Source organism: Musca domestica, unplaced genomic scaffold (assembly GCF_030504385.1).
Source record: "Musca domestica strain aabys unplaced genomic scaffold, Musca_domestica.polishedcontigs.V.1.1 4, whole genome shotgun sequence".
Classification (NCBI taxonomy): Eukaryota; Metazoa; Arthropoda; class Insecta; order Diptera; family Muscidae; genus Musca; species Musca domestica.
Genome location: NW_026712328.1, coordinates 5,222,864 through 5,367,042, shown reverse-complemented (window position 1 = coordinate 5,367,042; position 144,179 = coordinate 5,222,864). Strand labels below are relative to the sequence as shown.

Here is a 144,179-nt window from a genome sequence, read left to right as displayed (position 1 = left end):
TGTTTTTAAAAATTTGGATTCGTGTTTCGAGCGTTTAATTAATGTAATCCACAGATATTTCGTTTACTCCTTTGGACAGTTTCATTAGAGTTTCTGATGCCTTCGTTATATTCGTAGAATATATTCGGGCATGGAGGCATGGAGAAAATATTAACCTCTGCGCTCTAGAAGTTCGCAGCGTCGAGTTAGAAAAGGTATGGAAAGAAACCCAGGATAAGTTTAACGTCTGAGCTTACAACTAAGGACATGTTCGAATCTGCTGATCACAAATATCAGGTCGTGTATCAGGAGTTCATGAAATGTTTAACGCATTTGAATGTTCAGTTGTCGGAAGTCTTCTCGTTGTAGTTTAGCAGTTTCACTCGTGCAGCATCCCTGCAATACTCCTGGAGAATTGCAGTCTTCCATGTAGCTTTAGAGATAACGAACTCTACTACACATATTACAGAGATTTATTTGTCCTCATAATCTAGCACTACCGCCATATGATACAGATACTTTCGAAGGGGATTTTCAATCTTGACTTACATTCAGACATGGTACAATGAAGAGAAGGTAGGTCAACTTTGAAAAAATTGCCAGTATAGAGGTCTACCTGTTTGGCTTGTAATGTCAGAATTACTATCAAAACAATAAAAAAGCAAACAACTTGTTGCATTGATTTTGAATAAATAATTCAAAACCGCGAAAACTGAATGAATGGTCAAAATTTCTTTTCAATATCATGTTCTATATATCTCTTATGGTTTATTTCGAGACAAAAACTGTAGATTTTGTCGATGCATTCGTTGCAATAAGCATTTTGAAAACACCCGAATTTGAATGTTTTCTAAAATTTTTTTTTGTTATTAAAAAGAAAACACACACATAAACAAATAAAGATGACATATTAAGCCAAAAAAATAAAAAATTAAAATCATATGGTTTCATAGCCCTACCGTGATATCATTGTACCATGCATTCCGAGACCTTCTTTGTGCGGTCTGTATAAACAATTTGCGTTTGAGCGATAGAGCTCAGGTGTCATCTCATGCGCAAAACTAGTGGAGAGGCTCGAGAAATTATATCGAAATTTCGATCTGGCGTGGTATGGCTTGCAATACAATTATTACAATCCGCGGTTACTTGTCCATAATTAGTTAACATTGCTTTTCACTTAGCTCGTTCTTCAAACGAATCTACTTCTGGTTTGAAAACAGTTCAATGCGGGATTAATGGTTGTTTGTCATGGATGTCTATATATGACATCCCCACAGAAAATTGGGACCGTTTCTTGGTATTTTATGTCTTCAGCGGTTACCAAAAATCATGCTAACCATGTGGTAGCAAAGTGTTTAGAGCAAATTCTTTATTTCACTTTGGAATAATTTACATAGTTTTTTGACTAAGAGAATTCAAACTCTAATGTGTCTCCATGATATGAGGGGAAGTGAACAAAGGTCGTCACCTGTGGTTGTTTGTCACGGATGTCTATATATGACATCCCCACAGAAAATTGGGACCGTTTCTTGGTATTTTATGTCTTCAGCGGTTACCAAAAATCATGCTAACCATGTGGTAGCAAAGTGTTTAGAGCAAATTCTTTATTTCACTTTGGAATAATTTACATAGTTTTTTGACTAAGAGAATTCAAACTCTAATGTGTCTCCATGATATGAGGGGAAGTGAACAAAGGTCGTCACCTGTGTCTCAATTGTTTTCGAAAGGGGCACGAGGTACAAACTTACGTTAGTAAGCATCGGTTTTCTAAATGTAGTAGAACTCACCACGCGTTGTTGCATTGAAACGATTCTTCAATAGAAACCCACTCAATGTCGAAAATATATCGGCTAGTTCAACGATCAATTCGTCTGTCCCTTTTGCATCCAGTTTCTTCTACTAATGCTAGCATTTCGGGCTTTAGTTGAGCAATTTCCACAAAATCACGCAAAGCTTGTTCGCTTACAATTGGAAGTCCATGCGATCCTTCGTTATGTTATCGACGAACGTACTAGTGTTTCCACGCATTTCCGGTTGTTCACCATCTTGACAGTCTCCTCAGTTTCTCTACCAATACATTTGCTGTTAAGTGCAGATTTATATCCTAAGATATGTTTGGTATTATGTCGTCCTATTATATCGGAAACCATGCTAGAACACTGTTTTCGGTTGGCTTGTCACTAGTCCAATTTCGTCGTCGGCAGCCAGAACTTTTGCTACGACTATCAATGCAGAAGTAGAGGACACACCTAACAGAACGTTGTTAAGATTCTGGGAATTGGAAGAGACACCTACACGAAAAATGTTGTACCCATTGTACGGACCATTCATGGGCCCACTGACTGTGGATTATTTGTTGTCCTGCCTTTGCGAACTGAGTAAAGCGTAAACGGGTACTTACGGAATCTCGTGGGAACGACCTCAAGCAACTCTTTCGGAATGAGACGTCTTTATTAAAAACTCTGTATGTAAAGATTAAATATGATAACGTACTGAAAGAATATTTAGAGCTCGATCATATGAAATCGGTTTCTCCTGACAATTATAATAATTTTTCGTGCTATATGTCTCGCCATCCGGTAACCGACTCCGAAAACTTCTAACGGTCACAGATTAGTTGCAGAGCCGTGCTAGATTGCGGCCATCAGGTTTGTCTAATGACGAAAATGTTTATGTATGAATTTAAATTGACTGGGACGAAATCTCATGTGGAAATTGAAGGTTTGTCCAGAAATAAGTCCCATTGCCAAAAAAAGGTAGAGGTAAATATGAAGTCGAAGACTTCAAAATATAATGCTAATATGAAAGTCTTAGTAATACCAACTGTTTAATTAAATAATATCTTAACTTTCCTAAGCTTCTATATTCATTGTGTTTGAAACTTCATCTAACGTTATACTCATTAAAATCTGCATATTCCTCTTTGTTACAACAGTGAATAGCCAAAATGCAGATTCTTACAAGTGGCGAATTGCCACAAACGCCACCTTTCTATGTTATGCTTGCACTCGCTTGTCTGTCGCCTACCAACTTAAGAAGGTAATTTATTCTCTTTACCCACTATTTAACTCTATATTTGTTGGCGTGATACCAATGGCGTGATACTGGGACAAATAAACCCAAAAAGAATAGAGAAAATAAAAACAAGGATTATGCAGTTTTATGTATATGTATTTTCAAATGGTTTATTTGTAAAGTGTGAGCGTTTTTTTCGAAACGAGACTTTACATTTGCGTGTGAATACGACGAGAACGAAAGAACAAGTGTTTTGCAGATGATCACAATAGCGGAACAAGGTCGTGACCAGCAACGACAACCGCAGCATTGGAAAGTGCCTCTCTGCATCCGAACTGAGCGAATATGACTTTAAGGAGAAAGTGCAGAAAAGAGCGTAAGCTCTCCCCCACAATCCGAACTAGGCGAATGTGACTCCTAAAAGAGAGGCAGAGAAGATTTCCACATTGAACTCGACTGAGCGGCCAATTAATGTAATTAATTGTAATGCTGCTTATACATTAGCCGCCCGCCTTGACGCGCTATCTGCGTGGCAACATGAGTTAGACTAAATTCGCGGCTTAAACTAAGGTTAGTAGTGAGTAGGTACGATAATTTTGTTTCACTGAGCTTTTTATTATTTCAAGAGTATTAGATTGCAATTTCGATTTTTTAAACGACAAAACGAGTACCGCGGAAATGTCTGAAGATGAATCCATTTCTATTGAAACTAAATGATTTTTAATACAATGAAAGAACGTGCATAGTTATTCAGGATCGATAAACATTAATTTCTTGACTGGTCGACAAACAATAACTTTTAATTTCGAGAGGTGCACCGACAAAATAAGTCCCCTTGTCAGAGTAGGGAAACAGCGACGACAAAAACCCCATAAAGCAAGTCAGAAATGAAGCAGAAGACAGGATCGAAGTGTCTTCTAAGTGAGCTGCTTTGGTTGAAAAGCAGACGAAGACACATACATAATCCTTTGTGATACGACACGCTCTACCCGTAAGCGACTTCATATCAATAGAAACTGCGAGAGGAACACTAGTAGTTCTTCCCCGAGGAAGAGCGCCCATGTGTTGAACCCAAGAACGCTTTTTTGTAAGAATAAAAGTCTTAAAGCGATTGACAACGAATAAGATTTTTTCCCAGGAATCGATATGAAGGGTACGGTTGCGTGAGCAAATTCTTCAAGTAAACGAACAAATCGGCAAGAATACGGAAAAATTATAGGTTGATGTGACGTGTATGACAGCGATAGAGTCTTAGACGGCCATTTAGGCGCATGACACCGTACTCTTCAGCAAAATACGACTTTAGAACAATAATGAATAGACGGAGCTTGACCATTTTTTTCAGCGGTATTTAGAGCAGGAGATATTAGATGAGTTTGAGTATTTGACGACAATTATTATAAAAACGAAAGGAGCTAGAACTAAACTCGACAATTTCTACAAAGATATACAAAAAAGTGAATTTTCTGACCGACAAACTATTTCAGAGAGCTAATACAAGGGTCCCCCCAATTGCGATGTTTGCGGAAATTCGGGCTGGAACGACCCTCCGAATCTCGCATTGACGTGACACGATAGTTCCTCATGTCAACATGTCCGATGGTGAAACAAGTTTCAAATTGGGGTAGGTCGTCTTTTTCCCAAGACCGGAGTAGTGTTCTGCGGAGAGGTTCTTCCTCAGCGAAATCCAACACAGTCGTAAAGACCTGGACTGAGGAAGAAGGCATGGGACCAGTCAGAATCCAGCCGAACATCGTGTTTAGGGCTAACAAGGAACCTAAAATGTTAATTTGTGTCCCTTCCCTCAAAATCTTCGGATATAAATCTGCCCCCAACAACAAATCGACCGGTCTAAGCGACGATTAGGCAAACGAGAATTGATGTCTAAACTGAGGGAGAATGATTGGAGGTTTCCAGATATTTTGGAAGAACAAGCGCGTTAGTTTTAACAAATGAAGAAGAATCAAACCGACAACTGATCCGAAGTGAACAACATTTCTTTGAAGTGGCATATGTTGAACCATTTACACCAGAAACTGTGGCAGAGATAGACCGGGTGGGCAACTTAAGGCACTTTTGTAGACTTTCTGTGATGAAAGAAGCTTCTGAACGTGGGTCGATGAGAGCACGAGCTGGATATGAAACTCCTAAGTGCACAATGTTTACCATGGCTGTACCTGATAAGACGTTTCGAGTTTGTGATTCATGGAAAACTTGACTAGCGCCAGTGGACGTAGAAGCAATATTTCCATCTACCAGCGGAGGAATTACTTCATTTGACGGGACTATATTCGATGATGTTGACGACAAATCTGGAAAAAATCTATGCAACAAAGTATGATGTCGATTTTTACAAATGTTACAACTATGGCTACTTGAACAATTTTTAATCGAATGCCCGACCGAAAGACAATTTAGGCAAGAGCCCTGCTTTTTAACATCATCAAATCTCTTTTCGAATGAAAGAGTTCTAAATTTAGGACAAGATCGCAAAGAATGGAAAGAGTTTCGACAAAGAATACAAAATGACGATTTATCTTTCACAGGGGAGTTAGCTACATGAGTTTTGACTTTAGTTTTAGAAACCAAACTAGAAGAGGAACCTCTCATATCATGTAGGCACGCTAGAATTTGAATTCTTTCCGTAAGAAATTTGTCTAATTCTTCCCAAGACGCAACAGTTAATTTAGGCAAACGCTGTTGACAAATAAAGACCAAAATTGGATCCCATTGATCCGTAACTACATCATATACAGACATGGCAGACAGACAACTATTTATTCCTCGCTGTAGAGTTTTCAAGTTAGAGCTGGTCTCAGTATCGAACACCGGAAGATAAAAAAGGAGTTTGAGGTGATTATGAACCAAAATACGTTTATTATCGAACGTATCCTTTAACGATTGCCAAGCCAACGCCGAACTTCTATTAGTGAGCGGAAATTTTGACACAATTTCCCTAGCCTCACCTTTTGTTTTTTGTACTAAGTGACAAAGCCTCTCAATGTAACCGAGAGTTATTTATAAACATTGCTGTGAAAAGGTCCCGGAATGTGGGCCACAAGAAATCTCCATGAAAATCATCTATCTCACACGGTGGTGAGTTGAGATTGTGCATGGTATTGGAAGCAGTGGGTGGCAAACTCCAATTAGAAATCAATATGCCTGAGGTGTTCTGGACAGAAGTAATTGGCAAATTTGGCAGATTCGAACTATGGCAAGATATATTCACACCATGAGAATTAGGTAGAGATGGACTATTTTGAGGAGTACTCACTACTATAGCAGCTATGTGGAATTAGGAGATTTTGCATCAGCAGAAGAAATATCTTCTGAACTAATACCTTCAACAGAAATCGAATGATCTAGATAATTATCATAATTATCCTTTGCCTTTTTCCACAAATCCTGAAGTTCTGTGTTTCGAACTTCAAGATTGAAAACTGTATGATTTTCCGCTTTAATCAACTTAAAGCCGACAACAAATTTGACAACATTGTCAGATGCACGAATAAATTGGGTTAATGGAGTGACCGACATGGTTAAAGACAAGAAAAACCCAAAAGTATCGACCAAAAAACTCAAAGAAATCTCAAAAAATTACTTTTTAACTGTTGGAAAAAAGCCCGAATGTAGGGTGCTCACGGTCTATTAGTCAACCCAATGTTAAAAAACGCAAGACAATAAAGAACTGAGCTGATAGGAATGAAAGCCAAATCAGTTTACCCTAAATTTCCAATGACCAATATTTGACAAAATTATATAAAATTCGACTATTACCGACAGTAGGCTGCACGACAAACTAAACGGAAAAAATGCAATATACTTCAAAAAATCAAATTGAATTTATAAATAAATATTTATAAATAATTTCCACAACTAGTCATTAATAAGCGATTTTAATGTTTAAAAAAATCACTAATGCCGGCTGTAGGGTGCTTTAGCCGAAAAATATAACGGTCAATCGAAATAGAATAATGACTAGAAGTTTTACTCAACAAAAATCTCAAACTGATTTTCAATTAAAATTTATTAAAATAAATTTCACTTTTTTTACAATTTAACCCACTGTGCGAGTGACCACAACGAATACCGCACAAAACGAAATAAAACACAAGCAGCGTCGGCAGAGCGATCAACGTATGTGAGTAGTTAACTACCTCACTGCAAAACTAACCAACGACGACGACTTAACAGTGATAGGTGGGGAGAGAAGTAAATTGTTGGTAGATTTGTATTAAACTTTGTATTATTATTAAACCGACGCTAGAAAAAGCGTTTGGAATATTTGGGTAATCTTGTTGTTGCAAATAAACGAAAAATAAACCAACGAAACCGATCTAACCGTGAGAGTCGGGAATATGAAGAAATTGTTGGTATTTAAAATTGCAACCAAATAAAAGGGCACAATGTAGAATAGCAGTGTTGTTATTGTTCTTTCTCACTAGTGGCTGGCGAATTCAACGACAAATGGAAGTAGTGTTTGGAGAGAAATAACAAGCAAGCACAACAGATCAATCACCGACAGACAAATTAAAAAACCGTATGTAAAGATTACATATGATAAGGTACTGAAAGAATATTTAGAGCTCGATCATATGAAATCGGTTTCTCCTGACAATTGTAATAACTTTTCGTGTTATATGTCTCGCCATCCGGTAACCGATTCCGCAAACTTCTAACGGGCACAGTCTGAACGATATCCACCAATACTTCGTTGGCGAATATTTAAATTTGTTTTCAATTCAGACATAGCCCAAATGTATCCTTAAGCGAATTCTTTATCGGGATTCGCACACAACTGCATGACAATATAAGAATCTAATTTCAGAAGTCTGTAGGAGCGCAGAGACGGCTTCCAAAAGCCGACAGCATAATGAAATTATTAAAACAAAATTGTTATTAGAAGCAATTCCACAGTTTGTTGAAAATATAGTAAGCAAAAGGCTGATGACAAAGGTAATAGATGCAATTACAAAACGTAAAAGAAGTTCGTCATGATGGAAATATAAAGTGACAGCATTCTCAAGGGAAAAGTGTACGCTCGGATGTTCTGTTGTGCATTCATTAACTAGGTGGGCACTATAAAGGTAAGCTGTAAAACTTGGCAAGGGGAGCAAAACTCTTTGTTACACAAAATAATAAGGTTGCTCGAAAAGAACAGTTATTAACAATAAGCATAGGAAGAAGTCATGCGTGTTTTTATCAATGGCCATTGTTTTAGTTAAGAACAGGGAGGATGAATGGATTAGTTGCAGAGCCGTGCTAGATTGCGGCCCTCAGGTTTGTCTAATGACGAAAATGTTTATGTATGAATTTAAATTGACTGGGACGAAATCTCATGTGGAAATTGAAGGTTTGTCCAGAAAAAAGTCCCAATGCCAAAAAAAGGTAGAGGTAAATATGTAGTCGAAGGCTTCAAAATATAATGCCAATATGAAAGTGTTAGTAATACAAACTGTTTAATTTAATTTAATACAAACTGTAACTTTCCTTAGCATCCATATTCATTGTGTTTGAAACTTCTATAGTTATACTCATTACAATCTGCATATTCCTCTTTGTTACAGCAGTGAATTGCCAAACTGCAGTTTCTTACAAGTGGCGAATTGCCACAAACGCCACCTTTCAATGTTATGATTTCACTCGCTTGTCTGTCGCCTACCAACTTAAGAAGGTAATTTATTTTCTTTACCCACTTTTTAACTCTATATTTCTTTCAATAAAGCAACTGCTTTTATTTTGTATCTTATAAGTAAAATTTGGTTTGGTTCAATTTTAGTAACATTGGCTCGGTCTATCGTATATTAGATGCGGACGGACATTGTGATCAGAGGAAAAAAGAATGTTTTGGTTTGAAGAATAATAATTAACTACTGATAATTAATACTGATAATATTTTAAATTAATTTTTTTTTATAAAAAGCCGTGCTGTTATTGATTTTAGAACACAAATTTTAAAGAATTTAAAAACCAACAATTAATTTAAAATCAATATCACCTAACTCTATTGTTCGTTCTTATTTGAAAATAATAAAAACAAGTAAACAAGCAGTAAGTTCGGCCGGGCCGAACTTTGAATACCCTCCACCATTTGGAACGAATTAGAAAGTTTTCAAAAAAATAAAATCCATTAAAAATTCTTTTAAAATCTTTAAAATATCTAATTTATATATATATGGGGGATATACGATATTGTGGACATATAAAGACAAATCTATGTCTGGGTGTAAAGTACTTACAAGGAACTCCTTGTGTGGATTTTCAGATAATTCCATTGGAAAAAGTGGCTAAAATCATCAAAATACCGAATATAGGGGAGTACCGTTATATGGGAGATATACGATATTGTGGACCTATATAGACAATTCCGTTTCAGGGGTAAAGTGCTCACAAAGAACTCCGTGTGTGGATTTTGAGACAATACGATTGGAAAATGTGGCTCAAATCATCAAAATACCGAATATCGTTAACCTATATAGAGAATTTTCTGGCGGGCGGTAAAGTGCTCACAAAGAACCCCTTGTGACCATTCCGTTCGTTAAAAAATATGGCTAATACCGAATACCGGGGGGTACCGTTATATGGAGGCTATACGATATTGTGGACCTATATAGATAATTCTCTGCCGAGGTATAAAGTACCCACAAGGAACTACTTGTGTGGATTTTCAGACAATTCCAATAAAAATGTTGACTAACATCATCCAAATTCTGAATATCGGGGGTACCGTTATATGGGGGCTATACGATATAGTGGACCGATATAGCCCATCATCGAACTTGACCTGCCTGCAGACAAAAGGGAGATCTGGGCAAATTTTTAGCTTCCTATCTTAATTCGTTCAGACTGTAACGTGATTACAACAGACGGACAGACGGACGTCTTAGAATTTTACGCTGATCAAGAATATATATACTTTGTTGGGTCTAAAATGATTATTTCGATGAATTACAAACGGAATGACGAACTTAATATACCCTCCATACTTTTTTGGTGGAGGGTATAAAAAAGAAAACATACGCGTGTGATATGTATACGTCTGCCGTCGATGGTTTGGTTAATGTTTGTGCATACATATGCTACTTGCATACATATTGGTTAGGTAGACGTAGGATTTTTACCAATTCTTTTGAAAGAAATTTTTTTTATTTTCTATTAGATATTAGTGAAAGTTTAGTTGTTTTTGGAAGTTTGTTCATCGTCTTACTTTTGCGTAAATTTTGCAAATCTTTGTCGATTTAAATTTGTTCCTAAAAAATTGGTTTCTCTAGTGAATAATTGGGTCAGTTTTGCATTGAAATTGGAAGAAAAGGTATGGAAAGAAACCCAGGATAAGTTTAACGTCTGAGCTTACAACTAAAGACATGTTCGAATCTGCTGATCACAAATATCAGGTCGTGTATCAGGAGTTCATGAAATGTGTAACGCAATTGAATGTTCAGTTGTCGGAATGTCGGAATCTTTGAAGTCTTCCTGTTATAGTTTAGCAGTTTCAATCGTCCAGCATCCCTGCAATACTCCTCGAGAATTGCAGTCTTCCATGTATCTTTAGAGATAACGAACTCTTCTAGACATATTACAGAGTTTTGTTGGTCCTCATAATCTAGCACTACCGCCATATGATACAGATAATTTCGAAGGGGATTTTCAATCTTGACTTACATTCAGAGACCTTTTTTGTGCGGTCTGCATAAACAATTTGCGTTTGAGCGATAAAGCTCAGGTGTCATCTCATGCGCAAAACTAGTGGAGAGGCTCGAGAAATCAATTATTACAATCCGCGGTTACTTGCCCATAATTAGTTAACATTGCTTTTCACTTAGGCCGTTCTTCAAACGAATCTAATTCAGTTTTGAAAACAGTTCAATGCGGGATTAATGGTTGTTTGTGAGGGATGTCTATATATGACATCCCCACAGAAGATTGGAACCGATTCTTGGTATTTTATGTCTTCAGCGGTTACCAAAAATCACGCAAACCTTGTGGTAGCAAAGTGTTAAGAACAAATCCTTTATTTCACTTTGTAATAATTTACATAGTTTTTTTGGCTAAGAGAATTCAAACTCTAATGTGTCTCCAGGATATGAGGAGAAGTGAACGGGGAACAAAATCTGTCGTAAAGAAGATTCAAACGCATTTGACTAAATCGGATTTAGCGAGAATCCCGACTTCTTCGCAAAATAGTGATTGTATTCTTTGCCCGAAATATAACCATCAACTTCTTGAATGTCCTCGATTTAAAAATATGTCAATATCCACTAGATTTTCTATAGTCAAAGGTTGTCGCCTGTGTGTCAATTGTTTTCGAAAGGGGCACGAGGTACAAGCTTACGTTAGTAAGCATCGGTTTTCTAAATGTAGTATAACTCACCACGCGTTGTAGCATTGAAACGATTCTTCAATAGAAACCCACTCAATGTCGAAAATATTTCGGCTAGTTCATCGATCGATTCATCTGTCCCTTCTACATCCAGTTTCTTCTACTAATGCTAGCATTTCGGGCTTTAGTTGAGAAAATTCCTGAATATCACGCAAAGCTTGTTCGCTTACAATTGGAAAACCATGCGATCCTTCGGTTATGTTATTGACGAACGGACTAGTGTTTCCACGCATTTCCGGATGTTTACCATCCTTGACAGTCTCCTCAGTTTCTCTACCAATACATTTGCTGTTATATACTAAGATATTGTTGAAGGGATGTCGTCCTATTATATCGGAAACCATGCTAGAACACTGTTTTCGGTTGGCTTGTCACTAGTCCAATTTCGTCGTCGGCAATCAGAACTTTTGCTACGACTATCAATCCAGAAGCAGAGGACACACTTAACAGAACGTTGTTAAGATTCTGGGAATTGGAAGAGACACCTAAACGAAAAATGTTGTACCCATCTGATCGTCTTTGCGAAAAAAATTATATTCGGATCCTTCGTGGGCCAACTGACGGTAGATTAGTTGTTATCCTGCCTTTGCGAACTGAGTAAGGCGTAAACGGGTACTTACGGAATCTCGTGGGAACGACCTCAAGCAACTCATTCGGAATGAGACGTCTTTATTAAAAACTCTGTATGTAAAGATTAAATATGATAACGTACTGAAAGAATATTTAGAGCTCGATAATATGAAATCGGTTTCTCCTGACAATTATAATAATTTTTCGTCTTATATGTCTCGCCATCCGGTAATCGACTACGGAAAGCAGACAACAACATTTAAAGTCGTCTTTAACGCGTCAAATAAAACTTCTAACGGTCACAGTCTGAACGATATCCACCAGTACTTCGTTGGCGAATATTTAAATTTGTTTTCAATTCAGACATACCACAAATGTATCGTTGACCCGCTTCACACCCCACTTCAACGAATTCTTTATCGGGATTCGCCAACAACTGCATGACAATATAAGAATCTAATTTGAGCAGTCTGTAGGAGCGAAGAGACGGCTTCCAAAAGTCGACAGCCTAATGAAATTATTAAAACAAAAGCAATTGTTATTAGAATCAATTCCACAGGTTGCTGAAAATATAGTAGGCAAAAGGCTACTGACAAAGGTAATAGATGGGGGATCGCAATCACAAAACGTAAAAGAAGTTCGTCATGATTGAAATATAAAGTGACAGCATTCTTAAGGGAAAAGTGTCCGCTCGGATGTTAAGTTGTGCATTCATTAAACGGATGTTCCAAGTTACGCGTCCTCTCCTCATATGTTCTAGGTGGGCACTATAACGGTAAGTTGTAAAACACTCTCTTTGCACAAATAATAAGGTTGCTTGATAAGGACAGTTATTAACAATAGGCATAGTAAGAAGACATGCGTGTTTTTATCAGCGGCCATTGTTTTAGTTAAGAAAGTTAAGTTAAGTTAAAAAAAAACCAAAATGTTTATGTATAAATTTAAATTGAATGGGATGAAATCTCTTGACCGTAGCCACAGCGTTTTTAAAAAAGACTGAACTAATTCAGTGCCAGAATTAGACTGCTTATTCCTTTATAGAAGATCATAATATATCTTGTCATTTGTTCAATAAAGTGCTTACATAGTTTTACTAAAGTGAAAAAAGTGGAATTATTAATGGTCTGATTTTATTTATCTGAAATTGTTTATTCTTGTTAAAGTAATTTGGAAATTTACAATGTGAAAATCTTTAATAACGGATGTAAATGAGAAAAGAAAACCGACCTCTTCGCTTGGGTGTAGATTCAATTCTAATTTTATTATGAAAATATTTTTCTTAAGGACTACTGTAACTAATCTAACTTAACCTAGTCGCAGCCACACAATTATTCTTATCTATTTTATTATTGAATGGAGAATATTGCAGAGCTAATTGTCATTTCATTCAAGTGGTCTTGCACATCTACTGAGTGCATTGATATCTGTGCGTGTAGGTCATAACCTTAATTATCTCTCACATTATCGTATGCGTCAGCGCACAAGATCACCGAATTCTTCACATGCGATATTTTATGGCGGCGGGGAAATATTTAATTTTAGAACATTTATTTTTTATTGCTAAATTTTCCCAGCGCCTCAATCGCACTCAAAAGTATGTACAAAGTATGTTGTACGCCGGATATGGTATTTAGGTCACTGTCTGGCTTTATTTTTTTTTTTTAATTTCGTTAATGAATTCCTCGAATTTATCATGTTGGTGGGTAAGTAAGTCGTGTGACAAGCGTACGTTTACGGTCGATGGTTTAGTTAATATTTGTGCATACATACGGTATTTGCATACATATTTGTTAAGCAACCGTAGGATTTTTATCAATTCTTTTGAAAGATGTTTTTTTGATTTTCTATCAGATATTAGTGAAAGTTCCGTGGTTTTTGGAAGTTTATTCATCGTCTTAATAAAACTTTCCGCCATATTATTATAATTGTATTTGTTCGAATTAAAAAAATTAATATCTCTAGTGAAACATCTTGTCGTTTTCGGAAAAATATGAATGCTTTTTGACACATTTTTCTAAATATAAATCTTAGAATTTTGAAGTCGCTGAGTGAGAAAAAGTCGTCTTTGTTTGGAAAAATTGGATTGGTGTTTCGAGCGTTAAATAAATATAATCCACAGATATTTCGTTTACTCCTTTGGACAGTTTCATTAGAGTTTTTGACGCCTTCGTTAAATTCGTAGAGTTTATTCGGGGCATGGAGCCATGGAGAAAAAATTAACCTCTGCGCTCTAGAAGTTCACAGCATCGAGTTAGAAAAGGTACGGAAAGAAACCCAGGATAAATTTAACTCATGCCTTATGTTCTATTTGGAAACGTCTGAGCTTACAACTAAAGACTTGTTCGAATCTGCTGATCACAAAGGTCGTGCATCAGGAGTTAATGAATTGTTCAACGCATTTGAATGTTCAGTTGTCGGAATGTCGGAATCTTTGAAGTCTTCTCGTTATAGTTTAGCAGTTTCACTCGTGCAACATCCCTGCAATACTCCTGGAGAATTGCAGTCTTCCGACGTAGCTTTAGAGATAACGAACTCTTCTACACATACTACAGAGTTTTATTGGTCATCATAATCTAGCACTACCGCCGTGTGGTACAGATATTTTCGAAAGGGATTTTCAATCTTGACCTACATTCAGAGACTTCTACATAAACAATTCGCGTATGAGCGAAAGAACTCAAGTGTCATATCGTGCACAAAAATAGTGAAGATATTATATCGAAATTTCGGTCTGACGTGGAATGCTTTAAAATACAATTACCCCGGCTACTTGTCCATTATCAGTTAACATTGCTTTCCGCTCATCCCGTTCTTCAAAACGAATCTAATTCAGGTTTGAAAACAGTTCAATGCGGGATTAATGGTTGTTTGCCAGCGATGTCTATATATGACATCCACACAGAAAATTTTGACACATTGATGGTATTTTTATGTCTTCAGAAGTTACCAAAAATAACGCAAACCTTGTTGTAGCAAAGTGTTAGGAACAAATACTTTATTTAGATAGTTTTTTGGCTAAGATAATTCAAACTGTATTGTGTCTGCATGATATGAGGGGAAGTGAACTGGGAACAAAATCTGTCGTAAAGAAGTTTCAAACGCATTTGGATAATCGGATTCTGCGAGAATCCCGACTTCTCCGCAACGTAATGATTGTATTCTTTGCCCAAAATATAACCATCAACTTCTTGAATATCCTCAATTTAAAAATATGTCCATTTCCACTAGATTCACTATAGTTAAACGTCGTCGCCTGTGTGTCAATTTTTTTCGAAAGGGGTTCACGCAAACCTTGTTCGTTTACAATGGGAAGTCCATGCGATCCTTCTTTTATGTTATCGACGAACGCACTAGTGTTTCCACGCATTTCCTGATGTTTACCATCCTTGGCAGTCTCCTCAGATTTTAGGTCGATAATGCCAAAACTTCGCTTGACTGATGTCATTTTATTTAATTCTCTACCAGTATAGTTGCTGCTAAGTGCAGATTTATATCCTAAGATATTGTTGAAGGGATGTCGTCCTATTATATCGGAAACCATTCTAGAACACTGTTTTCTGTCGTCGGCAGTCAGAACTTTTGCTACGACTATCAATGCAGAAGTAGAGGACACACTTAACAGAACGTTGTTAAGATTCTGGGAATGCGAATGGACGACAAACATATACTCTTGTTACCACTGAAAATACTATTGACGAAACACTATGTATATCTAGTTCGATAGTTCAAGCTTCCAGTGTGCTGCCAACAGCATTAGCAAAAGTTAAACATGCTGGAGAAATGTTTACTATTTGAGCGGAACTTGACTCGAAAAAAAACTTTTAAACGAACATTTATAACTCAGAAAATTGTAAATTGAATCAGAATTGGTACAAATTGGCACACTTTAAGACGGATTAAGTATACTGAGTGGGACAGTCGTAGCCAGCTCTAATAAAAAGTTTACTCTGATAGTGTGTTCAGATACAAGCAATAAACGAACCGAAGCGCTAATTGTTCAAAATTTAACGAGTTGACTACCGACACAAACCGATCAAATTCTTTTTTAGGAAGTACAAAATAATTAAAGTTGGCAGACCCTGAGTTTATGATTTTTCCCCAAGTAGATATGCTAATTGGGAGCGATGTTATTGAAAACATGAAAGCTTAAATTTCAATTTTTGGTTGGTACATCTATGAGCCAATGAAAGCAAATGAAATTTGTTCAGTCAGTAGAAGTAGAACAAGTAAAAAAGCTGTAAGTTCTGCCAGACCGAATTTTGAACACCCCCACCATTTGGATCGAATTTGGAAATAAATTTTGGAATAAATTATAAAAATTAATATAATAAAAACTACAACTAAAATCGCATAATTGGCGCCCAACAAGAAAAAAATAAGTCGAAGTGAACGATAATGCAAAGAAGACAACACTAATTGACACCAACGAAGGATTATCCTTGGAACCGGAAGTCTGAACGACAACATAAGAAACACTTTCTGTCACCAAGGAACGATTTTCTCTGAGCAGGGTTGAAAATACACTGGATGGCTGAAAGCACTGGAAGTCTGGAAAAACTGGAAGTCTGGAAAACACTAGAAATCTGAAAATCACTGGAAGTAGCACTACTTGGACTACCTGAAAATTCATTATAAGTTAACTAATTCATTACAAGAAATGTTAAGGTGAGTGAAGTGCTAGTGAGAGAAAAATATATAAAAAGTAAAACAAGAAAAAATAGTGAATGAAAGTAGATGAGTGAGTTAGAAACATTTTTTGAAAGGTTAAATTTAGAAAATTTAGAACAAAAAATGAATGCGGAACAAGTGAGTTAATAAAAACGGACGTCAGCGAAGCATTATGTACTCAAAGAGGAGAATTTGACAGAAAAATTACCGCGATTTAGGGTCAATTTGACTTGGTGAAACCGAATATACAAAAATTTGCGAAGGTTACGGTCAACCCACTTGCGACGTGTGAAATCACTCTAGATGCGATAAAATATTGTAGTGAAGAACATTGATATTTTCATTGGCACCCCCATAACTTCGGTTTGGACAGCTCTGCTCTGTATGCTGTGTAATGCTATGTTAATTAATATTTAGTTACATCTCACTACACACAACTACCTGGCATTACATCTTGATTCATGTGTTCGCCTTTCTGCCTTTTGATTTTATTCTGGTGAGATTCTGTTTTTCTTTGTTTGTTTTGTTATGATTCTGTAAATGTAGAATATTGTTTCATTACATGGATGTAATATTGTTTTGTACACGTGTTATTTGATCTATATTGCTGATGGCGATCGAATGTTGGTCTGAGTCCTCTTCGAGATGTGTGATAGCTCAGTAGAAGAGCCTCTGCCTCTGGATCAGGAGAACCAGGTTTAAACACCGACATTATTGTTTTTTTTTTTTTTTTTCTTTTTTTGTTTTCTTATTTTTTATATTTTCTTGGTTGTATTTGAATTCATTTTGATAGACAAAATTTAATTTTAACAAATTATAGCAGCTTGAAGTTCACCTATTGAATGCTATAATATGACGTATTGATAAAAATGCTATAAATTTGTTTGGTAAAAGTGGTGAAAGTCTACGAATTTTTAGTACGTTCTTATTGCCTACATTTATACATGTACAATACATCGACTGAGTGCTTTTACCATGTCTTTGTGCTATAAAGTCGCCATAATAGTTTTTGGAAATTTAAGCTAGTATTGGTTATTAACCCGTTCTAACCGGTTTTAGCCGAGGATACAAAGGGGGGTAACTGAGGAGACATTTTGAGCATTTTATTCTGACCTCAAAGCTGTTCACTTGCAAAGTTTTTTTGAAAGTTAGAAAAGAAAAGTTAATTTTTTTTGCAAGTTATAACCATCAATTTTTATCTAAAAAAACATTGAAATTTTTCTAATTGTCTAAAAAAACGTGGTTGTAAATGTTCCTTTGTTCCTTTGTAGCTCCTTTTTTTCTATTTTGTGGCAATTCACATATGTACTATGTCGTCGTTTGCACTTGGTAAGATCCTCTATAGGAGATGTCTCTCTTTTGTCATAGTTCTAATTTTGTCATTCCTCTTTTGTTTAAGAATTCCCCGTATTTCCCTGTCTTGACAGATCGATGCCTCTAACGTCCATAAGCTGTTATGTCTGCCAAACTTCTTCAACAACATTCAGTATTTAGTGGTTTCGTGTGCTTCAAAGCGATCGGTAGTTTTAAATACATTTATATTTTTTATTGTTTGCATTAGTTTCCTAAAAAAAAAATAGGAAAAAATTAAAAAAAAAATCAGAAACATTCGGCATTGAAACGAAAGTCTGTGTTTGTGTATAAAATAAAATAGTTCATTCTGAACGTGTTTTCCTTAGTAAGAGAGAACAGACAAAAACAATGTTAAATTGGTTAATTTGCTGGAGTTTGCTGTTATCAAGATCAACCAACCCATTCTGGAAGGCCTTTCAACGTGGGAGCTCTAACATATTCAAAGTATATACAACCAACTAATCTATCTATTGTACAGATATGTTACAAAAATACAAATTATATTAAAAAAAAATATTACAATATATTTACATTGAGATATTGATATTTGTAAATATTATGTTGCTACTTTAAAATGAACCTATAAATTTTTATATGGCTTTAAAATTATTTATTTTGCTAGTTAAATATTTTTAAAGGATATGGATGTTGATGTTTGTTTGAATTTTACTCGCTATGCAAAAGAATACACAAGTGTTGGATGTGTTACTGTTAAGTATTCGGTTAACAGGCAGCATGCTGTTGAGAGAATATAGTTCGAAAAGCACTGCCTTAATGCATTCCTTGCTAATGATTTTCTTTTGTATTGTAAATTTAATTTTTTAAGTGCTTTCATTAACAAATTGTTGATATGAATTTATTTTTTTGGGAATGGTCTTCAAATCAGAAAACTTATAAAAAACAAGTAAAAAGAATAGCCACCACCACCATTTGGAACGAATTTGAAAATTTAAAAAAAAAAATCTATTAAATTTTATTTTAAATTTTTACAATATCTAATATAGGAATGTGCCGATATATGGGTATATATGATTTTGCGGTCCTATTAAGACAAATCTATGTCTGAGTGTAAAGTACTCACAAGGAACTCCTTGTGCGGATTTTCAGATAATTCCATTGGAAAAAGTGGCTAAAATCATCAAAGTACTGAATATCGGGGGTGGGAGGTATCGTTATGTGGGGGATATACGATATCGTGTACCTATATAGATAATTCTCTGCTGAGATATAAAGTACCCACAAGGAACTCCTTGTGTGGATTTTCAGACAATTCCGTTGAAAAAAATGGCTAAAATCAAACTACTGAATATCGGAGGGGGGGGGGGGGGGGGGGGGGGGGGGGGTATCGTTATATGGGGATGTACGATATCGTGGACCTGTATAGACAACTCTCTCTCAAGGGGTAAAGTACTCGCAAGGAACTACTTGTGTGGATTTTCAGACAATTCCGTTGAAAAATGTGGCTAACACCATCCAAACACCGAAAATCGGGGCGTACAGTTATATGGGGGATATACGATATCGTGGACCTATATAGAATACTCACAAGGGACTCCGTTTGTGGAATTTCAGACACTTGCATTGAAAAATGTGGCTAAAATCGTCAAAATACCGAATACAGGGGGGTACCATTATATGGGGGCTATACGATATCGTGGAGCTATATAGATAATTCTCTGCCGAGGTATAAAGTATGCACAAGGAACTCCTTGTGTGAATTTTCAGACAATTCCATTGAAAAATGTGGCTAACATCTTCAGCTTCCTATCTTAATTCGTTTAGACTGTAGCGTGATTACAACAGACGGACGGACAGGGCTAAATCGTCTTAGAATTTTACGCTGATCAAGAATATATATACTTTGTTGGGTCTTAAATGATTATTTCGAAGAGTTACAAACGGAATGACGAACTTAATATACCCTCCATACTATGTATGGTGGAGGGTATAAAAATATATGGAAAATAAAACCTTTTAAATAAAACATCTTTGATTGCGATTGTGTGTGTTTGATGTTGATGTGTTGATGATTACATGTAAAAGGTTTGATGTTGATGTGTTGATGATTACATGTAAAAGGTCAATGAACTTAACAGCTGTTCATATGAGTAAAGAAACTGAAACACACAAACATACACAAAACTGATTATAGAATTTTGCAAATCAACATATGACGTAATTTTTGTACTTTTTTGTGAAAAGATTATTAATTAGTCATCTATTTAAGCAGGGTGATAAATATGACAGTTTTTAAAATTTTTAATTTTAAAATCCTTATAATTTTTAGATTTCCAATATTTTTTTGATTTTTTTTTTTTTTTTTTTGATAGTTATAATGAATATTATTTTCAATAAACTTTTGGTATTGTTAACCATGAGCTAAACTGAAGTTTCTAAGTTCAATTTGTAAAGGGTTCGGAGCAGTAATATAGTGTAATCAAATATGGGTTTGTCATATATTTTACAATATTTATTTTTGTTTTCTTTTTGGATTGATATGGCAAACAGGATGGGAGGGCTTTCTATAAATTATATTATAAATTAAATTAATAGACTGGTAGTTGCCATAATCTCTTGATGAATTTTGGCAAGATCCCACCCCAACGACGCAATAAGGCAGTAAGGCTGGTGAACTATGCGTGCTAGGCCATATGATTCATCTGAAAATATCTACAGGAAAATTGTAATCGATTTAAACCGTGAATGCTACAATATCTTCCGGAATTTCCCGGACAACAAAGCACCTACGAGTTTTGGCGTGAGGCTGCGCACCACGCTTATGACTTTTTTAAGAGATATGATATGATGATATCAAGCAGTGATCATACTAAAGAATAAGGTGCGAGGTTCAGCCGATGCGGTACTCTCATCTTTCAACACGGTGCTAAATTTTAGTGCAATCCTTACACGACTGGACTTTATCTATGAGGACAAACGTCCCATCTATTTAATAGAGCCGGAACTGTCCACACTTAGACAGGGTTCAATGTCATGTTTAGAGTTCTACGACGAAGTAGAAAAGAAACTAAGGTTATTAGCAAACAAGACCATTATGTCATATGAAAACAGTGTAGCGGACACTATAAACGAAAAGTTTAGAGCCGATTCACTTAGGATATTCATATCTTGTTTAAAGAAACCTCTGTGTGATATATTTTTTGTTTCAAAACCATCCAACTTTCCATCTGCTCTGGCTTTGGCACAAGAAGTAGACGCTAATTACGAAGAGTATGTTTTTACGAAAGTTTTCGGAAATAAATCTTATTAAAATTCAAACAATGAAAAGGCAAACTCTGCCCAATCTTTCTCTAATCACGAACACAATGTAGGATACAAGAATCCACTTTATTCGTAAATAGACAGCAACAGGTTGGCCCTCGCAGCAGTTCGCGGGTTATCAGAAACCACATGCCAGTGGTACCAACTCTGACCGAAGACGAGTGGAGCCCTATTTAAGCATCCTACGTATCATAGTCATACTGACAGGCCGCAAGGACATATGACGAAACGACTCGCTAATTCTGGGCGATGCACAGGACCAAAAATACAACGTGTAAATCATATTAACAATGGTTATAATGTACCTGCTGATCTATCATATGAAAAAGAAGCGGAGAGGGCCGAGGATGACAACGAAAACGATGAGCTTAATTTTTTTCTTTTTTTGGGACAAAGCCCCCATGTCTTGGATTTCAAAATCAATTGGTGGAAGGAAGCTGAGAAATGGATAAAGGAGCGCCAAAGAGCTATATCAAACCACTACTTGAATTAAAAAAATTATATTAGTTCATCATTCTTTTTCAGTAAAATCAATCCACGGGGTTATCCCTATCAATCACTAATGTGCAGTTAAAAATTTTGTTATAGTTTCCGATTTTTTCATTTTACCTCATCTATTGATTTAAAATCAAACACAATTACTCATGACAACGGAGAGGAAACCAAGTTATTCATAACTAGACAGGACTTAAATTATCTATAATTTCAGGCTAAGTCGGTACCAAATCATTTGAAAGAAAGATTTGTCGAAGTAATTAAAAATGTTAAAGGAGTATTTGCAAATCCCAATGAAGCACTTCCATACAATACAAACGTGGTTGCGACGATTCACACCGGAAACGAAGACCCAGTGTACTCGAGATTGTACCCGTATCCTTAAGGTTTTTGGGATTTCCTAAATAAAGAAATCCAGGACTTATAACGCAATATGGATAGTAAAGAAAAGGGGTCTTGACCAAACTGGAAAACTCAATGAGAAAACTATCAGCGATAAATATCCGATGCCTGAAATCACGGAAACCTTGCCCAATCTTAGGGGAAGTACATTTTTTAACACAGTTGACTTGAAATCGGGTTTTCACCAGATACAGCTATCAGAACCAGGTAGCGAAAAAACTTCATTAAAAAAGAAAATATGAGTTTTGTAGACTGCCCTTCGATCTGAAGAATGCTCTAAGCATTTTTCAGAGGGCGACAGATGGCGTGTTAAGAGAACACATCGGGACAAGGTGTTTCGTCTACGTAGACGATGTAATCATATTCTCGAAAGAGGAGCAACAACACTTATAAGATGTAGAATTAGTACTGAGAAGCCTATTCGAAGTCAATATGAGGGTTTCAGCTGAAAAATCAAAATTCTTCCAAACTGAGGTTGAATATTTAGGATTTCTAGTTTTCCAAGGGGGAATTAGAACAAGTCCAGGAAAAAGTCAATAAAACTCAAAAATTGAACAGAAAGAGGCATTCAACACCATAAAAGAAATCCTAACGACTGAAGATGTAACGCTAACATATCCAGATTTTCGGAAACCATTTGATTTAACGACGAATGCATCGTCATATGCTATAGGGCTGTCCTTTAGCAAGGAGGCAGACCTGTCACTATGATCTCCCGCCTTTTATCCGAAAGCGAGGAACATTACGCTACTAATAGGCGGGAGTTGTTGTCCATCGTCTGGGCACTACACAATTGAAAGAACCGACAAACCGGTAAATTGTTTTCGCAATCAAACAATCGTGGAAGGAACTACTTGTGTGAATTTTCAGACAATTCCATTGAAAAATGTGGCTAACATCTTCAAAATACCGAATATCGGTGGGTACCGTTATATGGGAGCTATACGATATCGTGGACCGATATAGCCCATCTTCGAACTTGACCTGCCTGCAGACAAAAGAGAGATCTGTGAAAAATTTTAGCTTCCTATCTTAATTCGTTTAGACTGTAGCGTGATTACAACAGACGGACGGACAGGGCTAAATCGTCTTAGAATTTTACGCTGATCAAGAATATATATACTTTGTTGGGTCTTAAATGATTATTTCGAAGAGTTACAAACGAAATGACGAACTTAATATACCCTCCATACTATGTATGGTGGAGGGTATAAAAATATATACTATAGAGGGTATATATAAAAATATATACTATGTATGGTGGAGGTATAAAAATAGCGAATATCGGTGGGTACCGTTATATGGGAGCTATACGATATCGTGGACCGATATAGCCCATCTTCGAACTTGACCTGCCAGCAGACAAAAGAGAGATCTGTGAAAAATTTTAGCTTCCTATCTTAATTCGTTTAGACTGTAGCGTGATTACAACAGACGGACGGACAGGGCTAAGTCGTCTTAGAATTTTACGCTGATCAAGAATATATATACTTTGTTGGGTCTAAAATGATTATTTCGATAAGTTACAAACGGAATGACGAACTTAATATACCCTCCATACTATGTATGGTGGAGGGTATAAAAATATATGGAAAATAAAACCTTTTAAATAAAACATCTTTGATTGCGATCAGTTGTGTTTGTGTAGATGATTACATGTAAAAGGTCAATGAACTTAACAGCTGTTCATATGAGTAAAGAAACTGAAACACACAAACATACACAAAACCGATTATAGAATTTTGCAAATCAACATATGACGTAATTTTTGTGAAAAGATTATTAATTAGTCATCTATTTAAGCAGGGTGATAAATATGACAGTTTTTAAAATTTTTAATTTTAAAATCCTTATAATTTTTAGATTTCCAATATTTATTTGATTTTTTTTTTTTTTTTTTTTGATAGTGATAATGAATATTATTTTCAATAAACTTTTGGTATTGTTAACCATGAGCTAAACTGAAGTTTCTAAGTTCAATTTGTAAAGGGTTCGGAGCAGTAATATAGTGTAATCAAATATGGGTTTGTCATATATTTTACAATATTTATTTTTGTTTTCTTTTTGGATTGATATGGCAAACAGGATGGGAGGGCTAACCATGCATTTACAGCTAAGCATGGCCTTTTCAAATGGTGAAGGAAATAGATTCATCTTTTCTATATTTTGCTTTGGACTATAGATATCCTTCTTCATATATCTTTTTCTTTCTTTCTTGTGTGTTTATTGCACTTCTTTCTATAAATTATATTATAAATTAAATTAATAGACTGGTAGTTGGCATAATCTCTTGATGAATTTTGTCAAGATCCCACCCCAACGACGCAATAAGGCAGTAAGGCTGGTGAACTATGCGTGCTAGGCCATATGATTCATCTGAAAATATCTACAGGAAAATTGTAATCGATTTAACCCGTGAATGCTACAATATCTTCCGGAATTTCCCGGACAACAAGGCACCTACAAGTTTTGGCGTGAGGCTGCGCACCACGCTTATGAATTTTTTAAGAGATATGATATGATGATATCAAGCAGTGATCATACTAAGGAATAAGGTGCGAGGTTCAGACGATGCGGTACTCTCATCTATCAACACGGTGCTAAATTTTAGTGCAATCCTTACACGACTGGACTTTATCTATGCGGACAAACGTCCCATCTATTTAATAGAGCCGGAACTGTCCACACTTAGACAGGGTTCAATGTCATGTTTAGAGTTCTACGACGAAGTAGAAAAGAAACTAAGGTTATTAGCAAACAAGACCATTATGTCATATGAAAACAGTGTAGCGGATACTATAAACGAAAAGTATAGAGCCGATTCACTTAGGATATTCATATCTTGTTTAAAGAAACCTCTGTGTGATATATTTTTTGTTTCAAAACCATCCAACTTTCCATCTGCTCTGGCTTTGGGACAAGAAGTAGACGCTAATAACGAGCAATATGTTTTTGCGAAAGTTTTCGGAAATAAATCTTATTAAAATTCAAAAAATAAAAAGGCAAACTCTGCCCAATCTTTCTCTAATCACGAACACAATATAGGATACAAGAATCCACTTTATTCATAAAAAGACAGAAACAGGTTGGCCCTCGCAGCAGTTCGCGGGTTATCAGAAACCACATGCCAGTGGTACCAACTCTGACCGAAGACGAGTGGAGCCCTATTTAAGCATCCTACGTATCATAGTCATACTGACAGGCCGCAAGGACATATGACGAAACGACTCGCTAATTCTGGGCGATGCACAGGACCAAAAATACAACGTGTAAATCATATTAACGATGGTTATAATCTACCTGCTGATCTAACATATGAAAAAGAAGCGATGAGCTTATTTTTTTCTTTTTTTTGGGACAAAGCCCCCATGTCTTGGATTTCAAAATCAATTGGGGGAAGGAAGCTGAGAAATCGATAAAGGAGCGCCTATATCAAACCACTACCTGAATTAAAAGAAATTATATTAGTTCATCATTCTTTTTCAGTAAAATCAATCGACGGGGTTATCCCTATCAATCACTAATGTGCAGTTAAAAATTTTGGTATAGTTTCCGATTTTTTCATTTTACCTCATCTATTGATTAAAAATCAAACACATTTACTCATGACAACGGAGAGGAAACCAAGTTATTCATAACTAGACAGGACTTAAATTATCTATAATTTCAGGCTAAGTCGGTACCAAATCATTTGAAAGAAAGATTTGTCGATTCACACCGGAAACGAAGACCCAGTGTACTCGAGATTGTACCCGTATCCTTATGGTTTTTGGGATTTCGTAAATAAAGAAATCCAGGACTTATAACCCAATATGGATAGTAAAGAAAAAGGGTCTTGACCAAACTGGAAACCCCAATGAGAAAACTATCAGCGATAAATATCCGATTCCTGAAATCACGGAAACCTTGCCCAATCTTAGGGTAAGTACATTTTTTAACACAGTTGACATGAAATCGGGTTTTCACCAGATACAGCTATCAGAACCAGGTAGCGAAAAAAACTTCATTAAAAAAAGAAAATATGAGTTTTGTAGACTGCCCTTCGATCTGAAGAATGCTCCAAGCATTTTTCAGATGGCGACAGATGGCGTGTTAAGAGAACACATCGGGACAAGGTGTTTCGTCTACGTAGACGATGTAATCATATTCTCGAAAGAGGAGCAACAACACTTATAAGATGTAGAATTAGTACTGAGAAGCCTATTCGAAGTCAATATGAGGGTTTCAGCTGAAAAATCAAAATTCTTCCAAACTGAGGTTGAATATTTAGGATTTCTAGTTTTCCAAGGGGGAATTAGAACAAGTCCAGGAAAAAGTCAATAAAACTCAAAAAATGAACAGAAAGAGGCATTCAACACCATAAAAGAAATCCTAACGACTGAAGATGTAACGCTAACATATCCAGATTTTCGGAAACCATTTGATTTAACGACGAATGCATCGTCATATGCTATAGGGCTGTCCTTTAGCAAGGAGGCAGACCTGTCACTATGATCTCCCGCCTTTTATCCGAAAGCGAGGACCATCGTCTGGGGACCACACAATTGAAGAACCGACAAACCCGTAGTTTTCGCAATCAAATAATCGTGGAAGAAGGTGTAGAGCATCAGGTAAGAAATTTTAATATATTCAGAAAAAAGACAAGGTAACTAATTACATTCCAAATAAACGATGATCTGATCAAATACCTACACGAGTCTGTAAAAACGGATGTAGTAAGCGCACTGTGGTGAGACTTGCTCACTCTGGCACGATTCCAGCATAAATTGGTTGAACTCTTTCCAAATGTGAAGTTTAGACACACGGAGAAGTTAGTTATCGATATATCAGACCCGGTAAATAATGTCGCTAAAATCGTATAAATACCGAATATCGAGGGGTGCCGTTATATGGGGCTATACGAAGACGTGGACCTGCACAGATAATTTTCGGTCATAGGCTGTAGTATTAATTATGAACTTCAGATATCAAATTTAAAATCGTTCCGGAAAATAATGTGTCTAAAATCATTAAAATACCGAATATCGGGAGGTACCGTTATATGGGTGCTATACGAAGATATGGACCTATACACGTGTGCTACTCAGCACATTAAATATTCCCACAGGTTCGTCACATCTTAGTAGCCAAATATAGTGCAGCAATATCAGCAAAGAGATGCACAGCAACGTCAGTGGAGTCTGATTACCCAAATACGGTACCGCAATGTCAGCAAAGCGGTAGCAGAGCTACGGCTGTGGAGCATAGCGTAGGAAGTTAGATTAAGAAAAGAAAAATACAATGTAACCAGTGGAAGTAATAACACACATAATTAATAAATAATTATAATAGAAACTACAATTAAAATCTCATAATTTATACATTTGAGTAAAATTTTATCAATCTACTTCAATTCGTTCAGAACCCATAGTAAGTTCTACAGACGGATAGACGAACACACAGTGGAGCATAGCGTAGGAAGTTAGATTAAGAAAAGAAAAATTCAATGTAACCAGTGGACAACAACTCATGGAAGTAATAACACACATAATTAATAAATAATTATAATAGAAACTACAATTAAAATCTCATAATTTACACATTTGAGTAAAATTTTATCAATCTACTTCAATTCGTTCAGAACCTATAGTAAGTTCTACAGACGGATAGACGGACACACAGCGCTAAATCATATAGAATGTTATGCTGATCAAGAATACATATACATTGTGGGATCTAAAATGTAAATTTCGAGGTGTTATAAACGGAATGACAAACTTAATATACCCTCCATACTATGGTCTAGGGTATAATAACAAGTAAAAAAGCTGTTAGTTTGGCCGGGACGAAAGTTGAATATTTTCCACTATTTGGAACGAATTTGGCAATGCTCAAAAACATTAAAATCCGTTAAAAAATTTGTATCAAAAACTTAAAAATACCGAATGTAGCTATTATATTAGGGTCTATACGACGACATGAACCTGTATAGGTAACTTTTGTCATAAGCCATAACAATATTCAAAAGCGAAACTTAAAAAATTGGATTATTATGTATTATCCATTACGAACTTTGAATGCGAAATTTGAAACACTTTCGGTGAATAATGTCGCTAAAATCGTCAAAAATACCGAATATCGGGAGGTACCGTTATATAGGGGCTATACGAAGACGTGGACCTGCGCAGACAATCTCCTGTCAGAGGCTGTAGCATCCATTACGAACTTCAAATACCAAATTTGAAACAATTCCGCTGTATAATATCGCTAAAATCATCAAAATACCGAATATCGAGAGGTACCGTTGTATGGGGGCTATACAAAGACGTGGACCTGCACAGACACCCTCCTGTCAAAGACTTTAGTATCAATTACGAATTTCAAATACCAAATTTGAAACAATTCCGGTGAATAATATAGCGAAAATCATCAAAATACCGAATATCGTGAGGTACCGTTATATAGGGGCTATACGAAGACGTGGACCTGCGCAGACCATCTCCTGTCATAGGCTGTAGCATCCATTGCGAACATCAAATACAAAATTTTAAAGAATTTTGGAAAATAATGTCGCTAAAATCCACAAAGTACCGAATATCCGGAGGTACCGTTATATGGGGGCTCTACGAAGACGTGGACCTGCACAGACAATTTTTTGTCTTAGGTTGTACTATTCATTTCAAACTTCAATTACCAAATTTGAAACGATTCCGATGAATAATGTCGATAAAATCGTCAAAAATACCGAATATCAAAAAAAAATCCTGCAAACATAATATACATATGAATACAATTTTATCAATCTACTTAAATTCGTTCGGAAGCTAGAGTGAATTCTACAGACGGATAGATGGACAGACGGAAGGACATCGCTAAATCGGCATAGAGTTTTACGCTAATCAAGAATATATAAACCTTGTGGGGTCTGAAATGTATATTTCGAGATGTTACAAACGGAATGATGAACTTAATATACCCTCCATACTATGGTAAAGGGTATAAAACAAGTAAAAAAGCTGTAAGTTCGCCCGGGCCGGTCTTTGAATACCCTCCACCATTTGGAGCGATCTTGGCAATCTTAAAAAAAATAAAATCCGTTAACAATTCTGTTAAAATCTTAATAATACCGAATGTAGCCGTTTTTCGAGATGTTACAAACGGAATGATGAACTTAATATACCCTCCATACTATGGTAAAGGGTATAAAACAAGTAAAAAAGCTGTAAGTTCGCCCGGGCCGGTCTTTGAATACCCTCCACCATTTGGAGCGATCTTGGCAATCTTAAAAAAAATAAAATCCGTTAACAATTCTGTTAAAATCTTAATAATACCGAATGTAGCCGTTTACCTGCTTTGGCAATATTTGTCATAAATCATTAAAATATTAAAATGCGAAACTTGAATAAAAAATATTCGGTGAATAATGTAGCTAAAATCATGAAAATTTCGAATATAGGGAGGTACCGTTATATTGAGGCTATATAAATAAAATCCATTTAAAATTCTGTTAAAATCTCAAAAATAGCGAAGGTAGCCATATATTAGGGTCTATAGGACGACGTGGCAACTTTTGTCATAAACTATTATAATATTCAAATGCGAAACTTGAAAAAAAGCTGTTTATAATGTAGCTAAAATCATCAAAATACCGAATATAGGGGGGTACCGTTATATGGGGGCTATACGAAGACGTGGACCTGCACAGACAATTTTCGGTAATAGGCTGTAGTATTCATTGCAAACTTCAAATACCAAATTTTAAATAGTTCCGGTAAATAATGTCGCTAAAATCGCAAAAATACCGAATATCGAGGGGTGCCCTTATATGGGGCTATACGAAGACGTGAACCTGCACAGACAATTTTTTGTCATAGGCTGTAGTATCCATTAAGAACTTCAAATACCAAATTTGAAACGATTCCGATGAATAATGTCGATAAAATCGTCAAAAATACCGAATATCGGGAGGTATTATTACCATTTTCAATACCAAAAATCCTGCAAACATAATATACATATGAATACAATTTTATCAATCTACTTAAATTCGTTCGGAAGCTAGAGTGAATTCTACAGAGGGATAGATGGACAGACGGAAGGACATCGCTAAATCGGCATAGAGTTTTACGCTAATCAAGAATATATAAACCTTGTGGGGTCTGAAATGTATATTTCGAGATGTTACAAACGGAATGATGAACTTAATATACCCTCCATACTATGGTGAGATCTGTGAAAAATTTTAGCTTCCTATCTTAATTCGTTTAGACTGTAGCGTGATTACAACAGGCGGACAGGCGGACGGACAGGGCTAAATCGTCTTAGAATTTTACGCTGATCAAGAATATATATACTTTGTTGGGTCTGAAATGATCATTTCGATGAGTTACAAACGGAATGACGAACTTAATATACGCTCCATACTATGTATGGTGGAGGGTATAAAAATATATGGAAAATAAAACCTTTTAAATAAAACATCTTTGATTGCGATCAGTTGTGTTTGTGTTGATGATTACATGTAAAAGGTCAATGAACTTAACAGCTGTTCATATGAGTAAAGAAACTGAAACACACAAACATACACAAAACTGATTATAGAATTTTGCAAATCAACATATGACGTAATTTTTGTACTTTTTTGTGAAAAGATTATTAATTAGTCATCTATTTAAGCCGGGTGATAAATATGACAGTTTTTAAAATTTTTAATTTTAAAATCCTTATAATTTTTAGATTTCCAATATTTATTTGATTTTTTTTTTTGATAGTGATAATGAATATTATTTTCAATAAACTTTTGGTATTGTTAACCATGAGCTAAACTGAAGTTTCTAAGTTCAATTTGTAAAGGGTTCCTAGCAGTAATATAGTGTAATCAAATATGGGTTTGTCATATATTTTACAATATTTATTTTTGTTTTCTTTTTGGATTGATATGGCAAACAGGATGGGAGGGCTAACCATGCATTTACAGCTAAGCATGGCCTTTTCAAATGGTGAAGGAAATAGATTCATCTTTTCTATATTTTGCTTTGGACTATAGATATCCTTCTTCATATATCTTTTTCTTTCTTTCTTGTGTGTTTATTGAACTTCTTTCTATAAATTATATTATAAATTAAATTAATAGACTGGTAGTTGGCATAATCTCTTGATGAATTTTGGCAAGATCCCACCCCAACGACGCAATAAGGCAGTAAGGCTGGTGAACTATGCGTGCTAGGCCATATGATTCATCTGAAAATATCTACAGGAAAATTGTAATCGATTTAACCCGTGAATGCTACAATATCTTCCGGAATTTCCCGGACAACAAGGCACCTACAAGTTTTGGCGTGAGGCTGCGCACCACGCTTATGAATTTTTTAAGAGATATGATATGATGATATCAAGCAGTGATCATACTAAGGAATAAGGTGCGAGGTTCAGCCGATGCGGTACTCTCAAAACTTACTTACACTTAGACAGGGTTCAATGTCATGTTTAGAGTTCTACGACGAAGTAGAAAAGAAACTAAGGTTATTAGCAAACAAGACCATTATGTCATATGAAAACAGTGTAGCGGACACTATAAACGAAAAGTATAGAGCCGATTCACTTAGGATATTCATATCTTGTTTAAAGAAACCTCTGTGTGATATATTTTTTGTTTCAAAACCATCCAACTATCCATCTGCTCTGGCTTTGGCACAAGAAGTAGACGCTAATAACGAGCAATATGTTTTTGCGAAAGTTTTCGGAAATAAATCTTATTAAAATTCAAACAATGAAAAGGCAAACTCTGCCCAATCTTTCTCTAATCACGAACACAATGTAGGATACAAGAATCCACTTTATTCATAAAAAGACAGAAACAGGTTGGCCCTCGCAGCAGTTCGCGGGTTATCAGAAACCACATGCCAGTGGTACCAACTCTGACCGAAGACGAGTGGAGCCTTATTTAAGCATCCTACGTATCATAGTCATACTGACAGGCCGCAAGGACATATGACGAAACGACTCGCTAATTCTGGGCGATGCACAGGACCAAAAATACAACGTGTAAATCATATTAACGATGGTTATAATCTACCTGCTGATCTAACATATGAAAAAGAAGCGATGAGCTTATTTATTTTTTTTTTTTTTGGGACAAATCCCCCATGTCTTGGATTTCAAAATCAATTGGGGGAAGGAAGCTGAGAAATCGATAAAGGAGCGCCTATATCAAACCACTACCTGAATTAAAAGAAATTATATTAGTTCATCATTCTTTTTCAGTAAAATCAATCCACGGGGTTATCCCTATCAATCACTAATGTGCAGTTAAAAATTTTGGTATAGTTTCCGATTTTTTCATTTTACCTCATCTATTGATTAAAAATCAAACACATTTACTCATGGCAACGGAGAGGAAACCAAGTTATTCATAACTAGACAGGACTTAAATTATCTATAATTTCAGGCTAAGTCGGTACCAAATCATTTGAAAGAAAGATTTGTCTATTCACACCGGAAACGAAGACCCAGTGTACTCGAGATTGTATCCGTATCCTTATGGTTTTTGGGATTTCGTAAATAAAGAAATCCAGGACTTATAACCCAATATGGATAGTAAAGAAAAAGGGTCTTGACCAAACTGGAAAACCCAATGAGAAAACTATCAGCGATAAATATCCGATTCCTGAAATCACGGAAACCTTGCCCAATCAAATTTGTTAACACAGTTGACATGAAATCGGGTTTTCACCAGATACAGCTATCAGAACCAGGTAGCGAAAAAACTTCATTAAAAAAAGAAAATATGAGTTTTGTAGACTGCCCTTCGATCTGAAGAATGCTCCAAGCATTTTTCAGATGGCGACAGATGGTGTGTTAAGAGAACACATCGGGACAAAGTGTTTCGTCTACGTAGACGATGTAATCATATTCTCGAAAGAGCAGCAACAACACTTATAAGATGTAGAATTAGTACTGAGAAGCATATTCGAAGTCAATGTGAGGGTTTCAGCTGAAAAATCAAAATTCTTCCAAACTGAGGTTGAATATTTAGGATTTCTAGTTTTCCAAGGGGGAATTAGAACAAGTCCAGGAAAAAGTCAATAAAACTCAAAATTTTTCCGAGCCTACCAGTGAACAGAAAGAGGCATTCAACACCATAAAAGAAATCCTAACGACTGAAGATGTAACGCTAACATATCCAGATTTTCGGAAACCATTTGATTTAACGACGAATGCATCGTCATATGCTATAGGGCTGTCCTTTAGCAAGGAGGCAGACCTGTCACTATGATCTCCCGCTTTTTATCCGAAAGCGAGGCACATTACGCTACTAATAGGTGGGAGTTGTTGACCATCGTCTGGGGACATCGTCTGAAGAACCGACAAACCGGTAGTTTTCGCAATCAAATAATCGTGGAAGAAGGTGTAGAGCATCAGGTAAGAAATTTTAATATATTCAGAAAAAAGAGAAGTTAACTAATTACATTCCAAATAAACGATGATCTGATCAAACACCTACACGAGTCTGTAAAAACGGATGTAGTAAGCGCACTGTGGTGAGACTTGCTCACTCTGGCACGATTCCAGCATAAATTGGTTGAACTCTTTCCAAATGTGAAGTTTAGACACACGGAGAAGTTAGTTATCGATATATCAGACCCGGTAAATAATGTCGCTAAAATCGTATAAATACCGAATATCGAGGGGTGCCGTTATATGGGGCTATACGAAGACGTGGACCTGCACAGATAATTTTCGGTCATAGGCTGTAGTTTTAATTATGAAATTCAGATATCAAATTTAAAATCGTTCCGGAGAATAATGTGTCTAAAATCATTAAAATACCGAATATCGGGAGGTACCGTTATATGGGTGCTATACGAAGATATGGACCTATACACGTGTGCTACTCAGCACATTAAATATTCCCACAGGTTCTTCACATCTGAGTAGCCAAATATAGTGCAGCAATATCAGCAAAGAGATGCACAGCAACGTCAGTGGAGTCTGATTACCCAAATACGGTACCGCAATGTCAGCAAAGCGGTAGCAGAGCTACGGCTGTGGAGCATAGCGTAGGAAGTTAGATTAAGAAAAGAAAAATACAATGTAACCAGTGGAAGTAATAACACACATAATTAATAAATAATTATAACAGAAACTACAATTAAAATCTCATAATTTATACATTTGAGTAAAATTTTATCAATCTACTTCAATTCGTTCAGAACCCATAGTAAGTTCTACAGACGGATAGACGAACACACAGTGGAGCATAGCGTAGGAAGTTAGATTAAGAAAAGAAAAATTCAATGTAACCAGTGGACAACAACTCATGGAAGTAATAACACACATAATTAATAAATAATTATAATAGAAACTACAATTAAAATCTCATAATTTATACATTTGAGTAAAATTTTATCATTCTACTTCAATTCGTTCAGAACCCATAGTAAGTTCTACAGACGGATAGACGAACACACAGTGGAGCATAGCGTAGGAAGTTAAATTAAGAAAAGAAAAATTCAATGTAACCAGTGGACAACAACTCATGGATGTAATAACACACATAATTAATAAATAATTATAATAGAAACTACAATTAAAATCTCATAATTTACACATTTGAGTAAAATTTTATCAATCTACTTCAATTCGTTCAGAACCTATAGTAAGTTCTACAGACGGATAGACGGACACACAGCGCTAAATCATATAGAATGTTATGCTGATCAAGAATATATATACATTATGGGATCTAAAATATAAATTTCGAGGTGTTACAAACGGAATGACAAACTTAATATACCCTCCATACTATGGTCTAGGGTATAATAACAAGTAAAAAAGCTATTAGTTTGGCCGGGCCGAAAGTTGAATATTTTCCACTATTTGAACGAATTTGGCAATGCTCAAAAACATTAAAATCCGTTAAAAAAGTTGTATTAAAAACTTAAAAATACCGAATGTAGCTATTATATTAGGGTCTATACGACGACATGGACCTGCATAGGTAACTTTTGTCATAAGCCATAACAATATTCAAACGCGAAACTTAAAAAATTGGATTATTATGTATTATCCATTACGAGCTTTGAATGCGAAATTTGAAACACTTTCGGTGAATAATGTCGCTAAAATCGTCAAAAATACCGAATATCGGGAGGTACCGTTATATAGGGGCTATACGAAGACGTGGACCTGCGCAGACAATCTCCTGTCAGAGGCTGTAGCAACCATTACGAACTTCAACTACCAAATTTGAAACAATTCCGCTGTATAATATCGCTAAAATCATCAAAATACCGAATATCGAGAGGTACCGTTGTATGGGGGCTATACAAAGACGTGGACCTGCACAGACACCCTCCTGTCAAAGACTATAGTATCAATTACGAATTTCAAATACCAAATTTGAAACAATTCCGGTGAATAATATAGCGAAAATCATCAAAATAAAGAATATCGTGAGGTACCGTTATATAGGGGCTATACGAAGACGTGGACCTGCGCAGACAATCTCCTGTCATAGGCTGTAGCATCCATTGCGAACATCAAATACAAAATTTTAAAGAATTTTGGAAAATAATGTCGCTAAAATCCACAAAGTACCGAATATCCGGAGGTACCGTTATATGGGGGCTCTACGAAGACGTGGACCTGCACAGACAATTTTTTGTCTTAGGTTGTAGTATTCATTTCAAACTTCAATTACCAAATTTGAAACGATTCCGATGAATAATGTCGATAAAATCGTCAAAAATACCGAATATCGGGAGGTATTATTACCATTTTCAATACCAAAAATCCTGCAAACATAATATACATATGAATACAATTTTATCAATCTACTTAAATTCGTTCGGAAGCTAGAGTGAATTCTACAGACGGATAGATGGACAGACGGAAGGACATCGCTAAATCGGCATAGAGTTTTACGCTAATCAAGAATATATAAACCTTGTGGGGTCTGAAATGTATATTTCGAGATGTTACAAACCGAATGATGAACTTAATATACCCTTCATACTATGGTAAAGGGTATAAAACAAGTAAAAAAGCTGTAAGTTCGCCCGGGCCGGTCTTTGAATACCCTCCACCATTTGGAGCGATCTTGGCAATCTTAAAAAAAATAAAATCCGTTAACAATTCTGTTAAAATCTTAATAATACCGAATGCAGACGTTTACCTGCTTTGGCAATATTTGTCATAAATCATTACAATATTAAAATGCGAAACTTGAATAAAAAATATTCGGTGAATAATGTAGCTAAAATCATGAAAATTTCGAATATAGGGAGGTACCGTTATATTGAGGTTATATAAATAAAATCCATTTAAAATTCTGTTAAAATCTCAAAAATAGCGAAGGTAGCCATATATTAGGGTCTATAGGACGACGTGGCAACTTTTGTCATAAACTATTATAATATTCAAATGCGAAACTTGAAAAAAAGCTGTTTATAATGTAGCTAAAATCATCAAAATACCGAATATAGGGGGGTACCGTTATATGGGGGCTATACGAAGACGTGGACCTGCACAGACAATTTTCGGTAATAGGCTGTAGTATTCATTGCAAACTTCAAATACCAAATTTTAAATAGTTCCGGTAAATAATGTCGCTAAAATCGCAAAAATACCGAATATCGAGGGGTGCCCTTATATGGGGCTATACGAAGACGTGAACCTGCACAGACAATTTTTTGTCATAGGCTGTAGTATCCATTAAGAACTTCAAATACCAAATTTGAAACGATTCCGATGAATAATGTCGATAAAATCGTCAAAAATACCGAATATCAGGAGGTATTATTACCATTTTCAATACCAAAAATCCTGCAAACATAATATACATATGAATACAATTTTATCAATCTACTTAAATTCGTTCGGAAGCTAGAGTGAATTCTACAGAGGGATAGATGGACAGACGGAAGGACATCGCTAAATCGGCATAGAGTTTTACGCTAATCAAGAATATATAAACCTTGTGGGGTCTGAAATGTATATTTCGAGATGTTACAAACGGAATGATGAACTTAATATACCCTCCATACTATGTTGAGATCTGTGAAAAATTTTAGCTTCCTATCTTAATTCGTTTAGACTGTAGCGTGATTACAACAGGCGGACAGACGGACGGACAGGGCTAAATCGTCTTAGAATTTTACGCTGATCAAGAATATATATACTTTGTTGGGTCTAAAATGATTATTTCGATGAGTTACAAACGGAATGACGAACTTAATATACGCTCCATACTATGTATGGTGGAGGGTATAAAAATATATACTATGTATGGTGGAGGTATAAAAATACCGAATATAGGGGGGTACCGTTATATGGGGGCTATACGAAGACGTGGACCTGCACAGACAATTTTCGGTAATAGGCTGTAGTATTCATTGCAAACTTCAAATACCAAATTTTAAATAGTTCCGGTAAATAATGTCGCTAAAATCGCAAAAATACCGAATATCGAGGGGTGCCCTTATATGGGGCTATACGAAGACGTGAACCTGCACAGACAATTTTTGTCATAGGCTGTAGTATCCATTAAGAACATCAATATACCGAATATCGGGAGGTACCGTTATTTGGAGGCTATACGAGGACGTGGACCTGCACAGACACCCTTCTGTCATAGGCTGTAGTATACATTACGAACTTCAAGCTTCAATTTTCTGTCATAGGCTGTAGTATTCATTACGAACTTCAAACACCAAATTTAAAAAAATTCCGTTGAATAATGTCGCTAAAATCATCAAAATACCGTATATCGGGAGGTACCGTTATATGGGGGCTATACCGAAACGTGGACCTACATGGCCCATTTTTAACACCAAAAGTCCTGCAGACATAATATACATTAAAAAAAACATTATCAATCTAATTCAATTCTTTCGGAAGCTGGAGTAATTTCCACAGACGGATAGATGGACAGACGGACGGTCATCTCTAAATCGACATAGAATTTAAGTCTAATCAAGAATATATATATACTTTGTGGGGTCTAAAATGTATATTTCGAGATGTTACAAACGGAATTAGAAACTTAACATTTCCTCCATATTATGGTGGAGGGTATAAAACAAGTAAAAAGCTGTAATTTCGCTCGGGCCGATCTTTGCATACCTTCCACCATTTGGAGCGATTTTGGCAATCTTCAAAAAAATAAAATCCGTTAACAATTCTGTTAAAATCTTAATAATATTGAATGTCTATAGGGTCTATACGACGACGTTTACCTGCATAGGCAACTTTTGTCATAAACCATTACCAACCCTATTCAAATGCGAAACTTGAATAAAAATATTCGGTAAATAATGTAGCTAAAACCATCAAAATTCCGAATATAGGGAGGTACCGTTATATTGGGGGTTATATAAATAAAATCCATTAAAAATTCTGAATGTAGCCGTATATTGTAATTCGGTAATGTCAAACGTACCCAACGGGGATTCTCGAAAATAAATACATTCATACCATGCTGCCTTATTATCTCAAACAGATCGGTAAACATATTTTGACTCCATAAAATTCAACTCAAACATAAATACCATCAAAACTATAAAATCTTGATCAGCTTTCATTTCATATTTTTCATTGTTAAACAGTGGGTGGCTCAGAATCTAAAATAGACAAACCGAATGTCAATGAATGATGTTTGTTATGTAAACGTAAAGGTGGGAATACATAAAGCGTTTAAGTCATCGAGTGGCTTCTTGGAGCCTAGGGCCAAAATCGAACTAAGTCAACCTAAACCTCCTTTGTTCATTTACGAAGAATCCAGCCGATGACTTAAGCCAGCTAAATATGCGCTTTATGTATTTCCGCCCGAAAACCGCAAATGTGTGTCTTTGAATGGGGTTGTCGGTATGCTGCCGTTTTGCGCGGCTATGGCTCGTCGGATGAGGTGTGGTTCTTGCCACTCTGGGACATTTCGGTTGATTCCAACTGTATGAGTTTATTTGTGTGGTAGAGAACCTAGAATATGTCCAACAAACAAAAAAAAAAAAACTATATGACCGTAACATTTACATTGAACTCACCTTTAAAATTTTTATTTATCCAAATATCTTCCTAATTCGAATCAGGTTTTCCCTAGCGGCTATCCGGCGAGGGAAACTGCCCACAGACCGAGATTACTTCTCGCCATGACACCCCTATCCACAGGGTGCCCAATATTTGAACCTTCACTTGTCCCTCTATCTCATCCCTATCACCTTTTTAAAGAGCTTTAAGCTGAAGACATTGTTTTCAGTTTAATTCTACAAATTTATTCATACTCTTGCTTAACAAATGAATTTTAGTAAAAATTATATGAACATCAAGAACAAGGTATTAGCAAACAAAATCAAAAACAAAATACATTATAATAAATGATTTCCTGACTTCATTATTATTCTTTAATCTCTCTCTCTTCTTTTTCAGGCAATCTAATAAAAATTTATTTTTCTTTCTTTTTGTTTCAGGTAATTTCTTTCTTTTTAGGAAATTTATTTTCTTTGAAGGTAATTTGTTTTTTGGTAATTTCTCTCTTTTCAGCAATTTTTTTCTTTTCAGGAAATTTCTGGCGGCTGATAAAAATAATTTTGGCTTTATCTGGAGGTGGCTCTTTCCAATGTGTAAGTTAAAAGTTCAAGTTTGTGGTGGTAGCATTGTAATTATATTCCAAACACACTGCAGAACATTTTAATAATGTTACTTTTATATTTTCAGGAAAAGTCAAACAAGGCAGATCGGGCCCGTACAAATATTCGGCGAACTAGGACAAAACAACGTTCCTAACACTGGTAAGTAGACTCTAAACTTAAACTGCTTGTTTTCCCATCTACTAACTTTTAGTATTTTTCTCTTTTCTTGTTATGCAATGTTCGTGGAATCTAATTGGCTTGCTGTCCGTCCGTCCTGCCGTCCAAGTTGAAGGGTACAAAGTCTATGGGAATTACCAGGGCTTGCCAGAGTGACAAAGCTGCAAATCTGCGCCCCCACGTTGGACTGGATGGTGTTAGAGTGGCTCCCGAGGTTAATTTTAAGATGGTTTCCAAGTTTGTGTTTATATTTTTAAACTTTGTTTAAGATAAGTTGTTTAATTAATTGTTTTTAATTTTTTTAACTCCTTTTATTTTAAGTTTAAAAGCAAAACGAAAATTTAATAAATGCCAAAAAAGTTGAAACAATTCGGGGTTTCGTGTTGGTCTTACTGTTGTCAGTTGGCTGGAGCCGCACATCCAATTTTCTTACAAGTGAAAATCAAAAAGGGCCTATTTTCCTGCAAAAATTTGCCAGGAAATTTCTGTTTGTCATCCATTTTTTCTATTTGTTTTCTTCCCCTTCATCTTGACATTTTTGCACGCGGTTGCAATAAAACAGCTGTTTTTGCAGATGGTTGGCAATATTCTTCTTTTGTTTTATTTATTCATTTTTAAACTTAACCCTCTATAAGACGCACCCCACAAAGCCATCTATCCTGTCGATATCCTTACCCTCAAATGTCAAAATTGGCATCTAAGGTGAAAATCACATATTCGCCATGACATTTAAAGGTTGCGGCAAATTTGTTTCAACCAATCAAAAACGAGGTGTTTGTTTACATTTTATTTTGTGTGCGTCTCGTTGTAAACGAACGTCGCAATAAAAGTTTTTATTGTAAAACATATAAGAGTAAAATAAGTATTAATTTTATTATTGCGATATTTTTTAAACCAAGAAACTTATAACGACTATATTTTACTGGTTTAAACCGAAAGTTTTCCGGAACTGCAAATGGCAAGAGTAGAATTCTTGCACTACTTCCCGTGATGTACTTTGGGAATCTTAGATGTTGAGGCTAACTTAATTCTTAAAGCTACACTCTATTCTAACCTCCTTCCTTCATTTTCTTTTATTTTTTTTACTGGTTTCACTCTAAACTTGCTCTTAAATTATTTGAAATATTATAAAAAGGTTCTTTTGGGGAAGACAACATAAAGAAATTGGTTGTTGCATTCATTTAGGGCGAATTCTTCATTACAACAATTTGTTTTGACATTTAATGGTGCCGTCAGCTGGGCTGATGCGATTACCTAGTACATCTACCTTGGTTGTACGCAATGTGTCTCGCTGTAAGTATTTAGTCAAACCTAAACTGTCAATGAATGAAACTGACTTTTATGAATGGCAACAAGCGTTGGTGTCGTCTTTGTAATTATAATTGGCGGTCGGTAAGTACGTGCTAATCTGTGGGATTTTCGGTGTCGTCGAAAATTGATAGAATAAAGGTAAGTAGAGTGTAAAATCATTTAAGTGGATAAGAAAAAAGGTGTTTTAATTAAACTTTTCGCGTCGTGTAAGTGATAATAAAGTGTTTTGTGTGAGAGAAAAAAATGAATAAAAAACTAACCACGCAATTACAACCAGTGAGTGTGTGTGTGTGAGGAAAAATTGCAAGCCAAGGCGAAGTTTGATGAAGAATATGCAAAAAAAATGAAAATATATATTAGACTATTTTTTATGAAAAGAAATAAGTAAATGGCAAAAGTTAATTTGGAAGAAACAAACCATGGGAATATTCCTTACCTCCGAAAGCTAACGGAACAAATTATATGCATGTGTACGTCTGTGTGGAAAAATTGCAAGGCAATTATGTTGCGAAGTTTCATGAAGAGTATGCAAAAAATGAAAATATATATTAGACTATTTTTTATGAAAAGAAATAAGTAAATGGCAACAATTAATTTGGAAGAAAAAAAGCATGAGAATATTCCTAACCTTCGAAAGCTAACGGAAAAAATTATATGCATGCGTATGTGTGTGTGTGTGGCGCAACTTAGTGGCAGAATGAATGAGATGCATTTGCAATAGGTAATAGAAAGAATACACTCGTTCAAAAACGTGGTTACGTCGAAAACTAATAATTTTAAAAAGGAAGTGAGTGAGTTATGTGGGGGAAAAAAAAGAGGAAGAAAAAAAGGAGGATAAAGAAAAAGGAAAGAAGAAGAGAAAAATCAAAATATTGTGAATATCGAAACCAGAAATGAAAATAGAAAAAGAAATAATAAAAAATTTACTTTAAAGCTGGTGATGGAAGTGAAAAATGGAAAAATAATCGTGAAAAATTAAAACCTATAAAAATTACTAAAAACATTGAAACAATGTGAATGGAAATGGAAATCGGTGAGTTTGTAAATTATATACATACATATACTCGTATCGCAGACTAATTCAAAATATATCTTTGTTTGACTTACGTTTCTACTATTTTTTTTATGGTTTCTGATACGGTTGAGAAATTGTTGTCCAGGAGCAATTTCACTTTAGTCCCCGTATTTCGCTAGAAATTCAGGTTAATTCATTCTGAGCGAACCACAAGTATAGTACAATAAACTTACTAACGACTTCCTATATTCTAATAACAAAATATTCTTGAAAACCTTCAGTGTAAAATTGAATGTTTAAAATTTTCATAACTGTGAATAAGGTAATACTCAAAAGAACGAGCTTAGAACGAGCAAATTTAAAATCCAATATTATAAGCTTTTTCTAAACTATTCTACTCTTTAAAATTTTAAAATGTTTTAAATGTGGGCTAAATGTAATCAAAGTTGAGGATATTACTGTTTCAAATCCTTGGCGTGGAAAATACCAATAGGATTACCTTTAAGATCTTCGACCTCATAAAAGCAAATTCCCAAAAGGTTTAACTATCCGACATCTAAAAATTTCTTATCAAGTATGGTATTGTAGTTATTTTAAAAATTGCTCTGTTTAAAACTTCTACGGAAAACCTCTTGTCCTGGAATGAATTTGACTTGGCGACTCCGCATATTATACGATTTCTCATTTCTTAGGTAGGCTTGGTGTAGACTATTTCGGATCTTTTCCCTAAATAAATCTTGCTTCACGATATTCGCAGTTATTCTGGCTTCTGGGTCATTGAGAAGCTCTAATTTTCGGGCTAGTTGGTAGAAGCTACCATGAGTTACAATATTTACTCCAAATAGAGCAAAGTACGAAGCGACCCCAATCGAGTTATGCACGGAAGACCTAAGAGAGCATTCTATTTCTGGCAAATTTTTGTCCCAATTTGTGTGATCATCTCCTAGGAATGATCGAATGGCTGCCAAAATTGACTGATTCACTATCTCAGAAGCATTCGCTTGAGGTGAGTGAATGCAGGCCTAATGTGATATATCCCAAAATTCTTCGTCAAATCGGCGAATTCTTTGCTGGTAAATTGTTTACCATTATCAGATATAATTGTGTACCGAATTTATAAAACACAATGGTGGCAAGTCGGCTATAAACCTTCGATACCACCCTGCTGTCCCCATAAAACTCCTTACTTGCTTCGCACTTCCTGGATACTAAAATTGCATAATAGTCTCCACTTTTGCCGGAGCAGATTTTAACTGGCCACCTCCAACTATGTAACCTAAGTACTTAAGTTCCTTGAAGCAGAACTTCGACTTGGTCACATTTATAGTGAGCCCAGCTCTAGCCAAACAATCTGCCACCTGCTCTAACAACCTCAGGTGAGTGTCGAAGTCTGGCGAAACTACCAAAAGATCATCCAAGTAGACGAAAACTCTGTCACGTAGTGCACCAGGGATCACCTTATCCATTAGACGGCATAACCTTTGGGCTGCATTGCATAGACCAAAGGGCATGGCCGTGAAATGCACCGTGAAAGCAGTTTTCTCTCTACTTGAAAGATCCAATGGAATTTGCCAGAAAGCATCCTTCAGGTCGACACTGGATATGAAGTAGGTACCCCCCAGCCGACTGAGCAGACCCTCTATATGTGGCAATGGATAGGCATCCTTGACCGTCAGTACGTTGGGTTTGCGAGCGTCCAGGCACAAACGGTTCTTGTCACCCTTTCGGACTAGAGTAACCGGATGACTCCATGGACTCTCGCTCTCCTCAATCACACCTAGGTCTAGCATTCTGTCCACTTCCGCAAACATAAGCTTCTGCACAGCCGAGGATATGGGGTAATGCCTATCTTTCACTGGAGTTGCTTCGCGGGTGTACATTGAATGGACCTCAGCTTTAGTTTTTCCCCAAGCCATATTTCGTAAAGCATGGGCATTTGTCCTTCACCAATTGCAAACGGATACATTGCTCATCGGACAATGTATGAGTTTTTACATAATTGATCTCCACGGCACCGCTGGGACTCTTTTGATGGAGGGACAAACCGTCAACCTGAGCAAACAAATGGAAACTTCCCATGAAGTCTACCCCTAAAAACAATTCATGGCTCAGCGATGGCACCAGTTAGAATGGGTTTGTCTGTTAAAAAGAACATTAGTTGTTACCCTTCCCACTATATTGTGAGGACTGCCATCAGCCGTTTTGATGAATGAATGGAACTGACCGATTGTTAGTCATGCTCTTTCAACAAAGCTGAGGAAGTTCTTTCCCAAACAAGAAACTGCTGCTCTGCTATCTAATAAGCCCTCTATTTCCCGGCCATTAATACACAGTTTCGTATATAGCCGGGTATCATCACCTTCATACAAGGTTGCTGAGGCTATCTCCCTACGTAAACGCTTTCTCCTCTTATACCTCTCCCGAGCCTTCTTTATTTTATTCGAAACTTCTCCGAAGATTCTCGCTCTGGCTTCATTGTATTCTTGGATACTGATATGGAGCGGTTGAAGCTCCCTCAACTTTACTTTTGAATCTGACTCTGACATCAATTGGCTCAAATTCACTTTCTTTAAAGTTATTACCTTATCGCTACAAGTTAACCTATTTGTTTTTGCTGGGCTTAGACTGGAGTTGACCTCACCTACCCAGACTGAGGTGGGTTCTTGGGACGGTTTCCCTGACACCTAGTGCAATCTGGAACGGTAACACCCTCCTGGCCACATCTATAACAAAATATCTTCCTGGGCTCTCTCCATCTAGCTGTGTCTCATCACTCCACAGTTCCAGCATCTATATCTAGATGTAACGCCTATTGCATCTACTTCCACTTTCGCTGAAAATTCTTTTTTTACTGCCAATCAAGCTCATGCACCCTCTGGGGCACGGCATATCTCTGCTGCCTATGGCTCGCAATTAAGGACTCAGCTCGTTTCACCTGCCTATAGAACTCCCCTAAATCTTGAATTTGCGCCGAAAATATCATTTGGACAAGGGCTGGCTTAAGATTTCCTCTTATAATTTCAACCATCGCTTGCTCTTTATAAGGCGTCTCTTGCTGGGTACGGAGTTTAAGCACGGCATTGTAGAATTCATCAAAGGTCTCCTGCGGTAACTGTCGCCGGTTAAGGATCTGCATTTGGATTTGAAATTCATTTTCAAAGCGCTGGTATTGCATCAAGAGTGCCCTCTCTATCTCGCGCCACGTCCGAAGCGGCATGAACTTCCTGCTATTCCAGTACCAATCTAAAGCTGGTGGGTCTTACATCTGGTGAAACTTGGTTAGGAACTCCTCCTCGGGACAATTATAGTCTTTCATGAGCGCTCCTACTCGAAAAATGAATTCCTGGACATTCATTGTCTCTGCAGGCAGATTTCCTGGCTGCCGAAGGTTATAGCTGTTCGGAAATCTTGGAAATGGGACATTTGGTGGAGGTACTACAAGATTTGGTGGTGGCTGGTTGAATGCAGATATTGGTACACCTGTTACAGGTTGATGTGGGTTTGCCATCGGAACTGGAGGATAACCAAAATTATATTGTTGAGACAATGGCGGTGGATGTCCCATGGCTACATGCGATTGTTCCGCTCTCAATCCTGATTCCAACGCTGCTGAAGTGACAATGGCTGACTCCAACGAGGAGCGGTCCTGTGCCTTCGTCGTTGCTTGCATCGTCAAGTGGGATGGTGGAAACAAATTGTTTCCTGAATCGTTACCGATCATCAAAGAACGCCTGGTGGCTTCGGCAATACGAGGTATAAATGCTCTCAACCTCTCTTCTTCTTGCTGATGATACTGCAGTTGTGACAAGACGGTGGCCGAGTTGATGATCTCTTTGACCCCTGCACTGACTACTGGATCTGCTGGCGGAACCCCAGTTCTGCTCTGCAGCTGCTGCAACCCTGTCAACACGCTGTAAGTTGGAGATGCAACGCTTCCATGCGACCAATATGAGGTGTTGAAGGAGTTGGAGGCTTCTTGTACGCCGGAGGGAATTGGTGGCGCAGCTAATGACGAGGCGGAAGTTGCTGGTATGTTCAGGTCTGACGGAGGAGCGTTTGTAGCCCCTGTAAAGACACTATGAGTGGTAAGGGGTACATTATGAGCGGTTGTCATAATATTTGATGTGGAAGTTAGAATGCTGGTGGCTGTAGTAGTGGCATTGCTAACAGTTATAGCCGAGGTGGTGAGTACTGCCCCACTTTGCCCTGGTCTGCATATTACTATCTCTTTCAACTGATTCCAGAATAAGAAATAATAACTCAAAATTGTTTTCAAAACAATTAGGAAATAAGTAACTCAATATATCTCATTGAAGAACTACAAGGGCAATTTCAAAGTATCTTAATCATCAATATCAATACTTCAAGAATAATCCAAAACAATAATAACAATAAGTCAATTATTGACTAAAGGAACTAATCAAATTCAATGTAATAACATGTATTTAACTTCTTCAACCTTCTTCTCTTTCCAGATACTTCGCAATCAAATTATCATAAAAAAACTACCTTGGAGTAGAATTATTGCGGCAATAAAACTGATATTCTCGTAGTTAGGTGGTGGGATAATAGATAAAAACAACGGTAAGTGAAAGTCAAATTCCTGATTCATTAGGAGTATTTCAATAAAAGTGCTCTACACTTTCAATACAGGGTTATGGTGAGTTCGGGTTATTGTTCAAAACAAAGATTAATGAAAAATGGAATAAGACGCAGATACAAACATCCCTGAAGCTGTTCTATTGCAATACGACCCTGACCTGGAGCCAAAAACGTCGCAGACCAATCAATGGAACTCACTTGAATGGCCGTGCTTTAAATCTACTCTTATCAGTCTTTGGAAGGAGTTCGGCGCTACCTTGATTCCGTAAGGAAGACGTTTAAAGCTAAATGATCTTTCATTCGTGGAGAATGATGTTATATCCATAGACTTCCCCTTTTAATTCTATTTGATGAAATCCAGACAGGAAAAATATTTTGCTCGACCTAGTTGGTCTAATATATCTTCGATTCTTGGTAGTGGATATTTGTCCGCTATTAAACTTTTATTAATTTGTCTGTAGTCTACAACTAGTCGCCATCTCTTTGCTAAGTTACCTGGAATGGATTTCTTTGGGACTAATAATACCGGACTGTTGTAACATTATGGCTCTATAATATCATCTTGTATTAATTTGTCAACCTGAGCTTTGATTTCCTGTTTTTGACTATATGGATTTCTATAATTTATTATATGAACAGGGGTATCATCTTTTACTCCGAACTCTTGTTTATAAAATTATTCGTTGAGATTTTATCGGTGTCCAAAGCAAAAATGTCGGAGAATTCAGTACATAAGTCACTTAAAAGTTTTTTTTGCAAAATCAGGAAATTTTTTTGTTAGCCTTTTCAATATTTGTTCACTACCATCGTCCCGGGGGCGTTGTTTCCGCATAAAAGTATAATTGGATATGTTTTCCGTTATAATGTGACATTTTTTAGTAAAGGTATATATTCTTTTTATTGCTTGAATATATACGAACCAGAACAGAAAAAAAATAGATATTTTACACAGCAAAACACAGTCTAAACCTTATCAAGACCGTTTCCGATTGAAGCAGAACTGATATAATTTGTTCTCAATACCCTTGTATGCAACTGGTAAAGTGTTACCAGTAGTTGCGTGACTAGTAAAGCAATAATTGTAATAAAATAAACATTAGCATGCTCAACCTTAAGCACAATGTCATTTATGTGGGGTGCGTCTTATAGAGGGTTAAGTTTAAAAATGAAAAAATAGAAAAGAAGAGGAAGAATATTGCCAACCATCTGCAAAAACAGCTGTTTTATTGCAACCGTATGCAAAAATGTCAAGATGAAGGGAATGAAAACTAAAAGAAAAGAAGGATGACAAACAGAAATTTCCTATACAAATTTTTGCAGGAAAATTTGATTTTCACTTGTAAGAAGATTGGATGTGCGGCTCCAGCCAACCCACAACAGTAAGACCAACACGAAAACCCGAAGTGTTTTAATTTTTTTGGCATTTATTAAATTTTCGTTTTGCTTTAAAACTTAAAATAAAAGGAGTTAAAAAAAATTAAAAACAATTAATTAAACAACTTAACTTAAACAAAGTTTAAAAATTTAAACACAAACTTGGAAACCATCTTAAAATTAACCTCGGGAGCCACTCTAACACCATCCAGTCCAACGTGGGGGCGCAGATTTGCAGCTTTGTCACTCTGGCAAGCCCTGGTAATTCCCATAGACTTTGTACCCTTCAACTTGGACAGAGGGACGGACGCACAGCAAGCCAATTAGATTCCACGAAAATTGCATAGCAAGACAATAGTAAAAGTTAGTTGAAAGGAAAACAAGCAGTTTAAGATTAGAGTCTACTTACGACATTGGGTACAGAATTTCACTCAGGGTTGAGCTCAAGCCAGTGTTAGGAACGTTGTTTTGTCCTTGTTCGCCGAATATTTGTACGGGCCCGATATGCCTTGTTTGACTTTTCCTGAAAATATAAAAGTAACATTATTAAAATGTTCTGCAGTGTGTTTGGAATATAAATACAATGCTGCCACCACAAACTTGAACTTTTAACTTACACATTGGGAAGAACCGCCTCCAGATAAAGCCAAAATTATCTTTATCAGCCGCCAGAAATTTCCTGAAAAGAAAAAAAAATGCTGAAAAGAAATTTCCTGAAAAGAGGGAAATAACCTGAAAACAAATTACCTGCAAAGAAAATAAATTTCATAAAAAGAAAGAAATTACCTGAAACAAAAAGAAAGAAAAATAAATTATTATTAGATTGCCTGAAAAAGAAGAGAGAGAGAGATTAAAGAATAATAATGAATTAATGAGATCAAGAAATCATTTTTTATAATGTATTTTGTTTTTGATTTTGTTTGCTAATACCTTGTTCTTGATGTTCATATAATTTTTACTAAAATTCATTTGTTAAGCAAAAGTATGAATAAATTTGTAGAATTAAACTGAAAACAATGTCTTCGGCTTAAAGCTCTTTAAAAAGGTGGTAGGGATGAGATAGAGGGGCAAGTGAAGGTTCGAATATGGGGCACCTTGTGGATAGGGGTGTCATGGCGAGAAGTAATCTAGCAGGGAAACCGAAATGTCCAAGAGTGGCAAAAACCACACCTCATCCAACGAGCCATAGCCGCGCAAAACGCCAGCATACCGGCAACACCATTCAAAGACACACATTTGCGGTTTTCCGTTTACATAACAAACACCGGTTGTTACAAAATGAGGCTCAGAACGTGGGCCTGAAATATGTCTGTTTAGTTCCAATAGTTTTTAGGAATAGATTGGTTTTCTTCTCGTGAGTTTGCGATAAGTCCCGTACAGGTAACTCAAGAGTCCCTGACGCGTTGCTTCATCTGAGATCCGGTAAGAAACAGTCTGTCTTTGATTAGTCGCTATGAAGCGGTTAAATTTTCACTAGTGTCTTAGTAGTTACAGGATTACCCATATTCGACGGACCCATGTTTTTATACCCTCCACCAAAAAAGTATGGAGGGTGTATTAAATTCGTCATTCCGTTTGTAACTCATCGAAATAATCATTTTAGACCCAACAAAGTATATATATTCTCCGTCTCCGTCCGTCCGTCTGTTGTAACCACGCTACAGTCTGAACGAATTAAGATAGGAAAACTATAACGGTACCCCCGATATTCGGTATTTTGATTATGTTAGCCACATTTTTCAATGGAATTGTCTGAAAATCCACACAAGTAGTTCCTTGAGGGTACTTTATACCTTGGCAGAGAATTATCTATATAGGTCCACAGTATCGTATAGCCTCCATATAACGGTACCCACCGGTATTCGGGTGAAGAATTCACTTTTAACCCCAAGAATACTCCAGTACCCCGATTTCAATAAATAATTTTGCATTACTACCGATGCAAATATGCATGCGGTTCCATTCTCAGCCAAGAGCATAAGTGTGTACAATTACCGTGGCATATGCATCAAGATCCTTCACCAAAGGTGAAACCAACAAATCTGTAATTGAATAAGAACTCGCAGCAGTACATTGGGAAATAAAATACTTCAGACCATACACATATGGTACGAAATTTGTGATCACCGCCCATTGACCTACTTGTTCTCTTTGAAGAGTCCATCTTCAAAATTAACCCGGATGAGATTAGACCTAGAAGAATATGACTTTGAAATACAGTATATAAATGGAAAGGACAACTGTGAAGCCGATGCCCTATCCAGAATTGATTTTGATCTTATTCATATCATGTTAAGAATATAAGGAAACCCTATATGGTAGGAACGCGTCCGAAATCAAAGAAAGACCAAACACAAAAAGATAAAGAAATTAACAAGCGTGTCAGACATTCGAGGGTCTACGAATCAGAATGTCTATATATATTATTATATACTATATTTTCATAGACACTGGCCAGTTATCAATGTTTTATATTAGTATTAAAATTTATTGTATGCATAGGCTAAATTTATACGTACGTATATTTTAGAGCAGGGTTATAATTAAGAGACAGTAAAAAATAATATTTTCAATATTTTTGTTCTTTATTATAGTTATTGCTTAATATATTGAACAATTTTAATCACTTTTTATATACTTCAATACTTTTTCTGTCCGACAATGACAGTGAGCATTTCCCATTAGAATCAATATTTTCGACCTTGTAGGGGCCTTTGAATAATTGTTCCAGTTTATGGACGCCATTATTCTCTACTAGCGCTAAATACCCTATTTGTACGTGTAAAGGGTTGGCTATTTTGTCATATTGCAATTTATTGCAAAATTTTGATTTAGTAATCATTTTGGCTGCTCGTTGTCTTGCCATTTGGTGTCTGTACTTCACTTCTTTTTCATAAGAGTCAGCATTATAAAGCGGATTTACAGTGTTCAGGGCAAGAGAATCAATTCAATAACCATGGACTCTTGATGAAGTAGTATTAAAACAGTATGTAAAATTTTTAAGCCATTCGTCCCAATCCGTTCGTTCTAAGGTAATCAATCTTTACATTTTCTAAAGTTGTTCTCCCATATTTAAGGGTACACTTTGGAGTTGCACCAGAGAGAGAGAGAAATCTTTAGGCGAACCCTTTTCTTTACCTCATTTGCATTTAGTGATTCGTAGACCCTAGAATGTCTGACACGCTTGTTAATTTTTTTATCTTTTTGTGTTTGGTCTTTCTTTGATTTCGGCCGCGTTGCTACCATATAGAGTCTCCTTATATTCTTAATATGATCAAAATCAACTATAGATAGGGCATCGGTGGTGATTACTTCTCAGCAAAAATTTTGTACCATATGTGTATGGTCTTAAGTATTTTATTTCGCAACGTACTGCTGCGAGTTCTTATACAATTACAGATTGTTTGCTTTCACCTTTGGTGAAGGATCTTGATGCATATGCAACGGTAATTTTACACACTTATGCTCTTGTCTGAGAATGGAACCGCATGCATATTTACTTGCATCGGTAGTAATGCAAAATTGTTTATTGAAATCGGGGTACTGGAGTATTCTTGGGGTTAAAAGAGAATTCTTCAAATACTCAAAGCACTTTTGGCATTTTTCAGTCCAAATAATCTTTACATTTTTCCCAGCTAGTTTTGTTAATGGCAGGGAGTATTCTGTAAAATTCGGTATAAATCTTCTGTAGTAATTACAAAATGCAAGAAATCTTTTAGTTTCGTCTGCGCTTTTTGGGGTAGGATATGCTTGGATGGTATCATATTTTGAGTTATCGGGAAGAATTCCCTTGTGAGTGCATTTATGACCCAAAAAGATCACTTAATGTCTGAAAAAATACACTTTTCAGGATGCAGCTTCAGATTATATTTTTTTATGGTTCTTAAAAATTAAATTGTGTTTTTATGAAATGAAATGAAAATATATAACGATAGTTGGTTTTCAAATGTTGTGATGCTTAAATTTCATTTTAAGTGATTTAAGATATTTTTTTTTTCATTATTATTTTGTATAGTATATATATATAAAATGAAAAAAAATAATAATGAAAAAAAAACATCTTAAATCACTTAAAATGAAATTTAAGCATCACAACATTTGAAAACCAACTATCTTTATATATTTCATAAAAACACTATTTAATTTTTAAGAACCATAAATTAGGTTTTAAAAATATCGCTTAAGTCAAAAAAAATTTTATATTTTTCGTTGTCCTTATATAATATTGTTGTTTACTATAAAATATATTATAGAACAAAAATTGTAACCATTTTTCAAAAGTAACGTTAAATATAGTTGTAAGCATTAGTCTCTATACAAAAGAAACAAATATGATAGTCTTGTAAACATTAAAATAAATTTTGAAATTAACCAGAACTAACTAACTTTGAATGAAGCCAGCACTGACTGTTAATTGCAAATTTATATGAATAACTAATAATTCTTTAAATTCAACTAAGAATAATCATTTTAAACCGTTGATTATTCTTTGTTAAAAAGAGTCAAAAACAGGAAATAAAAGCTCAGGTTGACAAATTAATACAAGATGATATTATAGTGGCATAATTTTCATGTTACAACAGTCCGGTATTATTAGTCCCAAAGAAATCCATTCCAGGTAACCTAGCAAAGAGATGGCGACTAGTTGTAGACTAAAGACAAATTAATAAAAGTTTAATAGCGGACAAATATCCACTACCAAGAATCGAAGATATATTAGACCAACTAGGTCGAGCAAAATATTTTTCCTGTCTGGATTTCATCAAATAGAATTAAAAGGGGAGTCTATGGATATAACATCATTCTCCACGAATGAAAGATCATTTAGCTTTAAACGTCTTCCTTACGGAATCAAGGTAGCGCCGAACTCCTTCCAAAGACTGCGTTTTCTGGTCTTACGCCTGAACAGGCATTTCTGTATATTGACGATCTCATCGTAATTGGATGCTCAGAAAAATATATGATTCAAAATCTGAGGGATGTCTTCAAGACGTGCAGAAATTATAATCTGAAGCTGCATCCTGAAAAGTGTATCTTTTTCAGACATGAAGTAATCTTTTTGGGTCATAAATGCGATGACAAGGGAATTCTTCCCGATAACTTAAAATATGATACCATCCAAGCTGATCCTACACCAAAAATCGCAGACGAAACTAACAGATTTGTTGCATTTTGTAATTATATAGAAGATTTATACCGAATTTTACAGAATACTCCCTGTCATTAACAAAACTAACTAGGAAAAATGCAAAGATTATTTGGACTGAAGAATGCCAAAAGTGCTTTGAGTATTTGAAGAATTCACTTTTAACCCCAAGAATACACCAGTACCCCGATTTCAATAAACAATTTTTGCATTACTACCGATGCAAGTAAATATGCATGCGGTTCTGTTCTCAGCCAAGAACATAAGTGTGTACAATTACCGTGGCATATGCATCAAGATCCATCACCAAAGGTGAAACCAACAAATCTGTAATTGAATAAGAACTCGCAGCAGTACGTTTGGAAATAAAATACTTCAGATCATACACATATGGTACAAAATTTTTGCTGAGAAGTGATCACCGCCCATTGACCTACTTGTACTCTTTGAAGAATCCATCTTCAAAATTAACCCGGATGAGATTAGACCTAGAAGAATTTGACTTTGAAATACAGTATATAAAAGGAAAGGACAACTGTGGAGCCGATGCTCTATCCAGAATTGATTTTGATCTTATTCATATCATCTTAAGAATATAAGGAGTGGCAACGCGGCCGAAATCAAAGAAAGACCAAACACAAAAAGATAAAAAAATTAACAAGCATGTCAGACATTCTAGAGTCTACGAATCACTCAATGCAAAGGAGGTAAAGAAAAGTGTTCGCCTAAAGATTTCTCTCTCTCTCTGGTGCAACTCCAAAGTGTACCCTTAAATATGGGGGAACAACTTTAAAAAATGTAAAGATTGATTACCTTAGAACGAGCGGATTTGGACGAATGGCTTAAATATTTTACATACTGTTTTAATACTACTTCATCAACACTCCATGGTTATTGAATTGATTCTCTTGCCCTAAACACTGTAGATCCGCTTTATAATGCTGACTCTTATGAAATAGAAGTGAAGTACAGACACCAAATGGCAAGGCAACGAGCAGCCAAAATGAATACTAAATCAAAATATTCCAATAAATTGCAATATGACAAAATAGCCAACCCTTTACATGTACAAATAGGGGATTTAGTGCTAGTAGAGAATAATGGCGGCCATAAACTGGATCAATTATTCAAAAGCCACTACACTGTCGAAAATATCGATTCTAATGGGAATTGTTCACTGTCTCTGTCGGACAGAAAAAGTATTGAAGTACATAAAGACTGATTAAAATTGTTCAATACATTAAGCAGAAACTATAATAAAGAACAAAAATATTGAAAATATTATTTTTTTACTGCCTCTTAAATATAACTCTGCTCTAAAATATACGTACGTATAAATTTAGCATATGCATACAATAAATTTTTATACTTATATAAAACATAGATAACTGGCCGGTATCTATTAAAATATTATAATATAATATATAATAATAATATATATAGACATACTTTAGAGCAATTAAATAATATATATATATATACACTAAATTTTGAAATTAACCAGAACTAATTAACTTTAAATGAAGCCAGCACTGACTGTTAATTGCAAATTTATATGAATAACTAATAAGACATTAATTCTTTATATTCAACTAAAAATAATCAATTTAAATCGTTGATTATTCTTTGTTAAAAAGGGAGGTGTAGTGTGTTTGATTCAAGCATGTTGTCATACCTTCCGTACGACAACGTATCATACTGGTTGACACATTTGTCCAAGTTGGCTTACCTTCTGTATCCAGCTAATAGTATGCTTTTACTCATTATGTAACTTTACACACTCACTTTATTAAGATAGTAAGCATGCATACCTACTAAGCGTTTCCCACGCTTACTTTATTTTTCGTTTAGCTTAAGTTAATTTGGGTATGATAATATTAGAACAGTTCTAATTTGATCAAAGCAAGGTGAAGTCGAGTTTAGCTTTAGGCTTCCACAATAAAACCAAAACAGCTTTCATTTCAATACCCTCCACCATTTGGAACGAAAAGCAATAAAATCCGTTGAAAATTCTGTTAAATTTTTAAAAATACCTATTGTAGCCCTTATATTAGGGTCTATACGATGACATGGACCTGCACAGGTAACTTTTGTCATAAGCCATTACAATATTTAAATGCGAAACTTAAGAAAACGGAGAATAAATTGGCTAAAATCGTCAAAATACCGAATATCGGACTGTACGGAGACGTGGACCTGCACAGACAATTTTTAGTCGTAGGCTGTAGTATCCATTACGAACTGCCAATACCAAATTTGAAACAATTCCGGTGAATAATGTCGTCTATACGATGACGCTTACCAGCATAGGCAACTTTTGTCATAAACCATAACAATATTCAAATGCGAAACTTAAAAGAAATCGGTGAATAATAGAGCTAAAATCATGCATGAAAATAGTGCTCAAATCAGGAACACATTTTGGGGGGAATACGTAAGGAAAATGTTGAAGACTGTCTCAACACTTAGAAAGGATAACCGACTATGAAGACACTAGGTTAGATGGTCGCCTCATATGTATTTCCACTCAGCGGATACAAGAATTTGAAATAATCAATATTGAATGAGATCGCGACTGACTGCAAAAATTTAACTTCAAGACTAATGGGGTGTTTGGAAATATTTATACATCAGTTTAAGCTCCTTCGTCGTAGGCTGGCTAAAAAAGGTAGTAAGCAAGAGCTACAGGTGTTTCAGAGCGGAGCCGAGGAATTTGCACCGACTAATGGGAAACTTTCAAGGGGCTAGAGGACATCCCCATTTTTAAATAGAGGAATTGATATTCTGGGAAAACGAAATGAAAGAAAACGGTCGGATAAAGCCTATGTGTGCGTATTTGTATGTTTTGCGACAAAGCCTGTTCAATTGGATGTGGAGTCTGATTTAACAGCAACCTCATTTATAGGGGCTTTGAAACGATTTGTGGCCAGAAGGGGCTGTTCCCTGAAAACTTATTCGGACAATGATACAAATTATATAGGCGCTGTCGGACAATGATACAAATTATATAGGCGCTGTCAATATCTTAAATGAAGTGTATGAGTTATTCAACATCAGTCAGCTAACGAAAGATCTGGACGATTATTGCACACAAAGAGACATAGAGTGGGTTTATATTCCGGCTAGGTCTTCTCATGTAGGAGGGTTATGAGAAAGTTGTGGTATATATCTGTCAAACGACATCTATATAGAGGAGCGAAAGGGATCATGACGTTTGAGGAAATGTGCACAATCATGGCGCATATAGTATCCGTGTTCAATTTTCCTCCGTTAACGCCATTGTCCCGCGATCCGAAAGATTTCAGTGCTCTGACGCCAGCTCATTTTTTGCTAAGGGAATGCATTTCAATATTTCCCGACTCGGAGAAGAATTAAAGTTACAAAGGGTTGCGTGAACATTGGAAATACGACAAACAAAGATTGGGGAATTTTTGGAGAAGTGGTCAAATGATTATTTGTCAGAGCTTCGAAAGAGATATAAGTGTGCTGATAAATGTGAAAACCAGGAACTCTGGTTTTAGTGAAAGAAAATAATTATCCTCCCTTTATTTGAGGCTGGGGAGGATTCTAAAATGAGTTCGGATGGATTGTGCCGTACGATAGACGTAAGAAAAAGCAATGGGGAATCGAAAGGATCGATCCACAATGTTTGTCCTATCTTCAACAAAGATATTGAAAAGGGACGCTTAAAAAAATCAAAAGCAGAGAAAATCAAGAAATGAAAATCAAGAATAAAGAATTGCAAAATAAAAAATAAGAATTAGATTTTTGTTGTTTTATATATGCGGTGATTTATTAGTGCTAGTAGATGTAAAGTAGATAGATAGGGCTTGAGTGTTCTTCAAGGAAGTGGCTGCTTTTGGTCTATAGAAAACTTCATCGTGATATAAAGGTGTTCGACAAGGCAATGCAGAAATTTAGCGCAGATATAGAAGGGATGCCACAGACGAAAGTATTAACTGGCATCCTGCAATTGTAAGAAGCTCATGACCGCTTAACGAACCAGCATGACTTGATAATGTCATCAACACCGGTGCGGAGATCAGTGTTGTCATTTGTTGGAGGTGTATTTCACTCGTTGTTTGTTCTGATCGATAAAGATCATGCCGACAATCTGGTGGAGAAAATTATTATGGTTTCTTACAACCAAAAAAATTGTAATTGAATAATTAAATAAGTAGACATCTCCTCAAGAGATTGCGAAAAACATCCTTAAGGAGCAAAATAATGCTGTGTTCAAAGGTATTGAAAGACTAAGCGATGCTTTCTTAAATGTTTAGAAGGAATTAAGAGTGCTAGAAAAGCGAGGCCAACTTGTAGCACGGATAACCAAACTTCAAATTCCACCAGAAAACTTCAACAATTGGAAAGACATTTCATTTACCAACAGAATCTTCAATCGAACTCGCAAAGATTGCCGAAGTAGCAACCAAAACGGCTAAACAATATGTGCTATTCAACATACGATTCGCTGATCAATATTGATTAATTCACCGCAAACGCGATCCATTCATACCCACTAATGTTAAAATTGTTAAGCCGTGCAGCTGAAAATTAAAAACAGCTTACTAATTCTCGATGGTATAAAGTGTCTTAATGCGAAGATATCTTGCTCGTGAAACCATGTGCCATTCCAGATAGTTGGGAATTCGCAATTATCAAGTGTGATGGCAACCGACAAAAAATTGAAATTCGAGGCCAGGGGTTATTGAAAATGGACCCGGGTTGTACGCTTGAGACTGAAGAAATGAAGAGAGTCAGTTCCCGTTTGACATCGAACATGCGATCTTTTTCGACATCAACCATATATAGGTTCCATGATTGACCACGTATCTTCCAGTTCCAGTTATGTTTTCATAAAGAGACTCCAAGTCGACCACTTTTCGGAGCCGACCAGCTTGTCCGTTTCATTAATTAATCCGAATTCATTGCTGCATACATTTCTGAAAAGCGAACGAAACAAACATTTAATTTTTTCAATCGTTTTCTACTCCAAACAAAATCAAGAACATTTCAATGCCAGAAGTTTTACAACTTTTTATTTCACCATAATAAAAGAAAATTATAACTTTACCGGCGGCAGCACTCCGTATTTGCAACTTAACCCTCACTGTAATATTTTTACTTTGGGTAATTAATTTAAAAACAGAATGTGAAGGTGAAAAGAAAAAGAAGAATATGATGAAATTTAAGATAAATTTGATTAAATTCCAACAACAAACACCTGAAATTCGGCTCGAACTGGACATATGCAAATACGAATTGTGGGTATTCTCGCTAGAATAAATGGTGTATAAGGAATGCAATGAGCCCCAAACATATGCTAATGACCTGCATTGAAAATAGCTCCGAAATAAAAGAAAAGAAAAACGCAATGGCTTCGAATTTCCAAAATCCCAGTTACGGTTTTGAGTCTGAATAGAATTTCCTTAAAGTTTATACTTTGAACTCCCAATAGATACCATCAGCTGTAACAAAAAATTGTCCGTGTAGGTTCATTTTTTAAAACTTCATCAAAAACGTTCGTTTGTGTTAAGCTTTCTATCTAAAATTATGATCATGTGGCCTACATGGGGTCTAAAGTATTACAAAAAATTAGTAAAGGGAGCTATTGCTATTTGAAATCTTCAGCCAACACAAAATAGCAGCGAGCGGCTGCAAAAAATTTAAATCGGCCCTATCATCAAAATACCTCAGCACCAAAATAGCAGCACGGCAGCTACTGCTTAGCAAGGTTTTCAGCCAGCAAAAACAAATATTTATTTTTGAGTTCAGTTTTACTCATAGAAAAGTTCATACCTTATGAAATTCGATAAAAATCGATTTTTTTCCTTTGGTATTTTCATATGTAGACAATGTGCAAATTTAATTGAAGTCTATTGTAATGTTGGCCTGCAACCTGTTGATGTTTTTGTGTAGACATGTACGTGTGTGTGTGGAAAATTGGGACCTGCCTCAATTTGTCTGCCGGCGCTTACAAACGCCACTTGGCAGAAAATATATATTTTTAAATGTTTCGAAGGCACAACTAGTTGTCAGCGATTTGTAGCTCAATAAAAAGAGCTTTTTTGATTTTTTACATTTACAGAAGTCTTAAAGCCGGTTTAGGCTCCTTGTAACTTCTGAACTTTATTTTCAATTTCATCGTCCTTATATATAAAACATAACGGTACTTAATCCTAGATTTTGTTTTCTTAATATATCCTTAAAAATAACCATAACAATCCTTAAAACTACAGCTGTTAATCAGCTGATCTACTTAGCCTAGTTACAGGTGATTAATACAAGGGTAGTTCACATGCATTAATTTATCGTAACATTACACCCTTACCCTAAAAAAATAATTTTTGCTTTAGTAAAAATTATTTTGCATTATTCATTTCAATTTAAATTATATTATAGTTAACTCCATTTTTTTAAATATTATTGTGGTATTTCTTGAATTTACCATTAACATCTATTACAGTATTGACTCCATCAGTACTAATGACTTTATATGGGCCTAAATACGGTGATTGATTTTTTTTTTCTGTTCATTAATCTTAATAAAACTAAATCATCTTTATTTACTTTTAGTGGATTAGAAGTTTGGGTTTTAGAAATTCTTTTAATTTTAGATTCTTCCAAATATTCATTAGATTTACAAAGAGAAAACCTAAGTCTTTGCTTAATTTCATTTGAATATTCTTCAATATTGTTAAATTTCGATTCTTTGATAATTTCATCATTGGGTAAATATGGCAGTTTTCCAAAAACTAACTCATAAGGAGAATAGTTAGTTTCAACATGTGGTGTAGTATTGTATGCAAAGGCAAAATATGGAATCCAAATGTCCCAGTCTGCACTATTTGAAAAATTTAGTAGAAATTCATTAAGAACCCTATGAGTTCTCTCTACCGAACCCAATGTTTCACGGTGATACGGAGTGCTAAATATTTGTTTTATTTCCAATAAACGACATACCTCAGACATTAACTGATTAGAGAACTCTGTACCATTATCAGACTTTAGTATTTTAAAATTTCCATATATCAAAATAAACCTCTCTACAAGAGTCTTTGCTACAGTCCTCGCATCTTTTGTTTCCATAGGACATGCTACTATGTATTTGGTTTAATCACATCGTATTGTTAGAATGTATCTGTAACCATTTGATATTCTCAGTGGACCTACTGTATCTATTGATACTACTTAAAAACTAGTTCCTGGTGTATCTGTTAATGTCATTGTTTCTTTTGTGTGTGTAGTTTGTTTATTGATTCTACATTGTGGACGGTTTAAAAAATATCCTTTTATCATTTTCGACATATTTTTCCAAATGTAACGCTGCTTGAGTTTTAAAGTTGTCTTTCTGACACCTAAATGTACTCCATGCGTTGAATCATGATACTCTGATATTAATTTTAATTGTGTATTTTTGCAGTTAATCCTTTGAAGATCTCGGTATATAATTATTTGTAAATTTGTGTTTCGTTCTTTCTGTAATTTGTTCAGTAATGTTTTGAACTCTTCCATGGCCATGGATTTGAATATTTCATAATTTAATCATTTTTCTTTTATTCCTTTTTTATTGGTTTTTGTTAACAGTTTCTCCAAAGACAAATCTATGTTCATTGGATTATCGCTGTACCTCACATTTATTATGTCTTTTCCAATCTCAATTGCTGGTTTCTTCTTTTCTTTGAGTAGTGTAAACTTAAGTTTTCTTAAATTTTTTATATCTGTGAGTGATGTACATTCCCAAATCAAAAGTTGATCAGGCTTTGGATGAGGGCTGTCATCATCTATAATTTTATTGTTTGAGTTTTTGTTGCTTAAAAGTTTTTGTTTGCTCCTGGTAATTGCAAGAATTTTATGGTCATGTGGTGTCGTGGGAATTAAAGCCTTTAAAGAATCGCTGTTGAGTTTTATTCTGGACAATGCGTCAGCATTTGTACTCATCTTCCCTTTTTTATAAGCGATCTCAAAATCGTAATCACTGAGATCCATGCAAATCCTTGTCATCTTTGAGGATGGATTCCGATGTGAACAAAGTGATACTAACGGTCTGTGGTCAGTAACAACAATAAACTTTCTTCCATATAAATATGGTCTAAAGAAATGAATTCCCCAGTGTTTGAAAGACTCAAACATGTGTGTGGAAATGGAATTGGTGTTTCACACGCTTATCTAAATATTATTTAGTTTTTAGTTTACTTTATGCTAAGTATTTACAACATAGAATACTTAGAACATAGAATTTACTTTTCAGTTTAGTGATAATTTTGTATTGAACGTACGACCATGTTTAATAGTTTTTGTAAATTATAATCTACTGTAAACGTCTGCTGTAGACCCAACGCTGTGTTTGCCTGCTGCATAAGATAATGAGCATGTAATAAAGATTTTATGACCCCCACAAGAGATATGCACGCAAGACAATGTACGCAAGATGAGTCGCGTTGTTCTGTCACCAATTTATATGTATTCTTGAATAGAAAATAAGGGTTGCAAGATAGTGTGTAAGGTTAATAATTATTTTGTAAGCTAGCACTTAAGATGGAATTGTGAAAAAATAAAATCAGTGTCGAATCAAGCATCATACGAGCATTTTCATTCTCCTCCCAATCACCCAGTGTATAGCAAGTAATTCTTTTTCGATAACTGATTTCTTCAAATCGTGTGTCGAGAGTGTAGCGCTGGCGTAGGAAATAGGCAAGTCGTTTCCTATTTCTCCTTGGTATAACACTGCTCCCAACGCATAATTAGATGCGTCCGTTGTTAGCACGAAAGGCTTTGAAAAATCTGGATATTGTAATATTGGCGGTTTCAGTAAACAATTTTTTAAAGTTTCAAAAGCTTTTTGGCACTTAGGTCTGCATTCAAATTTGTTGTTCTTTGTCAGAAGTGCATTCAAACTCCTTGCTTTGTCTGCAAAATTAGGTATAAATCGATCATAATAATTTCAAAATGCTATACATCTCCTCACTTCATCTGCGTTTTTAGGTACGCTATAGCTTTTTATTGCACTAACCTTGGCTGGATCAGTTCTTACACCTTCATCGGTTATGAGATGTCCCAGGTAAACCACTTCAGGTTGTAGAAAACTGCACTTCATAGCATTTAACTTTGAGTTAAATTTTCGCAATCTTTTAAAAACGTTGCACAAATTTTCGTTGCGATCTCTAGTCCAGACCCAAAAATGATTATGTCGTCCACATATAAAAATGCAGATGCTGTTTGAAGATATCTTCAAACCAAAAGGCAAACGTTTAAATTGATAGTGACCATTTGTTGTTGAAAATGCCGTCACCGGGCGCGAATCCGTGTGTAAATTAATCTGATGGAAAGAACACGTCATATCCAATGTGGAAAAATACTTTGCTCTTCCTAGTCGATCTAATATATCTTCAATTCTAGTAAACGGAAACTTATCATTCACAATTTTGTTATTCAGCTTACGGAAATCCACTACTAATCGCCATTTTTTCTTATCATCCATTGACTTTTTTGGTACTACTAAAAGTGGTGAATTATATGGACCAACAGATGGTTCGATTACATCATCTCGTAGTAACTGATCGACTTGTTTATTTATTTTCTTCCAACTGCGTCTGCGGAATCTGTTATTTGTATTTTTTGAGTGTAAAAATTGTTCACACTTAACGGCTCCCCAGGCAAATTAAAAATATCTTGAAATTCTTCAAGAATTGTACGAATTGATTGTATAGCGTATGGATCATTTGTGCCGATGTCTAACCCATCAAGTAATGTCGAAAGCCATTTTAATTTTTTTCTTTTGTAACTTTAGAGTAGTATATATGGTAATTTTTAAATGAGTTGAATTGGCAATTCAGTTCTTTTAACTTTACGTCTTCATCAGTAGTATTTAACACCTTAACATGCACTTTACCATTAGCAGGAACTAAACAATTTGCTAGAAAGACTCCTTCAGATATTTCCTTATTGAGTATTATGCTATCCTCATCTACTTTCATATCAAGCGGTAATATCGTTTCCGATCTTGCAGGCTTTTTCTGAACCGGCCTTGCATTCATTGGCACTACAATCTCTCTATTATTAATATTAAATGCTATGGTGTGTGTTTCAAAGTCTATTTTGCAGTAATATTTTTCTAAAATATCTCGACCAATAATTCCATCTGTATGTATGGGAAAATCATCTGCGACTACGTAAAAATCTAGGCACAATGTCTCTCCTTCAATTTCTAGCATAAGTTCTGAAGTCCCAATACATTGCTTAACTTTAGTTATGCCAGTTAATCTTGCAGTATTTGTTTTGTTCACGTATGGAAATGTGTGTTTGCATATGGAGATATCAGCTCCGGTATCTATTAAGAACGTTAAACGCTTTTCCTTCCAATTCAACGAAATAAAAGCGTTTGTCATCAAAGTTACATTAAATGTCCTTAATTTTGGGCCTCCTGGATAAATTTTTCCATCATCCGGCCGTCTGAGTTTCATGTCAACATGTACATGGAAAAGCCTTATAATTTCTGACTTCCGTATGCTTGATTCTGCCATTTTTACCATTATTGTATTTCACATTGCCGTGTATATTTTTATATTCTGCATTCTTATTGTTGTTTCCTTGATAGTTATTGCGATTATTGCTGTGACCATTGCTGAATTTTTTTCGGTCAGCTGGATTTCCATAATTATCACTGCATCGATTACCGATATTGTATCGTGTATTGTAATTGTTTCTGTTCGAGTTGTTTTATCGTTATAATTGTATCTATAACTTTTTCTATAGTTTTACTTTGTTCATTTGATATATTTGTTCTATTTACAAAGAATACATCCTTCGTATCCAGACCTAAACTTCTCTCAGCTGTAATACATCTTTGGGTCGCCTCATTTAAACTTGAAGGCATATTAGCCAATAAAATTGGCTGATATTCAGCGTTAACCCCTTTCATAAAAACATTTAATGCCATACTCTCATTAACTTTGTATATCGCATCCTTGGTTTCTTGAGACGGGTTCTTTAAATTTCCTATTTCAAAACGATTCAACTCATCACAGAGTTCAGATATCTTTTCCCTAAATGAAGTCATTGTTAAATGTCCTTGCTTGGTTGTTCCTAATACAGTTAATAGCTGTTGTAGCGTTCTTGGGTTTGGATAAGCATTTTCCAGTGCCTTTTTATACCCTCCACCATACTATGGAGGGTATATTAACTTTGTCATTCCGTTTGTAACTCCTCGAAATACTCATGTCAGACCCAACAAAGTATATATATTCTTGATCAGCGTAAAATTCTAAGTCGATTTAGCGATGTCCGTCTGTCTGTCTGTCTGTCCGTCTGTCTGTCTGTCTGTCTGTCCGTCTGTCTGTCTGTCTGTTGTAATCACGCTATCTTTCGAATAAATTGAGATAGATGGCTAAAATTTTGCACACATGTTTATTTTTCCAGTAGGCAGGTTAAGTTCGTAAATGGGCCATGTAGGTCCACGTTTCATATAGCTCCCATATAACGGCACCTCCGGATTTTCGGTATTTTGATGATTTTAGCGACGTTATTCACCGGAATTGTTTCAAATTTGGTATTTTAAGTTCCAAATGGATACTACACCCTAAGACAGAAATTTGTCTTTGCAGGTCCACGTCTTCGCATAGCCCCAATATAACGGTACCTCCCTATATTCGGTATTTTGATGATTTTAGCGACGTTATTCACCGGAATTGTTTCAAATTTGGTATTTGAAGTTCCAAATGGATACTACACCCTAAGATAGAAAATTATCTGTGCAAGTCTATGTCTTCGTATAGCCCCCATATAACGGTACCTCCCGATATTCGGTATTTTGATGATTTTAGCGACATTATTCACGGGAATTGTTTCAAATCTGGTATTTGAAGTTCCAAATGGATACTACACCCTAAGACAGAAATTTGTCTTTGCAGGTCCACGTCTTCGCATAGCCCCAATATAACGGTACCTCCCTATATTCGGTATTTTGATGATTTTAGCGACGTTATTCACCGGAATTGTTTCAAATTTGGTATTTGAAGTTCCAAATGGATACTACACCCTAAGATAGAAAATTGTCTGTGCAAGTCTATGTCTTCGTATAGCCCCCATATAACGGTACCTCCCGATATTCGGTATTTTGATGATTTTAGCGACATTATTCACGGGAATTGTTTCAAATCTGGTATTTGAAGTTCCAAATGGATACTACACCCTAAGACAGAAAATTGTCTTTGCAGGTCCACGTCTTCGTATAGCCCCAATATAACGGTAACTCCCTATATTCGGTATTTTGATGATTTTAGCGACATTATTCACTGGAATTGTTTCAAATTTGGTATTTTAAGTTCCAAATGGATTCTACACCCTAAGACTGAAAATTGTCTGTGCAGGTCCACGTCTTCGTATAGCCCCCATATAACGGCACGTCGCTATGTTCGGTATTTTGATGATTTTAGCGACATTATTAACCGGAATTGTTTAAAATTTGATATTTGAAGTTCGTTATGGGAACTACAGTCTGTGACAGAAAATTGTCGGTGCGGGTCCAGTTTCGAATTTGAATATGGTAATGGCTTATGACAAACAATGCATATGTATGTCCACGTCGTATAGACCCCAACATAACGGCTATATTCGGTATTTTTAAAATTTTAACAGAATTTTTAAGGATTTTATTTTTTGAAAATTTCCAAATTCGTTGTAAATGGTGGAGGGTATTAAAAGTTCGGCCCGGCCGAACTTACTGCTTTTTAACTTGTTTAATCTAATTTTATTTAATTGTACAAATGTCGTTGGCTTGTTTGAGCGACCTAAAATACTCCTTACTTGGGCTGATTACTTGAAATTATAGATGTACTTAATGAATAATTCTTTATCTTGCTCTTGTAGCAAATCATGCTGCAATCCTGCTTGAGATATAAAGTCTTCTAAATATTTGAATTCGCCTTTAAATATATGCAAATTTTTGCTAACCATCGACATGTCGAATTGTGCCATATTTACGTTATTATTTACTATTTCTTCTTTTATATTCAATTCAGTAATTAAAACCGAAATTTCTATTTTCAATACATTAAATCTCGCTTTTAAAAGATAATCATTTCCATCTTCACATTGGTAATCATTCACCGCATTGACCAATTCTTCTAATCTTCCTAATTTTTCTTCAGCGTATTTTTTTTGTAAAAATCTTTTTTTTACTTTTCTTTAAATTCAATTTTAATTTTTCTAATTCATTAATGCATGCTTCTATCTCCATTTATATTATTTTGCAACTAATATTAATACTTAAAATAAATTGAACAGTGTAAACGATCCTTAATAAAAATTTCAAATTTAACGGTCGCTTAATATTGAACTAATAAGTACAGGGTTGCAAAAGTAGTATTTTTACAATGATGGTTACCAATTACTTTTAAACTAATTATTTATCAATCGGTTAACAATAATCATCATTTCAGTTTGTTTTGATCGACATTTTGTAAATTCGTGGTGTTTTTTTAAAAAAAAAAAATTAATAAAAATGTGAAATTTAAATATTTTATAGTGCTTTGTGTGTGAAATAAATTTTTAATTTATATTTTTATGATAAAATTTTACATTATTCGCATTTCTTGTGTAAATTTTATGTTTTGCTTTTTGTAATTATTCCTGTGATGTTTCATCTGTTGTATTCTTCTTCTTCTTAAAAAGGAATAATGTTTGCATACCAAATAAAATAAAAAGAAATTTGCAAAAATTTTAATTTATTTTTCAATGTGGGTATTTTCTGAATTTTTACATCTCATTTGTGCTTCCACAACATCTATTTGTTGCCAAATTTTTGTGGCTTTTTGCTACTGGTTATGATAAAATTTTACATTATTCGCATTTCTTGTGTAAATTTTATGTTTTGCTTTTTGTAATTATTCCTGTGATGTTTCATCTGTTGTATTCTTCTTCTTCTTAAAAAGGAATAATGTTTGCATACCAAATAAAATAAAAAGAAATTTGCAAAAATTTTTATTTATTTTTCAATGTGGGTGTTTTCTGAATTTTTACATCTCATTTGTGCTTCCACAGCATTTATTTGTTGCCAAATTTTTGTGGCTTTTTGCTAAGATGGTGGAGGATCAGCATTCACAGCTTCTTTGAGGGCTGCCAATTGTCGACGCAGGCGTACAATTCTGCCTCATCTGCGGTGTTTAGGTTTTGCAGTGGGGGGAATCCGCGTCAGCTTTTCTCCTTTTATCTGCTGTTGGCGCTTGAAATATTCCTCCAGTGTCAACCTCTTAGGACCTTGTGTGTCATGACAGGATTTGCTGCTCGATCGCCATGTAATGTTGGCCTGCAACCTGTTGATGTTTCTGTGTAGACATGATTTTGTTTCCTTAATATATCCTTAAAAATAACAATAACAATCCTTAAAACTACAGCTGCTAATCAGCTGATCTACTTAGCCTAGTTACAGGCGATCAATACAAGGGTAGTTCACATGCATTAATTTATCGTAACATTATTCAATATATTTAAAAAATATATTGGTAAGTTACAATTTAAAAATAAACTTAGATTAGCTGACGAGTTTGAAAACACATGTGACGAGTTCGAAAACATATGTTTGTGTTCTGATTTCAAGCTTTATTGTCAGTTAAGGCTAAACAAAAATAGCGAGGTTATAAAAACGATCTAAATAGCTATGCACTTACCTAAATAGTTGATCATGTGCTATTTTAGCCGTGGCTGTCCATATTTAATAGCAGTTGCACTGAAAGGCTAGCGATAATTGCTATAGGCGATGACTTTTAAACCCTGAGTTACTCCAATTATACTTCAAAAATATTTGACGTATAATGTTTTTTTTATCAATAAATGTTTTAGTATAAATATTTATTAAAAATTCATTAGTTTGATATAAGTGTTGCTTTTAATTATTTCTATATTATTCTTTTTATTATTATTCTAGTCAGTATGACATCTCAGTAACTAGTGCATAATCGAAAGAATCTTGTACAAATATCGAAAGAATTCAATCGAAAATTAGATACTTCTTGGCCATATTAAAAGCCAAAAAATAAAGTATAAAAGTGGATGAATGGAATCTAATTTTAATATTTTTATGTTCAAATTGAATGTTACTTAATAATATGAATGTTACTCAGAGAATATAGTTTACAAGAGAAAAGAGGTTGTGTAATAATTGTCTTGCAAGCAGCTTTCGAAAATAAACAGTATGGTACTGTACCGTAGTATTCTGTACCGTTCCGAGTTGGAGTGGTACTCTAAGATAATGTACCGTACCGGAACACAACCCTTAAAAAATATTTTAGTGATACTGTACCGGATCACAACGAGAATCGTACTGTACCGCAGTCGGAGCACTAAAACTCGTAGTGTTCCGCAGCCGGAGCACTACAAAATCGTAGTGTACCACATAGCAGAACATAAAAAAATAATGTGCCGGTAGTGTACCATATCTGAGTTGTTTACGATTTGTGAGAAAAATTAGGTGGTTGATGTTTTTGATAATGCAAAAATTACTAATACAATTCAATATTATGAAAATAAAAGCTGAATTTATTTCATTTGTAATGTATGTTAAGATTGGTTGCGAAATTGAAGAAAGTAGAAAAATGTGAGAATAGGTAGAAAAAATAAAAATTACCAAATCTGAAGTGATAATAATTTGTATTTAATCATTGAAAATTCAATTTTTTAATTTTCCGTGAAAATGTAATGTAATAAATGTAACAAGGGATAATCAAGCATATATCTATTTTGTAAATAGACTACACACACATACTCTTGTTACCATTGAAAATACTATTGACGAAACTCTATGTTTATCTTGTTCGATAGTTCAAGCTTCCAGTGTGCTGCCAACAGCATTAGTAAAAGTTAAACATGCTGGAGAAATGTTTACTATTTGAGAGGTAATTTGAAACGAATATTTATAACTCAGAAAATTGTAAATTGAATCGAAAATTGTACCTACCTATTGTACTACCGACACAAACAGATCAAAATCTTATTCTTAGCAGACCCTGAGTTTATGATTTTTGCCCAAGTAGATATGCTAATTGGGTGCGATGTTATTGAAAACATGAAAGCTTAAAATTCAATTTTTGGTTGGTACATCTATGGGCCAATGAAAGCAAATGAAATTAGTTTAGTCAATAGAAGCAGAACAAGTAAAAAAGCTGTAAGTCCGGCCAGGCTGAACTTTGAATACCTCCACCATTTGGAACGAATTTGGAAATTTTTCAAAAAAATTAAATCCGTTAAAAATTCTATTAAATCTTAAAAATACCGAATGTAGCCGTTATATTAGGGTCTATACGACTACGTGGACCAGCATCATCAAAATACCAAATATCGGGAGGTACCTTTATGTGGGGGCTATAGGAGGTCGTGGACCTGCACATACAATCTCCTGTCATAGGCTGAAGTATCTAATTCGAACTTCAAATACCCAATGTAAATCAATTCCGGTGAATAATTCCGCTTAAATCATCAAAATACCGAATATCGGGAGCTACCGTTATATATGGGGGCTATACGAAGTCGTGGACCTGCACAGACACTTTTCTGTCTTAAGCTGTAGTATCCATTACAAACTTCAGATACAAAAGTCGAAACATTTCCGGCGAATAATGTCGCTTAAATCATCAAAATACCGAATATTGGGAGGTACCGTTATATTGGGGTTATAGGAAGTCGTGGACCTGCACAGACAATTTTCTGTCATAGGCTGTAGTATCCATTTCGAACTTCAAATACCATGTCGCTTAAATCATCAAAATACCGAATATCAGGAGGTACCATTATATGGGGCTATAAGAAGTCGTGGACCAGCACAGACAATCTTCTATCAATGACTGAAGTATCCATTTCGAACTTCAGAACCAAATTCGATACATTTCCGGTGATTAATGTCGCTTAAATCATCAAAATACCGAATATCGGGAGGTACCGTTATATGGGGGCTATAAGAAGACCTGCACAGACAATTGTCTGTCATAGGCTGAAGAATCCATTTCGAACTTCAAATAACAAATTTTAAAGAATTCCGGTGAATAATGTCGCATAAATCACAAAAACACCGAGTATCGGGAGATACCATTATATGGGGGCTATACGAAGTCGTGGACCTGTACCGACACTTTTCGGTCTTAAGCTGTAGTATCCATTAAAAACTTCAGATACAAAAGTCGAAACATTTCCGGCGAATAATGTCGCTTAAATCATCAAAATACCGAATATCGGGAGGTACCGTTATATGGGGGCTATAGGAGGTCGTGGACCTGCACAGACAGTCTTCTGTCATAGGCTGAAGTATCCATTTTGAACTTCAAATACCATGGCGCTTAAATCATCAAAATACAGAATATCGGGATGTGCTGTTATATGGGGGCTATAAGAAGTCGTGGACCAGCACAGACAATCTTCTATCATTGGCTGAAGTATCCATTTCGAACTTCAAATACCATGTCGCTTAAATCATCAAAATACAGAATATCGGGAGGTACCGTTATATGGGGGCTATAAGAAGTCATGGACCTGCACAGACAATCTTCTGTCATAGGCTGAAGTATCCATTTCGAACTTCAAATACCATGGCGCTTAAATCACCAAAATACCGAATATCGGGAGCTACTGTTATATGGGGGCATAACGAAGTCGTGGACCTGCACAGACAATCTTCTGTCATAGGCTGAAGTGTCCATTTCGAACTTCAAATACCATGGCGCTTAAATCACCAAAATACCGAATATCGGGAGGTACCGTTATATGGGGACTATAAGAAGTCGTGGATCTGCACAGACAATTGTCTGTCATAGGCTGAAGAATCCATTTCGAACTTCAAATAACAAATTTTAAAGAATTCCGGTGAATAATGTCGCATAAATCACCAAAGTACCGAATATCATCAAAATACCGAATATCGGGAGGTACCGTTATATGGGGGCTATAGGAAGTCGTGGACCTGCACAGACAATCTTCTGTCATAGGGTGAAGTATCCATTTCGAACTTTAAATACCATGGCGCTTAAATCATCAAAATACAGAATATCGGGAGGTACCGTTATATGGGGGCTATAAGAAGTCGTGGACCAGCACAGACAATCTTCTATCATTGGCTGAAGTATCCATTTCGAACTTCAAATACCATGTCGCTTAAATCATCAAAATACAGAATATCGGGAGGTACCGTTATATGGGGGCTATAAGAAGTCATGGACCTGCACAGACAATCTTCTGTCATAGGCTGAAGTATCCATTTCGAACTTCAAATACCATGGCGCTTAAATCACCAAAATACCGAATATCGGGAGCTACTGTTATATTGGGGCTATACGAAGTCGTGGACCTGCACAGACAATCTTCTGTCATAGGCTGAAGTATCCATTTCGAACTTCAAATACATGGCACTTAAATCACCAAAATACCGAATATCGGGAAGTACCGTTATATGGGGGCTATAAGAAGTCGTGGACCTGCACAGACAATCGTCTGTCATGGGCTGAAGAATCCATTTCGAACTTCAAATAACAAATTTTAAAGAATTCCGGTGAATAATGTCGCATATATCACCAAAATACCGAATATCGGGAGATACCATTATATGGGGGCTATACGAAGTCGTGGACCTGCACAGACACTTTTCTGTCTTAAGCTGTAGTATCCATTACAAACTTCAGATACAAAAGTCGAAACATTTCCGGCGAAGAATGTCGCTTAAATCATCAAAATACCGAATATCGGGAGGTACCGTTATATGGGGGCTATAAGAAGTCGTGGGCCTGCACAGACAATCGTCTGTCATAGGCTGAAGAATCCATTTCGAACTTCAAATAACAAACTTTAAAGAATTCCGGTGAATAATGTCGCTTAAATCACCAAAATACCGAATATCGGGAGATACCATTATATGGGGGCTACACGAAGTCGTGGACCTGTACCGACACTTTTCTGTCTTAAGCTGTAGTATCCATTACAAACTTCAGATACAAAAGTCGAAACATTTCCGGCGAAGAATGTCGCTTAAATCATCAAAATACCGAATATCAGGAGGTACCATTATATGGGGCTATAAGAAGTCGGGGACCAGCACAGACAATCTTCTATCAATGGCTGTAGTACACATTTCGAACGCAAATACTAAATTTAAAACAATTCCGATGAAAAATGTCGCTTAAATCATCAAAATACCGAATATCGGGAGGTACCGTTATATAAGGGCTATAAGAAGACGTGCACTTGCACAGGCACTTTTCTGTTTTAAGCTGTAGTACCCATTACGAACTTCAGATACCGAATTTGAAACATTTCGGGTGAATAAAGTAGCTTAAATCGTCAAAATATCGAATATCGGGAGGTACCGTTATATGACGTGGACCTGCACAGACAATCTTCTGTCATAGGCTGTAGTACACATTTCGAACGCAAATACTAAATTTAAAACAATTCCGATGAAAAATGTCGCTTAAATCATCAAAATACCGAATATCGGGAGGTACCATTATATAAGGGTTATAAGAAGACGTGGATTTGCACAGGCACTTTCTGTCTTAAGCTAAAGTATCCATTATGAACCTCAAATACCAAATTTGAAACATTTCCGGCGAATAATGTCGCATAAATCACCGAAATACTGAATATCGGTAGGTACCGTTATATTGGGGTTATAGGAAGTCGTGGACCTGCACAGACAATTTTCTGTCATAGGCTGTAGTATCCATTTCGAACTTCAAATACCATGTCGCTTAAATCATCAAAATACAGAATATCGGGAGGTACCGTTATATGGGGGCTATAAGAAGTCATGGACCTGCACAGACAATCTTCTGTCATAGGCTGAAGTATCCATTTCGAACTTCAAATACCATGGCGCTTAGATCACCAAAATACCGAATATCGGGAGCTACTGTTATATGGGGGCATTACGAAGTCGTGGACCTGCACAGGCAATCTTCTGTCATACGCTGAAGTATCCGATTCGAGAGTCAAATACCAAATTTTAAAGAATTCCGTTGAATGATGTCGCTAAATTCAACAAAGTACCGAATATCGGAAAGTACCGTTATATGGGGGCTATACGAAGACGTGGACCTGCACAGACACTTTTCTGTTTTAAGCTGTAGTATCCATTACGAACTTCAAACAACAAATTTGAAACTTTTCCGGCGAATAATGTCCCTAAAATCATAAAAAATACCGAAGACGTAGACCTGCACAGACACTTTTACAAAAGTCGAAACATTTCCGGCGAATAATGTCGCTTTAATCATCAAAATACCGAATATCCGGAGGTACCGTTATATGGGGGCTATAAGAAGTCGTGGACCAGCACAGATAATCTTCTATCATTGGCTGAAGTATCCATTTCGAACTTTAAATACCAAATTTGAAAGAATTCCGGTGAATAATGTCGCTTAAATCACCAAAATACCGAATATCGGGAGCTACTGTTATATGGGGGCTATAAGAAGTCGTGGACCTGCACAGACGCTTTTCTGTCTTAAGCTGTAGTGTCCATTACAAACTTCAGATACAAGAGTTGAAACATTTCCGGCGAATGATGTCGCTTAAATCATCAAAATACTGAATATCGGTAGGTACCATTAGATGAGGGCTATACCAAAACGTAGACCTACATGGTCCATTTTCAATACCAAAAGTCCTGCAGACAGAATATAATTTATCGTGAAGAAATACGCTTATTTCATTCCAGCCTGCACAGATTTTGCTTTTGTCAGGTAAGTGAAAGCCATACGCGTGTTTTACTCAGCACATTTAACATCCTTCACATCTGAGTAGCCAAATGTAGTGCTGCAATATCAGTAAAAAGCAGAGCAACATCAGTGGAGTCTGATTACTTAAATACGATGCGGCAATGTCAGCAAAGCGGTAGCAGAGCGATGTCATTAGATAACAGCGAGGAACTTAGATATATATATATATATATATATATATATATATATATATATATATATATATATATATATATATATATATATATTGATAGGTATATATATATATATATATATATATATATATATATATATATATATATATATATATATACCTATCAATCACTATATACATTTTATATATATAATATAAAATGTATATATATATATGCGGACAAACGTCCCATCTATTTAATAGAACAGGAACTGTCCATCCTTAAGCATCCTACGTAACATAGTCATACTGACAGGCCGCAAGGACATATGTCGAAACGACTCGCTAATTCTGGACGATATACAGGACCAAAAATACAACGTATAAATCATCTTAACGACGATCATAATCTACATGCTGATCTAACATATGATGAAGAAGAGAAGCAGGCCGAGGATAACAACAAAACGAAGAGCTTAATTATTTTTTGGGACAAAGCCCCTCCTGTATTGGATTTCAAAGTCAATTGGTAGGAGGCACGCTAGGAAATCGACACAGGGGCGTCAAAGAGCTATATCAAACCACTACCTGAACTAAAAGAAATTAAATTAGTTCTTCATTCTTTTTCAATAAAATCAATCCACGGGGTTACCCCTATCAATCACTAATGTTCTGTTAAAATTTTTGGTATAGTTTCCATTATTTAATTTTACCTGAGCTGACGTCATTTGATGGCCTTGACATATTGAAAAGGGAACATTCGTCTATTGATTTAAAATCAAACGCAACTACTCATGACAACGGAGAGGAAACTATTACTCATGACAACGGAGAGGAAACTTAACTCATCTGCAACTTCAGGATAAGTCGGTACCAAACCATTTGAAAGAAGCATTTGTCAAGGTAATTAAAAATGTTAATGGAGTGTTTGCAGATCCCAGTGAAGCACTTCCATACAATACAAATGTGGTTGCGACGATTCGCACCGAAAACGAAGACCCAGTGTACTCGAGTATGTACACGTATCCTTTACGGTTTTCGGATTTCGTAAACAAAGAAATCTAGGACTTATTGGCGAATGGTATAATTCGAAATTTAGGTCTCCATGCAATAACCCAATATAGGTAGTAAAGAAGAAGGGTCTTGACGAAACTAGAAAACTCAATGAAAAAACTATCAGCGATAATTATCCGATTCCTGAAATCACGGAAACATTGTCCAATCGTGGTGGAAGTAATTTTTTTTTACCACAGTTGACTTTAAAGTAGGTTTTTACCAGATACAGCTATCAGAACCAGATAGAGAAGAAACGGCGTTTTCCATAAAAAACGGAAAATATGAATTTTGTAAACTGCCCTTCGGTCTGATAAATGCTCCAAGCATTTTTCAGAGGGTGACAGATGACGTGTTAAGAGAACACATCGGGACGAGGTGTTTCGTCTACGTAGACGATGTAATCATATTCTCGAAAGAGGAGCACCAACACTTACAATATGTGGAATTAGTACTGAGAAGTCTATTTAAAGGCAATATGAGGGTTTCGGCTGAAAAATTAAAACTCTTCCAAAATGCGGGTGAATATTTAGGATTTTTAGTTTTCCAAGGGGGATTTAGAACAAGTCCAGAAAAAGTCAATACAATTCAAAATTTTCCCAAGCCTAACACTCTAAGGGGATTAAGATCATTCTTAGGATTGACGGTTTTATAAAAGACTTTGCCAAGATTGTAAAGCCACTCCTAAATATACAGAGAGGAGAATATGGTCGAGTTTCTGCATCGCAGTCGAAAAAAATATAAATTGATTTGAGTAGTGAACAGAAAGAGGTATTCAACACAATAAAAAATCCTAACGCCCGAAGATGTAACGTTAACATATCCAGATTTTCGGAAACCATTTGATTTAACGACGGATACTTCTTCACATGCTATAGAAGCTGTCCTTTCGCAAGGAGACAGACCTGTCACTATGATCTATCGCATTTTATCCGAAAGATAGAAACATTACGCTAATCGGAGTTTCAGATCTGAATGTATTCAAAGATCATCAATCACTAACATTTGCCGTTTCGGACAGAAATCCGAACCCAAAAATCAAAAGATGGAGAGCAATTATTGATGAATGCAAGGCAAGGCTGATCTACAAACCTGGAAAGAAGAATGTGGTCGCCGATGCGCCGCCTAGGCAACACATAAATGCTTTGGAGAAGGTTAATGTATATACAATTCATAGCGAAATGTCATCAACTAACACAATTGAAAGAACCGGCAAACCGGTAAATTGTTTTCGCAATCAAATAATCGTGGAAGAAGGTGACGTGACAGAGAAAAAGTTCTCGTCAAGAATAGTAGGAAATTAGGGAACAAACTAACACCCCTTTATAGTGAAGGAGAAGTAGAATAAGATCTAGGGACAACAGTTCTGATTAGAGGGAGAAGGATCCATAAGGACAATCTTCGGTGAATGTAAAGAAAATATTTATCTTATATTGGTAGTGAGTTAAAGGAAATATTGTTTACATGTTTAGGATTGCTGTAAGATTGATCATAGCCATACGCAAGCGAGAAGCCTTAATGCATTAGGAACAGTCCTGAAATACATGACTAGACACCTGATCATGATGACTTCGACAAACTGACCAACACAGTTGACCAACTAATCAACTCACAGGAGAGACAGTTTACTATCAACACTGAAGGGCAGAAAGCAAATAATAGCCTCACCACTACAGTAAACAAAATTTTAGGCAAAAAACAAAAGGAAGTTATTACAGGAAATCTTTATGATAATCTTAGCTAAATAATTTAGTAACCTCCATTACTTTCGCAAAAATTGGAGTTTTGAACCCTATCCTTTTATATAGCAATGGAATCATTTTCACAATATAAAACCAGTACTTCGCAAACCTCCCCGATATTATGGCTGTATCTAACATAAAGATTATTAAACACAATGATGTAATATATTTCCTGATAAGATATCCTATAGCTAAGTGCAAATGTAAGAAAATTATTATATTACCATTAGCAAAAGGTCACCTCATTCCCTACTTGCAACAATCCACCCTAGCTGCATGTCACAATTACGCCTCAGCAGTAGGAAACTGCAGCGATACGATACCAACATTTTGTCTGTCATCATCACTCACATCATGTGCTCTAGAACTTACGACACGTAACACCGCTAACAGCAGCACAACATTCAACAACCTCCCACCAATTACAGCGATAGGCGATGGTTTTGTGGTCATCAATGACCAACTGGTTGTTGTGGAAGAAAACAACGAACCCCCTTACAGTCAATGGTACTTACCTAGTTGTCTTCAATGATATCGTTAGAATCAATAATACGATGTACTATAACGAAAATTCAACGTCACCCCTACAACCGGATATTCCATAGGCTTCTGTGATTATCCTAACGCAACACACCGATATACTAAGCACGTCCTATCTCCATCATGTCAACAAACAAAATCTCCAACACATCCATCACCGACAACATGTGATCTATAAAGGTCATATCGCAAGTTTATCGACTATTGGAACTATATTATAATTAGGACTAGTTGCTTACTCACTAAGACGCAGGGCCTCCGCAAGAAAAAAATCTTATAACTAAATCTGTAGAGGTTGCAATAAAAAACGCTAACGCTGGGACCGTGGACGGCCATAACTTAGAAGATGAGGAGTTATCGTGAACACGCTTATTTCATTGTATCGACAGCTTTGGCTTTTGTCAGGTAACTGAACGCTATACACGTGTGCTTCTCAGCACATTTAATATTCCCACAGGTTCTAGACATCTGAGTAGCCAAATATGGTGCAGCAAAGAGCTGCAGAGCAACGACAGTGGAGTCTGATTACCCAAATACGGTACCGCAATCTCAGCAAAGCGGTAGCAGAGCTACGGTAGTGGAGCAAAGCATTGGAACTTAGATTAAGAACAGAGAAATATTATGTAATCAGTGAACAACAACTTATAGAGGTAATAGCACACATAATAATTAAATAAATATAAAAAATATTACAATTAAAATCGCATAATTTATACATTTTAGTAAAATTTTATCAATCTACAAAAATTATTTTAAAAACTTAAAAATACCGAATTTAGCTGTTATATTAGGGTCTATACGACGACATGGACCTGCACAGGTAACTTTTGTCACTAGCCATTACAATATTCAAATGCGAAACTTAAAAAATTCGGAGAATAATGTAGATAAAATAACCAAAATACCGAATATCGGGAGGAACCGTTATATAGGGGCTATACGAAGACGTGGACCTGCACAGACAATTTTCTGTCTTAGGTTGTAGTATTTATTTCGAACCACAAATACCAAACTTGAAACAATTCCGGTGAATAATGTCGCTAAAATCATCAAAATACCGAATATCGGGAGGTACCGTTATATGGGGGCTATACGCATACGTGGACCTGCACAGACAAGTTTCTGTCTTAGACTGTAGTATCCATTACGACTTAAAATAACAAATTTGAAACATTCCTGGTGAATAATGTCGCTAAGTTCCACAAAGTACCGAATCTTGGGATGTACCGTTATATGGGGGCTATACGAAGACGTGGACCTGCACAGACAATCTCCTGTCATACGCTGTAGCATCCATTGCGAACATCAATTACCAAAATTTGAAAGAATTCCGGTGAATAATGTCGCTAAAATCCACACCGAATACCCAATATCGGGAGGTACTATTATATGGGGGCTATACAAAAAGTGGACCGGCATGGTCGATTTTCAATGCTTAAAGTCCTGCAGACATAATATAAGTTATCGTGAAGAAACACGCTTATTTCATTGTTTCCACAGTTTTTTCATTTGTCAGGTAAAGGTGAGGTCACATTGGGCAAATATTTGACGAAAAATGTGAAATATTTCTTTGTCACAATCTGACCACCTAATATTATTTGTTGGTAAATACAAAAACAGCTGATTTTGGGAAATTTTTTTTTGTTTTGCCAGAAAACAAACATTTAACCGAAGTGTCCATAATGTGAACACATATGATCAATTATTTTCCTCTTTTTTGGTCAAACATTTATTTGACGGTGTAAATGTGCAACAAGGAAAAATATCAGTTTAATACATTGGACAGCATTTTGCTTTAAGAACAGGAACATTTGTAAAATGATGTTTAATGAATAGAAAAACAAACGAATGCAATAAGTGGTTTTGTAGATTTGATATTTTTTTGAATTAACTGAATTTGAATGTTAAGTAAAAATTTTAATATATGGACTGTATCCAGAACTGCAAGAATGTAAATGTTTTTACTATGATAACTGATTTTCCCTTTATTATATCGAAGAAAATAGCGAAACTAGTACATTCTTCCAGTTTCTGGAACAGGATATAGGTAGATGCATCAACGCTTGAAACATTGATATGTCAAACATTTTGACATAAAACACATGTTTCGGCAAAAATAAGTACATTTTTCTATGTTTTCTTATATGGCGCAAATCGGAGGTTGTAATTATATGTATTTTTCAACCATTTTTTAAAAATTTCAATAATATTTCATTCATTATCTTCAATTCCAAAATTGTTTTGACAGTTCATTTTCCCAGAAGCTATGTCGATGCGACTAACTGTATTTTTCCACCATGATACAAAAATGCAAAAAAATTTTTTCTGATAAAGAATTTATTCCACAACAGCTGGTTTTTGCTTCTTCCCAAATGAATTTCACATTTGTTCAGTCAAATATGGGAAAACAAATTTCGATCAAATATTTGCTCAGTGTGACAGTACCTTAACTGAACGCTATACGCGTATGCTACTCTGCACATTTAATATTCCCACAGGTTCTTGACATCTGAGCAGTAATTTCAGCAAAGCGGTAGCAGATCAACGTCAGTAAACAACAACTCATGGAAATAATAACACACATAAATATAAAATATATATAACAAAACCTACAATAAAAATCGCATAATTTATACATTTGAGTAAAATTTTATCAATCTATGTCAATTCCTTCGGAAGCTAGAGTGAGTTCCACAGACGGATAGACGGTCGGACATCGCTAAATCATATAGAATATTACGCTGGTCAAGAATATATACTTTGTGGGGTCTAAAATGTATATTTCGAGGTGTTACAAACGGAATGACAAACTTAATATACCCTCCATACTATGGTGGAGGGTATAATAACTAATAAAAAAGCTGTAAGTTTGGTCGGGCTGAACTTTGAAACGAATTTGGCAATTCTCAAAAACAATAAAATCCGTTAATACAATTCTATTCTTAAAAATAACGAATGTAGCTGTTAGATTAGGGTCTATACGACGACATGGACCTGTATATGTAGCTCTTGTTATAATCCATTACAATACTCAAATGCGAACTTAGAAAAAATAGGTGAATAATGTAGCTAAAATCATCAAAATACCTTTACATGGGGGCTATACGAAGACGTGGACCTGCACAGACAATTCAGGGTTGGGCATATTGCACTAAATTTTTAGTGCACTAAGAATTAAATAATTAGTGGTAGTGCAATTTTTAATTCCACTACCACTAAAGGGTTAGTGGTAGTGAAAAATAAATTGCACTACCACTAACCCTTTAGTGATATTTAAAAAAAAATTGCACTACCACTAAATTTTAGTGGTAGTGAAATTTTAATAGCACTACCACTAAATTTAGTGATTTTTCAAAAAAAAATTGCACTACCACTAAATTTTAGCGAAGCCAAAAAAACACTATGTATATAAGTATTATACCAGCTATAATGAAGTTTATTGAAGTGATTAGGGAACAACAATCCAGAATACATAGTACATATTCATAAAATTTGATTACTATTCTAAATAGCACTAATTTAGTGCTATTTTTTATGAATTACCACTAATTTAGTGCAAGTTTTTTTAAATACCACTAAATTTAGTGGTAGTGCTATTGAAATTTCACTACCACTAAAATTTAGTGGTAGTGCAATTTTAATTCCACTACCACTAAAGGGTTAGTGGTAGTGCAATTTATTTTTCACTACCACTAACCCTTTAGTGGTAGTGGAATTAAAAATTGCACTACCACTAAATGAACAGTGATAGTGAAATTATTAGTGCACTAAAAATACAGTGCATTATGCCCATCTCTGAGACAATTTTCTTTCATAGGCTGTAGTATCAATTACGAACTTCAAATACCAAATTTAAAACAATTCCGGTGCGGTATGGGGCTATACCAAAACGTGGACCTACATGGCCCTTTTACAAGTTCATCCATTGCGAACATCAAATACCAAATTTGAAAAAATTCCGGTAAATAGTATCGCTAAAATCCACAATGTACAGAATATCAGGAGGTACTGTTATATGGAGGCTATACGAGGCCGTGGACCTGCACAGACAATCCCTTGTCATAGGCTGTAGTATCCATTACGAACTTCAAATTTCAATTTTCTGTCATAGGCTGTAGTAACCATTACGAACTTCAAACACCAAATTTAAAACAATTCCGGTGAATAATGTCGCTAATATCATCAAAATATCAGATATTGGGAGGTACCGTTATATGGGGCCTATACGAAGACCTGGACCTGGGCAGACAATCTCCCGTTATAGTCTGTACCATTTATTGGGAACTTCAAATACAAAATTTGAAGCAATTCCGGCGAATAATGTCGCTAGATCAACAAAGTACCGAACATCGAGAGGTATCGTTATAAGGGTGCTATAAGAAGACGTGGACCTGCCCAGTCAATTTTCTCTCTTAGGCTATGGTATCCATTACAAACTTCAAACCAAATTTGAAAAAATTCCGGTGAATAATATCGCTAAAATCACCCTTGTATGGGGGCTATAACAAAACGTGGACCCATTTCATTCATCATTCATCCATTGCGAACATGAAATACCCAATTTGAAATAATTCCGGTGAATAGTGTCGCAAAAATCCACAAAGAACCGAATATCGGGAGGAACCGTTATATAAGGGCTATACGAAGACGTGGACCTGTTGTAGTATTTATTTCGAACCACAAATACCAAAAGTGAAACAATTCCGACGAATAATGTCGCCAAAATCATCATAATATCGAATATCGGGAGGTACCGTTATATGGAGACTATACCGAAACGTGGACCTACATGATCCATTTTCAATACCAAAAGTCCTGCAGACATAATACACATTTGAAAAAAAAATATCAATCTATTTCACTTCGTTCGGAAGCTAGAATAATTTCAACAGACGGATAGATGGACAGACGGACGGTCGTCGCTAAATCGATATAGAATTTAAGTCTAATCAAGAATATATATACTTTGTGGGGTCTAAAATGTATATTTCGATATGTAACAAACGGAATGACAAACTTAATATATTTCCATACTATGGTGGAGGGTATAAAAACAAGTAAAAAAGCTGTAAGTTCGGCCGGGCCGTTATTTGAATACCCTCCACCATTTGGAACGATTTTGGCAATCTTCAAAAAATTAAAATCCGCTAAAAATTCTATTAAAATTTTAATAGTACTGAATGTAGCCGTTATATTAATGTCTACATGACGACGTTTACCTGCATAGGCAACTTTTGTCATAAAACATTACGATATTCAAATGCGAAACTTGAATAAAAATATTCGATGATTAATATAGCTAAAATCATAAAAATTCCGAATATAGGGAGGTACCGTTATATTGGAGCTATATAAATAAAATCCATTAAAAATTATGTTAAATTCTTAAAAATACCGAATGAAGCCGTATATTAGGGTATATACGACGACATGAACCTGCATAGGTAACTTTTGTCATAAGCTATTACAATATTCAAATGCGAAACTTAAAAAAATCGGTGAATAAATTAGCTAAAATCATCAAACTACCGAATATCGGGTGGCACCGTTATATGGGGGCCATAAGAAGACGTGGACCTTCTGTCATAGGCTGTAGAATCCATTTCGAACTTCAAATACCAAATTTGAAACAATTCCGGTGAATAATGTCGCGAAAATCCACAAGGTACCGAAAATAGAAGACATGGACTTGCACAAACACTTTTCTGTCTTAAGCTGAAATATACCACATTTGAAACATTTCCGGCGAGTAGTGTCGCTTAAATCATTAAAATACCGAATATCGGAAGGTAGCGTTGTATGGGGGCTATAAGAAGACGTGGACCTGCACAGACAATTTTCTGTCATAGGCTGAAGTATCCAATTCGAACTCCAAATTCCAAATTTGAAACAATTCCGGTGAATAATGTCAGTAAAATCCTCAAGGTACCGAATATCGAAGACGTGAACCTGCACAGACAATCTTCTGTCATCTTAAATCATCAAAATACCGAATTTTGGGAGGTACCGTTATATGGCGGCTATAAGAAGACGTGGACCTTCACAGATAATCTTCTGTCATAGGCTGAAGTATCCAATTCGATCTTTAAATACCAAATTTGAAACAATTCCGGTGAATAGTGCCGCTAAAATCTACAAGGTATTGAATATCGAAGACGTGAACCTGGAAAGAAAATCTTCTGTCATAGGCTGTAGCATACATTTCGAACTTGAAACAATTCCTTTGAATAATGTCGATTAAATCTTCAAAATACCGAATATCGGGAGGTACCGTTATATGGATGCTATGCGAAGACGTGGACCTGCACAGGCAATCTTCAGTCATAGGCTAAAGTATCTAATTCGAACTTCAAATACCAAATTTGAAGGAATTCCAGTGAAAAATATCGCTTAAATTATCAAAATACCGAAAATCGGGAGGTAACGTTATATGGGGCTATACGAAGACGTGGCTATAAGAAGACGTGGACTTGCACAGGCACTTTCTGTCTTAAGCTAAAGTATCCATTACGAACCTCAAATACCAAATGTGAAACATTTCCGGCGAGTAATGTCACTTAAATCATCAAAATACCGAAAATCGGGAGGTACCGTTATATGACGTGAACCTGCAGAGACAATCTTCTGTCATAGTCTGTAGTATCCATTTCGAACTTCAAATACCAAATTTAAAACAATTTCGGTGATTAATGTCGCTTAAATCATAAAAATGCACAGACACTTTTCTGTCTTAAGCTGTAGTACTCATTACGAACTTCAAATACCAAATGTGAAACATTTCCGGCGAGTAATGTCGCTTAAATTATCAAAAGACCGAATATCGGGAGGTACCGTTATATAAGGGCTATAAGAAGACGTGGACTTGCACAGGCACTTTCTGTCTTAAGCTGAAGTATCCATTACGAACCTCAAATACCAAATTTGAAACATTTCCGGCGAATAATGTTGCATAAATCACCGAAATACAGAATATCGGTAGGTACCGTTACATGGGGGCTATAAGAAGACGTGCGCCGGCAATCTTCTGTCATACGATGAAGTATCTGATTCGAACGTCAAATACCAAATTTTAAAGAATTCCGTTGAATAATGTCGCTAAATTCAACAAAGTACCGAATATCGGAAAGTACCGTTATATGGGGGCTATACGAAGACGTGGACCTGCACAGACACTTTTCTGTTTTAAGCTGTAGTATCCATTACGAACTTCAAACAACAAACTTGAAACATTTCCGGCGAATAATGTCCCTAAAATCAAAAAATACCGAAGACGTAGACCTGCACAGACACCTTTCTGTCTTAAGCTGTAGTACCCATTACAAATTTCAGATACAAAAGTCGAAACATTTCCGGCGAATAATGTTGCATAAATCACCGAAATACTGAATATCGGTAGGTACCGTTACATGGGGGCTATAAGAAGACGTGCGCCGGCAATCTTCTGCCATACGCTGAAGTATCCATTTCGAACCTCAAATACCATGGCGCTTATATCATCAAAATACCGAAAATCGGGAGGTACCGTTATATGGGGGCTATAAGAAGTCGTGGACCAGCACAGATAATCTTCTATCATTGGCTGAAGTCCTGCAGACAGAATATAATTTATCGTGAAGAAATACGCTTATTTCATTCCAGCCTGCACAGATTTGGCTTTTGTCAGGTTAGTGAACGCCATACGCGTGTTCTACTCAGCACATTTAACATCCTTCACATCTGAGTAGCCAAATGTAGTGCTGCAATATCAGTAAAAAGCAGAGCAACATCAGTGGAGTCTGATTACTTAAATACGGTGCGGCAATGTCAGCAAAGCGGTAGCAGAGCGATGGCATTAGAAAACAGCGTAGGAACTTAGATTAAGAAAAGATATATATACATATATATATGTATAATGTAATATATATATGCGGACAAACGTCCCATCTATTTAATAGAACAGGCCGCAAGGACATATGTCGAAACGACTCGCTTATTCTGGACGATATACAGGACCAAAAATACAACGTATAAATCATCTTAACGACGATCATAATCTACATGCTGATCTAACATATGATGAAGAAGAGAAGCAGGCCGAGGATAACAACAAAACGAAGAGCTTAATTATTTTTTGGGACAAAGCCCCTCCTGTATTGGATTTCAAAGTCAATTGGTAGGAGGCACGCTAGGAAATCGACACAGGGGCGTCAAAGAGCTATATCAAACCACTACCTGAACTAAAAGAAATTTAATTAGTTCTTCATTCTTTTTCAGTAAAATCAATCCACGGGGTTACCCCTATCAATCACTAATGTGCTCTTAAAATTTTTGCTATATTTTCCAATTTTTAATTTTACCTGAGCTGACGTCATTTGATGGCCTTGACATATTGAAAAGGGAACATTCGTCTATTGATTTAAAACGCAACTACTCATGACAACGGAGAGGAAACTATTTCATTCATAACTAGACAGGACTTAACTCATCTGCAACTTCAGGATAAGTCGATACCAAACCATTTGAAAGAAGCATTTGTCAAGCTAATTAAAAATGTTAATGGAGTGTTTGCAGATCCCAGTGTACTCGAGTATGTACACGTATCCTTTACGGTTTTCGGATTTCGTAAACAAAGAAATCCAGGACTTATTGGCGAATGGTATAATTCGAAATTTAGGTCTCCATGCAATAACCCAATATAGGTAATAAAGAAGAAGGGTCTTGACGAAACTAGAAAACTCAGCTATCAGAACCAGATAGAGAAGAAACGGCGTTTTCCATAAAAAACGGAAAATATGAATTTTGTAAACTGCCCTTCGGTCTGATAAATGCTCCAAGCATTTTTCAGAGGGTGGCAGATGACGTGTTAAGAGAACACATCGGGACGAGGTGTTTCGTCTATGTAGACGATGTAATCATATTCTCGAAAGAGGAGCACCAACACTTACAATATGTGGAATTAGTACTGAGAAGTCTATTTAAAGGCAATATGAGGGTTTCGGCTGAAAAATTAAAACTCTTCCAAACTGCGGGTGAATATTTAGGATTTTTAGTTTTCCAAGGGGGATTTAGAACAAGTCCAGAAAAAGTCAATACAATTCAAAATTTTCCCGAGCCTAACACTCTAAGGGGATTAAGATCATTCTTAGGATTGACGGTTTTATAAAAGACTTTGCCAAGATTGTAAAGCCACTCCCAAATATACAGAGAGGAGAAAATTGTCGAGTTTCTGCATCGCAGTCGAAAAAAATATAAATTGATTTGAGTAGTGAACAGAAAGAGGTATTCAACATAATAAAAAATCCTAACGCCCGAGGATGTAACGTTAACATATCCAGATTTTCGGAAACCATTTGATTTAACGACGGATACTTCGTCACATGCTATAGAAGCTGTCCTTTCGCAAGGAGACAGACCTGTCACTATGATCTATCGCATTTTATCCGAAAGATAGAAACATTACGCTACTAATTATTAGTTATTGACCATCGTCTGGGCACTTAAACCGCTTCGAAATCGGAGTTTCAGATCTGAATGTATTCAAAGATCACTAACATTTGCCGTTTCGGACAGAAATCCGAACCCAAAATCAAAAGATGGAGAGCAATTATTGATGAATGCAAGGCAAGGCTGATCTACAAACCCGGAAAGAAGAATGTGGTCGCCGATGCGCCGCCTAGGCAACACATAAATGCTTTGGAGAAGGTTAATGTATATACAATTCATAGCGAAATGTCATCAACTAACACAATTGAAAGAACCGGCAAACCGGTAAATTGTTTTCGCAATCAAATAATCGTGGAAGAAGGTGACGTGACAGAGAAAAAGTTCTCGTCAAGAATAGTAGGAAATTAGGGAACAAACTAACTCCCCTTATAGTGAAGGAGAAGTAGAACAAGATCTAGGGACAACAGTTCTGATTAGAGGGAGAAGGATCCATAAGGACAATCTTCGGTGAATGTACAGAAAATATTTATTTTATATTGGTAGTGAGTTAAAGGAAATATTGTTTACATGTTTAGGATTGCTGTAAGATTGCTCATAGCCATAGGCAAGCGAGAAGCCTTAATGCATCAGGAACAGTCCTGAAATACACCACTGGGACACCTGATCATGATGACTTCGACAAACTGACCAACACAGTTGACCAACTAATCAACTCACAGGAGAGATAGTTTACTATCAACTCCGAAGTGCAGAAAGCAATTAATAGCCAAAAGGCAGAAAAACAAAAAGAAGATAATACAGGAAAACTTTATGATATCCTTCTAGCTAGAAATAGGGCGATTATAACAGCAATAAATAATTTCGTAACCTCCATTACATTCGCAAAAATTGGAGTTTTGAACCCTATCCTTTTAGATAGCAATGGAATCAATTTTACAATATAAAACCAGTACTAAATTAAGATTTTGCAATACAATAGTAAAATATATTTTCTGATAACATATCCTATAGCTAAGTGCAAATGTAAGAAAATTATTATATTATCAGCAGCAAAAAGTTACCTCATGCTCCACTTGCAAGAATCCACCCTAGCTGCATGTCACAATTACAACTCAGCTGTAAGAAATTGCAGAGATACGATACCAACATTTTGTCTGTCATCAACACTTACATCATGCGCTCTGGAATTAATGACACGTAACAGCGCTAACTGCAGCACAACATTCAACAACCTCCCACCAATTACGGCGATAAGCGATGGTTTTTTGGTCATCAATGACCAACTGGTTGTTGTAGAAGAAAACAACGAACCCCCTGTTACAGTCAATGGTACTTACCTAGTTGTCTTCAATGATATCGTTAGAATCAATAATACGATGTACTATAACGAAAATTCAACGTCACCCCTACAACCGGATATTCCATAGGCTTCTGTGATTATCCTAACGCAACACACCGATATACTAAGCACGTCCTATCTCCATCATGTCAACAAACAAAATCTCCAACACATCCATCACCGACAACATGTGGTCTATAAAGGTCATATCGCAAGTTTATCGACTATTGGAACTATATTATAATTAGGACTAGTTGCTTACTCACTAAGACGCAGGGCCTCCGCAAGAAAAAAAATCTAATAACTAAATCTGTAGAGGTTGCAATAAAAAACGCTAACGCTGGGACCGTGGACGGCCATAACTTAGAAGAGGAGGAGTTATCGTGAACACGCTTATTTCATTGTTTCGACAGTTTTGGCTTTTGTCAGGTAACTGAACGCTATACACGTGTGCTTCTCAGCACATTTAATATTCCCACAGGTTCTAGACATCTGAGTAGCCAAATATGGTGCAGCAAAGAGCTGCAGAGCAACGACAGTGGAGTCTGATTACCCAATTACGGTACCGCAATCTCAGCAAAGCGGTAGCAGAGCTACGGTAGTGGAGCAAAGCATTGGAACTTAGATTAAGAACAGAGAAATATTATGTAATCATTGAACAACAACTTATAGAGGTAATAGCACACATAATAATTAAATAAATATAAAAAATATTACAATTAAAATCGCATAATTTATACATTTTAGTAAAATTTTATTAATCTACAAAAATTCTTTTAAAAACTTTAAAATACCGAATTTAGCTGTTATATTAGGGTCTATACGACGACATGGACCTGTACAGGTAACTTTTGTCATTAGCCATTACAATATTCAAATGCGAAACTTAAAAAATTCGGAGAATAATGTAGATAAAATAACCAAAATACCGAATATCGGGAGGAACCGTTATATGGGGGCTATACGCAGACGTGGACCTGCACAGAAAAGTTTCTGTCTTAGACTGTAGTATCCATTTCGACTTAAAATAACAAATTTGAAACATTTCTGGTGAATAATGTCGCTAAATTCCACAAAGAACCGAATCTCGGGATGTACCGTTATATGAGGGCTATACGAAGACGTGGACCTGCACAGACAATCTCCTGTCATACGCTGTAGCATCCATTGCGAACATCAATTACCAAAATTTGAAAGAATTCCGGCGAATAATGTCGCTAAAATCCACACCGAATACCCAATATCGGGAGGTACTATTATATGGGGGCTATACAAAAACGTGGACCGGCATGGTCGATTTTCAATGCCTAAAGTCCTGCAGACATTGTTCATTGTTCCCACAGTTTTTTCATTTGTCAGGTAAAGGTGAGGTCACATTGGGAAAATATTTGACGAAAAATGTGAAATATTTCTTTGTCACAATCTGACCACCTAATATTATTTTTTGGTAAATACAAAAACAGCTGATTTTGGGAAAACAATTTTTTTTTGTTTTGCCAGAAAACAAAAATTTGACCGGAGTGTCCATAATGTGAACACATATGATCAATTATTTACCTCTTTTTTGGTCAAACATTTATTTGACGGTGCAAATGTGCAACAAGGAAAAATATCAGTTTAATACATTGGGCAGCATTATGCTTTAAGAACAGGAACATTTGTAAAATGATGTTTAATGAATAGAAAAACAAACGAATGCAATAAGTGGTTTTGTAGATTTGATATTTTTTTGAATTAACTGAATTTGAATGTTAAGTAAAAATTTTAATATATGGACTGTATCCAGAACTGCAAGAATGTAAATGTTTTTACTATGATAACTGATTTTCCCTTTATTATATCGAAGAAAATAGCGAAACTAGTACATTCTTCCAGTTTCTGGAACAGGATATAGGTAGATGCATCAACGCTTGAAACATTGATATGTCAAACATTTTGACATAAAACACATGTTTCGGCAAAAATAAGTACATTTTTCTATGTTTTCTTATATGACGCAAATCGGAGGTTGTAATTATATGTATTTTTCAACCATTTTTTAAAAATTTCAATAATATTTCATTCATTATTTTCAATTCCAAAATTGTTTTGACAGTTCATTTTCCCAGAAGCTATGTCGATGCGACTAACTGTATTTTTCCACCATGATACAAAAATGCAAAAAAATTTTTTCTGATAAAGAATTTATTCCACAACAGCTGGTTTTTGCTTCTTCCCAAATGAATTTCACATTTGTTCAGTCAAATATGGAAAACAAATTTCGATCAAATATTTGCTCAGTGTGACAGTACCTTAACTGAACGCTATACGCGTATGCTACTCTGCACATTTAACATTCCCACAGGTTCTTGACATCTGAGTAGCCGAATATGGTGCAGTAGTTTCAGCAAAGCGGTAGCAGATCAACGTCAGTGAACAACAAATCATGGAAATAATAACACACATAAATATAAAATATATATAATAAAACCTACAATGAAAACCGCATAATTTATACATTTGAGTAAAATTTTATCAGTCTATTTCAATTCCTTCGGAAGCTAGAGTGAGTTCCACAGACCGATAGGCGGTCGGACATCGCTAAATCATATAGAATATTATGCTGATCAAGAATATATACTTTGTGGGGTCTAAAATGTATATTTCGAGGTGTTACAAACGGAATGACAAACTTAATATACCCTCCATACTATGGTGGAGGGTATAATAACTAATAAAAAAGTTGTAAGTTTGGTAGGGCCGAACTTTGGAACGAATTTGGCAATTCTCAAAAACAATAAAATCCGTTAATACAATTCTATTCTTAAAAATACCGAATGTAGCTGTTAGATTAGGGTCTATACGAAGACGTGGACCTGCACAGACAATTTTCTGTCATAGGCTGTAGTATCAATTACGAACTTCAAATACCAAATTTAAAACAATTCCGGTGTGGTATGGGGCTATACCAAAACGTGGACCTACATGGCCCTTTTTCAAGTTCATCCATTGCGAACATCAAATACCAAATTTGAAAAAATTCCGGTAAATAGTGTCGCTAAAATCCACAATGTACAAAATATCAGAACTTCAAACACCAAATTTAAAACAATTCCGGCGAATAATGTCGCTAGATCAACAAAGTACCGAACATCGAGTGCTATACTGCAGAGCCAATTTTCTCTCTTAGGCTATGGTATCCATTACGAACTTTATACACCAAATTTAAAACAATTCCGGTGAATAATGTCGCTAAAATAATCAAAATATCGAATATCGGGAGGTATAGTTATATGGGGGTTCTACGAGGAGGTGGACCTGTCGTAGGCTGTAGTATCCATTTCAAACTTCAAATACCAAATTTGAAATAATTCCGAAGAATATTGTCGCCAAAATCATCAAAACACCGAATATCGGGAGGTACCGTTATATGGAGACTATACCGAAACGTGGACCTACATGGTCCATTTTCAATACCAAAAGTCCTGCAGACATAATACACATTTGAAAAAAAGAATTATCAATCTATTTCACTTCGTTCGGAAGCTAGAGTAATTTCCACAGACGGATAGATGGACAGACGGACGGTTGTCGCTAAATCGATATAGAATTTAAGTCTAATCAAGAATATATATACTTTGTGGGGTCTAAAATGTATATTTCGATATGTAACAAACGGAATGACAAACTTAATATATTTCCATACTATGGTGGAGGGTATAAAAACAAGTAAAAAAGCTGTAAGTTCGGCCGGGCTGATATTTGAATACCCTCCACCATTTGGAACGATTTTGGCAATCTTCAAAAAATTAAATTCCGTTAAAAATTCTATGAAAAATTTTAATAGTTTTGAATGTAGCCGTTATATTAAGGTCTATATGACGACGTTTACCTGCATAGGCAACTTTTGTCATAAAACATTACAATATTCAAATGCGAAACTTAAATAATATAAATAAATAATAATTAAATAATAATAAAAATCATAAAAATATCGAATATAGGGAGGTACCGCTATATTGGGGCTATATAAATAAAATCCATTAAAAATTATGTTAAATTCTCAAAAATACCGAATGTAGCCGTATATTAGGGTCTATACGACGACGTGGACCTGCATAGGTAACTTTTGTCATAAGTCATTACAATATTCAAATGCGAAACTTAAAAACAAAATCGGTGAATAATGTAGCTAAAATCATCAAAATACCGAATATCGAGGGATACCGTTATATGGGGGCTATACGAAGACGTGGACCTGCACAGACAATTTTCTGTCTTAGGCTGTAGTATTCATTGTGAATTTCACATACCAAATTTGAATTAGTTCTGGTAAATAATGTCGCTTAAATTATCAAAATACCGCATGTCGGGAGGTACCATTATATGGGGGCTATACGAAGACGTGGGCCTACATGGCCCATTTTCTGTCTTAAGACGTAGTGTCTATCACGAACTTTAAGTACCAATTTTGAAACAATTCCGGTAAAAATTGTCGTAAAAAACATCAAAATACGGCATATCGGGAGGTACCGTTATATGGGGGCTATACGAAGACGTGGACCTACATGGCCCATTTTCAATAGCAAAAATCCTGCAGATATAATACACATTTGAGTAAAATTTTAGTAACCTACTTCATTTTGCTCGGAAGCTATAGTGATTTCCACAGACGGACAGACGGACGGACATAGAATTTTATGCTGAACAAGAATATATACTATGTGGGGTCTAAAACACTGAATGACAAGCTTAATATACCCTCCATTCTATGGAGGAGGGTATAAAAAGCTGTAAGTTCCCTCCACTATTTGGAACGAATGTAGCAAATCTCAAGAACAACAAAATCCTGTTAAAATCTTAAAAATACCGAATGCAACTGTTATATTAGGGTCTATACGACGACATGAACCTGCATAGGTAACTTTTGTCATAAGCTATTACAATATTCAAATGCGAAACTTAAAAAAATCGGTGAATAAATTAGTTAAAATCATCAAACTACCGAATATCGGGTGGCACCGTTATATGGGGGCCATAAGAAGACGTGGACCTTCTGTCATAGGCTGTAGAATCCATTTCCAACTTCAAATACCAAATTTGAAACAATTCCGGTGAATAATGTCGCGAAAATCCACAAGGTACCGAAAATAGAAGACATGGACTTGCACAAACACTTCTCTGTCTTAAGCTGAAATATACCACATTTGAAACATTTCCGGCGAATAATGTCACTTAAATCATCAAAATACCGAATATCGGAAGGTACCGTTCTATGGGGGCTATAAGAAGACGTGGACCTTCACAGATAATCTTCTGTCATAGGCTGAAGTATCCAATTCGAACTTCAAATACCAAAGTTGAAAGAATTTCGGTGAATAATGTCGCTAAAATCCACAAGGTATTGAATATCGAAGACGTGAACCTGGACAGAAAATCTTCTGTCATAGGCTGTAGTATACATTTCGAACTTGAAACAATTCCTTTGAATAATGTCGCATAAATCATCAAAATACCGAATATCGGGAGGTACCGTTATATGGAGGCTATACGAAGACGTGGACCTGCACAGACAATCTTCTGTCATAGGCTGAAGTACTTCTCATACCAAATTTTTAGGAATTCCGTTGAATAATGTCGTTAAAATCCACAAAGTACCGAATATCGGAATGTGCCATTTCGAACTTCAAATACCAAATTTGGAAATATTTCGGTGAATAATGTCACATAAATCATCAAAATACCGAATATCGGAAAGTACCGTTATATGGGGGCTATAAGAAAACGTGGACCTGCACAGGCAATCTTCTGTCATAGGCTGAAATATCTAATTCGAACTTCAAATACCAAATTTGAAGGAATTTCGGTGAATAATGTCACTAAAATCCAAAAGGTATCGAATATCGAAGACCTGAACCTGAAAAGACAATCTTCTGTCATAGGCTGCAATATCCATTTCGAACTTGAAACAATTCCTTTGAATAATGTCGCTCAAATCATCAAAATACCGAATATCGGGAGGTACCGTTATATGGAGGCTATACGAAGACGTGGACCTGCACAGACACTTTCCTGTCTTAAGCTGTAGTATCCATTACGAACTTTAGATACCAACTTTGATACGTTTCGCTTAAATCACCAAAATACCGAATATCGGGAGGTATCGTTATATAAGGGCCATAAGAAGACGTGGACTTGCACAGGCACTTTGTGTCTTAAGCTGAAGTATCCATTACGAGCCTCAAATACCAATTGTGAAACATTTCCTGCGAGTAATGTCGCTTAAATCATCAAAATACCGAATATCAGGAGGTACCGTTATATGACGTGGAACTGCACAGACAATCTTCTGTCGTAGGCTGTAGTACACATTTCGAACGCAAATACTTAATTTAAAACAATTCCGATGAAAAATGTCGCTTAAATCATCAAAATACCGATACCAAATTTGATACATTTCCGGCGAATAATGTCGCTAAAATCATAAAAATACTGAACATCGGGAGGTACCGTTATATGGGGGCTATACGAAGACGTGGACCTGCACAGACACTTTCCTGTCTTAAGCTGTAGTATCCATTACGAACTTTAGATACCAACTTGGATACGTTTCGCTTAAATCACCAAAATACCGAATATCGGGAGGTATCGTTATATAAGGGCCATAAGAAGACGTGGACTTCTGTCCACGTCTGTCATAGTCTGTAGTATCCATTACGAACTTCAGATACCGAATTTGAAACATTTCCGGTGAATAATGTCGCTTAAATCATCAAAATACCGAATATCGGGAGGTACCGTTATATGACGTGGACCTGCACAGACAATCTTTTGTCATAGGCTGAAGTATCCAATTCGAAATTCAAATACCAAATTTGAAAGAATTTCGGTGAATAATGTCACTAAAATCCAAAAGGTATCGAATATCGAAGACCTGAACCTGAAAAGACAATCTTCTGTCATAGGCTGCAATATCCATTTCGAACTTGAAACAATTCCTTTGAATAATGTCGCTCAAATCATCAAAATACCGAATATCGGGAGGTACCGTTATATGGATGCTATACAAAGACGTGGACCTGCAGAGACAATCTTCTGTCATAGGCTGAAGTACTTCAAATACCAAATTTTTAGGAATTCCGTTGAATAATGTCGTTAAAATCCACAAAGTACCGAATATCGGAATGTGCCATTTCGAACTTCAAATACCAAATTTGGAAATATTCCGGTGAATAATGTCGCTTAAATCATCAAAATACCGAATATCGGAAAGTACCGTTATATGGGGGCTATACGAAGACGTGGATCTGAACAGACTCTTTTCCTTTTTAAGCTGTAGTATCCATTACGAACTTCAAACAACAAATTTGAAACATTTCCGGCGAATAGTGTCGCTAAAATCATCAAAATACTTAACATCGGGAGGTACCGTTATATGGGGGCTATAAGAAGACGTGGACCTGCACAGGCAATCTTCTGTCATAGGCTGAAATATCTAATTCGAACTTCAAATACCAAATTTGAAGGAATTCCGGTGAATAATGTCGCTTAAATCATAAAAATAACGAATATCGGGAGGTACCGTTTATGAGGGCTATACGAAGGGCTGTCTTAAGCTGTAGTACCCATTACGATCTTCAGATACCGAATTTGAAACATTTCCGGTGAATAATGTCGTTTAAATCATCAAAATACCGAATATTGGGAGGTACCGTTATATGACGTGGACCTGTAGAGACAATCTTCTGTCATAGGCTGAAGTATCCAATTCGATCTTCAAATATCAAATTTGGAAGAATTCCGGTGAATAGTGTCGCTAAATTCCACAAAGTACCGAATATCGAAGACGTGAGCCTGCACAGACACTTTTCTGTCATAGGCTGTAGTACACATTTCGAACGCAAATACTAAATTTAAACAATTCCGGTGAAAAATGTTCCTTAAATCATCAAAATACCGAATATCGGGAGGTACCGTTATATAAGGGCTATAAGAAGACGTGGACTTGCACAGGCAATTTCTGTCTTAAGCAGAAGTATCCATTACGAACCTCAAATACCAAATTTGAAATATATCCGGCGAATAATGTCGCTTAAATCACCAAAATACTGAATATCGGTAGGTATCGTTACATGAGGGCTATAAGAAGACGTGCACAGGCAATCTTCTGTCATATTCTGAAGTATCCAATTCGGACTTAAATTACCAAATTTGAAAGAATTCCGGTGAATAGTGTCGCTAAAATCTAAAAGGCATAGAATATCGGGAGTTGCCATTTCGAACTTCAAATATCAAATTTGGAAAATTTCCGGCGAATAATGTCGCTAAAATCATCAAAATACCGAAGACGTGGACCTGCACAGATACTTTTCTGTCATAGGCTGTAGTTTCCATTTCGAACTTCAAATACCAAGTTTGAAACAATTTCGGTGAGTAATGTCGCTTAAATCATCAAAATACCGAATATCGGGAGGTACCGTTACATGGGGGCTATAAGAAGACGTGGACCTGCACAGACACTTTTCTGTCTTTAGCTGAAGTATCCATTACGAACTTCAAACAACAAATTTGAAAAATTTCCGGCGCATAAGGTCTCTTAAATCACCAAAATACCGAATATCAACGTGGACCTGCACAGACACTTTTCCGTTTTAAGCTGAAGTATCCATTACGAACTTCAAACAACAAATTTAAAACATTTCCGACGAATAATGTCGCTAAAATCATCAAAATACCGAAGACGTGGATCTGCACAGATACTTTTCTGTCATAGGCTGTAGTTTCCATTTTGAACTTCAAATACCAAGTTTGAAACAATTTCGGTGAATAATGTCGCTTAAATCATAAAAAACGAACATCGGGACGTAGCGTTTTATGGGGCTATTCGAAGACGTGGACCTGCACAGACACTTTTCTGTCTTAAGCTGTAGTATCCATTACGAACTTCATATACCAAATTTGAAACAATTCCAGCGCATAAGGTCGCTTAAATCACCAAAATACCGAATATTAACGTGGACCTGCACAGACAATCTTCTGTCCTAGGCTGATGTATGCAATTCGAACTTCACATACCAAATTTGAAACAATTCCGGGGAACAGTGTCGCTAAATTCCACAAAGTACAAAATATCGAAGGCGTGAACCTGCACAGAAAATCTTCTGTCATAGGCTGTAGTACACAATTACACAATAAAACAATTCCGTTGAAAAATGTCGCTTAAATCATCAAAATAGCGAATATCAGGAGGTTCCGCTATATGGGGGCTAAACGAAGACGTGGACCTGCAAAGACACTTTTCTGTCTTAACCTGTAGTATCTATTACGAACTTCAGATACCGAATTTGAAACATTTCCGGCAAATAATGTCGCTTAAATTATCAAAATACCGAATATAGGGAGGTACCGTTACATGGGGGCTATAAGACGACGTGCACAGGCAATCTTCTGTCATAGGTTGAAGTACACATTTCGAAAGCAAATACTAAATTTAAAACAATTCCGGTGAAAACGTCGCTTAAATCATGAAATACCGATTATCGGGAGGTACCGTTATATAAGGGCTATAAGAAGACGTGGACTTGCACAGGCACTTTCTGTCTTAAGCTGAAGTATCCATTACGAACTTCAGATACCGAATTTGAAACATTTCCGGCGAATAATGTCGCTTAAATCACCAAAATACTGAATATCGGTAGCTACCGTTACATGGGGGCTATAAGACGACGTGCACAGGCAATCTTCTGTCATAGGCTGAAGCACCCAATTTGAACTTCAAATACCAAATTTGAAAAATTTCCGGCGAATAATGTCGCATAAGTCATCAAAATACCGAATATCGGGAGGTATCTTTATATGGGGGCTATAAGAAGACGTGGGCTTGCACAGACACTTTTCTGTCTTAAGCTGAAGTATTAATTACGAACTTCAAATACCAAATTTGAAACATTTCCGGCGATTAATGTCGCTTAAATCACCAAAAAATATCGAATATCGGGAGGTACCGTTATATGTAGGCTATAAGAAGACACTGACCTGCACAGGCAATTTTCTGTCATAGGCTGAAGTATCCAATTCGGACTTAAATTACCAAATTTGAAAGAATTCCGGTGAATAGTGTCGCTAAAATCTAAAAGGTATAGAATATCGGGAGGTGCCATTTCGAACTTCAAATACCAAATTTGGAAAATTTCCGGCGAATAATGTCGCTTAAATCATCAAAATACTGAATATCGGGAGATACCGATATATGGGGCTATTCGAAGACGTGGACCTGTACAGAGAGTTTTCTGTTTTAAGCTGTAGTATCCATTACGAACTTCAGATACCAAATTTGAAACATTTCCGGCGAATAATGTCGCTAATATCATCAAAAAACCGAATATCGGGAGTTACCGTTATATGGGGTCTATACGAAGACCTGGACCTGCACGGATACTGTCTTGTGGTCCACATCTGTCTATCTGTCTTAAACTGTAGTACAGACAAACATTTCCGGCGAATAATGTCGCTTACATCATCAAAATAGCGAAAATCGGGAGGTTCCTTTGTATGGGGGCTATAAGAAGACGTGGACCTGCACAGACAATCTTCTGTCATAGGCTGAAGTATCCGATTCGAACTTCAAATGCCAAATTTTATATAATTCCGACGTGGATTTGCACAGATAATCTCCTTTCCTAAACGTCCTAAATTTAAAATAATTTCCATTAATATTGTCGCTAAAATGATCAAAATACCGAATATCGGTAAGTACCGTTAGATGGGGGCTATACCAAAACGTGGTCCATTATCAATATCAAAAGTCCTGCAGACAGAATATAAGTTATCGTGTAGAAACACGCTTATTTCATTCGAGGTTGCAAACTGGAATTCGAAACTTGAAAAAATCAGTTTATAATATAGCTAAAATCTTCAAAATACCGCATAAGGACGGGCGGGTGGGTTGGTTGTACCGTTATATGGGGGCTATACGTAGAGGTGGACCTACATGGCTCATTTTCTGTTTTATGCTGTAGTATCTATTACGAACTTCAAATACCAAATTTAAATCAATTCCGGTAAATAATGTCGCTAAGATCATCAAAATACCGAATATCGGGAGGTACCGTTATATGGTGGCTATACGAAGACATAGACCTACATGGCCCATTTTCAATACCAAAAGTCCTGCAGACTAATACACATAATCAAGAGCACAATGTAGGACACAAGAATCCACAATATTCTGTAAATAGACAGAAACAGGTTGGACCTTTCAGCAGTTCACGGCATATTAGAAACCACATGCCAGTGGTAACAACTCTGACCGAGTGGAGCCTATGGAGTTGGACCTCTCCCTATTTAAGCATCCTACGTAACATAGTCTACTGACAGGCCGCAAGGACATGTGACGAACTACTTGCTAATTCTGTACGATACACAGGACCAAAAATACAACGTGTAAATCATCTAAACGATGATCATAATCTACCTGCTGATCTAACATATGAAGAAGAAGCGGAGCAGGCCGAGTATGACAACGAAAACGATGAGCTTAATTATTTTTTTGGGACAAAGTACCTCCTGTCTTGGAATTCAAAGTCAATTGGTAGGAGGGAAGCTAGGAAATCGACACAGGAGCGGCAAATGGTCGATACCAAACCATTTGAAAGAAGCATTTGTCAAGGTAATTAAAAATGTTAATCGAGTGTTTGCAGATCCCAATGAAGCACTTCCATACAATACAGACATGGTTGCGACGATTCGCACCGAAAACGAAGACCCAGGGTACTCGAGTATGTGCACGTATCCTTTAGGGTTTTCGGATTTCGTAAACAAAGAAATCCAGAAATTATTGGCGAATGGTATAATTCGAAAGTTTTGGTCTCCATACAATAACCCAATATAGGTAGTGAAGAAGAAGGTTCTTGACGAAACTAGAAAACTCAATGAGAAAACTATCAGCGATAACTATCCGATTCCTGACCAATTTTGGTGGAAGTAAATTTTTTACCACAGTTAACTTGAAATCGGGTTTTCACCAGATACAGCTATCAGAACCTTCGGTCTGAAGATGCTTCAAGCATTTTTCAGAAGGCGACAGATGGCATGTTAAGAGAACACATCGGGATGAGGTTTTTCGTCTACGTAGACGATGTAATCATATTCTCGAAAGAGGAGCAACAACACTTACAAGATGTGGAATTAGTACTGAGAAGTCTATTCGAAGGCAATATGAGGGTTTAGGCTGAAAAATCAAAAATTTTCCAAACTGCAGTTGAATATTTAGGATTCCTAGTTTTCCAAGGGGGAATTAGAACAAGTCCAGAAAAAGTCAATACAATTCAAAAATTTTCCGAGTCTACGACTCTAGGGGGATAAAGATCATTTTTAGGAGTGGCGGGATATTACCGCTGTTTTATAAAAGACTTTGCCAAGCCACTCCAAAACATACAGAGAGGAGAATATGGTCGAGTTTCTGCATCGCAGAATTTGATTTGATTTGACCAGAGGCATTCAACACAATGAACTAAAATAAGACCCATCACCATGATCTCCCGCATTTTTATTCCAATAAGCGGTAGGGGAAATTGTTCTGGTAAAATCATCAATGTCCCGAATATCGGGAGGTACCGTTATATATGAAGACGTGGACTTGCACAGACAATTTTCTGTCATAGGCTGTAGCATCCGTTCCGAACTTCAAATATGAAATTTAAAACTTTTGCGGTGAATAATGTCACCAAAATACGGAAAAAGGGGGGAACCATTATATAGGGCTATACCAAAACGTGGACCTACATCACCTATTTTCAATACCAAAAGTCCTGCAGGCATAATACACATTTGAGTAAAATGTTATCGACCTACTTCATTTCGTTCGGAAGCTACAGTGATTTCGACATAGAATTTTATGTGGATGAAGAATGTATATACTTTGTGGGATCTAAAATGTATATTTTGAGGTCTTACAAACGGAATGACAAACTTAGTATACCCTCCATGCTATGGTGGAGGGTATAAACACAGTAAAGGAAAGTCAAAAGTCAGGCGGGACGGATAATATGATACCCTTCACATCTATGCCTGTTTCGTATAGCTCCCGTAAAACAATTATATTGATTGCGTATTGCGGCTTTAGAGCAGCTATAATTTGAAATCAGAAGGAACTAATATATGGGAGGCATAGCCAATTCTGAATTGATTTTCACCAAATTTGACGAAGGCATGGCAGACCATGTGATACCCTACAAAACTACAATATTTTGAAAGCTCTCGTATGTGAAAATCGAATTTGGAAGATTTCGCTTTTGAATGATGTTATAGCGCCCTGGCCAGAGGTTACCCTTGAGGGCATCTGCCCAATATTTACGCACTCGCTCGTCTTGTTAGGTATTCAGAACAATCTCACAAGAGAGTTGTGGTCCATTTTACAACTAAATATAATCCAAATCCCTAATTCTCTTCTCATGCAAAATTCCGTGTCGATTAGTTTTCAATTGTGACCTGTAGACTACTACCATAGCAGGAAATTCAAAGTTTTTGGTCAATTTGAACCCCTAAATGTACATCTTTAAAATAAAAACAATAGGTTTTTATTCACCTATTTCAATAGGGTTCGTCCTTGGCCTAAACAAATATTGTTTTGAAAATTGCACCTGAAGTTTGTTCACAAAATACATGGACAGATGGACTGACATGCTTAAATCGAAAGTGATTCTATGAAGATGCTGAAAAGTACCTATGTATCTATCTCGCCTCCTCCTCTATATTACAAACAAATGGACAAAGACATAAAACCCTTACCACTAAGTGGCGTAGGGTATAAACATTGCAGAGGTGGAAACTTTAAGTTACTATGCGATATAAACTTCCAAAACGTCGACATACTTGACTTATATTTGTAGTTCTACTTTCATAATATTCTGGATTTTTTCCATAATTATTGAAAGAATTGAAATTTGCCGCACAGTTTAATTTAATAATGTCATGACCCTTGCCACCATAAGTAGACATTAGTCGTAGTTTTCTTTGGTTCATTTTGTCTGAGGTCTTTCGATGGTGGTAAAATATGATCACGATCTCAGCTAAGTATATTCCACGCAATAAGCTATGTAAAGGTGAAAATATCATATATCTTTCAACGATATCATGTCTCTTTGATTTGTTAGATTTCTCAGCGTTTCTTTGACACCTTAAATATGGATTTCATGAAAATTGCCAAGAATTCAGAGATTAATACATTGAGCAAATTGTAAACGAGTACTATGCATATCCAGGAAATCCCTGCTAAACTAAATTGTATATTCGTTAATTTCATGCCCTCCTAATATTTCTTTTTAAACTTTGAATCATGTTGACCTACTTCAAATGAACTTCACACCCTCAAAAATAAATTATCCTTCTAATAAATACATCTGTGCATGTGAATGAGTATTTGCTCAGCAGATAATCTCTTAAATTTAACATTAAATTGACAAGATTAAAATAACTTCAACAAACTATTATTATTAGTATTGGTCATTATTAGATATTACAAACTATTGAATTGTGATTCCACATTTGACCACACCACACAAATAGGAACTATCGATCGTCAAAACAACTGACAGCCTCAATGGGATTAGTTTTAATACCGCAAAAATATTTGTGCGTAATCTTCGGTATTTACCACTCAGCTGACACATTACACAAATATATTCACAATTTTGTTACAGAATATGGAAAAAATTGTGGTGAGGAAATAATACGTTTATTGTTTTTATTAAATTTTGTAGAACAAACACAAGTCAGTGCTTAGTTGAAAATAGGGGAAATAGTTCTCGTCAAAAATAATAGGAGATTAGGGAAAAACGAACTTCCCTTTATAGTGAAGAAGAAGTCAAACAAGATCTAGGGACAACAGTTCCGATAAGAGGGAGAAGGGTCCATAAGGACAATCTTCGGTGAAGTTCCTTTCACTATAATTAAAAAAAGAAGATATCTTATATTGGTAGTGAGTAAATATTGTTTACATTTCTAGGATTGCGATAGGATTGGTCATAGCCATATTAGTTTCGGCATCAAATGGACGGTTAATGGACTACTCTAATGCGAGACACATTCCAGTAACCGGTGGGATCTCGTAATTTGGGAAAACTTTGGACACATAAAACATGTTACTAACTTAACCTTATACGAATTACTAAGCGACGAGACAGCTAATGCTACAAACCACTTTCCCCAAACTCATATGAGAAATTTGCTGGATGCGGACGTAAACCGAATAAATAGACTGATAGATTCGTCATAAGCAAGCGAGAAGCCTTCATGCATTAGGAATAGTCCTGAAATACATGACTGGACACCTCATCATGATGACTTCGACAAACTGACCAACACAGTTGACCAACTAATCAACTCACAGGAGAGACAGTTTACTATCAACACCGAAGGGCAGAAAGCAAATAATAGCCTCACCACTACAGTAAACAAAATTTTAGGCAGAAAACAAAGGGAAGTTAATACAGGAAATCTTTATGATATCCTCTTAGCTAAATAATTTAGTAACCTCCATTACTTTCGCAAAAATTAAAGATTATTAAACACAATAATGTAATATATTTCCTGATAAGATATCCTATAGCTAAGTGCAAATGTAAGAAAATTATTATATTACCATTAGCAAAAGGTCACCTCATTCCCTACTTGCAAGAATCCACCCTAGCTGCATGTCACAATTACGCCTCAGCAGTAGGAAACTGCACCGATACGATACCAACATTTTGTCTGTCATCATCACTCACATCATGCGCTCTGGAACTAATGACACATAACACCGCTAACTGCAGCACAACATTCAACAACCTCCCACCAATTACAGCGATAAGCGATGGTTTTGTGGTCATCAATGACCAACTGGTTGTTGTAGAAGAAAACAACGAACCCCCTGTTACAGTCAATGGTACTTACCTAGTTGTCTTCAATGATATCGTTAGAATCAATAATACGATGTACTACAACGAAAATTTAACGTCACCCCTACAACAGGATATTCCATAGGCTTCTGTGATTACCCTAACGCAACACACCGATATACTAAGCTCGTCCTATCTCCATTATGTCAACAAACAAAATCTCCAACATATCCATCACCGTGTCTATCAACCATGTGGTCTATCAAGGTCATATCGCAAGTTTATCGACTATTGGAAATCTTGCTTACTCACTAAGACGCAGGCCTCCGCTAAGGAAAAAAAATCCTATAACTAAATCTATAGAGGTTGCAATAAAAAACGCTAACGCTGGGACCGTGGACGGCCATAACTTAGAAGGGGAGGAGTTATCGTGAAGAAACACGCTTATTTCATTGTTCCCACAGTTTTGGGTTTTGTCAGGCAACTAAACGCTATACGCGTGTGCTACTCAGCACATTTAATATTCCCACAGGTTCTTGACACCAGAGTAGCCAAATATAGTGCAGAACAGGGTTTAAATTGCTAACGTCAAATTAGCAATAGCACCGAAAACTTCCAGCCTTGCCTGCTAAAAAATCATAAAAAAATGTAGCGTATCAATGAGCTACGCCAACAAATAGCAACACAGTACAAACAAATTTAGCAGAAAGAGCTAATGCTACTTGAAATCATCAGCAAACGAAACAGTGAGCGGCTGAAGCTAAAATGAAATTAGCCCTAGCATCAAAATACCTCAGCACCAAAAATCAACACGACTGCTGCTTTTAGCCAACAAAAACAAATATTCATTTTTGAGTTCATTGTTGCTTATTAAAATTTCACATCGAATGAAATGCGATAATAACGCTATTTAATATTTGATGGTTTCATATATAGACAATTAGCAAAAATTGTTAACGCCTTTGAATTAAGATTTACATCAATGTTAGGTAAAATTATTCAACAATATTAGAAAAAATCTGGATTTTAAAATAAATCTCGATTGGCTAACAACCTCAAAAAATAAATTTGTAAAATAAAAACAAAACGGAATGACAAATGGAAGAGTGAGTTAGGTAGAGAAAACATAATTCGGGAGAGTACACATATTGTTGAGGAAAAATAAATTAAAATGTCTAAAGAAAATTTGTTTGACGTTAATAAATATTTTACAAAAGATGGCGACAGGACACTTTGCAAGGTTTTAAATAAATATAATAAAAACTCGCAACAAATTGTATCATTTACAACTGACAATGGACGAAACATGATCAAATCAATCTCATTTGTGTGTTGAAGGAGATTATAACGACGAGTATAAACTCCTTATTGCTAGAAAGCATTACTTTTAGAAATGCTACTCTATTAGAAAACCCTACATTAGCAGCGCACAGTGTCGTGTTTTCATATAAACGGCGGCCAAAAATATAAGGAGTTATCGTAGAAGAATGAAAGTTGGTACACATAACTAACATAAATGCAGTAAAAATCATAATCTTAAGATTCATTTGGAAAAAGTTCATAAAGTAATATTTTCTGAGAACTCCAAAACAGTGCCAACAACTTTCAAACCAAAAAAAAACGTATAATATGGATGCAATGTCATTTTTAGACAGCTAGCGTACGTATATGGTACCTACTAACTCGTCGGGGGGGGGGGTAGGTTCAAGGACTAACTAGCTATTTGATTGCTACATTAAGTTGATTTATTTATACGTGCTATAAAGGTACAGGACAGGAACTGTTAATTGATTCATTTAATTTTACTGAACGCTAAGGTGGTAGTACGTCCATTTGTCCTCCCATCTTGGTCATTATTTACAACACCAACAATAAAAATAAAAACAACATGAACCCATATTTGAAAGTGACCTTACTACCTAAGATATCAGGAAACCAAACAGGCGATTCAATTTTAAACCAGATCCATTAGTTTATTCAGTATTTATATAGTTTTCACATCCTTATATATTGGCTCAGAATTAAACAAGTTAATTTTCTTTACCTATTATAATCTCAAAGTACATTTAACTGATTCATTGCTATAAGCGATTTATCATGAACAAAAATTATAACGAAAGGAGGGGGGAACAAAAAAAGTAAGGTAAACTTAAGCACAAGAGACACAAACCGTAAAATGATATTACAAACGTTATTGTAAGTATTTGTTTCAGATTTACTGCGATACTGATGTCGAAGGAAAAAAACAAACATACATATAAGATAAAAAGAGAGGTATAGTACTCACGTATTACTTGCAAATTATTCAGAGCTCCAACGGCGAGTGAGTAGTGAGGAAATATTGTTTACATTTCTAGGATTGCGATAAGATTGGTCATAGCCATATTAGTGTCGGCATCAAATGGACGGTTAATGGACTACTCTAATGCGGGACACATTCCAGTAACCGGTAGGATCTCGTAATTTGGGAAAACTTTGGACACATAACTTAACGTTATACGAATTACTAAGAGACGAGACAGCTAATTCTACAAACCACTTTCCCCAAACTTATATGAGAAATTTGCTGGATGCGGACGTAAATCTAATAAATAGACTGATAGATTCTTGCATTAGGAATAGTCCTGAAATACATGAATCGAACACCTGATCATGATGACTTCGACAAACTGACCAACACAGTTGACCAACTAATCAACTCACAGGAGAGACAGTTTACTATCAACACCGAAGGACAGAAAGCAATTAATAGCCTCACCACTACAGTAAACAAAATTTTAGGCAGAAAACAAAGGGAAGTTAATACAGGAAATCTTTATGATATCCTCTTAGCTAAATAACTTAGTAACCTCCATTACATTCGCAAAAATTGGAGTTTTGAACCCTATCCTTTTAGATAGCAATGAAATCAATATCACAATATAAAACCAGCACTTCGCAAACCTCTCCGATATTATGGCTGTATCTAAAATCAAGATTATGCAACACAATAATGTAATATATTTCCTGATAAGATATCCTATAGCTAAGTGCAAATGTAAGAAAATTATTATATTGCCATTAGCAAAAGGTCACCTCATGTTCCACTTGCAAGAATCCACTCTAGCTGCATGTCACAATTACACCTCAGCAGTAGGAAACTGCACCGATACGATACCAACATTTTGTCTGTCATCATCACTCACATCATGCGCTCTGGAACTAATGACACATAACACCGCTAACTGCAGCACAACATTCAACAACCTCCTACCAATTACAGCGATAGGCGATGGTTTTGTGGTCATCAATGACCAACTGGTTGTTGTAGAAGAAAACAACGAACCCCCTATTACAGTCAATGGTACTTACCTAGTTGTCTTCAATGATATCGTTAGAATCAATAATACGATGTACTACAACGAAAATTTAACGTCACCCCTACAACAGGATATTCCATAGGCTTCTGTGATTACCCTAACGCAACACACCGATATACTAAGGTCGTCCCATCTCCATTATGTCAACAAACAAAATCTCCAACATATCCATCACCGACAACATGTGGTCTATCAAGGTCATATCGCAAGTTTATCGACTATTGGAAATCTTGCTTACTCACTAAGACGCAGGCCTCCGCTAAGGAAAAAAAATCTTATAACTAAATCTATAGAGGTTGCAATAAAAAACGCTAACGCTGGGACCGTGGACGGCCGTAACTTAGAAGGGGAGGAGTTATCGTGAAGAAACACGCTTATTTCATTGTTCCCACAGTTTTGGGTTTTGTCAGGTAACTAAACGCTATATGCGTGTGCTACTCAGCACATTTAATATTCCCACAGGTTCTTGACACCTGAGTAGCCAAATATAGTGCGGAACAGGGTTTAAATTGCTAACGTCAAATTAGCAATAGCACCGAAAATGTCCAGCCTTGCCTGCTAAAAAATCATAAAAAAAATGTAGCCTATCAATGAGCTATGCCAACAAATAGCAACACAGTACAAACAAATTTAGCCGAAAGAGCTAATGCTACTTAAAATCATCAGCAAAGGAAACAGTGAGCGGCTGAAGCTAAAATGAAATTAGCCCTAGCATCAAAACACCTCAGCACCAAAAAAGCAACACGACTTCTGCTTTTAGCCAACAAAAACAAATATTCATTTTTGAGTTCATTGTTGCTTATTAAAATTTCACATCGAATGAAATGCGATAATAATGCTATTTAATATTTCTTATATAGACAATTAGCAAAAATTGTTAACGCCTTTGAATTAAGATTTACATCAATGTTAGGTAAAGTTATTCAACAATATTAGAAAAAATCTAGATTTTAAAATAAATCTCGATTGGCTAACAACCTCAAAAAATAAATTTGTAAAATAATAACAAAACGGAATGACAAATGGAAGAGTGAGTAAGGTAGAGAAAACATAATTCGGGAGAGTACACATATTGTTGAGGAAAAATAAATTAAAATGTCTAAAGAAAATTTGTTTGACGTTAATAAATATTTTATAAAAGATGGTGACAGGACACTTTGCAAGTTGTGTAAAAAACTTATAAATGCAGTAAAAATTATAATCTTTAGATTCATTTGGAAAAAGTTCATAAAGTAATATTTTCTGCGAACTCCAAAACAGTGCCAACAACTTTCAAACCAAGAAAAAAACGTATAATATGGATGCAATGTCATTTTTAGACAGCTAGCGTACGTATATGGTACCTACTAACTCGTCGGACAAGACAGGAACAGTTAATTGATTCATTTAATTTTACTGAACGTTAAGGTGGTAGTACGTCCATTTGCCCTCCTATCCTGGTCATTGTTTACAACACCAACAATTAAAATAAAAACAACATGACCCCATATTAGAAAGTGACCTTACTACCTAAGATATCAGGAAACCAAACAGGCGATTCAAATTTAAACCAGATCCATTAGTTATTCAGTATTTATATAGTTTTTACATCCTTATATATTGGCTCAGAATTAAACAAGTTCATTTTTCTTAACCTATTATAATCTTAAAGTACATTTAACTAATTCATTGCTATAAGCGATTTATCATGAACAACAATTATAACGAAAGGAGGGGGAACAAAAAAAGTAAGGTAAACTTAAGCACAAGAGAAAAAATCGTAAAATGATATTACAAACGTTATTGTAAGTTTGCTTCAGATTTACTGCGATACTGATGTCGAAGGAAAAAAAAACATACATATAAGATAATAACATAGGTATAGTACTCACGTATTACTTGCTAATTATTCAGAGCTCCAACGGCAAAAGATCTTTCGGTGGGCGCTTTAAGCAGCTGACGTAAAGATGACTGTTAAAAGAGCGTAATTATAATTGTTCTTTGATTCGAGTACAACATAGGGCAGCATGACATCTGTAAAGCAACCAGTATTAATGATAACATAATTCTCTCTTGGTACACACTACACTTTTAACCGAGGCTGATCGGCACGCACAATGCAGAAAGGTTACCAAGAACATGAATGTAAGATTCTTACATACATAATGTTAGTAAGATTTATGTGCAATTGTTTGTTCCTAAGGTCTGTTGGTAGCTTGGTAAAGTATAAATGGGTATATCGAAAAGAAAAAAAATGTACACCCTTGCTTAAAAGTTCACCCCTGCTTTAATGAAATTTTATCTTTTTTAGATTTAATATTAGGGTAGAAGGACTAATAATAGCACTATAGTGTTACAGGAAAATACGAAATTAGTTTGGAACTTTTTCTTCTTAGGGCTAGTGCAAAAGTTAAGATTAGATATTTTTCACTCGGCGACTAATCTTAAATTACGCAAAATTTAGTCACAATTGATGAATTCTTTACTGGTTTGCAAAAAACATGCCAATTTGTGTTGGACTAGAAAAACGAATAATTAACACTTTTTACGTGAAATTGAACACACTGTTGCTGGTTGACGCGTTCGAACTATTTTTTCAGCAAAGATTCGGTAATTTAAGCAAGGTTTTTTATAGCTGAGACGATTTTCAGATGTTGTCCAATCTTCTATAGTTTACTTTGGCACATTAAGCAATATTTGATAAGCAACCTTGTCCAACATCACCAACTTTGCTAGATTTTGATCAAGCTTTTGAGTCGAGCTTATGTTTCTAATAACTCCGGATTGAAATTGTTAACAAAACCAGTTTAAATCCCCAGTTTGTTTTTATTTGCCGGTAATTTGTTTTTTTTTTTCTGGAGGAGCTACTCTGTTACACGTGGCCTCTTTGGTGTAAATTTTTAGGGCTGTCAGCTTGATGCGAACATACAAGGAAATAACATATAATAGGAAGGAAAAAGACCAGTTTTTTATGACTCTGCTCTGAATTTCTCAGTGGTGGGTGCCAAATTCAATAAAAGTAATAAAAAGACGAATTCTCATAATTTCCTATTATTTCAAATCAATCAATATAATAAACTCACCATTGTACAATATGGCACGGAGAGAATAAATTAACAAGCCAAATAATAAGATGATAATGATGATGCCGAACTCAATAACGTCGATCTTATTGGATTATCACATGAAGGTGGCGCTGTCAGTTTCCTATAATTACCGTCAGGAATCAGAGAGAATATATGCGGAGGAAACAAAAACAAGGCAAGTACACCCCTTACAGCAAAAAACAGCTGTTTAAATCGTACATAGGTTTAGTGACCGATGAAGCACAGCACAATCGCAGCACATGCGGAACATAATAGATCCTATCTGCAAAGGAATTGAGAATGAGAATGGGAAAAAATTTTCTCTAAATACCGAAAAGTGCAAACAGACTTTGTCAGAAATATGCAGAGAATGTGCAAACAAATTAATCTTTTTAAAAATTGGCAGTGCCACAAGATTGTTTAGAAATATTTTTTTGCACAATTTGTAGAAAATGACAAAATTGAAACTAGAATACTTGGAATGGTTGAACTGAAAAGAGTACACTCAAGTACTTCTAAAAATTTAGTCTGTTTTAAATAAATATAATAAAAACTCGCAACAAATTGTACATTCACAACTGACAATGGATGAAACATGATCAAATCAATCTCATTTGTGTGTTGAAGGAGATTATAATGACGAGTATAAACTCCTTATTGCTAGAAAGCATTACTTTTAGAAATGCTACTCTATTAGAAAACCCTACATTAGCAGCGCACAGTGTCGTGTTTTCATATAAACGGCGGCCAAAAATATAAGGAGTTATCGTAGAAGAATGAAAATTGGTACACATAACTAATACAAGTAGGAAAGAGAAAACGAAGTTTTGCAAAAATCGGCCGAAGGACTCCATTACCTCCCATATATACTGGAATGAAAAAAAACTTATGAGTTTTGACTTGTTAAGGCGAAGATCATTCGTTTTATGATTTATGTGTTTATTTTCTCATTCGTGACGAGCTTAATGATCTGAAATTTGCAGTGAAAAAGAAACAAAAACTTTGCTGTGAAAAAGATCTGCCAATATTACATGAGTCGAACTTGGAGAGTTTCTAGTGTATAATTCACATATGCTTATTTGCAATAAGTTCGAAATATATACTACTTTAAAGAGAACGGCCCTTGTAAGCCATCATCCACAACAAATATGCCTGATGAGCCGCTTAACCAACGGCGAAACGCGTCGCATAGTGGTGAGTGTGTGATAGTGTCTACCTAGCTTTCCTTTTCACTGCAAATTTAAGATCATTAAGCTCGTCTCGAAAGAGAAAACAAACGAAAAAAAATTATATTTTCCAAAGTTGTTGTTGGAATTGAACCTAATTTGGGTCGATTTGTCTCTGATATATTACTGATAACTGTGGTGAGTTATATGAAATTACATCAAAGGACACATCCACCTTCCATATATCCTGAAATGAAAAAAATTATATTTTCACAAATTGTTGTTAGAATTAATCCAAATTAATCTTGATTTTCTCTGATGTATTTTGATTAGTATTTAATTTCGTTTTATTATGTTATAAAACATATTACCCTGACACCAATTAAGAAAATCATTTCTATATACATTATAAATAAGTATATATTTTTCAAATTCCCAGTTATCTGCTTTTATTATATAAGTTGGTATTGCCTGGAAGACAAATCCATATCTAAAAAGGTGTCAAAGCGTTATCTACCGGTATAGATGTTTGAGACGCTGGGTCGAAAATTCTTTTTACAGCCTTTTGCAGTAAGTTTGGATTTGTATTTGAATCAAGTTTACCCACTTTACGCCTTTTGGTGCGATCAGAGCAATTATCAAAGTCTGTCGAAGGTCTTCCTCTACGGCTGGTGCAAGGTTCCTAAAACGACATAATCATTTGGAATCAGAAATTATGTTCCACATAATGTACTTACAGAAGATAAACACTCATCACTTATAACAAAAGGTGAATTAAGCCACTATCCAAACTTTTCTTCAAACCGCTCTCTCATGCAGTGACACTTGCCAGTTGGTTTTTATTTTTAGTAACATTCATTGAAATTTTTATCTTCTGCTCAATAAGTTGTAGCCCTAACTTTTACTTCTCGCTGGGCAGCACTTACCGAATTTAATTTGCGTAATTTTAATAATTTGTATGTATTGATTTTTTATTTACTACACCTAATATATTTATATACTCATAACTTTTGAAAATATAATTTTTTTTAAATTCTTTTTGATTAAGCATAAATGAATTGTTGTTTTTACAATGCCATTAACCTTTTTTAAAAACTAGTATACTGATATTTTTCATTTTTGGCGCCCTACGACACCGTGCCTATATCTTGATCCACGGGTCCATCATATGCTTCGTGATACATACAAAACAATCGCCAGAGAGTTTTTAGGTAAGCAACTAAAAACTCTCTGGGGTAAACTTACAGCAATATGTAACATCGATAAAAGTTCGGTTGCCACAAACTCGTCATCCACTGTACAAGAAACCAACAGCGTTGAGGATCTTTTAACTGCTTTTTTGGACAATGAGTTCAATAAAAACCACACTCAAAATAATGATGTATTAGGAAAGTTTGAAAAATTAAATCTGCCATATGTGAAAAATGCAAACGTTTTACGGTACTGGCAGGAAAGAAAACACATTGATCCTGAATTGTACTCGTGTATAACGTGTGTTTCGCTGTATCACCAACTCAGGTACCCTTAGCATATAAATTGTATTTTTCCATAAGAGTAATTACGATAATTAAAATTTATGTTTTGCTTTATTTGATGATATTATTTGGTGATAATCTACGCTACGGTTAAGCTGCATTAAAAAAGTAACTTCAGTGGAACGTGCATTTTCGAAGATACGCTCCAAAATACATTTTTGGTGAATTTGAATTCACAGTTTTTGCATGAAGCTATTCTACAGCTTGACAATTATTCTGATGAGGGTTAAAGTAAAATCCAAACCTATAATTTTTTGTACTTAATAAAACTGAACTACACTTTTATTTATTTTTATTCTGGTAAAATTGTTTACTATATTCGATATTACCCTAGGCAACAATTACTATGTCGATGATTTACAAAGGGAAAAAATTAACTTAACATCACGTATTAATCGCTATTATTCTATATGTACGATTTTTTTCATTTGTACGTTGATAACACACAACTCTAAAAGTATTTTGAGAAAAAATATTTGAGTAAAATTTTATTAATTTACTTCAATTCGTTCGGAACCTAGAGTGAGCTCCACAGACGGATAGACAGACGGACATCGCTAAATCGATATAGAATTTTATGCTGATCTGGAATATCAATACTTTGTGGCGTATGAAATGTATATTGCGAGGTGTTACAAACGGAATGATAAACTTAATATTCCCTCCATACTATGGTATGGTATAATAACAAGTAAATGGTATGGTATAATAACAAGTAAAAAGCTGTAAAGCTTCACCATCGATTTGGCAATTCTCAAAAACAATGAAATCTGTTAAAAAAAAGTCCAATAAAAATCTTGAAAATACCGGATGTAGCTGTAATATTAGGGTCTATACGACGACGTGGACCTGCATAGGTAACTTTTGTTGTAAGCCATTACAATATTCAAATGCGAAACTTAAAACTATTGGTTGAATAATGTAGCTAAAATCATCAAAATTCCGAATATATGGAGGTACCGTTACATGAAGACGAGGACCTGCACAGACAATCTCCTGTCGTAGGCTATAGCATCCAATGCGAACATCAAATACCGAATATGAAAGAAATCCGGTGAATAATGTCGCTAAAATCATCAAAATTCCGAATATAGGGAGGTACCTTTACATTGGGGCTATATAAATAAAATCCATTAAAAAGTCTGTTAAAATCTGAAAAATACCGACTGTAGCCGTATGTTAGGGTCTGTACGGCGACGTGGACCTGCATAGGCAACTTTTGTCAGTAGCTTTCACAATATTCAAATGCGAAACTTAAAAAAAATCTGTTTATAATGTAGCTACAATCATCACTGGGAACATCAAATAGTTTTAAATATTTGCGGTAAATAATGTCGCTAAAATCAGGAAAATTCCGACTATAGGGAGGTACCGTTATAGTGGGGCTATACGAAGAAGTGAACCTGCACAGACAATTCTCTGTCATAGGTAATGTGACCATTTATATTTTTCGTCAGAGCGGGACGCCTGCGGAATTTTGTAAAAAAAAATTATGCATTTAAAAACAAATTTTATTCAAAAAACGGAGAGAATACGTATAAATCTAATTTATGAAATTAATCTTATGTCTAAGTATTTGTTTTATATTTGTCAGCAGAGCAAATAAGTTTTAAAATATCGGGTCTAGTTTTCAAGTAGGAATGGAGCTGATTACATTGTTTGTTGATGTTAGTCTTAGTAATTAAAATAGCTTTTAAAACTGTCACACTTAACTGCGTTTTTTCACTTGTCCATATTTTATTCATTAGGGAAAAAACTCTTTCGTCAGGAGCGTTACTTCCAGGCATACATAAAACATACTCAATAATTGTGCGAAAGTTTGTGCAGTTGAGATTATTAGCACGGAAGTGTTTAAACAGCTCCACCCAACGGTCTTCAGTAGCAACATTCTCATCGTTCCAGCTTTTGATTTTTTCAACTGTGACGTAACTGGAAATAAGCGAAAACTCATCGAACATCTCCGTATCTTGGCTACTGCTAAGAAATCTGCGTGTGATCAGCAAATCCGTCACATTCTGTAGGGACTTTTCTCAAATTTGACCATTCAAATACTGCTAGTTGTGCATTGAACTGGCACCACTGTTCCAAGTATTCTTTACTTGTCTTATAAAAATCCGCTGCCGCAGTTTTCACATTCTGCTCATCAACAGCAACGTCAGTTTTTTGTAATTTTACCAGTAGATTGCGGACGGAATGAGGAAGGAAAATCGAATTCTCTTTAAGTTCTAAGTTATCTCGGAGACGATTAATTTCATTAGCAGGCTCTATTGTGGACACGTTTTGTCCCTCGATTTTCAACACGGCTTGATGAAAAATCCCTGTCTGTGCGTGCAAAAAATATAACCACAATTCAGAGCTGGGATTTTCGAAAAACGTTTTTAAAATAGTAGGGCATTTATCTATGCTCAGAAAATAGGTTTTCAAAGGCTGAAACATTTTTAAAATTCTCTCCAGCGCCGGCATTAAAGCAAGCCACCTTGTTTTACTGTAGCCCAACAGTTTCTGATACTCTGTGTCAGTGGAATCACAGAACTCTTTCAGAACTTCTACCCGAATGCTGTAAATGTAGAAGAATGAATAAATTTTCACAATGATGCATTCGAAGTCAACAGGGAGACAATCTGCGGCTGTTTTGATAGCATTATGAATTATATGGGCTCCACACCCAATTCCAATGAGCTGCCTTCCGACGGATAGGTTCAATTTCGCGTAAACATTATTTATCCCTTTTCTATTCCTTCCTCCGAAATTGCAGTTTGTATTGTCTGCACAAAATGCCACAATTTTCTTATCCAAATCATTGCAAGATAATACTTCTTTCAAATAATCCACAATTATATCAGATGATTCGCCTGGCTGCTTTTGAAACTCTAAAATCCTGACTCTCACGCCTTCGTATGGTACAAAATAGCGAACTAAAACAGGGAATAATTTTATTGAGCCATGATTGGAAGCATCGGTTAATAAAGATATGCAGTGGGCTTCGTGAAGGTGTTCTTTCAACTCGTCCATCGCCATAGGTGCCAGCACATTTACAACTATAGCTTGTGATTTTGTACGGGCACATCTAAATTTTTGCTCAAAATATGTTTGTATTAAATTTGAAGCACAGTCATTCGAACGAAAACTGTGGTTTTCTTGCACTGTGTGGTACGCCCACGCACCCTCCGCTGCAGCTATATCCAAGTCTTTGGAAGTCGCCAAATTTGTTCTTTTAAAAAAAGAAAGCATTGACGAGCTTGAAGCGGCTTGATCAGAAAGCTTGTGTTTTGCCGATTTTAAATGCTTCTCAATATCACTGGCACCACCATGTCCAACACTAAAATCAGTACGACATTTTTCACACGTAACGTCTGATTCACCACTTCTTTGTTTTATAAATGGCTTGATCAGAAAGCTTGTGTTTTTCCGATTTTAAATGCTTCTCAATATCACTGGCACCACCATGTCCAACACTAAAATCAGTACGACATTTTTCACACGTAACGTCTGATTCACCACTTCTTTGTTTTATAAATGGATACTTATTGTGCAAAGAAATGTTAAAAGTACACTTGCGTTTAGGCATTATTGTAATGTTACAATCACTAACATTGAAAATAAATTCTTTGACTTTGCTCGCCTTCTCCGACTCCGTGATGAAAAGATACCGGAACAATTTAGAGCGTCTATGCTTAGGGTACTGACAGAGTGACAGAAACTTTTTCTGTTTTTATAAGCATTTTTAATTTGGTGATTTCCCTTGTTATGTTGGAATTAATGTCAACGCCGTCGACGACGCCGAAACAGTTGAAACAGATTGAACTTTTTCGGCGTCGAATTTCTTACGGCGTTAAGATTAACTGCTCTCATAAAATTTCATACGATTCAAATTTTTTGACATTTGACGCCGTCGACGACGTCGACATTAACTCCAGCATTAGCATTACAAAATCTTTCGAGTTAATTTTAATGTTAATGTTGCTTGAAAAAAACTATTCAAATAAATTATATGTTTACGGGGAAAAAAATAACTCATGTATTTTTCATCAATATCAATATCCAGTATTTTCGAAAGCGGGACATTTTTGCTCTCGCTGGGGACAGCGGGACAGATAACCTCAAAGCGGGACTGTCCCGCCCAAAGCGGGACGTATGGTCACGTTAGTCATAGGCTATAGTATCCATTACGAACTTCAAATATCAAATTTGGAACAAAACGGAAACAACCGGAAGTGTTTCACATTTGGTAATTGATGTTCGTGATGGATGCTACAGCCTATGCCAGAAAGTTGTCCCGGTATTTGGTACTTTGTTGATTTTAGCCATTATTCACCGGAATTATGTTAAATTTGGTATTTGATGTTCGTAATGAATACTACAGTTTAAGACAGAAAATTGTCTGTGCAGGTCCACGTCTTGGTATAGCCCCCATGTAACGGTACCTCCTGATATTCGGTAATTTAATGATTTTAGCGACATTTTTCACCGGATGCTACGGCCTATAACAGGAGATTGTCTGTGCAGGTACACGTTTTCGTATAGCCCCCATATAACGGTTCCTCCAGATATTCGGTATTTTATTTGAAGTTCCTAATGAATACTACATTCTAAGACAGAAAATTGTCCGTGCAGGTCCACGTCTTCGTATAGCCCCCATGTAACGGTACCTCCAGCTATTTGGTATTTTGATGAGTTTTGCAACATTATTCACTAATTTTTATTTAAGTTTATCTAAGAATATTGTAATGGCTTACGACAAAAATAACCTGTGCAGAAACATGTCGTCGTATAGACCCTAATATAACAGCTACATTCGGTATTTTTAGAATTAATCCAAATTAATTTTTAGAATTAATCCAAATCAATCTTGATTTTCTCTGATGTATTTTGATTAGTATTTAATTTCGTTTTATTATGTTATAAAACATATTACCCTGACACCAATTAAGAAAATCATTTCTATATACATTATAAATAAATATATATTTTTTCAAATTCCCAGTTATCTGCTTTTATTATATAAGTTGGTATTGCCTGAAAGACAAATCCATATCTAAAAAAGTGTCAAAGCGTTATCTACCGGTATAGATGTTTGAGACGCTGGGTCGAAAATTCTTTTTACAGCCTTTTGCAGTAAGTTTGGATTTGTATTTGAATCAAGTTTACCCACTTTACGCCTTTTGGTGCGATCAGAGCAATTATCAAAGTCTGTCGAAGGTCTTCCTCTACGGCTGGTGCAAGGTTCCTAAAACGACATAATCATTTGGAATCAGAAATTATGTTCCACATAATGTACTTACAGAAGATAAACACTCATCACTTATAACAAAAGGTGAATTAAGCCACTATCCAAACTTTTCTTCAAACCGCTCTCTCATGCAGTGACACTTGCCAGTTGGCTTTTATTTTTAGTAATATTCATTGAATTTTTTTATCTTCTGCTCAATAAGTTTTAGCCCTAACTTTTAATTCTCGCTGGGCAGCACTTACCGAATTTAATTTGCGTAATTTTAATAATTTGTATGTATTGATTTTTTATTTACTACACATATTATATTTATATACTCATAACTTTTGAAAATATAATTTTTTTAAATTCTTTTTGATTAAGCATAAATGAATTGTTGTTTTTACAATGCCATTAACCTTTTTTTAAAAACTAGTATACTGATATTTTTCATTTTTGGCGCCCCACGACACCGTGCCTATATCTTGATCCACGGATCCATCATATGCTTCGTGATACATACAAAACAATCGCCAGAGAGTTTTTAGGTAAGCAACTAAAAACTCTCTGGGGTAAACTTACAGCAATATGTTAAATCGATAAAAGTTCGGTTGCCACAAACTCGTCATCCACTGTACAAGAAACCAACAGCGTTGAGGATCTTTTAACTGCTTTTTTGGACAATGAGTTCAATAAAAACCACACTCAAAATAATGATGTATTAGGAAAGTTTGAAAAATTAAATCTGCCATATGTGAAAAAATGCAAACGTTTTACGGTACTGGCAGGAAAGAAAACACATTGATCCTGAATTGTACTCGCGTATAACGTGTGTTTCGCTGTATCACCAACTCAGGTACTGTATAAGTTCGATACGTTCCACCACAACTTTCCAATACTCGTCAATCACGGATGCTGATTGGCACACTGGCATCTCCTCTACAATTCCCTTGGCGGATACCGTAGTGAGCGGATCGCCGCTAGGTATTGGTTGTTGGCGGTAGACTCACCTTGCTCTCATTGGAAGTAGTTGTAGTTGTAATAATATACAGACATGGGACCCTCAGCGGTCATTCAGAACCTCTGCGTTCACTTGTCTGTATTTGCATATGTATTAGAAATAGACAAGGGATCCTCTGCGATCACTTAGAACCTCTGCGTTCACTTGTCTTTGAGAAACGAAAGCGAAAGCACACGGCCTCTGTCGCCACTATCACATTACAAAAGGTAATCTGTTGTTGAAAAGAAAGAAGCATCAATAATTCTATTCTATTGTATTCTTGTGTTTTACACATCATCTCACATCACATAATAACTCTGGGGAGTTTTGTTGTCGCTGCCGCTAATCGAAGCCTTTCCCCCATGCATGAAGAAATCATCGGATTATCTCTCATCATATCATCAACATACATAAGACTAAAAATCAGGTACGTAAATTCAGATCTCTATTTGAAGTGAGCTACCCGTTTTTGTTAGTGCGTATGTTAATTGTTTTTATTTGGAAAAAAAAACATCGTATTGGTCGAGCTTCAATCACCCTTCGCGTGTGTTATTGTAATTCGAATACAGTCCACTTTTGTTGCATTAAATTGCATTTGTTGTACTGATCAACCTACGTTGCGTTGATCATACAATTGCCTTTCGTTTGGAAACAAGTCAGTTGGTCGACTTATATTAACACTTAATTAAGTGCATTCCCCTACAACAAGTAGTTCTGTTATTGTGAAAATAATTAGCTTTCTTTATACTGATCATCCGTTGTCGCGTTGATCATACAAAAATATTTGATGCTCTTGCTCTGCTTCGTTCATTATTTCCATTTCTAACTCTCATTTCAAATGTTGAACCCTTTGTGAGAATAGAAAGTATCCCCCTCGCTGTTGCTCTACTCCCTCGCCTTAGTTGAAGAAAAATTTGCATCACCACAGCATACATGCACATTCTTTTATATTTGGTCGTTTGGTTTATTTGTTGTTCAATTTCTCACCAACCAAACGTTCGCTGTTGTTATCCCCCTTCACGTTTCAAAGGTTGAGCCCTTTAACGAGAATTGTTTGTTTCTAATTAGCAATAACAACACACTTGTAATAACAGTGCATCCATCTGTCTATTGGTTATTTTGTCGTCTTCACCAACGCGCATTTATTGTTGTTGCAATTCTTCTTCGTTTGTTTCTAACCATCGATCAATTCTCACTTGAGAATTTGCATTGCCAAAAATTGCAACAAAAATACTTCATCATTCCACGCGCCCTTTTAAGCGTCGGTTTGATATTCACTAAAAATAACAACAACGTGTTTTGATCTCCAACACTCACTGTTGGATCATTTGTGGCGTCGCTTGTTGTGTGGGTGCGTAGCTGCTTACGCATAGTCATTTCTCTGCCGACGTCGCTTGTGTTTTATTCCTCTTTGTGCGATATCCGTTGTTGGTTCGGCACAGTGGGATAAAACAGCACAAATTGTGAATTTTTGTAATTTATTTTAGAAATTATTTTTCGATAATTTTCTGAAATATTTTTGATTAGTAGTAGGGTTTTTGGAATTTTTGGACAAATTCACCCTACCTTCGGCATTCTTTGCAGGCATATTTACCAACATATATTGGTGAAAATTAATAGTTTTTTCTTGCTAGATTTGCAAAATTTGTAAATATAATTTAACATTTGGCTGAACAATTGCAACCTAGTAGGGTTTTTGGAATTCTTGGACAAATTCACCCTACATTAGACATTCTTTGTAGATATTTTTAGAACAAACATTGGTTGAAAGTATTCGTTTGTGGCTATTTTCTTCAATTTTTTGGGCAATTTATTAATAGTTGTTGGTAATGTTTGTGATTTTCCGGGTTTGGTTGTTTTTTGGAAAAAACAGCTCGACGAATCACAGTTCACTGTATATAGTCTTGAGATTCGGAAATCGGAGATTAGGGAATTGTGGGACAAAGCCTTGTGCACTTATGAGGAGTGCAAAATATATCTCAAGGCTACCGAGACTATACAGTCCGATAGTTTCTATGTTATTGAGGGAAAATATAGTGCAGCTTGTATTGCTTATCTTCGGTGTTTATCCACCATAAACAGGCATCTTGATCGCCTTAAAGCTCCACTCAGTGAAAATTGTTCATCTGCCCCTCAGTCCCCCATCCCTGCTTCTGAAGTACAATATTCTGCCATTCCTTCAACTCTTCAACATCCTAGTAGCCAAATTCCACCCAAGGTACTGTTGAATAATTCTGATGTATCTCCTCCATCTGCCTTGGGTTTTGCCAACCCCGTCGAATCGATTTCGGTGCATTCTACCAATCCACCACTTCATGTGCCCTTAGAATTTTCCTCCATAAATAGTTGCTCCAATCCAAACTTCAATTGTCATTGTCTCGTCGTGCCACATATTGAAATCGAAGTCTTTGCCGGCGATTATTTATCTTGGCCCACTTTTCGTGATTTGTTCACCACTCTGTATATAAATAATGCCCGCCTTTCAAACATAGAACGTCTCTGCTATCTTAGGCAGAAGACTTCCGGTGAGGCTCGCGAAATCGTTTGCAGATTTCCACTCACAAATTGTAGTTTTACATTGGCATGGAAAGCTTTGACGGAGGCTTTCGACAATAAGCGCATCGTGGTGAATAGCCATATCAAAAACTTGTTTGATATTCCTTCCATAGATATAGAAACTAGTCAAGGTTTGAAAAATATTCAAAGTGGAATTAATAGTTGTCTCGCTGCGATGGCCGTCTATGACGTTACCACGGATCAGTGGGATCCGATTATTGTGTATATGTGTTTGCAGCGCTTGCCAAAATTGACTTTAACTCTGTGGGAGCAAAGCATCAAAAAGAAGTCGTTGTTGCCTTCTTGGCCAGACTTAGATGCTTTCCTTATAGAGAGAATACAAACTTTGCAGTGTATTCAGAGTATACACCAAAATCCGCCCACAGAAAAGTCAAAAATAGTCACTTTTCCTAGTCTCTCGATTAAATCGTTGTCGCCAAAGAATGTTACTCCTCGCAGCCCTGCAAAGAAATCGTTAACATCACAGCATGTTTCACCTCATTACTCCTCCACTAGATCGTTGGCATCTAAGAATGTTCGTACATCTAGTTCCATTAGTAAGTCGTTGGTACATGAACCAAAATGTGTTGATCCTTCTCCTCGGCCAAACACTTATTGCCCCATTTGTCCTAACCAGAGACATGTGCTACATCTCTGCCCCAAGTTTATTAAACTATCGTTTGAGGACAAATTCTCGATTGTTAAGAAGAATAAGTGTTGCATAAACTGTCTTTCACGTGGTCATGCAGTAAAAAACTGTCGCAGTACCAATAGTTGCAAATCTTGCAAGCAAAGGCATCACAGCCTTCTTCACCGGCCACTATCTACTATAGTTGTTGCAGCATCACGCTCAAAACCATCTCTGGTTTCTAATAATTCTAAAAGTCGAAAATCCTCGCTGTTCTGCAAGTCTGCTCAAAATCTGGTTTTGAATTCTAAGAAATTACCTCCGGCCTTTACCAATGTCAAAAGTCGAGGTTCAAAGACCCCTCCGGCTTTTACGAAGGTCAAAAGTCGAGATACAAAGCCCTCTGAAACGCACCCACTCCCTGCAAAAAATAATTCTAACAGCCAGTCTCCCAACACCATTCAGGAAAATGTGCTTCTGGGAACTGCAATAGTCAACATCGTTCATGATGGTAAATCTTTTAGAACTCGTGCAATTGTAGACCCTTCTTCTAAGGCATCTATTATAAGTAAGAAACTTAAAAATGCACTTGGTATTACAACTTGTTCTTTGACAAACAAATCTAAGTCTACTTCGCCGAGAGAAGTTTGTTATCTTCAGTTGTCTTCTCCGAAAAATTCATCTAGAATAGTCGAAACTAGAGTTTAATTCAAGCCTAATGTCACCGGGAAATTGTTTTCTCTTCCACCCATGACAAATTTAAAGACTCGAATTCCTAATCTTGATTTAGCGGATTCTTTCGATAATAGCCCAATAGATTTGCTACTTGGCGCTGACTTGTATCCTAAAATTTTAGAAGCTGAACCTCCAAAAATAGTTTTGGATTCTTTGCTGGCCCAAAAGTCTATTTTCGGGTATATCCTTACCGGTTCAGTACCTCCCGCGACTGTAACCTAATCTTGCATCATGAATTGAAATCGACCAATTTAGAAGAGAATCGAATCATTTATAATCGAAATTTGCTAAAAAAAAATTAATTGCGCTAAAGATTTAAATTGTAGACCGAATCTATCGGTAATTCGTCATATCGCTTTTATAATTTGAAAATCTGCAACTATAGCTCACTTAGGGATCTGAATTTACGTTCTTTCCTAATTTATGACAACTTTTTATAGATTGCTAGACTCTTAGTTCTAGCAAGGGGGCCGGAATGTATAAGTTCGATACGTTCCACCACAACTTTCCAATACTCGTCAATCACGGATGCTGATTGGCACACTGGCATCTCCTCTACAATTCCCTTGGCGGATACCGTAGTGAGCGGATCGCCGCTGGGTATTGGTTGTTGGCGGTAGGCTCACCTTGCTCTCATTGGAAGTAGTTGTAGTTGTAATAATATACAGACATGGGACCCTCAGCGGTCACTCAGAACCTCTGCGTTCACTTGTCTGTATTTGCATATGTATTATAAATAGACAAGAGATCCTCTGCGATCACTTAGAACCTCTGCGTTCACTTGTCTTTGAGAAACGAAAGCGAAAGCACACGGCCTCTGTCGCCACTATCACATTACAAAAGGTAATCTGTTGTTGAAAAGAAAGATGCATCAATAAACCATGGATTTATATTGAATATACTAATTCTATTCTTGTGTTTTATTTCTTGCATATCTCTTTCTTTTATCTCACACCACACGCGTGAATCACCCTCACCAAACCTCACACCTACACATCATCTCACATCACATAATATCTCTGGGGAGTTTTGTTGTCGCTGCCGCTAATCGAAGCCTTTCCCCCACTCCCCTGAGTTAAACAGGTACCCTTAGCATATAAAGTGTATTTTTCCATAAGAGTAATTACGATAATTAAAATTTATGTTTTGCTTTATTTGATGATATTATTTGGTGATAATCTTGGTTAAGCTGCATTAAAAAAAGTAACTTCAGTGGAACGTGCATTTTCTTAGTTAAAACTGGTGGTAGCAGAAATAGTCTAGCGAAGATACGCTCCAAAATACATTTTTGGTGAATTTGAATTCACAGTTTTTGCATGAAGCTATTCTACAGCTTGACAATTATTCTGATGAGGGTTAAAGTAAAATCCAAACCTACAATTTTTTGTACTTAATAAAACTGAACTACACTTTTTATTTATTTTTATTCTGGTTAAATTGTTTACTATATTCGATATTACCCTAGGCAACAATTACTATGTCGATGATTTACAAAGGGAAAAAATTAACTTAACATCACGTATTAATCGCTATTATTGTATATGTACGATTTTTTTCATTTGTACGTTGATAACACACAACTCTAAAAGTATTTTGAGAAAAAATATTTGAGTAAAATTTTATTAATTTACTTCAATTCGTTCGGAACCTAGAGTGAGCTCCACAGACGGATATAGCTAAATCGATATAGAATTTTATGCTGATCTGGAATATCAATACTTTGTGGCGTATGAAATGTATATTGCGAGGTGTTACAAACGGAATGATACACGTAATATTCCTTCCATATTATGGTATGGTATAATAACAAGTAAATGGTATGGTATAATAACAAGTAAAAATCTGTAAAGCTTCACCATGGATTTGGCAATTCTCAAAAACAATGAAATCTGTTAAAAAAAACTCCAATAAAAATCTTGAAAATACCGAATGTAGCTGTTATATTAGGGTCTATACGATGACGTGGACCTGTATAGGTAACTTTTGTCAGTAGCTTTTACAATATTCAAATGCGAAGCTTAAAACTATTGGCTGAATAATGTAGCTGAAATCATCAAAATTCCGAATATAGGGAGGTACCGTTACATTGGGGCTATATAAATAAAATCCATTAAAAAGTCTGTTAAAATCTGAAATATACCGACTGTAGCCCTATGTTAGGGTCTGTACGGCGACGTGGACCTGCATAGGCAACTTTTGTCATTAGCTTTTACAATATTCAAATGCGAAACTTAAAAAAATCTGTTTATAATGTAGCTACAATCATCACTGCGAACATCAAATAGTTTTAAATATTTGCGGTAAATAATGTCGCTAAAATCAGGAAAATTCCGACTATAGGGAGGTACCGTTATAGTGGGTCTATACGAAGAAGTGAAACTGCACAGACAATTCTCTGTCATAGGCTATAGTATCCATTACGAACTTCAAATATCAAATTTGGAACAAACCGGAAACAACCGGAAGTGTTTCATATTTGGTAATTGATGTTCGTAATGGATGCTACAGCCTATGCCAGAAAGTTGTCCCGGTATTTGGTACTTTGTTGATTTTAGCCATTATTCACCGGAATTATGTTAAATTTGGTATTTGATGTTCGTAATGAATACTACAGTTTAAGACAGAAAATTGTCTGTGCAGGTCCACGTCTTGGTATAGCCCCCATGTAACCATACCTCCTGATATTCGGTAATTTAATGATTTTAGCGACATTTTTCACCGGATGCTACGGCCTATAACAGGAGATTGTCTGTGCAGGTACACGTTTTCGTATAGCCCCCATATAACGATTCCTCCAGATATTCGGTTTTTTTTTTTTTTTTGATTTTAGCGGCATTATTCACCGGAATTGTTTCAAATTTTATATTTGAAGTTCCTAATGAATACTACATTCTAAGACAGAAAATTGTTTGTGCAGGTCCACGTCTTCGTATAGCCCTATATAACGGTACCTCTCGATATTTGGTACTTTGTTGATTTTAGCAACATTATTCACTGTAATTGTTTCAAATCTGCTGTTTGATGTTCGTAATGGAAGCTACAGCCTACGACAGAAAATTGTCCGTGCAGGTCCACGTCTTCGTATAGCCCCCATGTAACGGTACCTCCAGCTATTTGGTATTTTGATGAGTTTTGCAACATTATTCAATAATTTTTATTTAAGTTTATCTAAGAACTAGCTGGCCCGGTCCGCGTTGCCGGCCCCTACTTTTAGTCTATAATGCATATTTTTTTAAGCATTATAGAATTATGAAAGCGGCACAATTTTTATTATAAGTAAAATAACTCCATAGTAATTTCTAAATAGAAATAAACATTCATGGGAAAAATTATAATAGATAATAATCTACCGTCGGTTTTAGATATTTTGAATAGCCTGATCTTATTTTTCAGCCTAAGGCTATAATTGAGTGTTAAAAACCTGTATGATATAGAACTTCTATAATAGCCCCATGTGAAAACTCAGCTAAATTTTTGGTATTGAATTTCCAATGTTAAGAATACCGTGCTGCGTGGTATTTAGTTTTGTCCACCTCATAATTGAGGGCGGAATGATTTCAAAATAGTCAAAGATAATTGCTTTTTTACACCCATTACCGTGAAATATTAATTAATTTATTTTTGTCATTTAAATTGTGAGTTGGAGAACCCATAAAGTCCATATTTTTCATCATAGTATAATTCAATAACGAACAAAAAAATTAATATTCGTGATTTTTTAATGTTTCTGCCACAATTTGATATTTCGGAGTTTATGGCATGTAGATGTTAATCCCACATCTACGTTCCCAACCAATATTCTCTTTGGAGTTTCAAATTCAATAGTATATCAAATTTTCTTTTCTGACCAAACATTGGTTAGGAAAGCGGATTTGTGGGTACACTAATGTGAGAACTATATTCGAATAAATGCCTATGTGGACAATTATCTGAGGGACGATTCTCTACCCCAGAGTTGCCTAAATACAATTTTTTAGCCAAATCAATTGATGAATGTGGTCAAGACCAAGATGGACTCTACTCCGAAAATTGAAAATATTATGAGAAGAGGTTTTTACACCCTTAGAAACAAAGATGCCAAATAAAGGCCTAAAGATGAAAAAAATGTCGAAGACCCCGAACATGGCTTAAATTATATGATGGTTATACCAAAACATGATCATATTTTGCGAGGATGGTTTCTTATCAAATTAAATTGAGTGTAAGAAAAATGTGGTTAAAATGTAAACAATACTTGAAAGAGGGTTGTACCCTTATCCGGGGGTCATATATCATGACCTGCATAAGCGATTTAAGACATCTTGAAAGTTTAGGAAGAATTTCTTTCTTTTTTCCTAAATGTCCAATTCGCTCTACCATTTTGCACCCTTTATATTCGGTATTTCACTGACTGCAGTTCCAATGAATTGCATTTTGAGTTCTCATTGGGCGGATTATTGCCATATGAAAGATGTAGGTCCACGTAGGTCACTCATTTTATTTTAAATATTATTCATTCAGATTTCAAGGCAATAAAAAATGTTCACTTCAATATAGTATGTCAAATTGAAAAAAATCACACCAAAAAGAAATTTTTTATTAATATTTTTATTGGATACCATTCCAAAATTGTATGAATTGTCAAGCCGTTCTTTAGTTATACCTTATGTAATTTTCCCCGATTTGAGAATTTTTGCAATGAGATCTCTTTTTTCAAGATTTTTAGAAATTTTGACTTAAATTTGGTGTGACCGCGTTAAATTATTTCGATAACATCTATTTCGTTTCGCCACCACATAATTTGGTACTACACTTCAATGTAACCCGGCTTCTATTTCAGTTCTCAAGAAATCGAGTCAAAATAAATTGGTATTAATATTCGAATCAAAAAGAAAAAAAAATATTATAAAAAACACTACAAATGTACATTCGAAAAAAGTAAGTCAAAATAGAAAAAAAAACATACAAAATAAAACATTACGATTGTACATTTCAGAAGTCAAAATGAAAATGTTAATATATCACATTTTTACGCAATTTTTTTGAATATTATCCTTTTCGGAAAAGAGACAATTCAGAATTTGTATGAATCGTTAAAATCAGATCAGCGGTTCTTGAGTTATAAGCGTAGTAACTAACACAACTTACATTTATATATATAGATATTGTAATGGCTTATGACAAAAATAACCTGTGCAGGAACATGTCGTCGTATAGACCCTAATATAACAGCTACATTCGGTATTTTTAAGATTTTAACAAAATTTTTAACGGATTTTGTTGCTTTTGAGAATTTTCAAATTCGTTGCAAATGGTGGAGGGTATTCAAAGTTTCGGCCTGGCCGAACTTACACTTACAGCTTTTTTACTTGTTAATAAAAAATATTGTTCCCAAGCTTTATTATAGTTTTATTTAGTTGTTGCAAAATGGCCAGGCTTTATCCCTTTATTGTTGTTTTTATAAAAACAAAGTTTGTTTATTAGTGGGTTTGTGTAAAAAATGTTTTTTGTCATAGAAGTTATTTTTTAAATAACTTCTGGGGAGAATATCCCAGACAAAAACAAGGGAACTGATGAGGATTGGTGGCTCTTTCCGAAACCTAGGTATTCCCTGCCTTACCCCCTGGTAAACATTACCATCGTTCTCCACTAATAAACAAACGTTGTTTTTATAAAAACAACAATAAAGGGATAAAGCCTGACTATTTTGCAACAACAAAATACTACGGTATCCCGAACAAACAAGCCACACTGTTCTATTAATAGACAAGGCACGATCGACGAAGGGGTTTTTGTTGTAACAGACAAAACCAATCTACATGGTTATGCTACTCCATTCAAGTTGAACGAAAGCATAACAAGTGGAGAAAGATGTAAATGTTTATAAGTGCGGTTGTAAGATTTAGAAGACTTTCCAAAAGAATTTTAGTTTTATATAATTCTTTGGTTCCTCTTCTATTGAGCTGACGATCTCGTCACTTGGGTAAAAAATGTTTTTTGTCATAGAAGTTATTTTTAAAATAACTTCTGGGGAGAATAACCCAGACAAAAAACAAGGGAACTGATGAGGATTGGTGGCTCTTTCCGAAACCTAGGTATTCACTGCCTTACCCCCTGGTAAACATTACCATCTTTCTCCACTAATAAACAAACGTTGTTTTTATAGAAACAATAATAAAGGGATAAGGCCTGACCATTTTGCAACAACAAAATACTACGGTATCCCGAACAAACGAGCCACGCTGTTCTATTAATAGACAGGGCACGGTCGATGAAGGGGTTTTTGTTGTAACAGACAAAACCAACTTACATGGTTATGCTACTTCGTTCAGGTTGAACGAAAGCATAACAAGTGGAGAAAGATGTAAATGTTTATAAGTGCGGTTGTAAGATTTAGAAGACTTTCCAAAAGAATTTTAGTTTTATTTAAGTCTTTGGTTCCTCTTTTATTGAGCTTACGATCTCGTCACTTGGGTAAAAAATGTTTTTTGTCATAGAAGTGTAGGTGCACACTTTACAATGTTTGTACTTGTAAACTTACATCACTTCTTCTTTGAATTTTAAATTGCCAAGAAAATACTTTTTTTTTGAATTTATAATTTTTTGAGTTCTTGTTCTTCTTTCAAACCAAATATAAGTTTTGTTAATTATACCCTACACCACATAGTGGTAAGGGTATTATGTCTTTGTGCATTTGTTTGTAACATGGAGAAGGAAACGAGATAGACCCATAGTTACTTTTGAGAACCTTCATAGAATCACTTTCTGAGTCGATTTATGCATGTCAGTCCGTCTGTCCGTCCGTCCGTCTGTCCATGTATTCTTGTGGACAAAATGCAGGTCGCATTTATTATCCGATTGAGATGAAATTTTCCAAACAATATTTTTTTGGCCCAAGGACGAACCCTATTGAATTTGGTGAGAATCGGATCAAATTTAGATATAGCTCCCATATATATCTTCATCCGATTTCGGGTTAAATGTGCACCAAATGTCCACTATCAGTCCAAATTACCTGAATTTTGGCACACCCAACCGAGTTCGGCCTAGAAGCAAGTATATCAAATTTGGAGAAAATCGGTTCAGATATAGCTATAGCTCCCATATATATCTTTCATCCGATTTGATCTTGAAGTCCCTCACATTCCTACTATGCACTCCACAACCGTGATATTTGGTACCAGGTATTAGATGGAGCACAGAAATAGCTGTTTTAAATTTTATCGAAATCGGTTCAGATTTGGATATAGCTCCCATATATATCTTCATCCGATTTCGGGTTAATTGACCACCAAATGGCCAATATCAGCCCAAATGGCCCGAATTTTGGCATATGTGACCGAGATTAGCCTTAAAGCAAATACAACAAATTTGGAGAAAATCGGTTCAGAGACAGTTATAGCTCCCATATATATGTTTTATCCGATTTGGTGTTTAAGCCTCTCACATTCGTAATATGCACTCCACAAGAATGATATTTTGTACCAGATATAAGATACAGCCCAGAAATAGCTGTTTGTAATTTTATCGAAATCGGTTCAGATTTGGATATAGCTCCCATATATATCTTCATCCGATTTCGGGTTAATTGTGCACCAAATGACCCATATAAGTCCAAATGGACTGAATTTTAGTACATCGGACCAAATTCAGCCTAGAAGCAAGTATATCAAATTTAGTGAAAATCGGTTCAGATTTAGATATAGCAACCATATATATGTTTCATCTGATTTAGTGTTTTAGACCTTTACATTCGTAATATTCACTCCACAACCGTGATATTTGGTACCAGGTATTAGATGGAGCACATGAATAGCTGTTTTAAATTTTATCGAAATCGGTTCAGATTTGGACATAGCTCCCATATATATCTTCATCCGATTTCGGGTTAAATGTGCACTAAATGGTCAATATCAGCCCAAATCACCTGAATTTTCGTACATAAGACCGAATTCAGTCTAGAAGCTAATACTTTTTACGAGAGCTCTACTAAATATGCATAGTGGTGTAGGGTATCATATAGTCGGCCCCGCCCGACTTTTGAGCTTTCCTTACTGGTTTTTTATATAAATGTGCCTTTGTTTCAATTAAAAATACATAAACCTCGCACATTAATTGGTGACCCCGCGTTTTAAACCGTTGAATACAAAAAAAAAAAAAACAAATACAAAACTAATGTAACAATGCCCAATTCCGCGGACAATTCGCGGACCATCTGCTAATTGCAGATGGTTGGAATGAAAGCTCTCAAGCTCGTAATGTTGCTGCTTCTAGTGTCCACAAAATTATGGTTTGTGCAGGTTGAAGCTATTTTTGCAATTTCTGGTATCACTCGCGATGAGACCAAATTCCAATACGTTATAGCAAATATCGATTCAAATTTTCTTCCTCATATTTGTGATATTTTGGAATCCCCTCCTGCTGATGGTAGATTTGTTGCCGTTAAAAATCGCCTTATGGAAACTTTTTCCGAATCTGAGGAATCAAAACTCTGCAGACTGCTGAAAAGTGAAGAATTAGGAGATCAAAAACCATCGCATTTGCTTCAAGTTATGAAAAATCTTGCTTCTGGTCAATTAAATGATGCTGTTCTCAAGACGGTATTTTTGGAACAACTTCCAGAAGATATTGGGTCTATTTTAACGATAAGTCAAGTAAGTGATTTGTCTTCGTTAGCTCTGCAAGCAGATAAGATCATGAGTCTACGTTCGCCACAACTTTATGAAGTAACTGCTGCAGCTGGCAGTATTGATCTGACCAAAATATCCCGTCAAATTGAAGCTTTAGAAAAGAAGTTCAACAACTTTTCTAGAAACCGCTCTAAAACTCGTTCAAAGACAGATAATAAGCAAATACTTCTGCTAAGCAGCAAATCACGTAGCAGAAGTAAATCACGACGCAGAGACTGGTGTTGGTACCATAATCGGTTCGCTGAAAAGGCAACAAAGTGTGTGTCCCCATGCCCACTCGGAAGTTGCGACATTTCCAGATGACAGTGGTATCTCGTGTCGCCTTTTTGTTAAAGATAAGCTTTTTGTGGTATTAAAATTTTTGCTGCTAATGGTTCTTCAATTCGTACTTTCGGTCAGAAAATTATGCATATAGATTTTGGATTACGGAGAAATTTTTCTTGGACCTTTATTATAGCAGATGTTACAAAACCCATTATTGGTTCTGATTTTTTAAAACATTTTCATCTTTTTCCTGATCTTAAGCGTAAAGCATTGATTGATGGCAAAACTGATCTGCAAGTTTCAGCGAAAATTTCTAAATATCCGTCACTAGGCATAACAACATTGGTGAAAGATGACTCTGTGTACAATAAATTGTTAATGAAATATCCAGATGTCTATCAAGCCTCCACTCTTCCTGGTATTAAAACGGAACATGGAATATATCATCATATTGATGATTCAAATTGCCAAAAAAGATTTTGAGTATATGATCGAACATAGAATTATTAGATCATCAAGTAGTAATTGGTCGAACCCTCTTCATATGGAGATGTTTTGGAGATTACCGATTTTTAAATAAAATTACGGTACCTGATCGTTATCCAATACCTTTTATCACTGATGCCAACATTAACATAGCTGGTAGCTGCATATTTTCAAATTTGGATTTGGCACGCGCATTCTATCAAATTCCTGTATTTCCTGACGACGTACCAAAAACTGATATCACTACTCCATTTGGTTTATACGAATTTGTCAAAATGCCGTTTGGATTGCGAAATGCCGCCCAAAGTTTCCAACGTTTAATGGATGAAGTACTACGTGGTTTACCTTTTGTATTTGTCTATATTGACGATGTTCTTATATTTTCAAAATCGCCTGCTGAACATTTGGAGCATCTAAAGATTGTTTTTGAGAGGTCTCAAAAATATGGCATTGTCGTCAATCAAGGTAAATGTTCTTTCGGTAATAGTGAAATGGATTTCCTTGGTTTCCGAATATCATCAACTGGAATGCAACCCATTCGAAGCAAAGTTGATGAAATTGAAAGTATCCCTAAGCCTTCGACTATAAAGGACTTACGACGCTTTCTCGGAATGGTAAACTTTTATTGACGGTTTTTACCTAATGCAGCGACAGAACAAGCCCCACTAAACCAACTTCTCAAGAATGTGGTGAAAAATGATAAACGACCTGTTATTTGGACTAAGGAAGCGGAAAAATCATTTTCGCAATGTAAGTCAAGCTTATCAAATGCAGCGTTGTTATTTCATCCCGTTAGTGATGCTGAAGCCACTAATTTACGCTTTTTCTTAAAATCCAGAAAAAGCAAGTCCTCGTCAACTTCGACAATAAAATTTTATTGGCCAATTTTCAACGGATTTAAGGTACATTAAGGGTAATGAAAACATCGTGGCAGATACATTCTCCCGTGTAGAATCATTATCATTATTGGATTTTGAGGAACTTTCAAAACTTCAACAAAGCGATCAAGAACTTCAAGATTTGTTGAAATCCGAAACATCAATGAATTTACAACTCATTACAATTTCTGCCTCAAATACGAAGATATTTTGTGATGCCTCTCAAGCTAATAAACCAAGACCATATGTTCCAAGTCAATTGCGAAAATCAGTATTTTACGGTTTACACAATTTATCTCATACTGGTTCAAGATCTTCCGTAAAACTTGTCACTGACGTTATTGCTGGCCTTTTATGAAAAGAGATTGTGCACAATGGACAAAATCTTGTCAGTATTGTCAACAATCAAAAATAACTCGCCAAACAAAAAGTCCAATCGGGACATTTCCATTATCATCGCGACGTTTTGCTGCGGTGCACTTAGATATAGTTGGCCCATTTCCACTATCAGATGGTCATCGCTATATTCTTACCTGCATTGATCGATTTACCCGATGGATGGAAGCAATACCAATGCCGAATATTACAGCTGAAACTGTGTCCCAAAGTTTCTTAAATGGCTGGGTATCTCGTTTTGGTTCTCCCGATATTGTTCACACGGACAGAGGACGCCAGTTCACATCGAATACTTTTCGGAATTTATTAAAGTTATTGGGAACTCGATTAAAACATTCGACGTCTTATCATCCACAATCGAATGGATTAGTTGAACGTCTTCACAGAACTCTTAAATCCGCATTGACATGCCACAACAAAACTCAATGGACAAGGTCTTTGCCTTTACTATTGCTTGGGCTAAGAACTTCGGTTAAAGATACTATTAATTGTTCTCCAGTCGAAATAGTATATGGAGAAACACTTCATGTTCCTGGTCAAATGTTCACCGAAAGTAATGTCGTTCTAGATTCAGTTGATTTTCTATTACATCTTCAAACATTAATGTCCAGAATTAAACCAGCAACAACTTCAAATAAGAGCAGTTCAAATATATTTATCAACAAGGAATTGAATGTATGTTCCCATGTGTGGATAAGGAATGATCGTGTACTTAAACCTCTTGAACAAAAGTCTCATGGACCTTACAGAGTGATCAAGAGATTTCCAAAATATTTTACTCTTCAAATCGGAAGCAAGACAGATAACATCACAATTGATCGACTTAAACCAGCATTTACAGAAATTGAAAATTCAGAAATTGATTTAAGTCAAGAAATCACCCCTATCAAATCGAAAGAGAAATTGGTATCGTTTTCACTAGGAAGGGGGTAATGTAAGTGCACACTTTACAATGTTTGTATTTGTAAACTTACATCACTTCTTCTTTAAATTTTAAATTGCCAAGAAAATATATTTTTTTTTTTTTTGAAATTATAATTTTTTGAGTTTTTTTTTTTCTTTCAAACCAAATATAAGTTTTGTTAATTTTTTATATAAATGTGCCTTTGTTTCAATTAAAAATACATAAACCTCGCACAGAAGTTATTTTTAAAATAACTTCTGGGGAGAATATCTCAGACAAAAAACAAGGGAACTGATGAGGATTGGTGGCTCTTTCCGAAACCTAGGTATTCCCTGCCTTATCCCCTGGTAAACATTACCATCGTTCTCCACTAATAAACAAACGTTGTTTTTATAAAAACAACAATAAAGGGATAAAGCCTGATCATTTTGCAACAACAAAATACTACGGTATCCCGAACAAACAAGCCACACTGTTCTATAGTTTTATTTATTTTTGTTATGTTGGGAAACTTTAATTGATAGGCTTCAATTACATTTACACATTGTCTACATATGAAAATAACAAATGGATAAAAATACGATTTTTATCGAATTTCAAACAGTATGAACTGTTTTATGAGTAACGCTGAACTCAAAAATAAATATTTGTTTTTGTTTGCTGAAAACCTTGCTAAGCAGTAGCTGCCATGCTGCTATTTTGGTGCTGAGATATTTTGATGTTAATGCTGATTTCAAATTTGTTGCAGCCGCTCACTGCTATTTTGTGTTGGTTAACGATTTCAAAAATCAAAAGCTCACTTTTCTATTTTTTTAAAGCGTTGCTATTTGTTGGCTTTGGTCATTAATTGGAAACATATTTTGAAGAATTTTTAGCAGGCAAGTGCTATTGCTAATTTGGCGTAAGCATCTTAAACCCTGGAATAACATCATTTATTTATTATTATTAGAAATATATTTATATATAACAAGACTTTTTTGAGCTTTAAGTCATTGCAGATTTATATATAATGTTTTACTGATCTACCTAATTTATATTTCATTGCGCTCCCAATAACTACACAAGACAACCGTAGTAATACCACATTATTTGTTAAGTAAATCTGGCTATTTTATGTAAATAATTTTTTTCTTATTTTTATATTATTTTTCTGGTCAGGATGACAGCTGACAGATGGATGTAAAAAAAGAAAATGTGATAATAACCCATCCAATGTTATAAAATTGCAAATAACAACACAAAGCTTTCGCTGTATTTTACAAATTACTTCTTGAAATGGCAGTGTCAATTTTGTTGTATGGATTAGTGGCAAATTACAAAACAAAAACGTTTCTCACTACTTTAAAATTAATTTTAAATTTAATTTAATATAAATTAAATTAATAATTTAAATTTAATTTTTGTTGGCAATTCGGCCGATTCTTAGTTTTTGTACTCGAAGGACAATGTACATGTTTCGATACGGTCGAAGGGACTTGTAATGATCCTAATACTACTAAGATTTAGAAACGAAGATTATTGTTGAATAAGACCGACAACGACATAAATTTGCAAAACTTGAACAACACAACAAGTATTCTGACTATACTTACATTTGTTGTCTGAAAATGAAATACTTCAAAATATACTTTAATTCAAAGAATGACTCTGTGGGTCAATTTATTTATGAACTTAGATTTTTTTTGATTGATCTGGCGATTGACAAACTTTCTTCAAAAGCTTTATTAAGAAGAGTATTTGTAGTAACATTGATTTTGATGGCACATGTCGATGTCATCGTCGATAGTATAAGGAAGATTTCCAACAGGACATCACCAACGTAAATTACAATAATATTTTCGCAACTCTATGGAACAGTTTTTTTTTATCATTTTTCATAACTGTATGTTTTCCATTTAATGTTTTTTTTTATTTATTTCGCAAAAGTATGGAGGGTATATTAAATTTGTAATTCCGTTTGTAACACCTCGAAATATACATTTTTGAACCCACAAAGTATATATATTCTTGATCAGCATAAAATTCTATTCTACTTTCGGTATTTTGATGATTTAAGTGACATTATTCATTAGAAATGTTTCAAATTTGGTATTTGAAGTTCCCAATGGATACTACAGCCTATGAAAAAAATTGTTTGTGCAGGTCCACATTTTGGTATATTACCTTTCTATATTCGGTATTTTGATGTATAGACCCTAATATAACGGCTACATTCGGTATCTTTAAGATTTCAACAGAATTCGTCCGAAATGGTGGAGGGGATTAAAAGTTCTGCCCGGCCGAACTTACAGCTTTTTTACTTGTTACATTGCATTGTTGCGCAGGCCAATCAAAACTACTAAATAATAATTTCATTTTAATAAGTGTAGCTATTCCACAATGTGTGTATATTCTTGTCAGCGTAAAATAGTTAGTCGATTTACAATGTGAATAATTTCAGATAGAAAGCAAAAATTGTTTACATTTTTGTTAGTAGGTCACTTTCGAAATTGTGTCATGTCGGTTCATATTGACGACCCCATCTAACGGTACGATACGTGGTATTGCGGCGATTTTAGCTACATTTTCAAACGAAATTGTGTTAAATTCGGCTCCTAATTCATAATGGTTTTTAATTTACATAGGTTCACCTGTTATTACAGCTATCATATAATGCTACCTCCAGTTATTTGAAATGTTTAAAATTTGATTTTTGCTGTTCAAGCAGATTCATATAGTCCTCATATAAGAAGCAGTACGATATTTTAATCACTTAAAGCACATTTTTCAACAAATTTTTTTAATCGGACACTTAAAACTCCTAAAAGAAACCAATTTGTTGTTTAAAAATTGCAATAGATAAACCCTCTGCTTTTCTTTATCCCTATAAAACGGTATACAGCAATATTGTATCCACAATTTCTAATTGAATTATTTGGAATTTCAACACCTCGGACAGAAAGAGGTCCATACAAATATATGTATATTCGGTACTTTGCTGATTTAGAAATAAATGATCTTCGCAGATTTTAGTATAGTCCCCACATAACGGTACAACCCATCTTATCGTATTTTGAAATCTCGTTCGATTAATTAATGCTGGTAATTTTATTTTCAAAAACTTACCTCGACGCTTTTTTACTTGTTTATATTTATTGATAAGACTAACGGCGATCCCCATCCCACTTTACTGTCAATTGCAGTTTAAGCTTCATTAAAGGTGATTTTCAAAATCATGTTCTTTATATCTCTAAAGGTTTATTTCGCTACAAAGACAATAGATTTTGTCGATGTATACGTAACAATAAGCATTTTGAAAACACCAGAATTTAAATATTTTTTGCACATTTTTTTAATATTGAAAAGAATACACACACATAAACAATAAAGTTTACATATAAAGTCAAGAAAATAAAAAAAAAAAATAAATCATATTGTATCGTAGCCATACCGTAGCCATGTGTAGAACCAATTGGATGCACAATAAAATCAAACCATATACCATCTGCGCAGGACTATGACTTAAATCCTTCTTTAAAGTACACCTAATTCCTAGCAAAACCATTGGAAGCGAACCAATCGAACCAATATGTTTGCTGATTGCCATAATCGCAGCTTTAAGCTGCTTATTAAACCGCTCAGCCATGACATTTGCTTGAGGGTGATATGCAGAAGTTGTAATTCTGCGACTGCCAGTAACCTGGTTAATTCCGCAAATATCTTAGATGTGAACTGCGTTCATCTGTCAGTTGTTACAGTGAGAGAAACACCAAAACGTGATACGTATTTAGAAAATAAAGTCCAAGCAACGGTTTCCGATCTATGACAGTCAATAGATGGTGGCGATGGCGATTGTGGCATAAGTCTAATATCAAAATGAATGTGCTGAAACCTACCCTTTAGAATATATATTTTCGCCACCGGAGACTTTGTGTGCCTACTGATTTTTGAGTTCTGACAACCAATACAATTTCCCGCGCAAATATTTATTTCCTTACTCATGTCTGGCCAATAATATCTCTTGCAGATTATCCGACGCGTCGTTCTAATCCCAGGATGGCAAACAGAATGCAACTTATTAAATACAACTCTACGCATCGCTAGTGGTATTTATGGCCGCGGTGTCCCCTGTGACACTTCGCACCAAATATATATATTAAACAACGGAATTTCAAAGCTTCAAATTGTGGTACTCATCCTTCTTTCGTAAAATCTCTGCAAGATTTTCTTTTTTCTGCTCAGTATACAATAGCTTTAAATTCAAATCTGAGTTATTCAAGGCATTTACCTCAAATGACCTTGAAAGCGTGTCAGCTGCTATATTGGAAATCTCCGGACGTATTGGATGTCGTTCGCAAATTGCGAAATATACTCTAATTGTCGGATCTATCTTGGACTCCTTTCTGTCTTTGACTCCATAACACGTATCAACGGCTTGTGATCGGTATAAACCGTAAAACATCTCCCTTCGAGCATATAACGAAAGAGCTTTATATTGTCATGAATCGCCATTAACTCGCCATACAAGTCACTTTATTTTGCATCGGTATAGGTCAACTTCTTTGAAAAGAATGCTGAGGGCTCTGTCACGCATCCACGTACCTGTTGTAACATACCGCCTATTGCAGCACATGATACATCTACCGTCAAAGTTAATTTGGCGTTACCATCAAAATGACTTAACATAATGCGAGATGCGAAAGCTGTCTTAATGTCGACGAAAGTCTTGTCAGCTCTATCATCACACACAATCATTTTCTCCTTGTTACTCAAGGCGCGATTTATCATACCATTTATAGGGCAAGATATCTCTGCAAGTCTGGGAATATACTACTTATAATAATTGATCATACCCATGAATTTTTGCATCAGCTTTACTGTATTTGGTTTCTCAAATTCTACGTACACTTCCACTGAAATATTATGTCTCAGAAAATCAATATTTGCTGCCCCGAATGTGCACTTTTCTGGCTTAATGTTCAATCCATATTCTTGTAGCCTAGTAAATACCGCATCGAGGAATCTTAAATGCTCCTCTTTATTTTCACAAAAAGCTAATACATCGTTAATATACACAAATACGAAGTCCAGTCCTCTAAATACCTCGTTTATAAATAGCTTAAAGGTTTGAGATGAGTTAATCAGCCCGAAAGGCAATCGAACAAATTCAAACATACCGAAGGTGGTGGTAATCGCTGTCTTATGCACATCTTCTGGCGCTATTGAGACCTGATGATAAGCTCTAACAAAAGCCAACTTTGCCAGCCAACTCGTCTTCCCTTCATGTTCATATTTAAATCGTGTATGTGTGGTATCGGATACCTTTCAGGGACTGTGACAGCGTTTATCTGCCTAAAATCTCCACAAGGTCACCAATCAACGGGGTCCTTCTTGGGAACTAGATGCAGAGCAGAAGCTACGCTCGCATCAGAGGGCCTGTTTTAGTAAGTTCGTATACTGGTCTTCACTGGTGCATAACTGTGAACATGTATAAATTTTTAAATTTGTCATAGGGTCCAACAATACCGTATTTTTGATATCTATCAATAATCTATATTTATGAAGAAAGTCTGCCTAAAAATTGGCCTTTACATATTTGCTAATGTAAATGCGAATTGAAAATCATGACGCGATCCTAAATCCACGTTCAGAAACTTTTTCATATATATCTAAATCGTCGAACCATTTGCAGCTGTCAAAATGACGTCTGAAACTCTCTTGTCATTTCTAAATTTCGATACCGGCAAAATTGGTATATCAGCCCCACTATCCACTAAAAATTTTAATTTATTCAAATTGTCGTACACAGAGAAGCGACGTATCGATATTTTTGCGCACCCATTGGCCGTCGCTTTTACAATGGGCCTGACTAGTTTTTTTACCATTGTCATTATACGAACAAGGCTGTTCACAATTTCTGGCATCCTTGCTAAATCTGTAATGGAACCTACACAGCCAATTCCTTTTTTTATTTCTCGATCGTGACATCCTTCCACTAGATATTTCTCTTCAATCTCGATCTTGTATCTACTCAAATTGTTGGTTCATTGCACAAACCTCCAATGAAAGTTTGTCAAATCCTTGGCAAATATGACTAGTAGCTTGAACTAGACCCTCTACCACTTTATCCATGTCTGGAACTAATGACGATGCATAGTTCAGATAATTCATCCCTCTGAAAAACTTCCCAAATATTATCCGCTGTTTGAATAAGCTGATTAGTGTCAGTAATATATAATCCTATCAATGCAACATTAATATTTTTTGGCAATCTTCTTATCCATATTCTTTATTAAGCATCTTAGAACGGAAAATTTCATAGGCTAACGAATGGACAAACCTATACCAAGTCATAAATTATATACATCCCAACAATAGCATTCCACTATGCTTCAATTGGAAAGATGTTTTTATGTATGTACACTCCAAAGAAAGAATTGATCTTGAAGTAGCAGCAGAAATTCTCAGTTCCATGATTTGTACCCTCTGCTAGATTATATTGAGATCCCAAATTTAACTGCAAAATTTTCATCACGTGCAACCAGCCTAATCTTAAAAGCTAGAGGCGGTTTGCTTGACTTAAACTCAAAGGCATTAAAAGCCAATACCGGTTTAATCTGTTCTCTTTGTAATACAAAGCAGCCTGAAAATACCTTCCACTTTATTGGTTTTTGTCCAGTATTTAAAGTTTCCCGAAAGAAATATTTTAATAAAATTTTAATGAATGTAGATTAAGTAATAAGTATGGCACAAATTTATCATCGCTTTACTCATATCTTGAAAACTGTATTAGGCACAGATTAATTAATTAATTAATTTTTAATGATTCTAAATTTACAAATGTAACATTTTAAATATATTGGCACACAGCATTCTTGCTACGCCAAATATAGATTATAATTTATCACATATATTCTGTAATACATGCTAATTGTATAACATATAATTGTAATATACCAATCTATTAATAAATGATAATGAAGCAAACCAACTATAATTTATTTACTTATCTTACTTTACTTTTATATTTTCAACAATGAATTCCACTAATTGCTTAGTTTATATATTTTATTACATTACGTTTTAACAAATCTGTGTAAATATTTGAATTCAACGGTTAAAATGTAACCATGTAAATAGTACAATAAGTTAACATCTCTGATTCCTACTACCTTTTCAAGCTACCCTAATTTTAAGCAGAGAAAATGTGTATAAAAGGAGAATGATTTTACAAGAAACCATAGTGTGTGTTTGACCTTCGTAGCGACAACACGTATTTTTAAAGCGAGCGGACAAAACAGTAAAAGTGCAAAAAAAAACAAATAATTGCTCGGAAACCCCGCAGCAGGTAAAAATCAAGCGGAGAGAGGAAAAAAAATATATATAAGCAGAATGTGCGATCAGGAGAGGAGCCTCAACAGCAGCACATTTTTTACAGATGATGGCGCGACCACAGACGGTTACCAAACGGTAGATAGCCGTAAACAAAAGAAGAGGAAGAAGCGCAGCTACTGTGACTGCGAGGACGTCAGCTACCTTAAGCTGAGATTCAACGCCACGCTTTCGGAGATGAAAGCGCAAATAGATAAAATGCAGGCCCAGCTGGACAAGGCCCTAAAAGAAAAGGCTGAATTGGAGGAGAAATTTAAAGATTTCTCATACAAGATGGAAACGGAGACAACGGCTGTAACACCAGCGGCACATAACATCGATTTTCCCCCTTTGACCAACAACAAAGGGATGAGCAAAACATCGGCAGGTAAAAATTTACCTGCGCTAAACCTACGTGAGAAAAACAAGGTCATAAATGAAGTGACAAACAAGGTCATAAATGATGAAACAAACAAGGTCATAAATGATGAAGCAAACAAGGTCATAAAAGATGTGACAAACAAGGTCATAAATCCTATGACAAACAATGTCATAAACAATGACCGTGTAAACAACGTCATAAATCCGAGAAAAAGGATGTTCTCGGAAAACAACGCACGTGCAGAAGCAAACACCGCACGTGCACAACAACCAGTTAAACAGACCGGGAAAAACCAACCAGCAATAACGGTGTACGACGCCACAGTTTTCGAGATGACCAATATTCTTGACATCCACGTGGGAAGAAACCACTTTGTAATTAAAGTGGTGAGAAAAGGAGTTCTCTCAGTCCGAGTTCAAGGACTGGAAAATTTCGTCAAAGCAAGGAGCCTACTTAAGGAAAGGAATTACAAATTCCACACACATACTCCAAAGCAACATCTGCCGTACTCTGTACTTGCAGACGGACTTTGCGCGGAGTACACAGCAGAGGATGTAAAGAGGTATTTGGAAGGTTTAGACTTCCAAATAGAAGTAATCAGCGCCATAAACATAGGCGCGAAAAAATGGATAATACGGCTTACCCGTACCACTGAGGTCAATAAGCTGTATAAAGTTAGAAAAGTGATTGCCTGTGACGTCACTTTCCGTAAAGCCAAAGGAAGAGAGTTCGTGCAGTGCTTCAACTGCCAAAAACCGGGACATGTTTCTGCAAACTGCAACATGATTAAGAAATGTGTCAAATGCGCTCAGGATCACGAGCATGGAAAATGCCTTATACCTGGGAAAAATGACAAAGTGGAGGAGGACAACTTTGTCATCGGCGCTGCCAAACCACCATTAAAATGTGCCAACTGCAACAAGGAGGGACACACAGCCAGCTCACCGGATTGCCCTAAAAAGAAGGCAATCCTGCAAAAACTACGAGAACGCCGAGAGGAAAAATTGGGCCAAACCATAGCAAGGTCACAACATTTAAAAACAACTAAAAACATCTTATCCTACGCAGCAGTCACAGGATCACAATCAAGGATCAACGTGAGACCCACCCCGGTTATGAAGACGACGGAAACCGCCGGAGCCGCAGACATAGCCAAGGAAATGGCACAGGAGTGCAAATCATCTTTTGGAAAAGGCATCGGAGACTTGCTGAAAGATCTGGATTCTTTCAAAGGCGAGTTCCAAAAAATAAAAACGTCAGAAGGGGGGGTCAACTGCATTGTTATCCCTTCTTATGCATATTAAGGGATATTCATGCTAAAATGCATGTTCCTTAATATCAATTCTGTCGTTTCAATGGAAAAAGCGACACTACCTTCAGCTATTTCTCAATGAACACCAACCAGA

General features: G+C 35.7%; 1 long non-coding RNA gene across 1 annotated transcript; it reads right to left on the bottom strand.

The window, feature by feature from the left end:
• Nucleotides 1-48,275: 48,275 nt before the first annotated feature.
• Nucleotides 48,276-111,141, bottom strand: LOC131804249 (uncharacterized). The gene is made up of 3 exons (XR_009343020.1): nucleotides 109,422-111,141; nucleotides 48,844-49,012; nucleotides 48,276-48,749 (listed from the first exon to the last, which is right to left on the bottom strand). It is a non-coding gene; the product is annotated as an uncharacterized LOC131804249 (long non-coding RNA).
• Nucleotides 111,142-144,179: the final 33,038 nt, after the last annotated feature.